Source organism: Panthera tigris, chromosome B2 (genome assembly GCF_018350195.1).
Source record: "Panthera tigris isolate Pti1 chromosome B2, P.tigris_Pti1_mat1.1, whole genome shotgun sequence".
Lineage (NCBI taxonomy): Eukaryota > Metazoa > Chordata > Mammalia > Carnivora > Felidae > Panthera > Panthera tigris.
The window spans coordinates 17,084,201-17,228,379 of record NC_056664.1 but is presented as its reverse complement, the minus strand read 5'-3'; the positions used below and the strand labels follow the sequence as shown (position 1 = coordinate 17,228,379).

Below are 144,179 nucleotides of genomic sequence, written 5' to 3'. Positions count from 1 at the left end.
CCACTTACTTCTTTCCATTTTAATGGAACCGTGGCTTCCAGGGCAACTGATGCCCAGGGCCAGATCTTTGGAAACGCAAGGTGCAGCTGTGATTTCTGAGAAACATGAGAGAAAACAGGGGTGAGGGACTAGCCCGGGAGCTGATAGCAGAGATTCCCGGAGGAGAACCAGAAACACTAGGAGACCGCTCTCTCCTGTGTCCAAGGGCATCTCCAGTGATAATATCAGGGGCCCACCTTACGCAGTTAGGTGTCCCCCAAGATGAGGGCAAAATTGCAACAACAAAAAAATCCAGTGAACAGTGTATAAAAGACCAGGCAGGGTGAGCCTGCCATACTGGGTCCCAGTCACCAGGCTAATTCGGTCCCCCAAAAGGAGCCTGGTGAGAGGTGGGACTAGACAGCTGGCCAGGTAGAAGCTAGCACAATGTTAAAGCTGAATAAAGGCCCAGATGGTGACTCCATGTGTAAGCCACGTGGTAGAATCATAACTTGTGGGCTATAATTTCCAGAATGCTTGTCTTCTTGTCCCAGCTTGACAGTTACCTGGGAAAGTTACTCAATCTCTCTCAGGCCTCAGAATCCTCATCTTTAAAATGAAGACGGTAAAAGCGTCCGCCTCAAGGCTTGTGTGAGGATGAAAAGTATAACCAGATCCTAAATACTTGGGGGCGCTGGGTGCCTGGGTGGTTCAGTTGGCTAAGCGTCTGACATCCACTCAAGTCATGATACGGTTCGTGGGTTCAAGCCCCGCATCAGACTCTGTGCTGACAACTCTCTGTGTTGTGTCTCCCTCTCTCTCTGCCCTTCCCCTGCTCCTGCTCTGTCTCTCTCTCTCTCTCAAAATTAAATAAATATTTTAAAAATTAATAGCTGCCTGGGGAGGGCTACTATTACTATGGATGCAGGATCTCAGAAGATAGCTCTGTGCTACCCCATCCCGGGCCAAAATCTGCAATAAGGGCATTTAAGGATGTAACAGAAATCAGAGTTGTCGCTCACTCACCAAGTCCTGACTTACGCACTAGATTTGTAGGTTGCAGGTTTACAGTCGCTTACACAACTCCAAGTTGGTCTGAGCACTAGCATGAGTTGGTGTGGGCATCAGTGGGCCTCAGGTTTGGGAAGGAAAGGCAGCATGGGTACAGGATTGGGGCCTCATAGACTTTTCCCGAAAAAAAATCGTGAAATAAAACTGGGAATAGGGCAGCACAAGGTATAGGAGATGTGAAAATGGCCGGCCCGGAATAATTTGAGAGACACTCGACCACACCATCTCCAAATACTCCTTGTGGTCCCACCCCACAGAATTCCTGCGTGGGATTATATCTGCTGGATGTCCTGAATAGGCAGCAGGGAAGGAGCCTTCTCTCTGGATGGCGATGATTGAAATGCATCCTTCACCGCGAAGCGGAGAGATTCAGGGGTGTTGGTGCGGGGACCCACTTCACTCTGTTCTATCCGTTTATCGTCATATTGGTGAAAGACACGGAGATGGTCCCTGTGGGGACAGCACATGAAACAGAAAGGGTTTCCTGGTTGCAAATAAAATCGTTTGGATTTCTGTGTTGACGATAGAGTTCCTTATTTCTTGGTCAGCATCGCGCACGTGGTCTAGCAAACCTCCCCCAGTACCTCCTCATGATTATAAGCCCAGACAGCAGACCCTTCTAGGCGTGCCACCACGGTGAGCTCTCCCTCCTTCTGCTGCTGTCCCTACTTGAACTCTGAAGCAGGAGGGGGAAATACCAAACGAATCCTCCCCTACCGGAGCCAATCTTCTCACAACATTAGAATTTGAAAGGCTTCTTTGAGTAGGTCTAAGGAAAAGTGGTAGGCATGTGCCCAGCCTTCCCAAACCACAGTGAGGCAGAATTTGGTCAGGGTTGCAAAGGGAAAAGGAAAAGAATGTGAGGACAGGGGTCCGGCGAGGAAAGGAGGATGGCCAGGCCCTTGGAGAAACTATCTCCCTCCAGGTGGTCAAGGCTGGAGCCAGTTCATTAGCACCTGCTGTCAAAAAACTCCATGTCTGATGGGAGAATGTTGCAAGACCCCTTGTTGTAAAATTACAGGAGAAGGGCACAGCTCACGGAACGGAGGGGAAGTCAAGATGTGCGGGCAGAGATGGGGTCAGCCTGCCCTTAGCATTTGTGGGTGGAGCGCGAAGGCTGTGAAATATGCTAGTTTCTTACAGAAAGGGGCAGACGCCTGAATGTACTGGTCTCGTAGCTGGCCTTCTGCTTTGCCCGGCCCTTCCAAATCTCAGGAAGCTGCCTCCATCATACTAGAAAGCTGCATCCAGCGACTCCGTCCCTTGGAAACAGGCTCCTAGGAAAACGTTCGACCCTGCTTAAAGATTCTGAACGCTGCCACGATCCATTCCAGATTAAACTACTGCAAAAAAAAAAAAAAAAAAAAAATGTAAAGACGAGGTGCCAAAGTACTCTTCCCATCAGAGAGTTCAGCGGATCGGGGCATATCAACAGGGCGGGCTGGAGGGGCAAATGGTTTATGAGAAGGAAGTCACCCAGAGGGAGGCATATAGATCCGGGCCTTTCATCATTTTTGGAGGGCTCGGGGGGGCATGAGTGGCTGCTCAGGCCTCTGGACGGCCGAGCAGCCCCTCAGAGAATTGAAAAAGAGCCCTTGAAGATGAGCCCTAGGAAGTGGCCTAGGCATGGAGGGGTAACAGCCATGGGGACACGGGATATCTACCTTAACTCAGCCTAGTCCATTCACTGTGCCGGCAGCTACAGAGGGCATGGAATGAAGTGGCATTCATGGCTGGGGCGTGCTAAGGGGCATTTCAGCGGCGACCGGAATCTTTGCTGCCAGCATCAGTGACCTGGGCACCCGGCCAAGCAGCCTCTAGAGTGCCATGGGCGTGTCACCGCCGCAATTCAGATCTACAATGTGGCCTTGGAGAGCCGAGAGGGTTTCTGAGGAGCGTGTGCATGAAACTCCCTGGGAATTTCCAGAGCTCGCCTGGAGGGATTGGAGCTGCTCTGAGGCTCTGTAATCTCCAATTTGTGGTCAAGTCAAAGAGGACAGCGCTTGCTATTGCCAGTGTGTTAAAGAAAAGCATGTCCCGTACACAACCCGTGAGCACAAAATAGTGCGACATTGCCATGAGTGATACCTGAAAATCAGTCTCGTCATTTATAGGCATCTGAAGGGTAGGAACGTTATTCTCCTGACTTTGCTGCACATAGAGTCTGGCTTGGTTTTCTTTTCATCCCCAGCACGAAATAGGGTATGTGTTGGTCACATATCCCATTCTCCTTCAGTTGTCCTTGTGATTGATCAGCATGATGGAGGGTCAGCTGGAGTCAGGGTCACAGGAGACTCTCAAAGAATCAGCTCTTCAGAGCTCGATTGTCCCCCAGCCCAGTCCCCTCTGATTTATACTCTACCAGGCTGCAGAGTCCTGACCCCGCGGTGTAACGCTCGAATCCGATAAGCTGATCACAAAACCTTCTTTATTCTCAAGACCACTGCTCCGTTCGAGCCCTGCTGTATTCGAGTCACCTCAGGGTAGGGGCGGCCTTCAGGAGTGACACAGAGACTGGCAGACTGTCATCGAAAGTGCAGGCTGCCAACCCTCTCAGGTTACAAGGAATGATTATGGGTAAAGTATGCTTTGAATGTGGGAAAAGGGGGAGACTTAAAATGTATTTGGCTCAGACAATTCGTTTTAAGGGATTTAGTCCCCAATTCCTTGCAATCATAATCATGGCCCATTTTCGAAGTCACTAGACTATCAAATCCTGTGTATACAAAATAAAGAACTCTCAAAAGGGGAAACTTTAAAAATGCTAAGTTACAGAGGTGGTACAAATGTTATTTGAGACACCGTGAAACAGTATTGGAAATTAACTGCAGTGGAGAGCCTGCTTTTCTGTTTCTAGATATGGCAGAGATTAGGTACAGCGTTGTTTAGAAATTGGAGACTTGCTGATCCCTTCGCTTTTTCCGGGATTAAAGAGAAGATAACCTGCTGTGTTACATTTAAAGTGGAAACAAAGGTGGTGACTAGGGGGAGGTGGAATTTCCTTGTCTTTTGTCTGCACACCCATTTAGCACATCTTATTTGGCAAAATAAGCTTCCTTGTTTTTTAGGATGTGTTTGCAGAGTGTTCTGTCACACAGCTTCCTAATTATGCCAGTGCACGGGTTCTGAGGCCTTTTTTTCCCCTTCTGCCAAGTTCACCTTCTGCAATGACAGTGAAAAATTAGGGGCTGGCTCCACCTGGTGCCTTGGCTGGAAAACTGCACCTGCACGTATGTGGCCCTCGATCGAGATGGAGCGCCCTCTAGTGCGCAGAAACAGTAAAACTACGCATTAAACGCTAGTGGCTAATTACCCATTAAAAATACTGAAACTACAAAATATTAAAACTACGGGAAAAGGCGATCAAGTATGCCCTTCCCCCGAGCCAGGCGTTGGGATAAGGACTGTGCATTGTTGCGTTGGTTGCCGGTTGCTGTGGCTTGAAACACTAGCCCTTTGTTAGCTCCCACGGTTTCCTGTGAGCCAGAATTCAGGAACAGCTCTGTCGGGTGGTTTCTTACCAGGTTGCAGTCAGACTGCGGCTGGGGCGTCGCAAAGCCTCCTTTGATTACATGTCTGGTGGCGGGCCGGTAATACTGGGAGAGCCGCGGTAGCAACTTCCGGCACCTTTCCCTGTCTCCCCTCCCTGGTATTCCCCAGCATGACCAGACTGCTTTCCTGTTGGCTCAGGGCTTCCAAGTGGAAAAGAGAGGAGAGCCAGGAGGAAGCTGCAATGCTTTCTCTGACCTGGCTCCGAAGTCATCCTGCGTCATTTAGGCTGTGTTCCACTGGAAGAGGCAGTTACTGTTTTTGCATCAATAGTGTCTTTATGATTCCATTTTATCTCCACCATTGCTTGTTTTTTGTTTTTTGTTTTTGTCTCTTTATAGCTTTCTAATGATTGCCCTAGGTTTGATAATATGTATATATCTTTTTTAAACATAATCTCTACACCCCCACATGGGGATCAAACTCACAACCCCGAGATTCAGTCATATGCTCTTCTGACTGAGCCAGCCAGGCGCCAGGATAATTCCTATATATCTTTAATATTCACATTCTATCTTCAAATGCTATAGCATTTCATGAGTAGCTTAAGGATCTCACAACTTACAGCTGAGTCCTGAGTCCCTTTTCCCATTCTTTGTGCTATTGTTTTTATAAGTTTTAATTTAAACATTCTATAAACACACACATGATTACTATTTTTGCTTTAGTCATTTAATTATCTTTTAGAGCAATTATCAATTTAAAAATGTTCTTTAACAAATCAGGAGACCAGAGATGCTGGAGAGGATGTGGAGAAACGGGAACCCTCTTGCACTGTTGGTGGGAATGCAAACTAGTGCGGCCACTCTGGAAAACAGTGTGGAGGTTCCTCAAAAAATTAAAAATAGATCTACCCTATGATGAGCAATAGCACTGCTAGGAATTTACCCAAGGGATACAGGACTGCTGATGCATAGGGGCACTTGTACCCCAATGTTTATAGCAGCACTTTAAACAATAGCCAAATTATGGAAAGAGCCTAAATGTCCATCAACAGATGAATGGATAAAGAAGTTGTGGTTTATATACACAATAGAATACTACTTGGCAATGAGAAAGAATGAAATCTGGCCTTTTGTAGCAACGTGGATGGAACTGGAGAGTGTGATGCTAAGCGAAATAAGTCACACAGAGAAAGACAGATACCATATGTTTTCACTCTTATGTGGATCCCGAGAAACTTAACAGAAGACCATGGGAGAGGGGAAGGAAAAAAAAATTAGAGAGGGAGAGAGCCAAACCATAAGAGACTCTTAAAAACTGAGAATAAACTGAGAGTTGATGGGGGGTGGGAGGGAGAGGAGGGAGGGTGATGGGCATTGAGGAGGACACCTGCTGGGATGAGCACTGGGTGTTGTACGGAAACCAATTTGACAATAAATTTCATATTAAAAAATAAAAATAAAAAAATAAAAATGTTCTTTATATTTACCTTCTATATTTGCCCCAGGGAAACAAAACCATTAGAATATTTATATCTATATCATCTATATCTGATGTATATATATAATATGTGTACATATATACACATATACATATACATATACATATATATTTACACACACACACACACACACACACATACAGACAGTCCCCTACTTACAATGGTTTGACTTATTATTTTACAACTTTATGGTAGTGTGAAAGTGATATGCATTCAGTAGAAACCATACTTATAATTTTGAATTTTGCTCTTCCTGGGTTAGCAGCATGCATTGTGATCCTGTCCCACGACACTGGGCAGAGAGAGCCGCTGGATCAGGAGGGTAAGCCACCAATACTCTGACAGCCATTCTGTACCCATACAGCCACGCTATTTTTCACTTGCAGTACAGTATTCAATGAATGACATGAGACCATCAGCACTTTCTTATCCAATAGGCTTTGTGTTTGGTGATTTTGCCCAACTGTAGGCTAATAGCATAAGTTTTCTGAGCATGGTTAAGGTAGACTAGGCTGAGCTGTGATGTTAGGGAGGCTGGGGGCATAAAATACATTTTCAATTTATGACACTTTCAATTTGTGATGGGTTTATTGGGGCATGACCCCTTTGTAAGTCATGGGAGATCTGGAGAGAGAGAGAGAGAGAAGGAGGATTTATTATGAGGAATTGGGTCACTTGGTTATGGATGCTGAGAAGTCCCATAATCTGCTGTCTGTGAGCTGGATGCCCAGGAAAGCTGTTGGTGTATTTCCGGTCAGAATCTGTTTCCAGGATAATAGTCTTTCTGCTAAAGTATTTCTGAAAACTTTCTTTTAGCACAGGTGTGCTGGTAATGAAGTCTCTATCCTTTGGTTTGGTCAAAACAATATTTGACTTCATTTTTGAAAGGTATAGAATTCTGGGTTGATAAGGTTAGTTTTCTTCCAGTGCTTTAAAGAGGTCACTTCATTGCCTTCTGGGTTGTATAGATTCTAATGAGAAATCTGCTGGGATTTTATTTGGACCGCCTTCAAGATTTTCTCTTTATCTTTGGTTCCCAGGAGCTTGGATATTATGTGTGTGGATGGATTCTTTTTTCTCACATTTATGCTGCATGGTCTTCCCTGTACATTTTGGATATGCATATTAAGGTCTTTTTTTCCTTTCGTTAGCTCTACAAATATTTTGTCTGCCTTCTTGGTTCTTCACCTTGTATGCCATCTAAGTTCTCTTCCCCTCATGCTTTGCCCCAGGTGGGACAGTGTCTGCCTTCCTAGAAGGGCCTGTCTTTCTTTAAATGTCAGACTTCTTGGCTGTACTGCAACCTTGCTTCTCTGATGGGGTCAAAAAGAGTTATCATTTTACAGACTATCTGGCATTTTCTTGTTATTATGGTGGGAGTGGTGTGTTTTTCCAAGTTTTTACACCTTAAGGACCAATGAAACTTACCACAATTTTTTATCTTGCTATAATTTAAAATTTAGATAACAGTTGGAAAAATGACAAGAGAAACTCCCATATAATCTTCGCTCAGATTCATAAGTTGCTTATATTTGCCTCATTTGCTTTATAGTTCTGTCTCTCTGCCTCTCTCTGTTTATAATATCTGTAGCTATCTATATCCATATTTATATATCTTATGAATTATTTGGAGTCATTGCATCTTTTACCCTAAATATTTTGATGATTGTTTTTGTGAGCACTTTTCCTCATAAACGATCATATATTTATCAAAATCAAGAGCATTAAGAACATATGTCAACTGTAATCTATATCTAAATTTTTTCCAATCTTCTAATAATCTTCTTTTTAGTGGTTTATAGTTTGGTCCAGGATCTAATCATGCCCTTAGTTCTCAGACCACTTCAGTTTCCTTTAATCTGGAAGAGTTACTCAGCCTTTCTTAACTTTGACATATTTGAAGAATAAAGGCCAGTTTTTGTGTGGAGTGTCTTTCAAAGAGGTTTGTCTCATGATTGGTTACAGATTCTCATGAGGCTTTGGCAGGGATGTCGCAGAAGTGGCCCGTGTCATTCTCAGGGTGCCGTGCCAGAAGGCACCTGATGATAGTTTGCACTAATATTGGTAATAGTAACCTCATCACTTGGTTAAGGGGGTGTTTCCCAGGTTTCTGTACTGTAAAGCTGCTATTTTTCCTCTTTATAATTAATAAATTATTTATGGAAAGATATTTGGAGGGTGTGCAAATATAGTATTCCTCATAATTTTTTTTCGCTTATACTTTTATCATTTTTGAGAAAGATAGAGAGAGACAGAGCGTGAGTGGGGAAGGAGCAGAGAGAAAGGGAGACACAGAATCTGAGCTGTCAGCACAGAGCCTGACGTGGGGCTTGAATCCACAAACCATGAGATCGTGACCTGAGATGAAGTCAGACGCCTAACTGACTGAGCCCCCCCCCCAGGCGCCCCCATTGTTGATTTTTAAATCCATTCTATCTTTATTGACATCGTGCTTTAAGGAGGTGAGTTCTCATCTCTTTCAATTATTCATTCGTTTACTTACTTATTTACATCAGTATTGACTCGTGGATATCATTTTATTCAGTGGGTTATGATTCATTATGGCTATTATTTATTTTGGTGTTAAAATCACATATTTGGCCAGCAGGAGCCCCTCTGAGTTGGCTTGCGTGTTCCTTTTACAGATCCCCTCATTGCTTAAACACTTCCTTACTTTCCAGAATGAGAAGATTCTCCAGGTGTATTTTGGGCTTTCCCGGCTGTAACCCTGCGACCAGTCATTTTCCCAAGAAGTTCTGGCTTCTTTTAATGGAGAATGATATTTGGAAACCAAGACCTTGGCGCTACAAGTGCTTATTGCTACTAGCATATTGTGTCTAGGCCCTCTTAGTGGACAGAGCTAGTGTCGCCGTGGATGGACCGATCACAGCCCCTAACTCAGGAAATGGACCAGTGAGCCCAGCGGTGCTGCTGAAGCCACCTGCTTCACCCCTGGGAATCCCGAGGGGGCTGGGCAAATTGGAAGCGTAGCTCCTGGTTAGGTTGTAAACTTGTATGAACTCGTTGCAAGGGAAACCAATAAATAACTCAAGAGATGAGGGTTTGGAAAAGAAAAAGAAATTTATCTCGGGTGCCGGCAGCTGGGGAAGGTGGCAGGCTCGAGCCTTAACAACCAACCTCTCTGCCTGCAAGATGGGACATCTAGAGTCTTATAGGGAGAGATCCAGGGTGGGTACGTGCAGGAGAGCAGGCAGAGAGTGCGTGATCCTACATGGAGGTCCGGTAGATATTCAGCCCAAGATCATGGGCAAGGAAGGGGATTTGTGGGGTGTGGTTTTCTAGACATTCCTTTGCTATCAGCGTTTTTCTGCTCTGGCATTTGGAGGAGACTATGCCTCCTCATTTTTTGAGTACTCAGTTTCTCCTTCTTCTTTCTTTTAATGTTTATTATGTGTTTTTGAGAGACAGAGTGTGAGTGGGGAAGGGAGAGAGAGAGAGAGGGAGACACAGGATCTGAAGCAGGTTCCAGGCTCTGGGCTGTCAGCACAGCTGACATTTCAAACAATGTCTAGCATGTAACAAGCACAATGCATGTTTGCTGAATAAACAAAATACTATTGCAACAAAGAGTCTGCAGCTTACAATAAGGGAGCTGTGTAATTTTAAAGCTAAGATCTGCTTACTACTTCTATTGAATCACCAGCTAAGGATGTTATGATAAGAGTTGTCAAGACATGAGAGAAAAAAAAAAAAAAAAAAAAAAAACACTTGGAATGCTAATAAATCGTTATGTTCTTATAACTCTTACAAAGACCTAAAACCCTTTTAGGTGTTCATCTGGTCTTTGAAATTGGTGGGGGGTATGAATTACTACCACTATATTTATATTATTAAGACCTTCAGTTTCAGCAAGATAGTTAAAAGTAAATATAGGTTACCTGTCCAAAACTTAATGGAGAAGAACATTTTTGTGGCCCCTGGTTGATATTCTACACCTAAGATTTACTATTTTCAGTTGTCTAAAAGCAGTGGGTAATCAAATTTGTTGACAGGTATTACTATAATGCCACTAACTGTCTTGGCAAAGGGAGAAGATACACGAGTTGAAATTTGATTATGCAGTTGCTTCAGAGTCATGTCTGGAGTTGTTCTTATTTTTTTTTTTCTTAAAAAAACCCAGAAACTATATCTTTATTCACTTTTATATATCCAGTATCGAGAGCATAGGAGGTCCTCAATAAATATGTAAGAAATCACTCAATGAATAAATAAAATATTTTATGGTGGCAGAGTAGGGGGAGATATACTTACCATACTCTTTGGCATATGATGTAACTAAGTAAATATTTCTAATCCTAGTGAGAAGCTATGGCAGAATAGTTTCTGGAGCCCTGGAAAAATATCAGAACACTTGGATTCTGGCTATGGATCATCCATTTGTCATCTTGAAATCTTAGGTAAGTCATAATATTTTAAGATATATATCACAATAAAGCCACTTCATAAGGTTATTATGAAGGCTAAGGAAAATGATAATGCTGATGATGCTGATAACATATTACATTTATTGGGAGCTTACCACTCCTGCTTATTTTTAGCACTCCTGTTTATTTTTAATTTAATCATCACAAACGCCCATGAAGTTTAGTATTATACTTCTTGAAAGATGAAAAAACTAGAGTTTAGAGAGATTAAGCAACTTGCTTAAGGCCACACTTGATAAAGTGGTAGAGCAACATTTCCAATCCAGGCGTCCCCAATGCCAAAGTACAACTGTAATTGTTCTTCTTCCCAAACGTACGCAAAGAATATCAGAATTTCTGACAAATATTAAATAATCGCGTTGTGCTAGTTCTGTCCACTTTTCCTTCTATGCTCTCTGAGGCATCTCAACCATGCTAATGAACTTAACAAACACCTAAAACATATTATGTCATAAATCTGTGTTTCCAACTCAAACTTCCTTTCTGTAAACTCAATAACTACACATCCGACCTCCTTGAATGTCTTACAGGCATCGCAGATTCAAGATAGCCTCAACCAAACTCATTACTTCCACGTTAAATGTGTTCTATCCATGGTCTCTGTATCAGTGAATGGCATTGCTTGGGTACATTGCCACTAATCCAGAAGCCTAAAAAGATACACGGGAGTCCAGAGTTTCCTTGTTGTCCCTAATCTCTTTCAAGTCTTCATAGCTTATAGATATGCTATTTATATTCGCTAACATGACGGATGGCAAATATTTCTTATTGAAAATTCAGCTTGAAGAATCATTTCCCCTTTAGATCTTTGTAATACCAATTAAATAGTATCACCTCTATTCAGCTTTCATATCTGTACATAATGCTATTCTTATATTTTAGCATTCTATATTTTAGTGATAAGCAAATCTTTTTCTCCAACAACGCAAAGCCCATTAAAAGTTTTCAGAGGATGGAGGTGTTCTGCATGTGTTCTATAAACTACCGCGATGGACAAGGTAGCAGTAGACTCTAAGCTCTGGGAGGGCAGAGACTATATCTTTATTCACTTTTATATATCCAGTATCGAGAGCATAGGAGGTCCTCAATAAATATGTAAGAAATCACTCAATGAATAAATAAAATATTTTATGGTGGCAGAGTAGGGGGAGATATACTTACCATAAACACCAGACAGTTGCTACACGGAAGTACTGGGGAAACCCATTCATAAACCTTGATTTCTCAGTGAATGAAAAGTTAATGCAAATAGGTTTCCAGTAATGGAGAAATAGTTTCTATCAAGTCAACCCACTCTCATATAACAGGTATAAACTCTATCTGAAATACAATAATCTAATGGCACTCCAGAGGAACTAAAAGAAACTGGAAGCACATCTACATTGGAAAAAAGTAAATGGCACAAGGTAATTTTCTTGTTTTCATATAGCTTTTTGTTTCAAGCTAGGCCTTAGCGGCAGCTTGCCACGTGGCTAAAATTCTAATGAAAATCCAGTCTTACTGGCTAGGAGAGCCATTGGACAGAGTCTGGGGAGACAATACAGCTGAAAAGTGAAGAGGAAAATCCTAAAAAGTGAAAGCCATAGACGGGGTGGGGAGAGGGGGGTTCTGTATATAAACTTGGCCCAAATCTTTGATTGATCCTTGAACTGCATACACATAGGATAAACTCCAAATAAGCCAATTAAATTGTTAAAAAAATATACTGAACTGAGTTTTCAGCTGCTCCACTGCAGGGAAAAGAGTTTTGACAGAGTTTGAGTCAAAGTCAAATTAACCACCTGCTCAAAACAAAAACAAAAACAAAAACAAATAAACAATGAAAACATACTCTTCAGAGAGACATAACAGAATCCAGTGTCTCTCCAATGTATTATTCACACTGTTCGTGCCATTCAAAATTACTGGACTTAGGAAGAAACAGGAAAACGTGATATAAACTCAAGACAAAGGAAGTAATTGGAGACAGATCTTTAGATGACCCAGATGTTAGAATTAGCAGACGGAATTAGTAGCTGTTATAATCTTCTCAAGGAGTTAAAGGAAAACATGCTCATAATGAATGAACAAATAGAACAACTTGGCAGAAAAATTAAAACCACAAAAGAGAAAATACGGTAAATGGAAAATAGAGTATTTGAAATTAGGAATTCACAAAATGACTTTAACAGCAGACTGAAACAAGAAGAGTCGGTAAACTTGAAGACAGAGCAATAGAAAAAAAATCTAATGTGAAAAACTGAAAGAAAAGATTGGAAAAAACGAACTGTCAGTGAGCTATGAAGGCACTGTGTAAAGTTTAACACAGATATACTTACAGTCACAGAATAAGAGAAGAGAGAAAAAATTTGAAAAAGTAGTGGTAATAATTTCCCCCAATTTGGTGAAAAGTATAAATGTACACATATAACAAGTCCAGGGAACCCCAAGCAGAAAAATATATACAAAGAAAACCATGTCTAGGCAGGTCAAAATCAAACTTCTGAAAACCACAAATTAAAAGAAATTCTTAAAAACAATCACAGATTAACCACAGATTAATTTATTACATGCAGTGGAGTGATGCAGATTAGTGACTTCTCATCTGGAACAATGGACAGAGGGAGATAGTGAAACGACATTTCTAACGTGCTGAAAGAAGAAAAATAAGTCAACCCAAGAGAGTGAAAATCATCTTCAAGAATGAAACTGAAGACATTTTCAGGTAGATCAAAACCAAGAGAACTTTTATCAGCCAACTTGCGTACCAAAAAAATTAAAAAGAAGTTCCTCAGGGGAGAAGAAGGGACCCTCAAGTCTTTTTTAGAAGAGAATGAAGTGTCAAAAATGGTACATGTGTAGCAATAAAAAAGATTGCTTTCTTCCTTCCAATGTTTTAGAAATGTGCATGATTGTTTAAGGCAAAAACTATGACAATTTATTGTAGGATTTAAGATTAAATACATACAGTAACTAAAAAATGAAGGAGTTAAAAAATGTGTATTTTAAAAAAAGTTATTATACTTTTTGAAGTTTATTTATTTGAGAGAGAAAGAGAGAGTGCACATGTGTGCGTGAGAGCAGACGAGGGGCCAAGAGAGAGAGGGAGAGAGAGAGAATCCCAAGCAGTTTCTTCTAACAGCATGGAGTCCTGCCCAGGGCTCGATCCCACGAACCATGAGATCATGACTTGAGCGGAAATCAAGAGTTGGGCACCTAACTGACAGAACCACCCAAGTGCCCTAAAGGTTATTATACTTTATAGGAAATAGTCCAATATTAAATCTTAGTCAACTGTGAAAAATTAAATATATGTATTGTGATCCATAGACTGACCACTTTAAATAATGCAAAGTGAATTACATCACTTTACTATTTTTACTATTTTTACTATTTACTATATTATAGTAAATACTTACTATTTACTATATTATAGTAAATACTATATTATATTTACTATTATATCACTTTACAATTACTAAAGGCCAAAACCCTTTAGAAAAGAATTCTTGAAAAGATTCTCTAAATCAAACGAAATTAAGAACGTGGAATCAGAGAATCAAAAAACAAACACAAAACAACTGATAGAACCAATAGAAAACAATAGTAAAATGGTTCACATAAACTCGTATTAATAATTGGGTTCAATATAAATGGACTAAACAATCCAACTAGAAGTCAGAAATTCTCAGAGTAGATAAAAGAGAAAGACCCAATGTAATTTCTTTGCAAGAGATGAACTTTATTTACTTTTTAAGAGATGAGCTTTAAATATAAACACATAGATTGGGTGAAAGTAAGTGATAGAAAAGATAAATCATGCAAACAATAAACTTAAGAAGGTTGGAGCAACTGTATTAACATGAAATATAATGGATGCCAAGGCAAAGAGTGTTACCAGAGAGAAGGAGAAAAATATTAGAACAATAAAAGCATAAAGTTACAAAAACACATGATAATCATACATGTTTATGCCTAACATAAGAGGTTCAAAATACGTTAGATAAAAAAATAACATAATTAAAGGGAGAAAGAGTCAAATCCACACTGCTAGTTGGAGTTTTCTTTTAGTCACCAATAGAGCAAATAGACAAAAGGTCTAAATAACACGATCAGCCTCCTTTACTTAATTGACATTTACAGAACGCAACACCTAACAACTGCAGAATAACATTATTTTTAAGTGCACATGGCATGTTAAATCATACACTGGACCATGAAATAAGTCTTAATACATTGAAAAGGATTGAAAAAATGTGGACTATGTTTTCTGACCACAACGAAATTAAATTAGAAACAAATAACGATGAGATATGTAGGAGAAATAAAACCCAAATATTTGGAAATTAAACAACATACTTGTCAATAATCTATGGAATAAAGGGGAAAAATTACAAGATACATTAGAAAATATTTCAGGGGTGCCTGGGTGGCTCAGTTAGTTAAGTGTCCAACTTTGGCTGAGGTTATGATCTCAAGGTTCGTGAGTTTGAGCCCTGCATCGGGCTCTGTGCTGACAGCTCAGAGCCTGGAGCCTGCTTCAGATTCTGTGTCTCCCTCTCTCTTGGCCCTTCCCCTACTCACGCTCTTGCTCTCTCTCTCAAAAATAAACATTAAAAATAAATTGATAAATAAAATATTTTAAGCTGAATAATAATGAAAACATAGCATATCAGAATTTGTGGGATATAGGTAGAGCAGTGTTTAGAGGGAAATCTATAGCTTTAAAAGCCTAGGTAAGGAAAGGATAAAGGTATAAATCAACGACCTAAGGTTTTATGGTAAGATCTAGAGAAAGAAGGGCAAAATATATACACAGTAAGTAGAAGGAAATAATAAAGAAAAGAGCTCAATGAGACAGAAAACATGTAAGTGATAGAGAAATTAAACACGTATAAAAGTGTTTTTTGGTTTTTAAAAAATGTTTATTTATTTATGTATTTATTTAGAGACAGAGGGTGCCTTAAACAGTTTTCAAAGGTAATGTCTGTTGTAGGAGTATCTGTTGCTTTGCAGGTGATGAAAGATATATATTTTTTTTTTATCGATCACAACTGCTTTAGAACTCGATGGAATTTCTGTCCTCTTTCAGAATAACAAAAGGAGAAAAGGCAAATGAACTAAAGGAAATTTGCCGTTCTCAATGTATAGGCAGGTAGGACGCTTTTGAAGTTTTTGTGCAACTCCTGCAAATACTTTTTTATGTTTAGATGGTATAAATAATGATGTAAATGTTAGATGGAATAACTTCATAGCTGGTTGAACTTCTGTTCTTTGTAACGCATTAACAGATTTTGTTTTAATTACCATCATTGTTGTTCATTAAAATGTCCTATTTTTGGAAAGTGCCTTTGGAAAAACATCTCCATGGCCACTCCTCCAAAGTCTTCTTTGCAGCCAGCAGATTGACTTCAAGAGTTGCATTTTGTGACGGAATGGAAAATAGTCAGGTTTATTATAAATTTTGGTTTGAGAAGGCCACAGATTCGGCACCACTTGATATTTAAGTGACATTCCCTTCCTCGGGGCTTAGCAAGATACTCAAGAATCTCAGGAAGTCATTGCAAATTGCTGTAAAGAAATACTTGGTGTTCTAACACTGAAGGACATTATTCAGGACCTTAAGGATATCATCTTCAAATAGTACCTCACAGGTCTTAAATGCTTACCTTTTGGTAACCTCATAGACTAGCTCGCACTCAACACCATACCTACATGTATGGAAGTAACTTATCTAATCCTGATACACTCTCTGCCAAATTTCTTGGTTAGAGGACGAAGCTAAAACATAGAGGAGAAGGCATAGAGCTTCCACCTCCCATGGAACGAGGTCCCTACATGTCTCACTTCCAGATCATTCTTAATGTCTATGTATTGCAGAAGAGCCTGTATATTCTTCCTCGATGAGGTTTGAGAAGGAGAGCTCTGAACTTAGATGGAAACATCTTAAGCGTATCTAAAAAATACTTCAACATATCAGAGGTCAAATAATTTTGCTTAACAAAAATCCTGAAATAGGGGTGCCTGGGTGGCTCAGTCCATTGAGCATCTGACTCTTGATTTGGACTCAGGTCATGATCCCAGGGTCATGGGATCGAGTCCCACATCAGGCTACACACTGAGCATGGCACCTGCTTAAGATTCTCTCTCTCTTTCTTTCTCTCTGTCTCTCTCTGCCCCCTCTCCCACTTGCATTCTCGCTCTCTCTCTCAAGGAAAAATTTAAAAAATAAGCCTTTAAAAACAAAAATCTTGAAATGAAATATGATCTTGACTTAATGGTAGACACATATATCAAGTTATACATTTAAGTCAGAGCTTCCAAGTACTTAAAAAATCACCAGAAATACCTAAGAGAGGTTTTGAAAAGAGTTTTATCCTTATATTTGATATTTGGAAGAAATATCTGTTATGGGTACGTAGGTCACTAGCTATTTGCTCCTGGGCCTTCCCCTAAATTCAGCAAACATCGATAAACTTCCTGTTAGGTGGCCACTGTCTGAACTCTCATTCTTTGAAGACCTTTCTTTTCAGAAGACAACACTGAAAGAATGTTTCATTTCTGTGTGATTTCAGTTGGTGGTACTCTGGGGATATTTTAGTGAAGTCATTTTGAACATAACATTATTTTGCCACGTACTAATCATCAGGAATTAGTTTCCAGTTCTGTAAAGAAGTAAATATTGGCGAGGTAAGGGGAGAAGGAATATATTTTATAGAATATTACGGTAAAGCTCAGGACCGACCGTTGACTAATAGGTGTTTTAGTATGTTGTTATAAATCTCTAATGGGAAGTTAAGGGCATTACCAACAAGTAGAATTGTGAGCTCCAAATCACCAAATAGAGATTTAGAAATAAATCTCTGGGTAGATTTTGTCTCCATTAAATGAGTATAAAGAGAAAAATGAAGTTTGAATAGAAAGCAATTCACTGTTGTTTCACATCTGATCCTTATTTACATTCGTTTGTTCAATTTATACCTTAAGGAGTCATAAAAATTTTTCTAACCAGTGTACATTGAACGCTTTTGTGTCATGGTCAGAGGCTAAGATAAATGACCATATATTTGTTTCCTTTCCATAACCATATCCCCTACCTTGTCTTGGTTTATAAAAATTACCTGGGGAAAATAGAAACTTGTTGTTTTCATAAAAATAGTATAGTAATTATTGTGTTATATTTGGTGAGAAAAACAAATTTCGAACAATGTATTTTAATCTAAATAAAATGTGAATTTTGTTTTTTAAGAAAATTACCAAATAAAAAAGAAAATTACAAAAAAATCCTTTATAACCTTAACAAAAACAAACTCTTTATCAAACTCTTTAACAAAATATTGGCAAGTGAAATCTAGCAATATATTAAAAGAATGATACACCCAACAAAGTAGTTTATCCCAGGAATTAAAAGTTGGTATCACATTTAAAAGTCAATCAATATTATTCATCATATTGGCAAAATAAAGGAACAACACCATAGAACCTTCTCAATAGGTGCATAAAAATCACTTGACGTATTACAAAGTTCATTTCTTATATAAAAAAAAAGAGTCTAAGTGGAAATAGCAGGCTACCTCCCTCATTTGATAGAGAATATTTATGTAAATATTTATGTAAATCATATAGTTAATATAATGCTCAATGGTGAGGTACTATGTGTTTTCCCTATAAGACTGGACACAGGGCAAAGATTTCCCCTCTTAATGTTGTAATGGAGGTTTCAGCCAGTGGACTAGGGCAAGAAAATGAAATAAAGAGCAAATATGTGTTTGGGTAGAAAATTCTAGAGAATGTATAAGCAACTATAGAACCGATAAAGAAATTTTTAAATATTGCAGGATATGTGAACAATATTCAAAAGTAATTTTTTTATATAACATTGATTTGCTGCTAGTAAAAATTTAAAATTCCATTTGTGATAACAATAAGAAAAACATAAAATACTTAGAAATAAATTAAAAACATGTAAGACCTCTCCACTAAAAATTATAAAACATTGCTAATCCAAACAAGTGGAGATATATACCATGTTTAAGGACTAGAAGACTCAGGTAAATTTGAAAAATAAGAAAAGGGCTGGAGGATTTATACTACCTGAATTTAAAATTTACTAAAGCTACATTAATCAAGACAGTGTGATGCTGGCATAAAGACTAACAAATACCAATGGAATAGAATACAGAACTGAAAAACAGACTCACACTCATATAATCAATCAATTTTCAGTGAAGTCACCAAGGCAGTACAAGAGGGCAAGGAAAATCTTTTCAATGAAAGGTACTGGAATAATTGGATATTCAAGTGACAAATGTTTGCCCAAAGAGAACCTGAATTTTCTTTTAGTGTTGCTCTTGTCTAATATACTAATCCGATGTATTATCCTTTTCTACTTACACATTAGTAATGTGATATCAGCTAATCAAAGCACTATTTCCACCATCATAGTAAGATTCCCACTGCAGGACTATTCTTTATCTTTTTATAAAAATAACCTTTTTAAGTTACAACAGCAATAGTTTTTTCATTAATGAAAGTTCCAATGTTAAAGTATAAAGTAAAAAAAAAAAAAAAAATGACCCATGATCACACAATCCAGACATCTTGAGGTCGTCCTTCTAATCTTCTATATATAATGTCATAAAATTTGTATAATGCATTGCAACCTAATATTGTTTTCCATGTGATTTTCTTTTATTCAGGACTCCTTAAGAGTGTATTATTTTTGTTTGCACGTAATGTGACAATAATAACTTTCATTTCAACATATTTTCATGACATTTATAATTGCATTTTCTGAAGACATAAATTTTAACTGCAAGCTCGGGGTGCCTGGGTGGTTCAGTCAGTTAAGCATCCGACTTTGGTTCAGGTCATGATCTCACGGTCCATGGGTCCGAGCTCCGCGTCAGGCTCTGTGCTGACAGCTCAGAGCCCGGAGCCTACTTCAGATTATGTGTCTCCCTCTCTCTCTGCCCCTCCTCTGCTCATGCTCTGTCTCTCAACAATAAATAAATGTAAAAAAAAATTTTTTTTAACTGCAAGCTATACCCCAATTACTCTTCCAATAGACATCTATTTCTGGAGTATGTGTTAGATCCATAATGACTCTTCTTTTATGGAAACTGCCCATTTCACAATCCCCTACACACAATGTAACTTTGCTGTTGAACAAGCATGGCTCAGAGAAGTGATCATGGGACAAATTTTGTTTTAAATTTAAACTTTAAATTGATTTTGTCTGCTTAGTTCTTCTCTTGTCCCTGATGAAATTTAGGGAAGGTCACAAACTGAGCATTTCAAAATTAAATTTAATATCCTGTCACAAGAAAAAACACAGAAGCAGTCTCTAGACAGCCAGATTTACAGTAGATAACCTGTTCTAAGACCACAGTTGACTATAAATTGCTGGCAACATGAATAAAATGGGCCAATTATACTCTCACCCAGGAATTTCAAAATTAAGCCCAGAGTAAAGTTTGCCTCTTTATGTGGCTCACAATTATAACCCACTTTGTGGACTGGAGACCGGAGAGAGGCGGTCTTTAGAGAGAAAGAAGCAGGAGGAAATGCAGAAAGAAGAAACAGTTATGGACCAAGAGCATTTCCTGGATTCTGTCAGCTGTCAGTTGCTGGTTTCACTTCCTTCCAGAATGCCAGTGGCGTTTCTGACTTGGGGTTCTTTGAAACCCCCAAATTATTGCAATACCCAAGTCCCCAGTTGTTTTTGTCACACTGAGTTTCTGCTAAAGAGGCCCCAATAATACAAAACTAAATATGGATTATGGGAGGTTTCGTCCACCAACCCTGTTCATGATTATGACAGTCTTTGGCTTGGCCCAGGGAAGAGGGCCCTTTTCTGATCTATTTCCTCAAAGGTTCATGTTAGCTTTATAGTGCCCCCTGCTAGCCACGACTTATATGCCCCCACGTTTCCTTACTCACTACTTATATGGCCCTGACTTACTAATATGTTCCTTGCTACTCACTACTTGTATGCCTCCTCCCTGCTCACTCACTAAGATGCTGAGTATAGAGTCGCTCAGATCACCTCTGCTCTTTTGCAGCTTCAGTGTCAAACTTCGATGTGTATTTTCCAGAAGTGAGAGAGTACGTTGTCAGAAAATGCACAGGATTTGATATTCAGTGACTCCTTCGGATTAGTTTTTAATTTGAATCTCTTTGTGCTGTTCCCAGAAAGGCAATCAAGTTTTGTTTGCCTGGTAAGTATTACCAGTAAGTATTTCTGAGGTAGTCAATAATTTTAATTTTAATAATTTTAATACTTTGGGGACGAAGCACCTGACTTTTTTTGGCTTCCGAATGGCAGTAAGTTTTCTCTTCAGAAATTTTGCCTTGGCTGAAGCACAAATTGACATATTTTTAGTGACTCAGGCAAACGCAAAGATGACATTCACTCACCTTGCTAAATAAAATTTTTTCCAGTGTTACCAATATAATTGTTTTTTATTTTTGTTGGTTCCAGATAGCAGTAGACTCAGGATCACCCCAGGTGTCTCACAAGAAGGCTGGATTCCAAGCTACCCATCCCCTTCCAGTCTGGGCTCACCTGACCAACATCATTTTTATTGGTTAGTGTAGTTCTAAGGCCATGTCTAGAAAACCAAAGACAGTAGAGAATTAACACAACCCTAAAGTGTCCTGATAGGTTTTCCTCACAGGGCTTGGAAAATTATCTTTACAATTCGTGTTGCAGACTCCGTCTGCCCTGGGCGAAACATTTTTAGCTAAGAAAGTGAGTTTGCAGAGCATATTTGATTTTAGAGACTTGGTTTCTCTTCACTCTCAAACTGTTGTGAAACTTAATTAAATGAAGGTAATCAAACAAAAAATACTTACCAATAAATAATCCACATAGTGCTAGGTGGTGTAAATGTTATAAGAAACCATCCCTCTCTGTGAGATATGGACTTTGCCCTCTGTCTGGTAAAGTAGATGGGAAGAGATATAAAACAACAGTAATAAAACAGTGCAGAGGGATATATATGCTGATTTTTAGAAGTTCTGAGGAGAGAGATGGGAAAAAGTAAACATAGAAGCTCAGTACAGAAGACACACAGAGAGAGAGAGTACACATTTTGTATTTCTGACAATTCTTCTGTCATTCCTTTCTTGGGGCTTAACCACAATGACCTAAAACTTCAATGGTCAGAGAGAACTTTCTAGAAAAGTGGGATTGGAGGTGGGGCCTGAAGGAGGAGACAGGATTTGAAAGGATAAATTGCCAAGTGGACAATATACGCCCAAGTATGGAGATAAGGATCCACTCAGTTTTGCGGAGAAGCAGTTAATTTTACTAGAGCATAAGTGCATGTTGGAAGCCATAGGAAACAAGAGTGGGTGAACATGCTGGCTAAAGAGAAGTCAGAGGATTTTAAATATAAGGAGCATAGGGAATTGCTGAGCAGAGAAATAACAGGGTGAAAATCGGGGTTGGGGAGATTAGCTGCACAAAGGCCATGAAAGATGCATGGGAAGGGTGGAGACTGGAGCCTGGCAGGCTAACTAGGGCATTGCTGTAGTAATCCTTCCATGAAGCAGTGAGGTCATGGACTGGGGCCGTGTCACTGCAAATATAGTGGTTTAGTTTCATTCTTTTGCGTGCGGCTGTCTAGTTTTCCTAACATCGTTTATTAAAGAGACTGTCCTTTCCCCATGGTATGTTTTTGGCTCTTTTGTCATATATTAATTGACCACATATGTGTGGATTTGTTTCTGGGCTCTCTGTCCTGTCTGGTCGGTCTATGTGTTTGTCTTTATGCCGTACCGTCTTGATTATTATAGCTTTGTCATATGGTTTGAAATCAGGGAGAGCAAGGCCTCCAGCTTTGTTCTTTCTCAAGATTGCTTTGGCTCTTCAGAGTCTTTAGTGGTTTCATACAAGTTGGGGGGGTGTTCTATTTTGAGGGGAAATGCCATGAGAATTTTTTATAGGGATTGCATTGAATCTGTAGATGACTTTGGGTCACATGGGTATTTGAAAAATACTCTTCAATCCATGAGTATGCCATATCTTACCATTTATCTGTGTCTTTTTCAATTTCTCTCATTAACGTCTTCCAGACCACATACTTCAAAGATTTACTATCATTTATATTACCCTTCAGAGAAGATACTCTGGAAAGCTAGATTCTTATTCTAATGACATTGTCATTACTTAAAATACTTTTTAATTTTCTTTCAAACCAAGTTATGAACTATGCAGACAAAAGTTTCACCACTTACGTTACACCTCACTTTTGACATCATAAGATTTTCCCAGGCTGGTCACTCAACTGACATTATACCAAGTAACTTCTGATTATTTCCAAATGACAAATCCAGCCTCAAATGGAAAACATTAGCACCATTGATGCGGCATTTTTAAAAAGAGTGCTGTTTATTAAAGTTAGCCTTAAATACCCAAATATGAAGAAAAACATTCTGATTCCAAATAGAAAAGCAACCTTATGGGCATAAATGCTTGACTTCAAACCAAGAAAGCTTTTTCACATAACTTTTTAAAAGTATATGTCAGTCTTTTCCCAGATTCTTAAGTAGTTATCTCTGACTGGCTACTTTTACTGAAGCAATGACAAAATTTTCAGGGATGTATTTCCAACTGAGGTCAACTCAGCAATTTCAAAGTAACTGACCAATTTAAATACATGCATTTATTCCTTCCTTCTCATCCATTAGCTCTCAGTATGTATGAGAAGGAAATGGCCTTATTTTTCAAAGTCTTACAAAAAATAGAAAGGAATAAATAACGATTTCAAAATGCTTCATAATCTATTCACATCATGTTCAGACTTTTATTAAAAAAATTTTTTTAAATGTTTTATTCATTTTTGAGACAAAGAGTGAACAGGGAAGGGGCAGAGGGAGAGGGAGACACAGAATCCCAAGCAGGCTCCAGGCTCTGAGCTGTCAGCACAGAGCCCGATGCGGGGCTCGAACCCACAGACTGTGAGATCATGACCTGAACCGAAGTTGGACGCTTAACCAACTGAGCCACCCAGGTGCGCCAGTGTTCAGACTTTTAGAAATGAAGGACAAGCAAAAGGACAAAGGGTCTTTCATTTGCCCCCACTTTAAGTAACTTCCCCAGAGTTTCCAGACCAAAAAAAACAAAAACAAAAACAAAACCCCAAAATCAAAGCAAAACAAAACAAAAAAACCCCCAAATTATCATGACAAAAAACGTCACTTTGTTTGAAATGAGATCTTTTTAAATACTCCTCTTAGTACACATGGACCATAAATTTTTCACTGCTGATCTTGCTTCTGGAGTAAATGAAAATGCTTATTTATCCTTCTGCATTTTGTGCATCATGTTTCACGGTGAAATACTAAACTGCACTTTATTTAAGCTTGGAAATCCAGGATGAATACAAGGAGGTTGAAATAAAAGAGGAGGTTCCCTTGGAAGCCAGACCTTGAGAAACAAGAAATGCTCCCTGGTTGCTCAGAGGAAGTTGCATTTTATTGTGCAATTTATTGCTTACACACAACCCTTGGCCTAATTCTGAGAGATGCCACCAATTCAACTGTTGCCCAAACACAGTGCCTTGCTCAATCAAAATCTGTTCATTTGATTTTTAAGACACGGTCTTCCTTTCCTTTGGTCGTTGGTAACAATAAATTAAGAGGCGGAACTGAATGCCCTAGTTGATACAACCTTTTCTCATACTTGGAATTGAGTCACGTGACCTGGGCTGTAAGGAGAGCACTAATTTATCCTATCCCACTCTTATAATTCCCTCAGCATTTATGCAATATGTATGTGTATATACATGTACACTTACATTTTTATATATTTATATATTATGTAATACATAAAATATATAATAGATATTATTCACATTATGTGTAATACATATATGTATATGATTATATATATTACTGTGCATATTATATACAATATATATATAATCATATACATATACATACCTTTATACGTAAATAATAATTTGATTGTATATCATATATAAATGTATGATAATACAGGTTAGATATGTGTGTTTAAATTTTATTTTTGTTTTTATTTCTTTTATTTTTTTAATGTTTATTTATTTTCGAGAGAGAGAGAGAGAGACAGAGCATGAGAAGGGGAGGGGCAGAGAGAGAGGGAGACACAGAATCTGAAGCAGGCTCCAGGCTCTGAGCTGTCAGCATAGAGCTCTAGGTGGGGCTCAAACTCACGAACCGTGAGATCTCAATACTGATCCGAACTCAAATACTTAACTGACTGAATCACCCAGGCGCCCCTTTATATGTGTATTTAATATGCATATATTATATATGTATATTTTATATATAATGTTAGTGTATACTCAGTCACAGGTTGTTTTTCACCGGTTTTTTATTGTTTCTAATGTGTTATTCTCCCTTAAACCTATGCCGAGGTCTTCAAGGGTAGGAAAAATGGCTTCTTTGAAAAAGGATTATAATTAAAATAATGAAAGAAAATTATGAAAACTATTAACTTGGGTTCAAACTTGTGCTTTTACAATGGGCCCAATATTCTCATTATGTTCCCAATTGCCCCAGATATTTACTATATGAACTTGAAACAGTTATATTATCTAAGATGGCATAAAAAAATGGCCACTGAAAAATTTATGTTCAGAGTTCTTGCTTTTCTTTAATGCAGCAAGATATTTCCAGTTGAATTCAATCTACTATGGTAACTTAATCAGATGGAACTTTAGCAGGGCATGACGTAGCAGGGTAACCTTCATTCTGTAGGCGATACAAAAAATTAGGCAGTTGGAATGGGTAGAGGATGCTGGCCTGGATGAGTTAGCAGCATTCTGTGATAAACTCAGATTGTTTTGGCCTGATAGAAAATTTGGATCACCTAGATTTGATTATTAAACTGAGTTCACCAGTAAATGCCAGGAAATAAAGTCACTGGAAACATCAAGTACAAACGAAGGCACTCCTAATAGGAACAGTATTGGAGTATTAATTAGGTTAGCTAAACTGATAAAACAAAACTCCCACAACACTACAGCTCAGCACTGAGAAAGTTCAAAGTAGGTTCCAGATCAACAGGGGTGCTCTGTGCCCTGTTCTGTGCACTCTTTCAAGAACCCGAGCTGATGGCCGCTTTGATGTCTTCAACCTGTGGCTTTCCAAGCTGCTTGGGTATCACCAGCCCAATGGGTCAGAAAAATGAAAGAGTGTAAAGGGAGGTTATTTATAATAAGAGGCTATAATAACCTCTGGGAGGTTATTATACGCCAGGCCAGGAAGGGGCACACATCACAGCTGGGCACATTTCATGGCTGTCCCTAACGCTGAGGAAGTCTGAAGAACGCATCTCACTGCATGCCTTCGGAGGATGAGAAAAAGAGAATTCAGTGAATAGCAGATGTCTATGCCACAAAGGTCATACAACAAACAGGTCTGCTTCTATGGTTTCTGTAAATTTCAAGTCTCGGAAATCTTACTAAAATAAGTCGTTTTGGGGAGTAGCAGTTAAGTTTCAGGGAGCTGAAGTCAAATGGCATTAGGCTAGGTGACCTTGGCAGGTTACTGGCTGCTCAGAGCTACACTTCACTCATTCGAAAAGTAGAATGACAGCAGAACCTTCAAAGAGTGTTGTGAGGGTCATAGTCCAGCCCATGGAAGACAGAGAGTGTTAAATAGTAGCTTTTAAGCTGTTTGTAACACTTCCTCTTTTCATTTCAGAGCTGCTTTCAGTAATATGAGGGATGTCCCTTCTGCTGAATGTGTTGTATAACCCAGGCGTCTTCAGATCTCCTGAATTTCTTGGGTTACCTTTGTGAGGGTTCATTTTATGTGTCAACTTGACTGGGCCATGAGGTGCACAGATATTTGGTCAAACGTTATTCTGGGCGTTTCTGTGAGGGTGTTTCCAGATGAGATTAAGGTAGACTGAGTAAAGCAGGTTGCCTACACTAATGTGCATGGGCCTCATCCAATCAGGTGAAGAAGCTGGGGGGGGGTCTTTCTCCTGCTCTTCAAACCACAGCCAGAGGACTTTCCTTGATGTTCTCTCCGTTGATGCCTATGTCCCCGTCCAAGTTCTGTGCTGTCCCAAGCCTGGGCCAGGGAACACGAGAGGAGCCAAATATAGGACACTAATGGTCTGTCCGATGGCACTTCAAATCCTGAGCCCCAGGGTCATGAGCCAAAGTCAAGGGGTGGACACTCAACTGACTGGGCCACCCAAGCACCCCTTCCATAAACATTCTTTTATTTTATTTTATTTTATTTTATTTTATTTTATTTTATTTTATTTTAGAGAAATGGAGTACATGCTCTGGGAAGAGTGGCAGAGGGAGAGACAGAGAAAATTTTAAGCAGTCTCCACCCTCAGCGTGGAGCCTGACATGAGGGGCTCGATCCCACGACTCTGGGATCACGACCTGAGCTGAAATTAAGAGTCAAACGCTCAACCGTCTGAGTCACTCGGGCACCTCCATAAACATTCTCAATGTCAATGATGAAAGAATAGTATGAAAACGTATAGAGTTGGGAGGGAAAGAGGGGGAAGGGAATGCTTAAGTACTCAGATTTCCTCACCTTTCGTAGCTGGGTTGAAATGATATTTAAGGTGGTTAAGATTTAGAAAGAATCTACAGAAAAGCTAATACCAGTGGTTGCCTGAGGGGTACCAAGTGGTACTTGGGAACAGGGTTCAAGAAGACTTTTCACTGAATACGTTTCACATGATGAGAGTTTTCAGCCATGGGAATGTATACATTAAAAAAAGGGACGAGAAGAAATAGAAGTAGATGCTTGCCCATCAAGAGAATCCTTGAGGCACCTGGGTGGCTCAGTCGGTTAAGTGTCCGACTTTGGCTCAGGTCATGGTCTCATGGTTTGTGGGTTCGAGCCCCATGTCAGGCTCCGTGCTGACAGCTTGGAGCCTGGAGCTTGCTTCGGGTTCTGTGTCTCCTTCTCTCTTTCTGACACCTGCCCTGCTTGTGATCTTTCTCAAAAACAAATTAATTAATTAATTAATTAAAAAAAGAGAGAATTCTTTACAAGTCCTTCTTGCATATTCTTTAGAAGAAATATTGTTCAGAAAGCTGGCATTTCCATATGGTTTTATAAAAATCTATTAATATTTAAATACACTAATAGTAAAAAGCTAGCATTAATTATTTATAGCTCTCAGACTCCATTCTGAGTGCTTATCTGACACTCACATTAGCCCAAGGAAATATTAAAATAAAATATGTAATATATAAATGAAGAGTATAAATAAATATACATGTATTTCCCATTGTATGAGGAAATTGGAGATTAGAGAGGTTAAGTAATTTGCCTAACATTAAATGTTCACATCTGGAAAAACAGTCAAAGTAGGATTAGACCCGGGTAGTTTAGCAGTAGAAGTAAACAGTGGAAAAAACATACAATCTGCTATAATCTAATGGGGAAGAGGAGGGAAAACATATGTAAAGAAATGGAGGTAAGTAGTTTTAGGATTGTGTGGAGTGGGTCAATAAATACATTCCAAACAGAAGATGATGTGCATATATATCAGTGATGGTGATAGAGATTATCATAAAAAATAAAAACAGAATTTACCCTTTTAAATTATAAGGAATGCACAAAGCAAAAGAAATACAAACTATACTAATTAAATACATTGTTTTAAAAAGCAACAAAAATAGAAATCATAACATAACTGTGATACAACTAATACCACATTCCTTTTATAACAACAAATAGAAATGGTTTAGATTCCTCTATTAAAATAGCCTCATGCAAGGGAAATTGAAGCAAAAACGAACTTGGGGGACCTCATCAAGATAAAAAGCTTCTGCACTGCAAAAGAAACAATCAACAAAACTGAAAGGCAACCGAAGGAATGGGAAAAGATATTTGCAAATGACGTATCAGATAAAGGATTAGTATCCAAAATCTATAAAGAACTTACCAAACTCAACACCCAAAAAACAAGTAACCCAGTGAAGAAATGGGCAGAAGACATGAATAGACACTTTTCCAAAGAAGACATCCAGATGGCCAACAGACACATGAAAAGATGCTCGACATTGCTCATCATCAGGGAAATACAAATCAAAGCCACATTGAGATACCACCTCACACTGATCAGAGTGGCTAAAATTAATAACTCAGGAAACAACAGATGGTGGGGAGGATATGGAGAAATGGGAACCCTCTTGTCCTGCTGGTGGGAAACTGATGCAGCCACTCCTGAAAACAGTGTGGAGGTTCTTCAAAAAATTAAAAATAGAATTATCCTACAACCCAGCAATAGCACTACTAGGAATTTATTCAAAAGATACAGGAGTGTTGATTCATAGCGGCACATGTACCCCAGTGTTTATAGCAGCGGTATCGACAATAGACAAACTATGGAAAGAGCCCAAATATCCATCAACTGATGGATGGATAAAGAAGATGTGGTATACACACACACACACACACACAACGGAATACTACTTGGCAATGAAAAGAATAAAAACTTGCCATTTGCAACAACATGGATGGAACTGGACTGTATTATGCTATGTGAAATCAGGCAGAGAAAGACAAGTATCATATATTTTCACTCATGTGTGGAATTTGAGAAACTTAACAGAAGACCATGGGGGAAGGGAAGGGGAAAACATAGTTTCAAACAGAGAGGGAGGTAAGCCATAAAAGACTCTTGAACACAGAGAACAAACTGAGGGTTGATATGTGGGTGCAGGGGAGGGCAAAATGGACGATGGGTATTGAGGAGAGCACTTGTTGGGATGAGCCCTGGGTGTTGTATGTAAGTGATGAATCATGAGAATCTACTCCCGAAGACAAGAGCACACTGTATATACTGTACATTAGCTAACTTGACAATAAATTGTATTTTAAAAATAAATAAAATATTACCAATACTGTTAAAATATTTTTAAAAAGTCTCATGGCATATCAATCATAAAGTCAAACTCAACAACAGAATCCCTGAAAGTTGTTCAGAAAGTTATTCAGAAAGTTGAAAAAGAAAAGACAAAATTATGCTTGGCAATGGTGCCTGGATGGCTCAGTCGGTTAAGTGTGCGACTTGGGCTCACGTCATGATCTTGTGGTTTGTGGGTTCAAGCCCTGCGTCAAGCTCTGCGCTGACAGCTCAGAGCCTGGAGCCTGCTTCAGATTCTGTGTCTCCCTCTCTCTCTGCCCTTCCCATGCTCGCACTCTGTCTCTCTCTCTGAAAAATAAATAAACATTAAAAAAAAATTTTTTAATTATGCTTGGCAAATACAAGCAAAAAACATTTCTGTTAGAGCCAGAACCTTAATATTAGATAAGATTAAATTAAATTTAAAAACGTCTATACTACAAATTAAGACATTTTTAATTACAAGGTGTTAACCTTAAAAATAAAACTTCCAGTTATTTTACCAGCAAAAACGGCTTTGTTTGGGAATTAGCTGTTAAGCAAACTTAGGCAAAAACCAAAGGCAAGTGGGCTGAATAAAGGAGAGGAATGCTCTTTATAGAGTAGAGGGGAGGCTGATATAAACAAAAATTCCATTGGAGTAAACTGGGAGTTTTAAGTGTAGTGGATCCTCATTGGCTGGGCTGTTGCCAGGTTAGGAGGAAAACCTTTCTTCCTCCTGCTGGGATAATAAAGCAGTGTCCATGTGCAAGGTCTGTCTGATGACAAGTAGTAGGGCCCCAGGGCTCCCCTGATCCAACCTCCCGACTCCATTTTAGTGACGTTTCTCTTTATTAATTTTCACAAAAGAAAAAAATCATAATCAGACTCTAATAGACTTGAAAAATATAGAATTGAAATTCATAAAGGTCAAACCATAAAAATAGGAGAAATATGTAGAATTAGAGTATCGGTAGGAGACTGACCTCACTCAGCCTGTATTGGACTGTCTCATCTGTTTCAATTATTTGTTGCTTCTACACACCCATCCTTCCCCTCTTTACTTGTAGGTAGAATATATTTCTTTCTCCTATTCACTTCGGTCTTGATCATGCAACGTGCTTTGGCCGAAGGAATGGGAGTATGTGCATGGACCATATCTGTTCATAAACTTTAAGTGCACCTGCTTAGCCTGGAACTGACAAACTCGTTCCCTCCAGCACTGGGATCAGGGTGAGGTGGGTGAGGTAGGATCATGAAAGTTCAGGGTGAGACTCTGTTTCGTGTAAACATTTTGACCTGTTGTTCAACATGGATTTTTGTCTTAGTATCGATGTTAAAAATATTGAGTGAGAATGGCATTTATCTTGATCCCTGAGTTTTTGGAGTCCTCTTAAAATTTGTATGCAAGGCAAGAGCCCTGGTTGTGACCCTAGTTCCTGCCCTAGACCATGAGCACAGCCTGAACCCAAAGGGTGGCTTCTCCTCCAGTTCTGCATCTGAAATGAAAAGGCCCGGAGCTGGACTGAGCCAGAGCAAGCAGGTACCAGGGAACAGCAACTGATCTTCAGTTCTCACGCACCACAGACAAGAAACGAGATGTATTGTTAAGCCAATGAAAATTTGAGTTTGTTTGTTACGCAGCATGGGCTAGTGAAAATCTAAGGTACAGCCTATGTAGATTTAGCACATAAAAGTAAGATGGCGAAGACTGTTAGTAACACAATAAATATAGTAGATCTTACTCATGTATATACCACACTATTCCCTAAAAATGGAATACACCTTTTTGTGTACATACTCACTTACCAAAGTTAACCATACACTGGCTCATAAAGAAAACGTGAACAAACTCCCCAAAGTAGAAAATAGTATAGATAACATTCTTCGACCACACTGTAAAAGCATCATGAACCGCTAATAAATATAAAACCTCCTCCCCTAAAAGTCAAAAATGAGAAGGGAGTCTCTCTTTGAAGTAATTTTATTTTATTTTATTTTATTTTTTTCAACGTTTTTTATTTATTTTTGGGACAGAGAGAGACAGAGCATGAACGGGGGAGGGGCAGAGAGAGAGGGAGACACAGAATCGGAAACAGGCTCCAGGCTCCGAGCCGTCAGCCCAGAGCCTGACGCGGGGCTCGATCGTGACCTGGCTGAAGTCGGACGCTTAACCGACGGCGCCACCCAGGCGCCCCTCTTTGAAGTAATTTTAAAGTAGACATCAAAACGAAAGTGGCAGAATTTCTGGAAGGTAACAGTAGAAGATGTTAATGGAACATCATGTCTCGAAAGCCACAGGATAGACCTGAAGTAGCACTCAGTGAACAAACTTAAAATACTTGTACTTCCTAAGAAACAAGTAAGAATAAAAGTAAATGAATCAAACAGCTAACATAAAATTTATAGAAAACAACAAAAGAATGCAAAGGAAAGCAGCAGAAACTGATAATGATAAAATTCAAAAAAACGTGAATGAATATATAGATACGTGAAGGACTGACAAATATCTCTAAGACCCAGTTAACTGGAAAAAATATAAAATGAACAGCAAATATAATTGAGATAAAGTGAGGGAAAGCGTAAAGTCACAAAATGAGCAATGTGTTGGAGAAATTAAAAGAATTACAGGAGGCGTTGGTTAACTCTGAAAATTATTTTTCAAAATGGTGTCAGAGAGCTAAAAATAGACCAAAATAAAAAAATATATAGGAAAAAGGATCAAGAAGAGAAAAAATATCTAAGTATATTGATTGACCTAGGAAAAATAATAAAAAGTAAAAAGTAAAAATAATAAAAGTAAAAAGTTGACAGAAGAACTGCTTCCCCAAAGCATGGATAGCAGTTTTATGGTTGAATTGCTCCAAACATTTAAGAAAAAGAGAAGCCCACATAAGGACAGTTTCTAAGTATTTTGTATAAAGCCAATACAAAATTAATTAGAAAACAAACGAACAAAAAAACCCCTAAATCAAACATGTCTCTAAACAGAACTGCAGATCAATCTCACTTATATCAATGGTGCAATTCTAATAAAAGATTAAGATGCAGAATTGAGTAGCATATTAAAGGAATGGGAAGGGGTGCCTGGGTGGCTCAGTCAGTTAAGCATCTGACTCTTGGTTTCAACTCAGGTCATGACCTCACAGTTGGTGAGTTCGAGTCCCGCATTGGCTCTCTACTGTCTGCACGAAGCCTGCTTCAGATCTGTACCCCCTCACTTTCTGCCCCACCCCAGCTTGCGCTCTCTCTGTCTCTCTCAAAATAAATAAATAGGCACTTTCCATAATTTGGCTATTGTTGAAAGTGCTGCTATAAACATTGGGGTACAAGTGCCCCTATGCATCAGCACTCCTGTATCCCTTGGGTAAATTCCTAGCAGTGCTATTGCTGGGTCATAGGGTAGATCTATTTTTAATTTTTTGAGGAACTTCCACACCGTGGCCATGACCAAGTGGCATTTATTCCAAGAACACAAAGAGAATATATTAGGAAATACATTAATATCATTCACCGTGTACTTACAACCAAAGGAAGAATCACATGGTCATATCTATAGATGCTGAACAGACATTTTCAACAACTTTTCAAAATCAAAATTCTTAAAATAAGAGATCAAGATTTCTCAATTTACACTACACTCATTTGTAAATTAAACATGATTCCACTAAAAATATAACTAGTAACATTTTTAGAATTAGGAAGCTTATTTTATTTTACCTTATTTTATTTTATTTTATTTTATTTTATTTTATTTTATTTTATTTTATTTTACTTTTTAGGAAGCTGATTTTAAAGTTTCCCTGGGATAATACACATTCAAGATTAATCAGAAAAAAATTGAAAATGAGTAATAGACAAGAGGGAACTATTTCAGGTTTTGAAGGAAATTCTACTGTTAAAGAAAATAAAAACAGGATAGTACTGACACATGAACAGACGAATAGATAAAACGATGAAAACCCGAAAATAACTCCAAGTATATAAAGAATTTGATACACGATATAGCTGGAATTTTAGGTAGTTACATATTTTAGGTATTTAGGTGGGAAAATGATGGATTTGGGGACAACGGTACGCATCTGGAAAAAAAAATTGGATTTTTACCAAACTCCTTACATTAAAAAAATTCCAAGTGGACCAAAGTTGTAAACAAAAACACCCATAAAATATTTAGAAAACATATAAGAAGGTTTAAAAATAAAATCTGAGAAAGATTTTCTCTTTTAATGTTTGTTTATTTTTGAGAGAGAGGGAAAGAGAGAGAGAGAGAGAAAGAGAGAAATTGGGAGGGAGATCCGGAAGCCAAACCAGGCTCTAGCTTTCACCACAGAGCTCAAGGCAGGGCTCAAACTCATGAACCCTGAGATCATGACCTGAGCAGAAGTTGGACACTTAACTGACTAAGCCACCCAGGCGCCCCAAGAGGAAGACTTTTTAAAGCATGAGTGAAGATACCATAAAATGAAAGCCTGACAATGTAAATATCAGAAATTTCTGTATGACAAAAAAAAAATATTAAAATTAAAAGAAATTGACAAACTTTTTGGAAACAATGAATGAAATGCATATCCCAAAGATTAATTTGTTAAATGTATAAAAGCCCTTACATGTAGTTTTTAAAAGATAAATTATGTGAAAGGAAAATGGGTGAAAGTCCCTAGAAAAGGTAATCCAAAAGTTCCTATACACGTAAAAAAAATGTGTAACCTTACTGAAAATCAGAAAAATGTTAATTAAAATACAGCGAAATACCATTTTCACCATTTTGATCTTGGTATACAATGCTTTCTGATGTTTAGCTCAATAGTGAAATAATTTAAGAGCTGAAATGTAGTGTAGATTATGTATCACAAATCTACAGATGCTGTTTAGTTAACACATTATTTTATGTTTTTTTAAAAAATATTTGGCCTTTCATCTATAATATGACCAGGGTATATGCAGGGTAATTTGTAGACACTGATTTTTAGGGTGAAAACTGCATCTCAATATGTTGTAAATGAAGAAGTGTGTGTGTGTGTGTGTGTGTGTGTGTGTGTGTGTGTGTGTGATTTTAGCAGTATTTTTCTTCTTATGCTCATATTAACCTTCAGAGTGTGAATTCTCGGAGTCCAAATATCATTATGTATTCTCTTTCTAAGACTTGGGATAATAAATAAGGTGGTAGAGGGAGGGCACAAAAATAAGGTGGAAAATAGGACTGGAAGCATTGGCAGTTATCTGTCTGTCCTGCCATCTCAAACATGCCCCTCACCCTTCATGACTGTGGATGGAGGTCATATCCATTGCCAATATAGATCAGCTTTTCCTTTTCTGGGCAGCCCCATAAAGTAGCTTGGCATCCTAAGTGTGTCGTATCTTACTGGGGAAATAAAATAGGACACACCTTTGTATTTCCTGGTCCCAGAAATTTCAGCTTTTTAAATTCCCAAGGTGGGCAAATTGGAATGATACAATTTTAGTAGGTAGACTAACTACATTTAGAACGTGAATTTCCACAATGTCATTTTGCGGCATTGTTTTTAGAATTAGAGCTTTTTGAGAAGGAAATAGTCTTGTACTTTGTTTCTCTGATTTACTGTGATGGAAAATGTCTCTTGACTTTAATAGGTATGCTGAGAAACATTGCAACATGTAAATTTCAGTGCAGTAGTTATTTTAGAATAATAATTATGACTGCTTCTTCCTTTTGTTTCTGTCATTTCTTCCAATTGAATTTTCTTTTCTTCAAAAAATAACCAACAGTGCTCTCATTTCTGTGTGTGTGTGTGTGTATACAAAGATTTGCACAGCCTTGTATATGGATTGTGAAAATAAAATAGTCTAATAGTGTTGAGAAATTTCAACTCATCCTTGTGACAATTGAATCTATAGTTTTAATTTGACACGGGGCCTAGCATAAGGAAGGAGGTCTGTGTTATTGTTACTTAAAGGACACCAAAAATTTCAAGAGAGAGATACTATCATTATTCCCATTTTAAAGCTAGTAGGTAGGTGCTGGAGCCAGTGTTCAAGCCATATTTTCCAGGTAATCAATCTATTGAACCTACTCCACCACTCAGGGTTTAGAACCCAGTGAAATGTGTAAGAACATGAAATTAGGTTGCCTACATAATGTGACTCTGTGCTATAGTCCTGGATAGCAAGAAAGGACAATAATAAAGTGAAGGGAAAAAACCCTCAATAATGTTTTTCTCCAAGGATCAATATCATTTTATATTCCAATTGATTTTGAGAGCTTTCTTCTGAGCCCTCTTTGGACAATTAATAGGATGCCTAAGACTTATGGATGTTCCCTTATCTGAACGTAAAAAATAAACCAAGAACTGTTTATTTCACACTCAAGAGCACAAGATTGAAAGATACCTCTAGGGTTCGTTTCGTGTGTTCTCTGACTTCTGGCAGGAATGTGACTCAGCCATTCCTTGATTGTTATATTTATTCAATATCAAAAATCTGCAAGGAAAGAAATTATACAACCTCTACTTGCATTAACTCAGTTTTGAGTTTCATAACTCTGGCTATTGGGGAAATGTTCAATTCTCTCAAGAACATAGGCTTCCAATACAGTAGGTATCATTACCTTTATCAAGGCAAAGACAAGTAAAATGCAATGCATTAGCCTAGAGTAATGACCTTAGTCTCCTTAGAATCCTATAGATTCTGCTTAGCATAGAACATTATGGATAGTAGGTGCCAAATAAATGCTTATTAAATTGAGCTGAAAAGCAGTGGGAAAATTGTCAAGTTATGAAAGCACAACTTGAGGCTTCATTGCTGCGTCTTACTTTCTCAATTCCTGAAGTCACTTAGATTTAGTTTTAAAAAAATATATGGAACAAAAAAATGCTGACTTTTCTATGTTCGTTCAATTATTCATTCAGCAAATATTTATTGAACATCATGTGCTAGGCACTGCCCCAAGTTCTGAATATTTTAAATATATGTATTTAATGAATGCTACTATGTGTATATAATAGTGTGTAACCATAAGAACCCCAATTGATTCCGTGTTAACTGACTAAAAGTTCCTGATGTGAGAATTTAATGAGCTGTTGCTATAAACCCTTCACGGAACGTGATCACATTCCCTAATATCACTAATCAAATAATGCCAAATCTTTTAATGTTGCCACCAGGTAACCTGCACGTCCCCATTCAGCACCTTAAATTATGGAGTTAATTAGTGAGTTGAGAAAGGTAATGTCATAGCAAGAAAGAATTCATAGACTAGGAATTTCAGAAACTAGGCTCTGAAGTGGCGTCAACTACGTCAAATCACTTAATTCTGCAGGATGAGTTCTCTACCTGTAAAGTGAAATGAATTAGAAAAATGTTAAAGCCTCTTTTAAGTGTCATATTCTATGATATTAAATTGATTAACATCTAATACTTCTAAATTGTAGAGGAAGATAAACTCCACATTATGAATTTTGGCTCAATTCCAAATCATGATGCAAAAATTTCCCTTTCTTGTGATATCAGGCAGGTAGTGCATACATGTGTACAACGGAGGGGTTGAAAAAGGAGGGGTGCAGAGAGCTGCCTTGTGCATATTTATGCTATCGCCAAAACTGAGCTTTTATTTTGCAAGTTAAAAGGTTTCAAACATCAAGGAGGAGTTTAGTTCGCTGTGGTTGTAATTTAGCTCCTCCGGCTAATATTGGATACAGAGAAAGGCAGCAAACCCTGGGAAGAGAGTCTATCTAGTTTCAGTGGTAGGGGGAAAAAAATAACGGGAGACTTTCACAATTTAGATAAAAAGAATACCGCAATGGGAGAAAAAAAAAAAACAAAAAACTAGATCAGGGGATGGCGTGGAGGAGTAGGACACCTGCCAAGCCTCGTATCAATCGGTGATTTCAGATGCTAGAGCGACGGGAGGCCCAAGTTCTTGCTGAGGGAAGGACTGGATGAAGATAAAACGGGTCTATTTCCGTTTTAGTGGCTTAAAAATGCATTCCGCAGGTAGTGACCTATCCAGACCACCTGACTTACTAAAAAAAAAAAAACAAAACCCGCAAATAAATGAATCTAAAATGTTGAGATATTTACGCCCTTTAAAAAAAATAGTAACTTGTACGCAAACGTCTTTATCAAAAGCATTTTATTCGAGGCCGAAGATCTGAAATGCCACAGAATCCATCACACGGGTTTGAGCACCCCTCACACCACCGCAAGGTGGGTCGGGCTGCCTCTCAAGCCGGGGCTCCAGCATCTCGCAGCATCTCGGTGCCTCGCTTTCCCCGGGCTACGACTCCAGCTCTCACCAGGCGCGCCCCCGGCGCCTGGGGGCGGGGAGGGAGTGGAGGCGGTTCCCTCGGAGCACCCAATCAGCAGTGGGGCCGGGCGGTGGCGCTAGTGACGTAGGCCGCGCTTCCCTCCGCCCCACTGCGGGCCGACGCCGGGCGCCGTCAGCCGCGCGAGCTCGCGCGCGCGCGGGGAAGGGGGAGGAGGAGGGCTTTGGGGGCCGGCCGGCAGTCGGAGGGCGGCGGGTCGCGAGAAGGGGGAGAGTGAGCATGCGCAGCGGCTCCGGGGACGGCGGGGGAGGTGGGGACCTGTGCGCGCGCGCACGAGCGGCCCGCCGGCGGCCGCGGGTGGAGGGGGCGGTTCCTCGAGTGTCGGCGGCCGGAGGGTGGGCAGGCTGGCGGCAGGTGCCGCCGCGGCCGCCGCCGCAGACTCCTCCGGGCCTCGGGTCTCTTCGTCCTCCGGCGGTGATGAGCTGGGCCCCGTCGGGGGCTGCACCTGCCGTCTGCCCATCACCCCGGGCCTCCCTGCGTGACCTCGGCCTCCTCGCGTGCCCGGCCCCCGCGGCGCGGGGCTGCCCCTGAGAGGGAGCGACAGCGGCCTCTTCCGCCCCGAGTCTTCGCTCGGGGGCCGCGCGGGGAGAGCGCCCGGCCCCCTCCCCTCCCCCGTCCGCCGTCCTCAATGTCTCCCCGGCGGGGAGGGGGCTGCCTGGGAGACGCGCTGAGCTGCCCCCCCCGGAGGCCCGTCGGCGGCAGCAGCAGCGCCCGGCCCGGCGCCCCGCAGCCTTCCCCGGCGGCGGCGGCGGCGGCCTGGAGGAGCCGCGCACCCGCCGCCGCCCCCGGAGCCTCGCAGCCGCCGCCGCCACCCGGCGCCCGAGGAGAGGGCGGCGGGCGCCCCCCGGGGAAGATGAAGGCGGAAGGGGGCGATCACTCCATGATCAACCTGTCGGTGCAGCAGGTCCTGAGCCTCTGGGCCCACGGGACGGTGCTGAGGAACCTCACGGGTAATTGATGCGCCCGGGGTGGGGACGGGGATGCGGTGCCGCCCCCTGCCTCCTTTCTCCCTCCCGAAGAGGGGCCGCGCTTCAGCCGCCGCACCCCCGTGCGCGCCCCGCTCTCCGGCTCGCGGCCCCTGGTCCCAGAGAGGAAGGTGTTAACTGGGTGCACTTCGCGCCGGTCCCCGGGGCGCTGCGAGGGTCTGGATCGCGGGCGGAGAATCCCCGACCCCCGCCTCCTGCCCGGCTCGGGGAGGGCTCCCGACGGCGCTGCCTAGTGTAGTACGCGCCGAATAGCGTTAGTGCGAGTCTCGGGCACAGTTCGCGTGGATTTACCAGCCCCCCATCCACGCGCGCACGCACATAGACACACGCACGCACACTCCGCTTCTTGATGCTTAGGTCTGTTTCTTTCTGACACATCTCAGACCGGATACAGGGCTTAAATTCTGTATTCACAACGATCAGATCAGTTTGCCTCACCTGTTAAATTTTTGTTGCTGTAGATGACTAATGAAGTAGGGTGTAGTGGGCCAGAGACTGGGCCAAGGTCTAGTGCATTCTAAGCATTTCAGCTTTGACCGCATTATCTCCTCCCTCCTAGTTCCTATTTCCTTTTGTCTGTCTGTCTCTCTCCCTCTGGCCTCAAGCTGCCGCTTCTGTGACATTTGATTATTTATTTACTTACTTATTTATTATCATTTTTTGTATTTCCCTTCATTCGTCAAGGCTGTCAGGAGGGAATTGGACTTCACTACATTATAATAACCTAAATTGTAGTTGCAAAAGTGAGCAGTAATGCCCATAGATTTTTATCGCATCTGTAGGTTTGCTTTGTGAAGAAACTTCCAGGTTTGTTAAGGTGGAGATTCTTACACTCTGAGTTCTGAGTTTTAAAAATACCCTTTACAGATGAGTGTTTACAAGAAGGAAATTCGGTTGCAATTTGGCGACTCCTCAGTTCTCTGCTTCTCAGAGAAAAAACTTAGAAACATACTCAGGATTTAATTCTTGAAAACATATAAGGCTAATTTTGGTAGAGCATTAGTATTTTAAAATCCGTTACGTCAAAGTGGTTAAGAGTGTGGAGAGTATTTTACAAATATAACCTGTCCTGACAAGGTACACACGTGTGAATTATGTATATTGTCTTGTATATGTATATTTCTCAGATATTTGTAGAAAAGAAAATTGATGGAATTTTATACCACAGATTTTCTTGAGCACTGATTTTCTTGACACTGATTTTCTTGAATGTGGCAACTATAAAATTAACATCGGTTCTGGATTGATTCATGGTGTCCTCACTTTGAATCTGTGGTTATTTGCTTTGGAGCAAACTGACCTTACATGATGGTTGAGAGTCAGAAATACGTTTTTATTTCCAAAAAAAAAAAAAAAAAAAAAAAAAAACATCGACATGAAGACCATTTCATGATTCAGTTGAGTTTAGAGATACCTTACGTTCTCTTACTTCTGGCTCTGCTTGTATTTATCCACCATTCATTTCTCAAATATTGTATTGATAGCGTTTGTAGGAGTGAAGTGAAAAGAACTTAAGAGTTTGTATTTGTATATGTTAAGGACTGGCTTAACTCATTTATTTAGAGAAAATTAGTTTGGGGAGTCAGAGTAGTGTAAATGTAACTTCCCACTTGGCCAGATTTGCCAATATTTTTAAAATGTTTAATAAGATTCCAGTCATTATAGTGGCTTCCAGTTCTTCAAGTCCCCCATTAGGTTGATAATAGCAGTTTCAACCCAGGATTAGCTCTCATTTCCCCCTAATATCATCTCAATAATCATTTTCTCATCAGACTTTGCCGTTTCATGCAAGATATGCTGAACATCCAAAACTAGTTCCTCAGGTCGGACTGAGGAACACGGGGACCTCTTTTATTTCCTAAATAATGAGTCTGAATGTGCAAAATTCAGTTTGTGAGGATAAAAACAGAGGGAGATAATAGATTAGAAGTCTTCTTTGCCAGCAGGTCGGCATACCACATGTTAGGAATCACTTCACGTCGAAAAAAGTGGATTCTAAAAGTGGCAATATTGTGATGTGGTTCCTTATGGCCTTTTCATGCTGGTGACCTTAGTGATCCCTTATGTAGCTTGGTCATTAGTCGAGAGATGCTCCCTACAGTGCCGTTTAGAATTTGGTCTCCTAAAAACAAATACACCTCCTAGAACAAGACAGCCACCACTTAGTGAGTGCCTGCTATCTATCATATATATATATGTCACTTAACATATATATGATTTCTAATCTTAATAACTTTCCAAAGTAGAATTACAGAGAGGCCCAGAGAGGGAAATTAAATTGCCCCAAATCCTGTTGCTAATAAGTGGCTGAACTAGCATTTCAACCCCAGGCTTTGTCCGCAGAATTACTCTTTCCGCTTTTTCACGTGACTTTTACTCTTCCTCTTTACTTTCTTCAGGCAGAATGAGTTACTTGCTTCCCCCTGCTACTTCTGCTCCATGTATATGCCTTTATTATTATATTGTTCAGTTATATTATAATTTTTGTGTCTACTAGACTGTGAGCTTTTGGAGGGTGAGTCATTGTCATAATCAATGGAATTCTGGAATTTTAGCATTCTACCTAGTGCATATAAAAATACTCAATGCATGTTTTTTGAATTGCAGTTCCAAAATAATACTTAACAGTTGCATGCTTTAAACATTCTAGTTGCATTATTTTCCAGACACGTCTGTTGGAGTGAATGTGCTGTTAATCAGGAAATGAGTCGTTTAAGCAGCTTTTATGGATTGATGGCCATACCTTTAAACCACACATATGCCTATTAAATGCACTTTTTGGGGCTAGTTACCATGTGTTCTTATATTTTATTTAATCTTTTTAGTAATCTGGAGAAAGATGATTGTTTATCCTTATTTTATGGATTCAGACATTGAAGCCAAGAATAATTTGGTTAGCTCTGATAGCTAATATGTGAAAAATAATTACCTTTTTTCAGATTATGGTAACACATTAACTCAGAAGGCATATAAAGTTGGAGCTGAGATGGCTAATACAGAAAAAAGCATAGTGTAGAACCAGACTGATTTGGATTTAAGAAGTGACTGTGTGAAAGACTTATAGAAATCTGGTTAGTAGGAATTCTGGTTAATTAAAAACAAAAAACAAAAGGAGAATGTATTCTCATTTCTATTTCTTTTCTTTACACAAACCGACAGGTGTTATTTATTCTTATGTTTGTATTTTATCCCAGACGTGAAGCAGGGAAGTTTTTTTTTTTTTTTTTTATGTTTTTTTTTTCTTTTTTGAGGGAGAGAGTGTGAATGGGGGAGGGACAGAGAAAGAGAGACACAGAATCCGAAGCAGGCTGCAGGCTCCGAGCTGTCAGCACAGAGCCCGACGTGTGGCTCAAACTCACAAAGTGTGAGATCGTGACCTGAGCTGAAGTTGGACGCCCAACTGACTGAGCCACCAGGCGCCCCAGCAGGGATGCCTTTTTGTATTGACTTTTATTTTTCTTAGAGACCTTTAGAAAATAGTCTTGTGTATGTATTACTTTGATAGAAATAAAATTTTTAAAAAGTGATAACAAAAAAAAGTGATAATAAGAACCAGAAATTAGAACTAACTTTAGAGCTAGAAGTTATGTAGTTTGACTACTTCATTTTAGAAATAGTGACACATCATCATGGAAGTGACATGGCTGGGGCAGTTAGTGACAGAGACAGGCCTTGGGATGATGTTCACTGACTTTTAGTTCTGTCCCTCTCACTTGATTCCACATAGATTCTTAACTCTGGCGCGTCTGATGATAAATCTTAATATACTTAAGAATAGCCCGGCAGCATTCGCCCCAGTGAGCCCAAGAGTGTGTGAATGCAACTAAGTTTTGGCCAGCAAATAAAAGATACTGGAATATGGAAGATATGATTGAATAATAATGCTTTCCCCAAACTTGAAGTTACGATTGCTGGTGTAAAAGTTAGTGATCCATATTTATTATATATCCAGTTTTAGAAATCCTACCAAATTTGGTCTATTTATTTTTTCTCCTTCCTGAAGACCTAGTATAGGGATTGCCTGTAGAACAGATTCATATCTGGAGACCCCATCCCTTCAGTTAATCGCCATTGCTAAAGTTCTCTTCTGTATTCACCACTTCCCAAACCGTGTAATTCACAAGATTCCAAAATTGTTAACTGTGTGTAGGTTAGATGCTTCTTCAGCTTACCAAAGTAGAGATAAATGCCTTCCCCTATGAAATAGTTTTTCATTCTCTCCATATGTTCTAACCCCCCCACCCCCGATCTAAAATTATAGTCTATGAATGTACTCTTTCCATTTTATGGGTAATTTGACTTAAAAAAATAATCTACAATGAAATGCATTCCTTTGCTTTACTTTTATTTTCTTCATCTACTTTGGCTTCCAACTTTGTGTTCTGACCCAAATTTGGTTGCTAAGAGTTTAGAGGAGAATTTTTTGCTTACCACAAGGCAGGATCCCTAAGCCCGTGGGTAAACACAGAGCCAGGCTGGTATTGGGAGAGGGATAACTGGTCCCCGAGAAAAAAGGCACAGGCTGGCCTCAGGCTCATCTCCTTTCTCACTGCCAGCTGCAGATGTAGGGCGGGTGCTCCTCTCTCTCTGTTGGTACAAACATTGAGAAGCTGGGGATTCAAACTGGAAAGAAGGTCAGATGTCTTTGTGTATAAAATATATATGTGCTCATTTTTCTGTTAAACATACACTTACAGTAAGTTCCCTTTTAGATTTTATAGTTGCTAAGCTACTGTAGTGTTAATACTGACTGTCAGCAAAAAAATAAAGGGGGGGGTAGTTTGTATCTACTGTACGTAGTTGGAATGGTTCACACTCACATGTATAGCCAGCACCCTCAGTATGTTCCCAAGTAGGTATGCATCTTCCGGGGTGCCCTGTGCCCCAGCTTCTCATTGGGTTAACTTCTTCCTAAATGCTCTGCTACAGGAGGTTTTTCCTGAAGTATAGGTGAAAAATTCCTTACTCTTTTGTGGCACAGAGCCAGTAAATTAGTGGTGGTATGATTCGTACTTTATAGGATTTTGCTCTTTGGAAATTTTACCTGTGTATCTTATTGAGAAAGAAGCTACTGTAATTTTTCAAAAACCGGAATTGTCATCTTCAGTTTCTTTCTTAATTTCCATCTCATTATCTTTGACTCATGCATCCGTATCCTCTGGCAATACCAAGTCTGACATCCAGGTGACATTTCTTAAACCTAAAGCAATTTCAGGACAAGCCTTAGGACTGGGTAAGCTGTAATTGTGACTCTTTCGTAGCTAACTACCAGAATATAAACTTATCTGTGCTTTGTTTAGTAATTGAAAGGAAGGACGGGAAAAGTAAGATAATTCACGAGGAGGAGTCAAAATGACCAGAGCTATTTTTTCTTGTAGAAAGGAAGCCTAAACAGAGGAGGAAGGATGGGTCGGGGATGGGGAGGAGTCACTGGAGCCAGGAAAGGAAATTGGGATTAAGAATAGTTAGATGTAAACTATAAAACTCCTGGAGAAAACAGAGGCAGTAATCTTTTTGACATGGGCTGTAGCAACATGTTAACTATGTCTCCTTGGGCAAGGGAAACAAAAGCAAAATCAAGCTGTTGGGACTACACCAAAATAAAAAGCATCTGTACGGCAAATGAAACCATTGACAAAACGAAACAGCAACCTCTTGAATGGAAGAAGACATTTGCATACGATCTACCTGTTGAAGGATTCATACCCAAAATACATAAGGAACATAATAAATAAGAAGAATGAATAATCCAATTAAAAAATGGGCAGAAGGCCTAAACAGACATTTTTTCCAAGGAAGACATCCAGATGGCCAACAGACTCATGGAAAGATGCTCAACATCACTCATCATCAGGGAAATGCAAATCAGAACTACAATGACATCACCTTACATCTGTCAGAATGGTAGAATCAAAAAGACAAGAAATAACAAGTGTTGGTGAGGACGTGAATAAAAAGGAACCCTCAGGCATTGTTGGTAGGAAGTAAATGAGTGCAACCACTGCGGAAAACTGTGGAGTTTCCTCAAAAAATTAAGAATAGAAATGCTGGATGATCTAGTAATTCTACTACCGGGTATTTATCTGAAGAAAACGAAAATGCTAATTCAAAAAGATACACGCACCCCTACTGTTACTGTAGCATCATTTACAACATTTATTTACAATAGGCAAGATGTGGAAGCAACCCATGTGTCCATTGGCCGACTGATGGACTGACTGATGAATGGATGTAGAAGGTGTGTATGTATACAGTGGAATATTCCTTAGCCATAAAAATAGGGTGAGATCTTGTCATTTGTGGTAACATGGATGGACCTCGAGGGTATTACGCTGAATGAAATAAGTCAGACTGAGAAAGACAAGTGCCATGTGATTTCACTTACATGTGGAATCTAAAACCAAAACAAACCAATAAATGAACAAAAAGAAACAGGCCCGTAAATGTAGAGAACAGTCTGATGGTTGCCAGAGGGGAGGAGGATGGAGGGATGGACAAATGGGTAAAGGGGAGCGAGAAATACAGGCCTCGGGTTGTGGCATGAGTAAGTCACCAGCCAAAAGGTATAGAAGAGGGAGTATAGCCAATGGTATTCTAGTAGCATCGTATGGGGACAGATGGTGGCTACAGTTGGGGGGAGCACAGCATAACGTATAGACTTGTCCAGTCACTGTGTTGTGCACCTGAAATTAACATTGTATGTCAACAACACTTCAGTTAAGAGTCAGATGTAAGAAGAGAACCCCCCCCCGCCCCAGTACAGCGTGTTGAATTTACCGTAGTATCAGATGAAAAATTCTAATAAATTCCAGAAGTCTTAAATAGTTGTGTTCATTGAATATTCACTGCAGGCCTGATACTGTGCAAAGCATTTTGCACACATCTCTTTTCTTATAATTGAAGTGGCCTCGTAGCTTGCCGCTTTATTAAATGTATACGATTAGATCAGGTACCATAGGCTAGTTGTGTTTTTAGTGACTAAGTATTCCGGCAATAAAAGTTGGTCATAGAATAAACAGTGGCAGTGGAACCATTTGAAAAAGATCTCATTAGACTCTCAAATTCCAGTAACCTTAGGTAAATAGATTACACTTGAAAAGGAGATTTTTCACCAAACTTGGTACCAGTAGGAAGAACCAAACTTTTACATGGGTCCAGTTGAATGCGTTCTTATAAATCTTGGGATATGATCTAGGAAGTCTTTTGTAAAAGTGAAGTGGTATAATGGAAGCTTTTGAAAAGCAGAGGATACCTGTATGCTAACTACTCTTGCCTAAAAGTGTCTAGCTAAGATGTTTTTGTCAGGGTTGTGACACTGGATTTTCATGATAAAATTCCTCCCTTCTCCCATTTCCTACGGTCGATTACTTTGATACAACATAGTTTCTGAACCTTGCTGCCTATCACAATCACCTGGGTCTGGTTAAAGGTACAGATCCAGGATCCCAGTCCATATTTATGGAATTGGGATTTGGGGAACAATCCTATATTTTTAAATCTGAAACTACATTTATAGCTAGCCCTTCTGGTGATTTTGTTATTGAGAGCTCAAGGATGGGGGACATCCGATTTTTAAAAATTAAGTTTCGTTGTGATCAGTTTGTAGCTGTGTTGTGATATATAAAGCAAATTAATATGGAGTATTTAGTATAACTAAAGACTTATTAAACTTTCAATATAAATGACTCCTTTATTTCCAAGAGGTTGCTGAAACCCAGTTTTTAAAAAGTGACTATCTTTTAATATTATTAATTATTAATAATATTTTACTGTTTTAGTGATGTTTTCTTTATATGTACTACTAGCGATAGAGAATGATTCCTATTAAATGATAGGATTTTGAAAATTCGAGGTGGTTTAGGTATGTTACATCTGAAGTACATGAGAGAATTAAACATTAACAAGATTTATGTAAACACTTAGATAATGTTATTGGAATTTCCCCTACAGAATAAGTGGGGTTCTGTTAGATTTTTGTATGCAAATAGAGTCTAAAGAAGCAATAGAATCTCGAAATTTATGGGTCAAGAAACTTGGTTTTATCCTTAAATGCTACAGATTGGTTTTTGTACTTTAGACAAGCCACATTATTTCCCAGGCCTTGGTTTCTTCATTGGTAATACAGTCTGATGTTGGCAGTTTTCATGTTGATGTTAAGAGAAGGCTGATTTAAAAATTAGAAAGTTCTGAGAGAAAAGTTTAGTAACTATGAGCTAAGAGAAACACTTACCATTTGCATATAAACTTGTTTCTTTAATCTTTAAAATTAAGAGATTTTTAAATTTCTTCAGAGCTTCTTCAGGCCTTTAATAGGGTGAGGTTTAGGACCTAGAAATTCTTTGTTCTTGGAACATCATTTAGGAACTCTTAGAATTAGGCCTTTTTTTGTTTTGTTTTGTTTTTAAGTTCATTCTTGGACATTTACTGTCTCATTTTAGTGATAATTTTATCTTTTTTTTCCAACTACTTTATAAAGAATTTTTTATTATGGGAATCCTAAGACCTACATACTCATCATCCCCTTTCAGCAGTTATTAAAATGTGGCTGATCTTGATTCACTTTTTCTCTTTCATAGGGGAGGGGAGAGTCTGGAGTATTTTATTTAATTAATTACCTAACTAATTTAAATTTTATTGAAATTCATGCTAGTTAACAAATTATGTACTAATGGTTTCAGGAGTAGAATTTATTGAGGGCACTTGTTGGGATGAGCACTGGGTGTTTTACGTAAGTGATAGAATTAGGCCTTTTTAAAAAAAATTTTTTTTAATGTTTATTTTTGAGAGAGAGAAAGAGAGGCCCCGAGTGTGAACAGGGGAGGAGCAGAGAGAGAGGGAGACACAGAATCCAAAGCAGGGCTCCAGGCTCTGAGCTGTCAGCACAGAGCCCGACGCGGGGCTCAAACCCACAAACTGCAAGATCATGACCTGAGCCGAAGTTGGATGCTTCACCGACTGAGCCACCCAGGCACCCCAAATTAGGCCTTCTTAAAACTTGGTTTAGGAAACTCTGGATTCAGGATCGGAAGATCCCTTCTAGTTCTGAAATTATGTCTTTGTTTTATTTTGTTTTGTTTATCCTTGTGCAGTATGACTGCTTCCTCAGGATCACTGTCAGTGATAGCCACAGTGTGACGGTCCTGACCATGCACGTCCATTACTTACTTGCTGAATTTTCCTGGTTGTGCTTTTATTTCTGAGCTGTCACTCATTTGGTCCTTTATTTAGATTTAACTTTAGGAATTTGTCTATATTGAGAATTTCATTATACGCTCGTTGATGTAAAAAGTTCATTTTTCAGTGTTCAGTGTCAATATCCCTTGGAAATACTGTATCATGAGATTGTAAAGCATTTTGACAATTGCTGAGAAGACGTTTTAGATCAGTAACTGATTCAAACAAACATGTTGTTACTGACTTTTTTTTCCTCTTTTTTGGTGTGGCATGTATAATTTAAGATACTTGAGGACCCACAAGTGATGACAATTAAAACCATTGTGAAATGCTGTGTTATAATTTCATAATAGATTCAGATTTTGACACTTAATTCTTACACTTTTGTAACTGAGTAGCTAATCAATTATGAGGAAGAACAAATTGAATGACATCTTTTAGGAAGACAGTGCTATGACTTGAATATAGAGCAGTTTTTTAACTATTTTAAATAGCCTTAACCTGATTGCTTTAAAGCAATGATACTCTGATTGTTTTAAATTAAGAACTTGCTTTTCTAAGAAATTTCTTTTAGTATTCAATGATAAGTACTATAATTTACAGTTTGAAATTATATAATTAGCTGGAAAAAGGGTAATTTCGTAGAAGTGGGTAATAACACAAGTGTTGCCATAAGCTTTGAGAAGGGCGATATATTAAAGCAGCTCTTGAAGGTGTCACAATTAAATTTAAAAACTAGTGTTTTTGCTTTCTTTAAGAAGCAGAAGCAGACAGCTATTAAATATTTACAGTAGATGTAACTTCTGTGTTAAATGAGGTTTCGAGTGGACAAATGCAGCAGCTTATTTTTAAGTCTGGTTAATATGTTAAGAGTGATTAAAAATAGATGGCCAACCAGACACATGAAAAGATACTCAACATCGCTCATCATCAGGGAAACACACATCAAAACCTCATTGAGATACCATGTCATCCAGGTCAGAGTGGCTAAAATCAACAACTCAGGAAACAACAGATGTTGGCGAGGGTGTGGAGAAACAGGAACCCTCTTGCACTGTTGGTGGGAATGCAGACTGGTGTGGCCGCTCTGGAAAACAGTGTGGAGGTTCCTCAAAAATTAAAAATAGAATTACCCAAAGACCCAACAATAGCACTACTAGGAATTTATCCAAAGGATACAGGTGTGCTATTTCAAAGGGGCACATGTACCCCAGTGTTTATAGCAGCACTATCAACAATAGCCAAGTTACGGAAAGAACCCAAATGACCATCAACTGATGAATGGATAAAGAAGATGTGGTTTATACACAATGGAATACTACTTGGCAATGAGAAAGAATGAAATGCAGTTGCCATTTGCAACAACATGGATGGAACTGGAGGGTATTAATGAGAAGTGAAATAAGTCAGAGAAACAGATCTGTGTTTTCACTCATATGTGAAATTTGAGAAACTTTAGACCATGGGGAAGGGAAGGGGAAAAAACAGTTTCAAACAGAGAGGGAGGCAAACCATAAGAGACTCTTAAATACAGAGAACAAAGGGAGGGTTGATGGGGGAGGTGGGGGAGATGGGGCGGGGTGATGGGCATTGAGGAGGGCACTTGTTGGGATGAGTACTGGGTGTTGTATGTCAGCAGTGAATCCCGGGAATCTACTCCTGAAGCCAAGAGTACACTGTATATACTGTATGTTTAGCTAACTTGACAATAAATTCTATTTGAAAAAAATAGTAAAATAAAAACATCACTGCCAAATTAAAAAAAGAGATGATTAAAAATAAGGAAAATATATTCTATGTTTATATTCATTTTAACCTTTTTTGTTCGTTTCTTTGTGTAGAGTTAAGCTTCCATCTAGTATCATTCCTTCTGTCTGAAGAGCTTCCTCTAATAGGTCATGGAGGTGCTCAGGTGGTTCATTCTCCCAGCTTTTTTTCTTTCTGAAAAAAAGTCTTCATTTCTGAAAGCTGTTCCTCCTGAATATAGGTATCTGGCTTAACAGGTTTATATTTTTTCCTCTTTCAGTCTTTAAACAATGTCGCTTTATTGTTTTTGTTTGATAGTTTCTGACGGGATTTTTTATCTATTTTCCTCTGTATGTCATGTGTTTTTTCCCTCTCACTACTTTCAATATTTTCCCTTTATCTTTGGTTTTTATTCATTTCACTGTGATGTATCTAGGTGTGGGGGGGCGCTTATTTTTATTTTATTTTGTTTTGGTTATTTTGGGAAGTCTTTATCTTTGCTTGAGATTCTCTGAGAGTCTTAGATTTGCAGTTTGGTATCTTTCATTATTTTTAGAAAATTTTCAGCCACTATCCCTTCAAATATTTTTCTTCTCCATTCTCTTTTTCTCTCCTTCTGGGACTCCAGTTTCACATTATGTTAAACCATTTGAAATCATTCCATAGCTCTTAGATGGATGGTTCCTCTTTTCCCTCCTCCTCCTCCTCTGGTCCTATTCTTTTTTCTCTCTTACCACAATTTGAATAATTCCTATTGGTCCATTGTTAAGTTCACTGATTTTTTGCTTAACTGTGTCAAGTCTGTTGATGAGACCAGTTAAGGAATTTTTCATCTCAGATATCATGGTTTTTGTTGTTGATGATGATGATTTTTTTTAATTTCCAGCATTTCCATTTGCCTTTTTCTTGGAATTTCCATTTTTCTGCTAAAATTCCCCATGTATTTATATGAGTTTGCAGCCTTCTCCATGAGAGCCTTTAACGTGTAAATTACAGTCATTTCAACATCCCTTTCTGATTGTTGTAAAATCTGGATCATTGTTGAGTCTGGTTCTGTTGATTGCTTTATTTCTTGACAGTAGATTGTTTTTCTTATTTACCCTCATTCTATCTCCAGTATGTTTATCATTTGGTTAAATTAAATTTATTTTTTTTAATTCAGACATGGCAGTGAATTCTCCTGGGGCCTTTCTTGCCATTGTTCTTCTTGTTCAGGCCTCTGTTTCCCATAAGATCGACTACCTATTGTGCCCTGAAGAGCCCGAGGTATTAGAATATATCCCATTGAAGTACCATTAACTAATGATTCAAAGTGTCAGCTCTTGCTAATATATGAAAGTACTGTACAAAATTAATTAAAGTACTGCAGTAAATATTTTCAGCTTTGCAGACCATATTATCTCTGTCATAGCTACTCAGCTTGCTTTTATAGCATGAAAGTAGCCATAGGCAGTATGGATGAGTATGACTGTGTTTCGGTAAAACTTTATGGACGCTGAAATTCAAATTCGGATTAATTTTGATGTGTCGTGATGTACTGTTCTTTTGATTTTTTTTAACCACTTCGAAATGTAAAAACTATTCTTAGCGCACAGGCTATACAGAAACAGGTGGTGGGCCAGCTATGGCTCATGGACCATACTTTGCTGACATCTGATTGAGGGGACTTTTTCAACTTTTAAATGCATCATCCCCCAGAGAGTCTAATCAGCCACCTATATGGGACATATCCCCAAACTGGGAAGTCACTGATGTTAGAAACTAAGGGCTGTGGATTCCACACCTTAGGTTTGCTGGAATGAGAACAAAGCTTGAGATAACCTAATGTGAACACAGACTGTTTAAACATACAATGTGCACCATTTCTATAAAGAAGGTAGAAACCATGAACAGTTTCAAACTATGGGCTTACTGGTATGGTATTTTCAGCTTGGGGCATAGACTATGTTGAGTACACAGGGCTCGGTATCTGTTGGTTAATGATTTTATTAGAATGGTCAAATATCCTCTAGAGGATTAAAAAATGTGTTTAGTATTTGTCTAATGAGATGGTTTTGTTGTTTCTAGGACTTTTGGATGTTTTAATAAATTTCTCTTAAGTAACTTTAGCCTAAAGTAGTGATTTCTGTCTCTGTCTCGTGTTGTGATTGATAGAGCTGACGGCAGTGTTGCTGTTTACGTCCTACCTCCAGAGCCTGCTTTCCTTTTCTATAGGTTAAGTTTTGCGAGCAGCCTGGGTTGAGAACCTTTGGCCTAGTGGGGCGTCTTCGTTGATGAATTTTAGAATCAAAACTATTTTTTTAAAGACAGTATGTTTGCAGCAAAATTTATATATATATATGTGTGTATATATATATATATATACACACATATATATGTATATATATATGTATATACAGGCAGGTGCTAAAAATAATGTATACAATAATATAACCCATCTCTTATCTCTAAAAGATAGCCACTGTTTTCTGTTGGTGTATTTTTCTGGGCATATACAAACATTCTTCAGCAAATAAGATCATACAGTAGGTGTCATTCTTTGACTTGTTTTTAGTCAGCTAGTATATTTTAAACATCTAGAGAAAACCATTTCTCATAAATAATTTTGTCCAAGGATTCAAAACAAAAGCACAGAAGATAATTTTGAGCAACTTGGCAACGGGGGCTGATGAGAGACAGAGATTGGGAGCAGGGCTATTTCTAGTCTCGTTTGGAGGCCGGGACACATCACAGTTCTCCGGCAACAAACACAGTGCAACAATCCAGGCAAAATTCGTCTAGGCTGAAGCTTATGGTAGCCTTGACTGGGAAAAAATAACGAGAGGACTTCAGGAGGTGTGCCCAGGAAGAAGGAATATTTCCTTCCAGTGAATTAAGGTGATTTGTACAATGGCATGCTTCAGAGTTTTCTGTTTTGTGCATTGTATTTTTAAAATTTTGTTGTGCATCTTGCTTAGCACCAGCCAAGGCTCCCTCTGGCATCCTCTTTCCACTGTTGCTCACTTTCTAGAAGGTTGGATGCGGCAGATGGACCAGTGGGCCCGTGGATGTCTACGTTAGCTGTGCGACCCGGGCAGTTTCAGAAAAGGTGGCGATATGCCACACCTGTCCTCTTAGTACCTGTCCTCCCTCTAGGCCTCTCGGATGTATGTTCTTGCTCTGCTGTTAGGATACTGCAGTTCTCTTTGCCTGAACTAGCCCAGTAGGTTTCCTGAGTTTGCCAATAGTGAGCAGGGGCCTTAGACAGACTTGCCTTATGCAGAGTAGATCAAGGTCTTAGGTCCTGTCCGCTGACCGGGTTGTGTGCATCTAGTGGGGAATTGACAAGAATAGTAGTAACCTGAAACCTAGGTTAGTTGTAGATATTCTCAGCGGAGTTCAGTGTTTTCCACGGTGAATAATAAGGTTTTTAAAAAAGAGTGAGAAATGTGAAAATAAGTTTGAGTTTATATAGTTTGTGCTCAGTCTGCCTAAGCGATAACCCTGGACTGGTCATGAGAGGACCATTTGAGGTTCTATTTTAGCTGTATAATGTCTTTGATATCTTGGGGCTTTATGGAACATTAAATTTACATTCCCCAATGATTAGGTCAATTTATGGTTGAGGCCGAGAACTGTATAGTCACTAGGCAGACACCATTACTTGTAATGTCAAATAATCCCTCACTCATACTGTTAAATATAGTCAAGAAATTTTTCGTTCTGTTTGTATTTCAAGAACAACATAGATCTGGTAAGCTGTCCGAACGGGGGTTGGGATCTGAGGCTGATTATTGACTTCTGTTTAAGAGTATGTGCCTGCTGCTGTAGAACCTTTCCTTATCTCTGAGCTCCCTTGATGAAAATGCCCCGCTCCATATTATTATTCCTTTCTCTTCCTGCTTTATTAGGTTCGCTTCGGAAAATTATATATTTTAAAATAGAAATGCCTTCTGAGCAGGTGAAGCCTTTGTGTCCTTAAAGCATTTATTATCAGCTGAAGCCGTTTGTTTGGGAGTGACAGTCCAGAAGCACGCTTTCCCTGAAAGCTGGCAGAGAAAAACCTTAAAAGGCAGGCTTTGTCCACTTTTCCTTAATGACCAGCATCTGTCTCTTAGGCCGTTGAGAAGCAGGCCCGGCAATTCACCACACACTGGAAAATACACCTGCTGTCTTTTTCTCCAAATGATTTCACATTATCTGAGTCCATTCTGAGTGTTGATTCTTAAGAATTTGGCAGGGTGGAAATGATTTTATTTTTAAAATCTGTTTTCTGTGTATCCTTTTTTAAAAAAAATTAAACTTTTTACTTTGAGAAAATTATAGATTCACATGCATTTGTAAAAAATAATATGGAGAAAACACGTGTACCTTTTATCCAGTTTACACAATGGGAACATCTTGGCAAACCACGGTGTAATTTCAAAACCATGATACTGACATTCATCCATGAACCTCATTCACATTTCACCAGGATTACGTGTATATGTGTACTTACTTATGTGTGTGTGTATTACATATTTTTGTACAGCTTTATCCCTTGTGTATGTATCCACCACTGCAGTCAAAATTCAGAATAGTTCCATTGCCACAAAGGTCCCTAGTATTAGTTTCTTACATCCACACCTTCCTTCCTTAACGAGCTTTTTGCTTGTTTCTAGTCATTTGTGGGCATGACTTAAAAGAATCATCTTTTAAATTTATAGCCACTTAAAAAAACGTATTTAGTTTTTTAGTGTGGTGAAAACATAAAATTTAATCATCTTAGCTATTTTTAAAAAACATTTTTTTAAATTTATTTATTCTTGAGAGAGAGACAGAGCATGAGCAGGAGAGGAGCAGAGAGAGAGGAGGAGACACAGAATCCAAAGCAGGCTCCAGGCTCTGAGCTGTCAGCACAGAGCCCGACGCGGGGCTCAAACTCACGCACCGCGAGATCATGACCTGAGCTGAATCCGGACGCTCAACCCACTGAGCCACCCACCCAGGCACCCCGATCATCTTAGCTATTTTAAGTGTACCCCTGAGTAGTGTTACGTACATTCACATCGACGTATAACAGATCTTCATATCTTTTTCATCTCATAAAACTGCAACTCTGTACCCATTAAACAGCAACGCCCCAGGAAAGGAGTACTTTCCTTTTTAAGGCTGAATGATATTCTGTGTGCACATGCAGCCCACTCACTGTTCATTCATTCGTTCACTGGTGGACATTCGACCTGCTTCCACTTCCTGGCTGCTGTGAATAACGCTGCTATGAACACGGGTGTGATCCTGCTTTGGATTCTTTTGGGTACATACCCAGAAGTGGAATTACTGGATCATATGGTAGTCCTTTTTTAAAATTTTTGAGGAACCACCGTCCTTTTTCCATAGCAGCTGCACCATTTTACGTTCCCATCGGCACTGTATATCTGTACTTGAGTGATGTTGGGATGAACAAGTTTTAATTCTTCCATTTCTGTTCTCTTTATTTCATGACTGTTTTGTTGGCCTTTCCTTCACATTTGCTAGTAAACGCTAGCACAAATAGATATTTTGCATTATAGAACGTTTGCGCACCAAGGATGATCCTCAAGGTGTCATCCAAGCATTTTGATGTCCGCTCTTTCCGGTATGAGTAACAGAAACCTTACCTGAACCAGTTTAAGTAAAAAGGGCATTTGATTACAAGGAAACGGAGGTGCTACCGTGAATCTAAGGGTAGTGATGTGGCAGGCTTTGGAAATCACGGGAGTAAGGGACCGGCTATCTCGTTGAGGGATCCTCCATCCTTCCATCCTGTATCGCGGCTTTCCTCACGTGCTGATGAAATGGCTGTTCACAAAACCTTCGGCCGCCCAATGACTGAGATGCTCCCGTGGTCCCAATCCAGAATTCCTGGGGGAAGGGAATGATTGGCCCAGCCGGGACCAGTTGCCTGCCATGATGTACCTCACGACAGACTTGGTGAGGGAGAGGGAGTCAACGCGAGGACCTGGCAAAGCCATCAGGAGATGTGTGGATTGACTGGGAGGCAGCAGGTAGCCAGAAAGAAAGGGAATGAGCAGAGAGACAGAATGAAAGGTGTGCTTATCAACCGTAACCTAAAATGGACAGCAACCGAGGACACATTGAAGAAAGGACAGTGGTGCTTGGAAAGGTCTGGGTAAGGACCGTTAAAATGATCTGAGGCAAAGAATTAAAAAAAAAAAAAATTCTGAGTGATGCTTTAGTATATAAAGTTGAAAGCCAAGAGGGGAATTGCCTGAAATTCTTAAAATCATAAAAGAGAATCACTGATTTCTGGAACGATTTGAATTAAGGAGTAGATTTCAGAAATGTCTTAACACTGTTATTTAGTGTAGAACATAGAAAATGACATGTCAAACAGCAATTCGTTAACTTTGTTCCAAGAGCTCTGCAAATATATCAGGGGTTCGTCAGACACATTGATGGATTATAGCTCGATGATGGAGACATTTAGAGGAAATTAGAATGTAGCCTTAACCTTCTGAAGTCCTGGAACTATTTCCCCAGCAAGCATTAGTGACGATGATAACTGCCAAGCAGTGGTTAGTATTAGTATTTAGTGATACTATGTATGAGGTACTGTACTGGGCGCTTTTACCCTCCTCCAGACCGTGGGGGCTCACCGTTTGTTAAACCGAATTTTCCCGGGTGTTTTCAACTGAATTATTAACACTCTGCTTTTCCTTTCAGAGATGTGGTACTGGATCTTTCTCTGGGCTCTCTTCTCCTCTCTGTTTGTCCACGGTGCTGCAGGAGTGTTGATGTTTGTAATGCTGCAGAGACATAGGCAGGGGAGAGTAATCTCTGTCATTGCAGTCAGCATCGGATTTCTGGCTTCTGTAACTGGAGCGATGATCACTAGTAAGTTGATTTTGTTTTGTTCAAGGACCTAATTGTATGTGCACCTAACGGTTCTAGTAACTCTGTTCTTATGATGCATGTGACGGTAGTGTAATCTTCCGTGTGGAATATTTTCAGCCCTGATCACACTTTTGGAAGGAAAGATCAGTTCATTTATTCATCAAACAGATAGTTTTTGTGCTTCTGGGTGAAGACTCGTTACGCAAGGTTTGGTGGGAAATAGAAAAACTTGTAAACGTTGGCAAGGGGTGAAGAAATTCACAGGAAAATTTCTCGTCTAGTGGATGTAGTTTTTGCTTTAAAGGAACTCCCTGTCTAGTAAGGGAGAGAGGTAGGCACACAAATTTGACTTTGGTAATTGTCATAAAAAAAAAAATGAAAATATAGCCCATAGGTCCTTCACGTTTTCTGCCTGTGACTACAAAATAAAACTGCACTTTCTTCTGAAGCACAAGTTATTATGACACGAATGTCCCCTGACCTAGTAGAAATTGGCCCCTTGAGAAGGTCCCCTGGCCGCGTACAACTTTGCTAGTGCACCGCCCCGTGTGCATTTCCTACAAGCCCTCAGGTGCCTCCCCTCCGGCCGTTTCTTAACACTGGACGGAGGCCCCAGCCTCTGCCTTTGGTTCAGCGAGTTCTAGCTCCTGCACCGGTCGAGCCAGGACTCAGCTGCATCCTGTTGGGACCGGAGGACACTGAAGCCGCTGCCAGGACAGGGCCCTGCAGACAGTGGCTGCTGGGCTCTGCTGCCGTTGGTTTCTGTCACAACCAGTGAATAGTGGGGGCTCCCGTTGCCCTTAGTTTCCGGCCTCCATCCGTCCCTCTGGGGCGGCTCACTGCTGCCACAAGAAGGATGTCGAACTCTCTGGTTGGTTCTTAGCCCTGGAGAGAAGAGTGAGTCCTTTCCTTCTGTAGTTCGAAGGCCTCCTTTTGTAGCCCACCGTCACCTTTTCCCAGAGTGACCGGCATACCTCACACCCTGGGAGGAGAGCCCTGTTTCCATGTCTCTGCCTCTGTCCCATGGCACTGATATGACAGTCATGAAATAGTTGTTTTTTCATCCTTCATTTACCGTCTGGTTTTTCTGTGTTATTCTGTATTAGGTTTTCGTCGTTGCTGCCTGCAGCCTATAACTTTATCATATGGCATGTCGTCCATTTTGCCACAGAGAGGCCTTATGATTATTAAAACATTTTTAATGCTTATTTATTTTTGAGAGAGAGAGGGAGAGCATGTGCGGGAGAGGGCCAGAAAGAAGGAGACAGAGGATCCGAAGCAGGCTCTGCACCGTGAGCACAGAGCCTGATGTGGGGCTCGAACCCACAAACTGTGAGATCATGACCTGAGCTGAAATCAAGAGTTGGACACACCCAACTGAGCCACTCGGGCACCCCTGCCACTAAGAGGCTTTAAAACAAGTACTCCAGTTTAGCTGAAGCACAGGATATGCATAGTAAAGGAGTAGAGATTCAGCTGGAAAGACCCAGTAGAGCCAAATCCTAGAGGATCTTGGAAGGTGAGCCAGAAAATTTGGGCCTTTTTTTCCTGCAGGGCATGGAAAACAAGAGTCTTGAATGGGGTCGGCAAGGGACAAAGCAGTCCAGTGGAAAAATTTGTTTTAATAGATGATATGTGTAAAGGACCGAGAGAGCACTCTGAAAGCGCCTTCGTCCCCACTGGATTCCCAACAACAATAAAAGGGTACCCGGATCATAGCAGATACTCAGAAAATACTGGTTGGGGGGATAGATGGAGTAGGGGAGGAAGTGCAGAGGGAAGAGAGGAAGAAACGGGGGAGAGAAGAAGGGAGAAGCAAGGGGAAGGAAGAGGGATTGAGAGGCATTGACTGCGATCTGAACTTGAGCCTGGGATCTAAACTAGCTGTGGTTGGAGATGACCTATGGACAACGGCAAAGGGAAAAAATCCGAGTTGGTTTTATTCCCTGTGGTGTCATACAGAGAGGCTTGAAAGGGACTGCCAGTCCTGTGCACCACTGTTATAATTGTGGACCCACCACCAGAGGAGGGAAGAAGGGATAGCTTGTTCAGAGGTTGTAAGTAGTGTGTGGATATACGTGTGTTTACTGGCATAAATTATTGTAAAAGGTTAGAGAGCAGGAGAAATGTCCTTCTATTTCCATTTATCTCTAATGATGCATCTGTGTGTGTATTACCTACTTGCAGTTCATCCAAGAATAAAATAAGCCAATGATTTTAGAGACGGCAGTCTTATATTTTACGCCCTTAAAAACATAAATAGTCTGGCATAATTTCAAGTAAAGATTCCAGGTCAGCAATAAAACATTTAAATTTCTTCTGGCTAATCTCTTGACCTGGAGATACTTGAATTAAGAAAACTAGCCCAAGTGTGAATATTTTAACTATATTTATGTTCTCAATGTTTGTGTCTGTGCACTCATAGCTGTATATTCAGGTCTGCAGACGATTGATTAATATCTATTCTGAATGGGAAAATTGGCTGAATATAGATACATCTATTAAATTTTGCTACTTCTTAGATTTTATTCTGAATACAGTGATCTTTCATTTTAGTTGGTATTTTTTTAATGTTTATTTATTTTTGAGAGAGACACACACACAGTGTGAGCAGGGGAAGGGCAGAGAGAGAGGGAGACAGAGAATCCGAAACAGGCTCCAGGCTCTGAGTCAGCACAGAGCCTGATGTGGGGCTTGAACGCACGAATGGTGACATCATGACCTGAGCCGAAGTCGGACACTCAGCCGACTGAGCCACCCAGGCGCCCCTCATCTTAGTTGGTATTAATGAGAGTTGGGAGAAACTGGGTTTCCATATAATGCCATCAGCTGGCAGTGTAGAGCTAATTTTAGCAAATCTGAAGGTATAAAGTGACATGTCTTTGTTCTGATCACTAATGAGTTTGAACTTCTCTTCCCATGCTTATATATTTAGAATTCTTTTCCTGCAGATTGCTTCCTTAAGTTATGTGTTTACTTTTCTTGGGGGTTCTTCTTTTCTTCTCATTAAACTACAGGGGTTTCTTACACACTTGAGATACGGGTCCCTTGTTGGTTTTGGATTTCGCAAGGAAATTCTCAGTCCTTTATCAGTTACCTTCCTCTAGAAATCCTTAATTTCCATGTGATCAGCTCAAAGAGCGTTTTGCCTTATGGTCTATGATTTAATTTAAGAAGTTCTCCCCCACACCAAGGTCAAAATATATGCTGATCTATTTTCTAACGTTAATTTTATAATTTTACCTCTGATATAAAGATCTTTACTTCATCTAAAACAAGAGTCAGTAAACATTTTCTTAAAGGGCTAGATAGGAAATATTTTTTTAATGTTTGCTTGTTTATTTATTTGGAGCACCTGCGAATGGGGGGGGGGGAGGGTGCGGCAGAGAGAGAGAGAGAGAGAGAGAGAGAGAGAGAGAATCCCAAGAAGGCTCTACCTGTCAGCCGATGTGGGGCTTGAACTCATGAACTGTGAGATCATGACCTGAGCTGACATCAAGAGTCAGACGCTTAACTGACTGAGCCACCCAGGCGCCCCTGGATAAGAAATATTTTAAACTTTGCAAGCCAAGTGGTCTCTGTGACAGCTCTTCGGCCCTGCCATTGTAGTGTGAGAGCACGTATAGACTTGTGTAAATGAATAGGCATGGCTTTTTCCAGTAAAACTTTATTTACAAAAACAGGTGCCTGGCATTCAGACATAATTTCATCAATTCCTGACTTGGGTCATGGTGAGTCTCATTTTGGGTTTGGTATTAGACAGCATTCCAGGTATTTCCTCCCACATAGTAAGTCAGTTTCTACCACACCACCCACTGGAAAAAAATGCATCATTTCCACACTGATTCACCTTGTTTGCGTATTATGTTCAAGGTACAAGGGTCTGTCTCTGAACCCTGTTCTGATTTGTTAGTCTTTTTATGCGTTCTTACAGCAAGGTCACATTTTCTTTATCGCTACGGTTTTGTGGCATTTTGCATCTGGTAAGGCTAGATTCCACTCATTTCCTTCTCAAAGTCGGCATAGCTATTTATGGGCTTTTATTCTTTCATATAAATGTTAGAATATGTCTACTCAGTTGCTCAAAAAGTATAATTATGGTTTTTATTGGGATTTAATTGAATGGAGAGGTTGCTTTGGGAAGAACTGGCATATTAAACTGTTCCACCCAAGAACATCTAATGGATTTCCATTTATTTAGGTCATCTTCTAGTCTTTTGTTAGAGTTTAAAAATGTTTTTCTTAACAAGGGGGTTGAATACTTTTGGTGAACTTAATTCTCAGACTCTTCCTATATTATGGTGGTTGTGCTTGGTATCTTTTGAGGACATTGCTTAGTTTTATTGGTGTAGAGAAACACCGTTCCGTTTTCTTTTCTTTTTTTTTAAATTTTTAAAAATATTCACTTACTTTAGAGAGAGAGAGACAGAGCGTGAACATGGAGAGGCAGAGAGAGAAGGAGACACAGCATCAGAAGCAGGCTCCAGGCTCCAAGCTGTCAGCACAGAGTCTGACGGGGGGGGGGGGGGGGGGGGGCTCGAACTCACAAACTATGAGATCATGACCTGAGCCAAAGTCAGACGCTTAACTGACTGAGCCACCCAGGCATTCCAACACCATTCAGGTTTTCTGAATTAACCGAAAGATTAACAAAGCAAAAAACTGGCTCTTTGGACAGATACTAAGATGAATAGATTGCTGGCAAACTAATTTAAATAAGTTGAAGGCAGAAAAGTAAAATATAGAACAAAATAGAATAAATAACTACAGACTCAATAATGTAGAATAAAGAAATATAAAAGCTTTTTGAACAGAGATATATTCCTAAATATAAACTGTCAAAATTGGCACAAGAAGAAAGAAAATATGAATGGGACAATCAGTATATTTAAACAATTGACATGTTGAAGACTTTCTCCTCCCAAAGGAACTCCAGGCTCAAACGGGGCTCACAGAGGAGTTCTACCAAATTTTGAAGGAACGGTTTAGTTCCTGTTTTATCCAAATTATTGCAGAAAGGGAAAGAGAAAAAGCTGTGCACAGCTTATTTGCTGAGGCCGAAGTAATCTGGGTAAGCAGCATAAAGAGTGCACAAGAATAGGAGGGTATGGGCTCATTTACCTCGTGAGTGTTATCCTAGGAATGCAGAGATAATTTGGGATCACAAATGACTATGGCTGTATGCCAGGAAAACACGATTTATGGAAACTGAAATTTAAATTTTGTGTAATTTTCATGCATCATGCAATATTCTTCTTTTGACTTTTTCAAAACCATTAAAAAATGTAAAAACCATTCCTAGCTCCCATGCCGCGTCCATGTGATGCGGGGTGCAGGCTGGACCTACGGACCACCGCTTGCCAGCCCCTCATCCGACCGCACAAGCTGACGGAACCCACGCTGTTAAAACCAAATCTGCCTTGGCCTTCACGTCCACTCTCTCTCTCAGGAACTATGGAGGGCGACCCGAATCACTTTCACTGGTGTGGCGCCGTGGGCCCTTTGTGTTGTTGGATATTGACATCTTCTGTCCACTGGTGGCTCTTCGTCTAGTCTCTCCTGTCCTTGTAGGTTCATATCTCTCACTGGCCTCCACACCATCGCAGCATTGCTCTCCCCACTTCATCCTCACTCTGCCAGCCTTCGCTAGTCCCTTGGTCCTCATGGGGTCTTTCCTTATTTCTAATTGATTCTGTCTGCCATTGTTGGGAGGGGCAGTTCCGAACATGTATCATTTACTTCAAACATCCTGTTTTGCTTGTGTCTTCTTCATTCTTGCATAACTCAGCCTTGTATTTCCCCAAGAAAATAAAGACCATAATATTTGTATTCTTTCAACTGGCTAGTGTTCAGCCAAATAGACCTTAAAGAGAGTAAAAAAACTAAAGCTCAAATTGGGGGGAAGACCTTTGTTAGCATATATAAATATAGAAAGATTAATATCCAAACTATATTCTAGAAACCCTACGAATCAAATAAGAAAAGGACAACTCGGTAGAAAAAAGGACAAAAGATTTGACAAATGTTTTATGGGGCGATTAGGTGGCTCAGTCAGTTGAGCGTCTGGCTTCGGCTCAGGCCATGATCTCACGGTTCATGAGTTTGAGCCCCCCATCAGGCTCTGTGCTGACAGCTCAGAGCCTGGAGCCTGCTTCAGATTCTGTGTCTCCCTCTCTCTCTCTACCCCTCCCCCACTCACACTCTGTCTGTCCCTCTCTGCCTCTCAAAAAGAAAGAAACGTAATTTAAAAAATTAGAAAAAAAAAAAGTTGTGACAAACATTTTGTAAAACTAGAAAACCCTACTGGCCATTGATACATGAAGAAGAGCTCAGTCACATTAACTATTATCAGGGAAATGCAAATTAATCACAGAGATACCTTTTACCCATCAGACTGACAGAGATTTAAAAAAAAAAAAAAAGGTACCAACTGCTTCTGAAGATCCGGAGTAACTAGAATATAAATTGGTACAACTTCTTTGGGAGACAGTTTAGCATCACTTTAGCCAAGTTGAAAATGCCCGTAACATGAGAGGGAGCAGTCCTACTTTCACCCATGTGATGAAGAGAAACTTTTGACTGCTTATGTGTGCCAAGGGTTGCACGCAAGGATGTTCACAGAAGCAGTATTTGTCATTGCTCAGTATTGGAAACAAAGGTCATTGGCAGTGGAATGGATCAATTGTGGTATATTCATGTGTCGAATTCTATGCAGTAGCAAAAATGCATGAATTATACCTACACCACACGCACAATACCTTTCAGACCTGTAAGGTATACAGTATCCGTTTACAAAAAATTAGTTTATTCAGAAAGCTAAGTCATATATATTTTTAGGACACAGGAAGGTGGTAAAGCCAAAGAAAAGCAAAGGAATGATAAAAAACAAAAAACAAATACAGGGAGGGAATGGGACGTGACTGAGCAGAGTCCATGGGAACTTCAAAGGAAATAGAGACGTTCTTTTTTCTTCAGCTGGATAACAGTACTTGGGAATTTGTTATTTTATAACCTACACGTAGTTTTATAAATACTGTTTCCTATCTGCTCACTATTCAACAGCAGTGTTCCCAAGTCCATTTAAGAGGCACACGAAATTGTTTGCCTGCAGATCTTTCAGATCGAGAATTCCACTGACGCAGTCTTTTCTGACCAGTGCTTCTGGGTGTGAAATCATACAGGACTTCTGCACATCTGCTTCTTTTGGAGCGAGGTGGTAACTTCCAAACTGGTCCCTAGCTGATTATCCACAGGAAAGAAAATGAAAATTTATATTCTCATTTGTTTTATTCTCTGCATAACACTCTTGACGACACCCCCAAATCAGTGCTCTGCTCAGTCGTAATCCCTACTTTCAGTTTGGTATGTATCTCCCCAGATTTCTATTTACTTATCACATTTGTTTGTATTTTCCTATAGACATGTTTACATATAGGTGCACTTACATGCGGGTGTATGTACTAGTGGAGAATATATAGTCTTGTGTTCCATTGTCTTTGTTGCATAAATGACATGTCTTAGGTCTTTTCTGAGTTGGTTCATAAAGTTTATATTTTTCCTTTGAAATTGTATGGGTTTCGTGGTGTGGACTTGGTATAGTTTAACCACTCCAGGCTGATGGACTTGGGTTCTTGCTTTTGACTTTGTGGAGTTTTAGGGTTTTTTGTTTGTGTTTTTGTTTGGTTTTTTGTTTGTTTTGTTCTGTTTGCTTTTACAAAAAGTACTGCCTCGGTTATTCTATGTGTGTTTGTGTGTGTATATGTGTGTCTGTATTCTGGACATTAATCAAGTATATTAATCAAGTGTTCTAGTCTGTCCCTTGATGGGTTCTGCTTATTTTTGTGTAGTCTTTCAGCAGTCCTCTTTTCCTAAGATCATAAATATATTCTCTTATATTTAAAATTTTTTAGCATTTTTATTTATTTTTTGAGAGAGAGAGAGAAAGAGAGAGAGGGAGAACATGAGCGGGGGAGGGGGAGAGAGAGGGAGACACAGAATCCAAAGCAGCTCCAGGCTCTGCACGGTCAGCACAGAGCCCGACGTGGGGCCTGAACCCATGGACTGTGAGATCATGACCTGAGCCGAAGTCGGACACCCAACCGACCGAGCCACCCAGGCGCCCCATATTCTCTTATACTTTAAAATTTACATTCGTAGTTTCGTTTTTAACATTTTGTTCTTTAACCCATCTGAAATTTATCCTGGGGAGCGGTTTGAAGTAGGGACCTAGATTTATGGCGTCCGGTGGCAGCCACGTGTTCCGGCACCATCTGCCGAATGCCGAATGCCCCATGGGAAACACCTGTCTCATCCACTACTGTGGCAACTACCAGCCAAAGTTGAGAGCGCATCCTAGGACAGGTCACTCTCCCAAGACTTACCAAACATCACCTGTCCGTCTTCACACGCGCCCATTTTACAGCTGAGGAAACAGGGCACACAAGAGGGGAAGTGATTGCCGTGGGTAGCACATTTGGAAGGTGGTGGATTGCAGACTTTAATCCACAGGTCTAGCTCCAGAACCCATGCTCTTCGCGCCATGTAAAGGTGTGAAGAAGTTTGACTTGACAGATTTGCTTCCCATTCCCTAGGCCGCTGGAGCTAGTTGAGTGCTCAGTGTTTCCTCTCCTTTGGATCATTTTTGAAAACTTCATGCTGGAAGGATGGAGGCCAAATGGTGTTTTTAAAATTGACGATAGTCTTGGAAATCTGGGGTAAATCCTCATAAAAGCAGAGTATTTCTCAGGTTTAATATAATTTCTGATAACAGAGAAAGCATAAGATCTTGACAATTTTTTAACGTTTGTTTATTATTGAGATGCAGAGCATGAGCGGGGGAGGGGCCGAGAGAGAGGGAGACACAGAATCCGAAGCAGGCCCCAGGCTCTGAGCTGGCAGCACAGAGCCCCACGCGGGGCTTGAACGCACCAACCGTGAGATCATGACCTGAGCCAAAGTCGGACGCTTAACCGACTGAGCCACCCAGGTGCCCCAGATCTTTACAATTTTTAAAGACTGTTATCCAATTCTAAAATTTGAGGATATCACCAATTACACTAGTGAAGTTTATTACTTGATTAAGCAAATGCAGGTGCCATTAGAAGTTTTATTTAATGTTGAGATGATAATTATTCACTTTATGATTTTCTGAATTCCTTGTTCTCTTTTTCAAACAGTGTCAATGTGAAATGATAAAATGCTTTGGGGATTTACAGCCAGACTCACCTAGATTGAAATTCCAGCTCTTGTACTTAGTATTTCCACGGGCTAGTAACTGAGCCTCTGTGAACCTCTGTTTTCTGTCTTTAGGTAATAATACTCTGGAGTGGTGTGGATATTTAAACCAGGTAATATTTGTAAAGGTACTATCAAGAAACATAGTATGTAGGAAATATGATATACATTTTAATTTCCTTCTTAAAAAATGTGTCTAGGGGCGCCTGGGTGGCTCAGTCAGTTAAGTATCCGACTCTTGGTTTCGGCTCAGGTCATGATCTCACAGTTCGTGAGTTCCAGCCCCGCGTCGGGCATTATGCTGACAGTGCAGAGCCTGCGTGGGATTTCTCTCTCCCTCTCTCTCTGCCCCTCCCCAGCTTAGTCTCTCTCTCTCTCTCTCCCTCTCAAAATAAGCAAACATTTAAAAATGTGCATATAAAGTCCTTGGCTTAGATTAATAATTTGTTTTTCCCTTGTGTATCGCTTTAGAGAAATACGGTTCCTTTTATTTGGGAGATTTTAAGAGAAGTACAGAGATAATTCTTAGCTAATTTTTATGAACAGATTTCTATCTCAAATCATTGTCATTTCAGTGTCTCTGAATCCTCTACTTCTGGTCTTGCTTTTTGTTTGGTCATTCTAGGATAGAGAGAGAGTTTTTTTTCTAGAGGAAAGTTTTAAGGCCATCTCAATCTGTAAGAAGGCATACTGTAACTTAAATGTTTCATTATATGTAGTATATTAATAAGGTGAAGTATTCAATCATATGGGCTCTGCGACTCCTGGGAGTTCTCTCAGGAATTCTCCTGGAGAATCTCTGGGATTCTTTCATTCTCAGAAGTGTGCATCATCTAAACATTTCTCCCAGAACAGGTGTTGAGTTCATCTTCCATTTTTATTAGATGTCAAGATACTAGTCTCTAAATAACTTTACAGGTGTATGCTTTATTAAGAACTGCAATAAACTACTTTATATGGTAGATTCTGAAATGTAGCAGTCTGCTATTCTGATTATCTTATATGACACCTAAGAATTAATTTTTTAAAAAATTTCTTAGTTAATTTAGAATTTTGATTAAGTTCTGTAATTTTCTCTTTTCACTAATAATTATTAATATATTGCATTGTATGTTGATAAAAGTAGTGGTGATGTCTGGCCAGTTCAACGCCCAGGTGAGAGATTCCAATAGCAAATTATTCCTTTTCTATGAACCTGTTCGGTGCCTAGTGACAGCGTGTACTATAAATACGTGTTTTACAGTTGAATAGGAAAATAAGAGGCCTGCCTTGCAGTTACGTGACGTGGTAAAGCGTGACTTTTACCCATCCCCGGGAAACTTCCGCGGACGGTTCACAAAATGAGAATGATCGATTGCTGAAATGCAAACAGCGACGTCGCCTCGGAGCAGGGGGTCACGGAGGGAATGCGTGTGTGATCTTGTTTCTCTGCCCCTCTCTCGTCCAGGTGCAGCCGTCGCCGGCATCTACAGAGTAGCAGGGAAGAACATGGCCCCCCTGGAAGCGCTGGTGTGGGGCGTGGGACAGACTGTATTGACATTAATCATCTCCTTTTCAAGGATCCTCGCCACACTCTGAGGTTTCGGTGGGAATGTCTCACGTCACCGAAGGAAACAGATGTACAGCTTCTCAGAAAATGGCGTTGTTAACGAGCGGGAGTGAAATGGTACCCGAACGTGGAAGGAGCCGGGTCACAAGCGAGGGAAGGCCTTGAGCTGTGTGCAAAGATCGCCCTCTGGTGTTCAAGTGATTGCACTACCGCACTGCACCTTACGTGCCTCCGTCCCGGGCCAGGCGCATTACACTACCGGAAGCTACGAGAGGAAGCACCTTGTTTAGCTGCCAATCAGGTTAACACTGGTGTTGAATCATCGTTGTTAACAGTGTCGTGTTAAGTTACAGGGACGTTTGGAGGAATTGATATATGTGCCAAACTCCTCTTCTTCTTCTTTTTTTGTTTTTTAACATTGATCATGTGACAATTTGCAAGTGTAGATGTAGACGAGTGCTGTGAACCACATCCGACATGAATTCAGGTAACTAGTGAGATTTTTGTCGTGTAACGCTAAATCCCGTATGAGTGCTGAATACCGGATCATTTAATATGATAGGGAAATTACTTGATTTTTCACGTTGAGCGTTTCTGGGATTTAGGGCTTTAATATGTTTAGGCATTATTGTTATTTACTTTAATTTATGTGGAAAATAATACTTAATGGAAAACTAGCTAAACTCTTTTAAGGACTCAAAGTAGACCTGTAGGGTGCATCCTTTCCAGTCACTTAAATAACACTCTTTTAATAGTTTCCCTCCTACGAAACTATTCTGTTGATATGAATTCAGAAACTTTATGGGTCACACACGTTGATTGTAGTTTGTGTGTCATGCAAATATAATTTGGAAATTTTCTTATAACCTTTGTAAGAAAAGAAGTCTGAAATGCATGTTGCATTCTTTGACCCTTCTAAAGAAAGTTTTTGCCATGTGAATCATGGAGAAAACATCTTTATAACTAGTATCTTGGTGGGATTATATTACTTGTTGCACATATCTTGATTTTTGACAAAACATACACAATCTTTAATCTTTCATTCTGGAGTATTAACTATATTTAAAGAGTGGCCTAAATTAGGCTGTGAAAACAAAAAGCCTCATTTGTAGATAAGTAACAAGTAAGTTATATACGAAGAGTAACAAACTATCTTACTTTGGGCATGTGGTAACATGATTTCGCTAAGTAAAAATTGGGGTATATAGTACATAATTTTAAAATTTGGCAGTTAATCTCAGCATATCAGTACAGTCCTGAGCATGTAGTAGAGTGATTCTGTTGTTCAGTTCTTGTTTTATGCTATTATTTACATTTACTAGAATGAAAAAGCCCTGAGCATACAACACTTCAAGAGATTCTGGCAAGATGTAATTGTTTTTAAGAGTACAGGAATAAGGGAAAACACAGAGCCTGTTTGAATTTGTCTCCTACTGAGATTTTTAAAAATACCAGGTATTCTTACAAATGTACTAACTCAAAAAGCCACTGCAGAAAATATCTTAAGGGCAATCCAGAAAATAATCTGCATACTCTAGCCTCACTGTTTTATAAATGATTTGGTAAAAAGTAGTTTTCTATTAGGTCCTGTTCAAATGTAAGAGCTTCATTGCCCACACTACTTCTGTCCACCAAAAAGCAGAATATGTATGCATGATTTACCAGTAAGGAGTTGGGGTAGGGGATACTTTTACCAGTATGGAGGCCAATTTGGGGGGTTTACTAATGCTGTGGCTTGGAAATCTGTTTAAAAAAAAAACCAATAAGCAACTATGCATCCCTAGAGATCTTTGGAGTAGATCTTAAAATTGATTCTTTTTATTATGTACAAGCCTAGAATTATGTTCATGTGTTCTTTCTATTCCTGATGTTTTCCCAAATTAAATGTAGGCATACATTTCCCAAGTCGGTTTGATTTTTCCGTTTCTTTCAGACTTGAATTGTGTTCTTTACTTTGCCTATTCTGTCAATAATTTCAAGTGTTCATATTCTTTGAGAGGAATTACTGATAATGTGTTTACATTGTTTCAGATCTATCTACAAAATGGGTATTTATTTCAACATATGGTTATTTCATGATTTAGGAAAGTTATCATGGTAAGGGAATAGGGAGCTCATGGTTTGGAATCCAAAATTAGCCACATTAAATCCATCAAGATGTGGACCAAAGAGATTTTAACTCCTGTTTTTACTCTGGAATGGAAGTATAATTGGATGGAGAATAATTAGTCTGCAGCTGCCCCATCAGGTTGCTTTACGTGATGAAGTGTGTGTGTGTGTGTGTATGTGTGTGTGTGTGTGTGTGTACTTTGAAACATTAGGGGAGTTTTTGGTTTCTTTGCTGTTTTTAGTTCTTTTCACTGGGATTTTGTGCAACTGTCCCTCTCTTGATGTTTTGAAATGCAGCTGAATAGAGTGAATTGATGAAATTGTCTTAATAGCTATTTCTATGGCGAGATTTTTTTTTAATCGGTGGTTTTCCTACAGAGACAATAGACGCTTGATGATATGTATCTACACACACGTATATATCATTACATACATATATCTAAAGCTGCTATATATGAATATAGTCTAATTGGGAAGCTTTTGTTTAGTGAACGCTTTTCATGTTCTAGTGGAGAATTTTGTATGTTTGTTCAGTTGAGTGATCTTTTAAATAGGTAAGGATGTGTGAGATTTTTGAATTTGGGGAAATTTTTCTTGGTTTAGTCATGCTGGAGACCCTTGTTTGTGATATGACAGAAGCCCTTATTGATGTATTTGGGTGACACCTTCTTAAAATTTATATGTGATCTAGCAGTAAACTTTCTATGTGACATATGCGGGAAGGAAGGGGGAAATCCTTCAGCGTTTACACTCCTTATTTAAAAAAAAATGTTTATTAAAATACCACTGACAGGGAAATCAGTTCCCCAAAGAAGAGACCTCTGGCCCAGTGCCCAAACAAATTCTTATTTAACAGACTGATGAGAACTGTCCATAGAGCAGAATTAGTCGGGGGGCGGAGCCATCTAAGCTAATAAGTAATAAGTCACCCTTTTAAATGCAAGAGGTGCAAGGAATCTGCACTGAGGGGTGACTCCACTGGTTGCTAGGAGGAGGAGATTTCTAGACGGCGGCCCTGTTCGGTGTTTGCGGCTTAGTCTCTCTTACTCTGGATCTCAGTGGATACTAGCCAGTGTTACGGTTTATTACCCAGTATACTTTCTTAGTATTTGCCACGTAGGTTTCCACGGCCCAAAGTAAGGGTCTGTTTGTACTTGAAGTGAGAGCTAAGGAGATGAGCTGCCCTGTATAGCATGCATTTGTGATATAAGGAAGAGGGGTAAGTTAAAATCAGTGTTGTCCAAAAGGTCTTTGTTAGAGAACATCTAATGAAGACATGAGCGGGGCCGCCACGTGAAGCCGACACTCACCAACTGACTCAATTTTGTAAATGTTTTTTGGTGGATCTGCTATCTTCAAAGTGCTGTGCTGAGTATTTCCTGTAGTAAGTACAGGGATGACCGAGACGGATCCTGCCCTTGGGTCCTCCAAGAGCCGGCAAGATGATTACAAATCCTAAAAAGGTTGGGACACTTGGCTTCCCGAGTTTCGGTTCGAGAGCTCAAGTCCTGTTCCCTCCCCTCAAATTCTGTTTTTCCCAGCTTATCCACGAAAGGAAATATCTGCAACTGAGATCTCATTACTGGGGCAGAGTGGAGAGAATACTAGACTCCAAGCCAGCAACATCGATTTGAATCCAGGGCTCAGCACTTGTTGATGTTTTGTTTGTGAACGCGAAACAGTACATGTCTGGTAGTGAATGACCAATAGATAGTCATTCGAATTTTTTAATTACATTTTTTAATGCCAACTGAGTACGTTGTTTTATAAAATTCATCTATTTTCTTCAATTTCCACCTTTTCCGTGCATATACTTTAAGAAGGAAACTAAAAAGTGTCTCTTAATAATCTTGCTTCCTTTGCCTCCTCTCCATCTCTCTCTCTTTAAAAGTTTTTAAAGTTTATTTATTTTGAAAGAGAGAGAGAGAGAGAGACAGAGAGAGTGAACAGGGGAGGGGCAGACAGAGAGAGAGAATTCCAAGCAGGCTCCACACTGTCAGCACAGGGCCCAATGCGGGGCCCGAACTCACAAACCGCGAGGTCATGACCTGAGCCGAAACCAAGAGTTGGATGCTTAACTGAGTCCCCCAGTCACCCTCCTCTCCCCCTCTTGATTTTGAAAATCAGCAGATACTCCTCTAAGACCACCTCTGGGAGTTGGTGGTGGTGGAAATGGCCAGGACCAGCAGGGTTAAATTGCCAGTCGTGGTCACCACTAGTTAAAAGAGGAAAAGGGTGAGGTAACCGGCGCTGACTCCTTTGCCTTATCCTGCTCACTTCCCTTGGATCATTCAGGCAACATTCACTGAATCTCTCCCACCTGCAGCTTACTATCCTGGTAGGGACGGGAAAGGGTGTCCTTTAGGAGTCCCATCTTTCCAAGCTGCCGCCCTGGCCTTTGGGCTTCCTGTGTCGGAAAGAGAACTGGGCTTCAGTGCCCACCAAGTCCTTCCTCCCACGGACCAAAGGTGCTCACGCCCAGCCCGTTTGTTTCCAACTTCAAGGAAATACTGCTGTTTTTCATTTATGTCCGCTTTATAATTCAGGAAGTCACAAGATGCTAAGAATATTGTCTGAAATATTCTCAAACGACTTCACTCTTGCTACTAAAATGCTTTCCTCTCAGAAAAGTCTTAATCAGAATCTCTTCAGAGAGTCCTTACCTGCTTGTAAGATGTGAAGAACACGGAAAGTTAGGAAGAAATTCTGGTAGGCCCAAATTACGGGGAAGTTGGCAATAAACTTGCTGGGCAGCTGCATCAGTTGTTCCTTTTAAGAACCAGAGGTGAGACTCTCGGTGCTGACAGTTGGCTGGTCATCCGTCAGACCAGGTGGCTCATAATGTCCCCGAACTCCCAGTCCTTCTTATAACGTCTTGCAGGGAGACTCTTCAGGTGCAAAAGGACATTATTTGATTAAAGATGAGAAAGTTTTTCAAGCACGTGGCAGCATTTTGTAGCAGCGGGGTGTTTAAAGATGGGAAGAAAAGCTGGGAGGTAACGCAGGAAAGCCTGGGTGCGCGCTGAAGGCCCCTACGTGATGTGAACACAGCTCCCCCTTGTGTTAGGGTCTTAAACTACACTGTGTGAGTCTGTCTCCTGCACGTTGAAACATGCTGTTTTCTTTATTTGTGAGGCTTAACTGGCCACAGAGCATTTGAAATCCTAGTACATTTGTGTGTGTGTGTGTGTGTGTGTGTGTGTGTGTGTGTGTGTGTGTGGTAGGTTTTCCTTTCTCATGAAAGGGTCTCTGTTCAGTGTAGGCAATACAGTGTTTTTGAGGAGGCTGCTGAATTAGTTATCTAAAAACATATCTGTGAATTTGTTTGGGGAAGTAGTGATTAATATATACAGGATTTTCAGTAAATGTGGGGATGTACCAGTTAATATTTTATTAATGGACAGGAACGCCCACATTCTCTGAGTGAACTGAGCTCTGAGCTGTAACTGTCTTCTCTCCCGCGTTTAGAGGCCTCACTTTTACATTCTTTGAGGCCATTGCACGTATGTTGAACTTACATAATAACGCTTTCTGGATTTTGAGAACTAATTTTGAGTTTCTTAAAAACCTCCCTGTCCGTTCCATACAGATGTCATATGTTGTAGTTTAAACATACGTACGGTGTGTTCATAGACTCAAAAGCGCTGGTTTAGAAGAAAATGTTCTTAACACCTTATGGGTAGGTATGCAGCTGTAACCTTACCGAAAAATAAATGCTACAGGCAAGCCAAGAGAGCATGAACCTCTTACATGTTGTTTTAGATTACACTCTGCACCTATGTAGATGTTCCTTCAGTGGTAACATAACTGTCCCCTCTTGGGGAACGCCTTTAGGTGTGCAACTGAAACTAGAAAGCAGTGTCACACATACATATAGAAGGAGGAACTATAATTCACACTTACCATAACCGTAACACGTTCTCTCCTAAATACATACTGATAATCGCTAAAGATCATCTCTCGTTTTAGAGCCCTGTACGAATGAATATGAACTTGGTAGTATTGCTGCTGCCAAGTTACTCTTGTTTTTAGATGAAAATATTTGCACATCATCACTAAGTATCTTGGGGGAAGGAACATTTAAAAGTTTTCTCCACGGAGAGCAAAATAGAGGCACTTGTTGGAAAAGTAATTAAAAGTGATTTACTTTCAATACTGGATGAGTTGATGGTCTACACTTTCTTGGTATTTGTGATATCAGATGCATCTACGATGGGGAGTTTTTTTTTACAGTTTTGGCTCTCAACACACACACACACACACACACACACACACACAAGCTCTGTATATTTAGATGAACAAACAAAAGTGCACAGTATTTTTCATTTTAGTCCTATAACTTGGTAAAATTTGTAGGATTCTACCATGAAGTATTAACCCCTGACTCTAGTCATTCTAGGACAAGGGGATCAACTTCACGTTAACCAACAAAACTGTCTTGATTTAAATAGCAAAAATATAGCTTACCCGAGAGGTATTAAAAACTCACTTTCAAATTGTGTTAAGTCTCAGACCACCGATGAATCATTTAGCAAAACGGTCCAGTTTTTAAAAGCTAAATGATGCGTTAGTGCCTTGCAGTTAAGACACGTTTGCAAAGTGAATGTGGCAGGATTCAGGATTGGCACATTGTCACTGGAGGCTTAGAGGTTAGGGACGGCGTGATCGAAATCACTCCTCGTGGTTTGTAAAGATCAGCCATTTTGCCGTCGACTCTGACAGATGACAGTCCTTCTCATTACGCTTTCGTGATGTGCTGTTGGTCTGTATCTTTTTCTTTTTTACAAGAAAGCTTGAGCTGGAGAAAAATGTAGTCCAGACAAGTTAACGTGGGATTTTAAAATTTAGTTTTGTTGGAAACTCGAAATTCTGGTGGTGAGCAGTGTCAGTTTTATACTGTAGTTCAAGGGCAGACACTTTATGTAACCTTTAGGCATACGTTTACCATCAGGGATTTATTTTTACTATAGAAATACTTAATGTACTGTGAAGTTCAAAGACGGGAAGGATACATGTTGAACGGGGTAACGCACAAAAACAAAGGCATACGTGATGAAGTACCCTACATTATGTGAACACGGTCTCCCCCTTCTGTTAAGACTGTAAACTACACTGTATGAGTATGTGTTTGTATTGTGCATGTTTACATAATACATTTAATTTTGAAGGATTATTTTCAAGACTGTGTTTATGTATAATACCTAACAAGCTGTAAATATTGTATACTATTGATTTTTAATTTTATATAAGCAATTTTTTTATTTCCCAATTCATGTATAAATCTCATTGTGTACATAGCGTAATTTCCTGGACAACACAAATTTTGCAGCGAACTTGAATTATCTCAACTGTGGTAAGCATCAGGTTAGCCTTAGAGATGTCGGTCTTGGTTTTAAATTCTTTCTCACCACTCATTTTCTTCAAAGGGCAGCAATAAACTTAACATGTGAGTTATTTGTGACTACAGAAAGTTGGTCTGCAAAGACAAGACCGAGGTTCCAGCCCATTGCTTTCAAGAAAAGATGCACAATTGATATCCTCCACTGTCTAATCACAGGACCGTTTCCGAGGCCCATGTGTCTCTCCTCTTTGTAATCGACAGGGCGAACCCTTTCCCGACACACACATGAAACAACTGTTAAAAGCAACTCCAGAACTTCAGTGTTGTCATTACATGAAATTTACTGGGTTAAAAATTTGTAATATACAGTATTTTAATAAAATTTCTGTATTCAATTTCATGCACTTATATATAAATAAACCTGTCTTTAAAAGCTTTATGGGGCGTTTGACTGCTGATGACAGAGCTTTTCAACTCACTCCCTGTAGTCACGAATGTTTTCTCGTACCCTCCTGTCAGTTCTTCTGGGCCGGTTCTGCGTGCGGGTTTTGGAGGGGCACCGAAAAGTAAGCGAGAGGTCCTAAAGACAAACTCGGCTGACTTTACAGTTTTGCCTAGGACCAGTTGGAGGCCACATAAACATCTTCTTCTAAGAACGATTGTCTTGAAAGGCACACTATTGCTTTTGTTAATAAATGGCTACCACTTACTGAGTGCTTATTATCGCTTCAGATACTTCACGTTCATTCTTTAACACTTTCCGGGGATTCTTTAAGTGGATTACTAAGGTTTGCTATGGTAGTCCTTCACAGACAAAGCATTTGAGAAACTTCTCAAGGTCGCACAGCTAAAAATGCTGTGCTGGGGTTTTCTTACTCTATTACCCATTGTTTCTGCACTGTGCTATATTGGTTTCTACAGAGCATTCTGGGAGCTCCTACCTGTAGTAAGATAAAATCTCATTCTTGACCAAGACCAGATGGCATTCTGGGGATTTGAAAAATTATCGACTCAGGATTTGTATCATCAAATGTAATGAATATTTTGAATTTTTGTTAGGGATTTCTAGGGGCGAGGGCTAGGTACCCAATTAGGCTCATCTGTTCTCCTGCCTGAGAAAAGATCGGGACCAACAGAGCCAGTCGCTGTAATTGTTACAAGCCCCGCGGGAGTAACAGCTAGCTAACTTGAAAAACTGTGCCAGCAGGGGCGCCTGGGTGGCTCAGTCGGTTAAGCATCCGACTTTGGCTCAGGTCATGATCTTATGGTTCATGGGTTCAAGTCCTGCTCTGTGCTGACAGAGCCTGGAGCCTGCTTCGGATTCTGTGTCTCCCTCTCCCTCTGCCCCTTCCCCGCTCGTGCTCTGTCTCTCTCTCTCAAAAATAAATAAGCGTTGAAAAAAAATTTAAAAACTGTGCAAGCAAAGTGGAGGTGAACTTTTTCACGTACACCAAGATATTCATATATTTACTGAATTGAAATGTACTTTTTTCCTAGATCGCTTTTTCATTCCACCATAAGAATTATAAAATTATTATTCCCTTCCGTCTTAAAAAAGTTTCTTGAGCTAAGTATAAATCTTGAGATTAAAAAGACATTTTCAGGGCGCTTGGGTGACTCAGTCCGTTGAGCAGCCAAGTCTTGATTTCGGCTCAGGGTTCCTGGGATCGAGCCCCATGTTGGGCTCTGTGTGGAGCATGGAGCCTGCTTGGGATTCTCTCTCTCTCTCTCTCTCTCTCTCTCGCTTTCTTTCTCTCTCCTCCCCCTTCCCTCTCCCCCACTCGTGCTCTCTTTCTCTCTCTCTCTCTCTCTGTCTCCAAAAATACAAGACATTTTCATTTTGATTCTATTATCTTTGGCTCTTGAAGTATTTTTATAAATGGGTAAACTATCTTTGGGAATTTTGCTATTTACCAAGCATGGAAGAGGAAATGTCAGTTTCAGATTTATTGCCATGGGTGCAGAACAAGAGCAGAAGGAAAGCTAACCTGGGGGAAGGATGCTCAGTTATGGCACTGAGCTCCATGACAGAGAATGGGTCGGGGTCACACTTGTGGAGGAAGACTAGCCCAGACTTACTGAATAGGTACTTAATGCCACCGATATTTTAAAGTTGAACCCTTGTTAATTGGTTTTAAGGTACAGGGAGAAAGGTTAGCGGGACCTGTTGACAGATCTTTGAGGAGTAGAATTTGGGTTCACCTCCAGCTTCTAAGGGAATCTTAACAGAAGAATCTTCCCCATTCCACTGTGCTTGTTGATCTGCCATTAATTTCTCCATTATTCGTTGTTATCAGATATCTTTCTTTCGGCCAGTTTTGTGAAGAGCTTTCAGGCTCAGAGAATCCTGGGGACGGATTTGCAAAATGGAATCCCATCAGTTGGTTTTCTTGCGCAGCGAGAGTTTCATCACTAGGTGGCGCAGTGGTTCTATCTTATTTTCCCCTGCTTTTGTCTTCGCCATTACCTGCAAACTCCACGGGCGCTTTTGGATTCCTTTCCGTAGGATACATCTGATGTTCATTGTTTCCGAAAAAAATACGCGTGAGGAAATTAAATATGAGAACAATCAAGAGCTACAGGTTATCGCCAACCAATTTAACTTGCCAGAGAACGTTTAAGATCGCGTTCAGGGATTATTTGCAAATCAGAAAAGCACATTAATTGTACGATTTTGGTAAGTCATCAGTCTGGACCTTGATTTATGTATTTTTCTCAAATTTGTTATTCTGACTCTTAACACAAAATGTTTTTTTTTTTTTTAATCTAATAGCCAATATTGTAGTAAGAGTTACAGGGTTGGTCAACTTGTTGGAAAAAAAAAAAAAAAAGCAAATACACCAGTGTAACGCTATGGTGTATCATGAGACTCGGTTTAAAATTCCTGCTCTGCCATTTAGTATTTGAACTTGGCCAAGGGTTTTCACTTCTGTGACCTTTAGTTCTCTCATGTTGCACATGATGGGTGCTCAGCAGACACTCTGTCCCATTGGCTTCTCCCTCTTGTGTACTGAGTGCACAAGGAAGGGGATGTCCTTCTAGACTTTGTGCTGAGTTTTGGTAGTAAGCCCGGCTAGCTATGTGTTTCAAAGTTTGCGTACAACACACAGTGCATTTCCAGAGAGGGCTTCCTTCACGTTTAAACTGTCCCACGGAACCGTGTGCTGCTTTGGCAGCAATCTGCTGAGGGAATTTTTCAGAAACATACCTCAGTAGCAAAGAGCCTGGTTAGGAAGAAAAAAAAAAAAAAGAAAGAAAGAAAGAATGGCTAAACTTGCCCAGCAAGCAAATTCCTTGCATTCCGCAAACCAAATACGTACAAGATGAGGAAGCCAAAGCAGCCAACATAAATTAAATCCCCCCCCCCCCCACCGACGATGGCTGTGACTCTCCTGTCAGCTGTGCCCAGAGCCCTCAGATCCTGTTGTGAGCGGGGGTTCGTGGCTTTGTTTATTGTTCTGCAGAGACAGCCTGTAGTTCAAACTCAGGGAAGTGTCGGTCTTTTCAGCTCTAGAGTTTCAGACCTTAAGAGCACAGAGGGAGGGAGGCAAACCGTAAGAGACTCTTAAATACAGAAAAGGAACTGAGGGTTGATGGAGGGGAGGTAGGGGAGAGGGGAACATGGGCGACGGGCACTGAGGAGGGCCCTTGTCGGGATGAGCACTGGGCGTCGTAGGGAAGCGGTGAACCACGGGAATCTACCCCTCAAACCAAGAGCACGCTTTACACACTGTTATGTTAGCCCATTTGACAATAAATTATATGTAAAAAAAAAAAAAAAGCCTCCTTACACAGGGTGGTCTGCAGAAGCCATGCAGAGAAACATGCCCCTGCGCTCACAGTCCTTGAGAAGTCGAGACTGAACTTCAGCGACCAGAGAAGGTACCAACCAGATTTTCATAAAAAGACACTTCTCCCCTTCCCTTTGCTTATTTTTTCCCCCCAGGAATTGGCGTTGGTGGGTGAGCCCAACTTGGGATACAAGACACTTGTGTTATCTTTGATGCCGCAAACAGGAGGAGGGACAGAGATGGTGGGAGATGTAGGACTGGGGGAGGGACATTTTTGAGAGACTTGGGACTTTGGAAAGCTCTGTGCATGTTGACTGACTGGGAAGGGATCAGATCTGGGACTTCTCCCCAGTTCTGACCCCTTGTGCACATGAGGCCCCATCTCTCTATGCCAGTTTCTTCTGGAAACAGATCAGCTTCTGTTGTCTTCTCTTAAATGCAGGTTGAAATTTTCAAGGGGACAGCATCAGTATAGATCCATCATTCGCGGACTTTCACGGACCCAGATGACTTTGGAATCACGAATTTGACAATTGCCATATCATATCTGTTGTAGTTCCAAGCTTTAGTTCATCTTTAGATTTCTTATTTGGAGCTTGTTTAACTTGGGAGGCTTTTTGCAAGATGAATGAGAAGGGATGAAATTTTCAAATCTAGAGGCGCCTGGGTGGTTCAGGCAGTTAGGCGTCTGGCTCTTGAATTTGGCTCAGCTCATGATCTCGCAGTTCATGGAATCAAGCCCTGCATCGGGCTCTTCATGCTGACAGTGGGGAGCCTGCTTGGGATCTTCTCTCTCTGCCCCTCCTCTGCCCACCCATGTGCACGCTCTCTCAAAATAAAAAACAATTGTCGGGGCGCCTGGGTGGCTCAGTCGGTTGAGCGTCCAACTTCGGCTCAGGTCATGATCTCACGGTCCGTGGGTTCGAGCCCCGCGTCGGGCTCTGGGCTGACAGCTCAGAGTCTGGAGCCTGCTTCAGATTCTGTGTCTCCCTCTCTCTCTGACCCTCCCCAGTTCATGCTCTGTCTCTCTCTGTCTCAAAAATAAACATTAAAAAAAAAATAAATTAATTAAAAAAATAAAAAATAAATAAATAAAAATAAAAAACATTTGTCAAAAAAGAAATTTTCAAACCTGAAGTATAACATTTTTTTACAAGTATTTGGAGGAAATACGTAAACCCTTATTATTAATAAGATAATCTTTGAAAAAATATTTTTGATGTTTATTTACTAACTTTTGAGAGAGAGAGAGAGCATAAGTGGGGGAGGGCCAGGGAGAGGGAGACACAGAATCCGAAGCAGGCTCCAGACTCTGAGCTGTCAGCACAGAGCCCAGTGTGGGACCCGAACTCATGAACCTCAAGATCATGACCTGAGCTGAAGTCAGATGCTCAACCGACTGAGCCACCCAGGTGCCCCTAGGGTAAGCTTTATAATAATGTTGTTATTCAACTTTTACTCAGAAACCATTTTTCACACCTATGATCTCACTTTATCCTCATAATTTGCTCTTATTTGAGGAAAAGATAAAATGCTTTAATTTTTTTAAATGTCTTCTTCTTCTTCTTATTTTTTTTTTTTTAAGTCAAAGCCATTTACCTGAATAAACACAGGTATTTTATGGGCAGCTCTTTGGACAAATGCTGATAAGAGCAGACTGGGAATGGCCACAGCATCCTCATTGCCTGGAGTCAGGTAATCCTCAGAGGCCCAAAGAGATCCCCTTGAAAACTGATTACTTCTTGGATAACCCACAACTAGCTCATTCTTCTTCCACAATGCTTTGGCTTAAGACATTTTAAGAAAGGATGCAGAAGGCCCATATGTGTTCACTCGAGACCTTATTGGGGAGTTAACCTGTTCTCTTCCATCAGAAATATCTCCCTTGCGATGAATGTGTTTAGTCCTAAGACTCACACACGAGTGTTGATAGAATGCTCATGTCAGTAGACGTGCCGCCATCTTTAACTAAGGCTTTCCCAAGAGTTAGCTCAACCAAGCAGGCCATGACTTTCATAAATAAAGTGGCGTGATTGTCAAAGATTCTTGATTCACCTTAACGGGTTCATTGCACGCCACAAATTACCTGGACTGGGAAAGTTGCCACGTCAAAGCAAAACATTGAGTCTGCCTAGACATTTTGCGTTCAAAAGAGACACAAAGACAAAGGTGTAGTTTGGGTATCATAGGGATGGGAAGTAGGGACATCCGTGCTCCAGGGACATCCTTAGATCAGGGCCTGCAGGATGTCAGCAGCGGGCTCGTTGGCTCTGATAGGAAGAGTCGACAGCACGAATCAGGATTAAGTGAAAACATATCCACCCGTGACATCAGGAATCCGTTTGTGGCATTTGAAACTGCGTTGGGAAAATTATGAAAAGCTCGAACCAAAATTTAGATTACAACAGTGCCCATAAATAAAGATAGGCTCAACATTCTGTCAGCTCCTTCACATGGGAGGAAACAAGAGGCAGAGATCATAAATCAGTGAATAAGTCCCAAGGAATTTTTGCCCGACATTGAAATTTGCACCACTTTACAAATATTTTATCTCTTAAAGCGTTTCTTTCTCAAATGTACATCAACTGTCTTCACTCGCCGCCGTCTCTGGAGGGGGGAGCAGAAGTGGTCCAGTGTCAAAGGATTTCTTTACATGCAGAATACAGAATTGAGATGGATCAAGAAGATAAGATTTTTTTGGCAAAAGAATAGCCCCCAAAAGTTTACAAAATAAGCCCTTGAAATAGGTTTTTGTCATGGGGGCGCCTGGATGGCTCAGTTGGTTAAGCGTCTAACTCTTGATTTCAGCTCAGGTCACGATCTCACGGCTCATGAGTTCGAGGAGCCCCGTGTCAGGCTCTGCACTGAGTGTGGAGCCTGCTTGGGATTCTCTCTCTCCTTCTCTCTCTGCCCGCTCCCCTGCTCTCATGGGCATGCATTCTCTCCCCCCCGCCTCAAAATAAATAAAATAAACTTAGAAAAAAGAGAAAGAAACGGGTTCTGTCATAGGATCAGGGCTTTCTCCATATGCTGAAATGAGAACGATCAAGCTAGAAATAACTAAGAATTTTTTTCTTAACTATCCATTTAGTGTCTTTATTAGTAGAAAATATCCGATGTCCACTTCAGAAATACATCAGATCATTTGGGAAGGTTCCAGTTTTTGGATGTGCACCTCAAAAAGAGTTCTGTAGTTATCTTGGCTGTGGATAATTCAGCCTGGACTTCTTTTGTCCAAAGCTACCAATAACTTGGGCTTTTAAAAAATATTTATTTATTTATTTATTTATTTATTTATTTATTTATTTATTTTATATGTAATTTATTGTCAAATTGGTTTCCATACAACACCCAGTGCTCATCTCAACAGGTGCCCTCCTCAATACCCATCACCCATTTTCCCCTTTCCCCCACCTCCCCTCCATCAACCCTCAGTTTGTCTTCAGTATATTTAAGAGTCTCTTGTGGTTTGCCCCCCTCCCTCTCTGTAACTTTTTTCCCCCCCTTCCCCTCCCCCCTTCTGGTCGTCTCTTATAACTTGGGCTTTTCATACAGTAAAACTTTGGTGAAATAAGGCCCAATTCCCAGTCTTGCAGTTTTTTGAGCCACAAGGAAACATGGGTTTCACGTAAATATAAATAGCATTTATTAAGTGTGTTCCAAACATCGCTAATTGGGAGAGGCTCTTGAGAAAAAGAATTCCCTGGACAAGTAAGTGATAAAACTTTGCCTCTGTATTCCTGACTTGGAGAGTCACAACTCACACAAGCATATTAAATAAGGACTTTGCAAAGCTCTAAGAACCCTATTTGGCTTTGCCTCGTTGCCGTGAATGTTCTGAAACGTGTCTAGGGCAATAAGAAGAAATCTCACTAGCTGATTCTGTGGTCTTCTGGAAAGCACTTCCAAACATTTTTAAATTTCTACCTGGTGGGGGGCACCTGGGTGGCTCTGTAGGTTAAGCATCCGACTTGGGCTCAGGTCATGATCTCGAGGGGTGTGGGTTCCAGCCCCCGGTCGGGGCTCCATGCTGACGGTGTGGAGCCTGCATGGGATTCTCTGCCCTTCGTGGGATTCTCCCTCTGTCTCTGCCCCTCGCTCACTCACGCATCTGCTCTCAAAAATAAAAATAGAACTTAAATAAAAAAGTTTTTTTTTACCTGCTGTGCTCATCCCAAAGATGTCTGCCTCAATCACACTAAATATGAAGTAGAGTTTTAATATCTGAGTCTTAACCTAAGTTTTTGATCCCCACCACCCCGTGCCGCTCCTTGCTGGCTTCCGATATATGCTGACCTTCCGATTCCTGGTCCTCCTCCCGGTCTCTGGCCGTGGGTACCTTCTGGGCCTTATTACGATGTCACGTTTGCCAGATGTATGTCAGGCACTTCCTAACTTGTATGTCCTTCTGGGGCTTCCCTGTCCCCAGTCCCCTGGCTGGCATTTACTCTCCGTGACCTACTCATATTCAATGGGACCTTCATGTAAAATTCAAGGTTGCATCTGGCAAATGTCAAGTGAGGGGGACAGGCTAAATGTCACAGCGTTGCCAGGGGCTGGGAAGGTCAGGGGCGGCTTCGCGAGGAGGAAAAGGATGCACACGGATAGTGCAGGGGGAAGAAGAGTGGAAACCCAGGTGGCGATCGGGACGTGCAAGAGAGTTGCAGACAGGTGCGGGGGAAGCAGGAGGCAGCAGAAGGTAGGGCTGGGAGGCTAGTGGACACCACACGGAAGAGCCCTGAACTGGGCCCATGAACTTGAATTGTATCCTCTAGGCAGAGGGAGCCACGGAAACGTTCTGAGAACGGCTGTAAAAGCCCATCTGCAATGACAGGGGAGGAGAGGGCTGAGGAGAGGGGTGGGGTCCTGGCACCTTCCCATCCTTCCTGTGTCTGCTTCTAGCTACTGGACGACAAAAGCGAGGGCTTTGGGTCTGAACCCTCCACCGCGTCCCTCCTAGTTTGGCCACTTAGCGTATGATCTTGGGAAAATGACTTCATATCTTTGCCACTTAGCATATGATCTTGGGAAAATGACTTTGTATCTTTGTCACTTAGCGTATGGTCTTGGGAAAATGACTTCCTATCTCAGAACCTCAGTTTCCGCACATGTGAAACGATTTCAAGCTACCTCGTCGGGGACTAGTTCTTGTCCGGGGGACAAGTTCAGGCCTCGAAAAGGGACTGTGCTCTGGGAATAAACCACGGCTACAGATGTAGCTGGGAAAGCTGTGCACCTGGCCAGCGTCCGCAGCTTGCACAGCCCCGTTTTCCAGAGACATCGATGGGCTGTGCGGGCCCATGGGACCCCCTGAGCCCGCACGGCCCTAAGGGCCCACGGCAGAGATAATCCTGCTGCTGGGGTATTTTTTCCTCTTGAGTTGCTGTGTTAGTGCGGTTGCCCAGGAGCCCCTCCACTCTGCGCTTTCTACATTAGCAGGAGAGGCAGCCTGAACTGTCCTTAAGAGAAAAGCGGCCACCTGGGCTGGCTCTGGGGAATGACTTCTTCAAACCCAATCTGCCCAATTACCTCCCATGCAAAGGAGACAGTCAGACGGAGGTGAAACCAATTGACCCCGACCTGACAGTTTTTGCCGAGAACTGGAAAACTGAAATCCCCTCGTGGCTTTTCCCTTCCTTTTTTCTGAAGTTCGTTAGCCGGGGGAGGGACTGCCGGATGGGAATTGTCTGTAATAGCTCTCACCCGGACACAACTTGGGGCCCAAGGTGTTGCAAATAAGTAAAAGTAGGCTCTCGTCTGTGAGGGTTTATTTTAAACAAAAGACACTTCGTAAGTAGTTATTAGCAGCCAGCATTTTACGTTCCTTCTGTCCTTATCCTGTCTCTCCACCCATCGGGATTTTTCTAAAATTGGTTTTAACCCCTCACCCCAGACTCTCACTTTCTGGAACTAAAGGCCTCATCTTACTCTCTCCTCATGTGTAGCTTCTTTATCAAGTCCCTGTGGTCCCTTTATCAAGTTCTTTGGTCCCTTGTTCCCGCTCCTGTGTGTCTGACACCCTCCAAGCACGGCACCCAACACTGTAGCCTATGGGGTGAGGGGAGCTGTGCCCGGACTTGGTCTTGAGGCACTTGAGTAGGCTCTGAGTTATAGGGGAAAAGCCAACGGAGAAGGAGGGAAAGATAAGAGAGACAGAGCCGGGGATGGAGGGAGGGAGAGTGAGGGAGGGAGAGAGTGTAGCCCATAGGCTACAGTGTTGGGTGCCGTGCTGGGAGGGTGTCAGACACACAGGAGCAGGAACAAGGGACCAAAGAACTTGATAAAGGGACCAAAGGGACTTGATAAAGAAGGGAGGGAGAGAGAAAGAAAGGGAGAGAGAGAGGAAGGGAGGCAGAGAGAGAAATGGAGGAGAGAGAGGGAGAGAGAAGGAGAGAGAGAGGAGAGAGGAAGAGAGATTGAGAGAAAGGAGAGGCAGAGAAGGAGGGAAAGAGAAGGAGAGGGGGAGGGAAGGAGGGAGAGAGACAGAAGGAAAGAGAGAGAGGGAGGGAGAGGAAAGGAGGAGAGAGAAGGAGAGAGAGAGAGAGAAGGGAGGGAGAGAGAGACAAAAGGAGGGAGGGAGAGGGATTGTTGGGGCAAAGTCTCAAAGGAAAGCAGGAAAGAGAGGAGATAGCCTTTAGAAGGTCGCACATGGTGGGAGAGGGAGAAAGCATTGGCCTTATAAGGTGTCTCTTGCAATGATATGGAAGAAAGGGATAGAAGACTGTGTGTGTCTGCAGGCGAGTAGGTACTGTTGATACAATATCTGTATCACCTTATTAGGAAATCACCAGACACACCCTCCTAGTGGAGAATGGCAATCTCTTTGCCTTTAAGAAGGAAGAGCCTTGGAGCTTGGGTTGGGTCTTGCTTAGTTCAGTGATCTCTCTGGGGGCCCCTGATATGCCTGTTGACTGTGCATTTTCTGGTCTTGTGGGGCCTGGGGTAACTTTCATAAAGAACATTTCAAGTCAACACTTTCATTCTTGTGTGCCCCCAGAAGCCCAAATCCCGCTAAAATTTTACAGGCTGTATTTTGTCTCATCAACGTCCCTACTGATTAATTGCATTTATAATGAAATATCAGATCTTTCAAATGAACTCGATACCAGCGGGATTGTTAGAATATCTTCGTGGATTTACAAATAGGTATTTAGGGGCCTTCAAACGCTAGGCAAGAAGCAAACTGCACAGAGCTGGATCAATAAATAGTTTACGGAGCAAATCATTTGTTTTTAGTGTAAACTGGTAGAAAGTTCCTCAGGAATGGTCTCCGCGGTAGGTGCACAGAACATTTTTCTCTGTTTTATTACAAACACTAAACAGCTTAAAGCTGCACTAAGACCTTGGGGATCCATTAGAGACATATGTTATGAGCCGTAGATTTAGATAACAGTATCCTATCAATGGAAGTTTCTTGAATTTGACAACCGCTGTGGTTACCTAAGAGGGTAGCTTTGTTCTCGGGCCAACACTGGTGTCCTCGGGGGTAAAGGGACGTAATGCGTACAATCTGCCCTCAAGTAGTTTAGGAGAAAATATATGAGGATGGGGGGGTGGGGTCTGGCTTCATGGACTTCGGAGGATTCTTGCTGAACTTGGACAGTGCAGAGACACAGAAGCCCAAATGTCAAAGCCTAGTTGAGAAGAGAGTTCAGGAGAACCTGGACTTGAGTTTGGTCCAAGAGAACTTCTGTCAAATGGTCAGCAGTGGTTTACAGAAGGAATAATGTGAATTGAGTTGAATGACAAGAATGAGGTACTCTCTGCAATTAGCTTCTTTTACTCTGTACACCCTTTACTGCCAAGGCTGACCTTGACCAAACTTCAGTTAGGCTCCTCCGAGCCCTCTTTTCGACTAGGCCTCCAGATTGGCCCCCTTCCTGGATTTGGCCTTCCCAGCCCAGACTTAGCAAAGAATCCTGCGAGGTCATCTGGCAAGAGTGCCCTCATCTTGACATGTCCTCTGAGTAATATCGACCCACCCCTCCCCTCCGCCCTCCTTCCTTGGGTATAAATCCTCATGTGTCCTTGCCTTATTCAGGGTGGAGCCCAGTCTCGCTCTCCCTTCTGCAATAGTCTTGGGGAAAAAGAAAAGCTTTCATACCATTTTAACAAGCATCCGAATAATGTTCTCCTTAACAGCACACCTTGGGTCCCAGGTCTTATTTTTATGGAAATGCTGAGACAGCTCCCAGCTTGGATGGAAGTGCTTATGGATCTAACAGGGAGAGGGAGTGTTCCACGGGAAGACAGGCGTGCAAACAAGTAAATGGCAAGTTAAGAGCTGTAACGGTGGTTGGAATCAGCTGCTGTGGGAATCCAGAAGACAGGAGCATTTACCCTGAGCAGGTAAACTGAGCTGTGTACTAAAGAAGGGGCAGAATTTTGCCAAGTAGAGACACAGAGGCAAGAATATTCGAGGAGGAGAACTTTGAATGGGGTTCTTCCATGTCTTGGCTCAAGCAAGTAATTCCACTGGTAGGGACTCCAGGTACTATTTGGGGGTCCCCCTCAAATCACTCAATGGGGCGCTCAGCTGCTATGTCTACCCTCGGGGGGTCAGGTGCACGGGCATCTGGAGACCCTGCCCCAAGGGAAATGCTCATTTCCACAGCCCGCATGCAACAGCGCCCTGCCCTTGCTGTTATAAAGGGATTTACTAAAAAGGAACTTTGGCCCTGTGGTTTTAAAGGTCAAAGGAATGTTTCTCTCTTCCTTTAAAAATAAAATCTTTCTTTTGGTTCTTCTGGAAGTTACGGAGAAGACCGAAGGGGGTGAAGCAGGGAAGAAAGAAGGACAAGAGACATTTGGCACTGGAAAATGACTGGAAAATGACTCCCTGCGTATGGAAAATGTTTTAGTAGTTTCTCTGAGGCAGGACTTGAAGCAAAGAAATCATGCAGAAAAGCACATGGAAAATCAAGCAAAATATTTTTAGCTAGTTGACCTTTTTTGTAAGAGTAGTATCTCCTTTATAAGGAAAAATTACCCGAAGAATGTTCTGGTACTAATAGTTGGAAGGGAGGCCAGAGTGGGAATAAGCCAGAGGTAAAAATAACCAAGTTCATGGTACACGTTTGTGGGGCCTGGGGGCGCAGCACCCCATCTTTCTGAACTGGGTGATACTGGGGCTCTGTTCTTGCATCTGGTGTCACTGCCTCCCTGGCCCTGCTGGGACGTGTCTCAGAAGCACGGCTCCGTTCTCAAATGTTCCCTTCCAGCTCCCTCCCTCCCTCCCTCCCTCCCTTCCTCTACTCATTTTTCTTTACTGTGTTCAGGAAAGGGCAGCACCTGGGAGGTGGTCTTGAGAACACAGTCGTGAGAGTCACAATGGCCTGAACTTGAGTCCAGGCTCCGCCTACTCTATGAGTGACCTTGGGTAAGTTACTTAACCTCTCCGGGCTTCCGTTTCCTCATCTGCAGGCTGGGAAGGATGGTAGTACCCACCTCACAGGGTGGCTGGGGATGGTTAAAGCAGAGAACAGTACGAGGGAATTCTCAGGACAGAGAGGGGAGCTCTGTAGAAACCAGACTGACCGGCCGCTCGAGGGGAGAGGAGTAGGAGATAAGCCAGCTGCTGGGGACGCCCCATCCGGCTCTCATTTGCCTTTCGTGCTTTCTGGGTTCATGCCAGCACGCCCTGGCTTTACTCTCTTGTACCTGGGTGGATTGCTCTGACAGAATAAACTCTGAGCTAATCCCACTCTGGGTTCGGCCACATTCTCTGCTAACAGGTTCTTTCTCAAAATCCGCCACTGGCCCTGGAACAAAGCCAACGCCAAGTGAAATTATGACGCATATGGGGCTTGGCTCTGCTCTTGTTTTGTTTTTGCTCCTCTCTACCTCCTCTTTCTGCAGGTTTCTCCACGTCTTCCCTGTCCCCAGTACCCAGGGGTCTTGCTGTCTAGACGCCTTTACTGAAGCACCCTGTCCAGTTCCGTCTTCTTCCTTGTTTTCCAGAATGGCTTTTCCAGGCAGCCTGCCCCTGCTGTCATTTCCTGGGACAAGAGATCCACAGGTGACCAATCCACGCAGGTGACCGCATGAACGGCCTCCTTTTCCTGGGGCCTGTCTTCTCATTTGGATGTGGAAGGCACACCTCTTCCAGGGAAATGGTAGGCGCACATTTCCGGCACACCCCCAGTTGTACCCATCACGTAGGAATTCCTTTCTCCCTTGCAGTTAGGTTGGCTCCAGCCACACCAGGGTGGCGACTCTCAAGAGACCCGCAGCCGCATAGAGGGCCGCAGGGCCGAAAGCCAGACAGGTCACAAAGCAGAGGTGGGAGTGTGGACAGGCCATCCTGAGACAGTGATCTGGTTGTACCGGGGGTTTTCTGAGTCCAACTTTGCTGCTTGGAACAATTCTTGGAATGGATACAAAGTCTTTTCCTCTTCTCGGAAAGTCTCGTTCAACTCACCAGGGCAGCTGGAAAGGAGTGACCCTCCAGGGTTTGCATGCTGGGATTTCAAGGGCTCTGAGGGGTCTAGATATTCCGTGTATATTAACATTCTTTCCTCTTGAGTAGGTAGGGATTTCCAAGACCTTCTTTTCCCCAAACCTGCCAAGACCCAGCCTCACCTCTAATGGCCCTCCTCTCACTCAGCCTTGACCTTGGCCCATCCAAGGGGGCCCCCTCAGCCCCCCTCACCTGCCTGCTTTCTTTGCTTGTCCTTTCCTCCTTCCTCTCCCCTCTTTTAAGGAACGACCTTTTCCTCTGCCTTTTGAAGGCCAAAGCCTTAGTCTCTGACCTTGACATTGAGTCCTCCTGCAAACCCCACTGACTTGATTCTATTATCTGTGCCTTTTCCTTTTTTGTCTTCTGATGCTGTCCCTACAGATGACTACGAATAGTCTCACATGTGTGCAGTCTTCTCGAAGGGGAAAAACCTATGCCCCTTCCTCCTTTGAGAGGCTGCAAGCCTCCCTCTCCCTGCCGACGACAAAGGGCTTAGAGGTGGCATTTGCACCACAGCCCGCTCTTGCTGAGCTCACATCCCTCTCCCGCCTCCACAGGCCTCTAGGATGCTGAGCCCAAAACGCTCTGGGTCACTGTCCTTATCCTCATCTCATCCCTGCTACGCTGTCGTATCCCCTTCCTGAAACTTTCTCTTTCCCCATTACAGTGGTGCTTCTCCACTGTGATTTTTTTCTCTAGCTCTCGAGATCATTCTGTTTTCTCTACTGTGTTCTCTTCTCTCTTCCTCCTTCTCAATGTACAGCGTCTGTCCTGGCATACATTCTGTTTTCTTTCTGTATACTCTTTTTTTCCCCTCCCCACCGTCTGTCCATGACATCTAGATGGGCACGTTAAAGCCTTACTTCTTCTCTTCCTCTCGTCTGGTCAACAGGTGTTTATTAAGCATCTTCTGTGGGCCAGTCACTGTACCGGGACATCGAAAGAGCAATTACGGTGACACGTGGCAAGGGCAGTGAGAGGTACAGGGCATCTCGGTACAGAGCTCCTGGGAGGGCCATCCAAATCACCACGGGGCTGGGGAAGATGAGGTAAGGCCTTCCCTAAGGAAGCAGCCTCGAGGGGAAGCTCTGGACAAGCTGGAGAACCGAAGGGTGGGGACAGTGTTCGGGGCAGAGTCTGCAGGACCCATGGGATGGAGCCTCAGGCATTTCTGCCGGCTCTTCACCTCTGCTCCGTTCTTGTCTGCTCACATCTCCGCCTGATGAGATGTCCCCTTGTGACAGACACTTCAGGCAGGAGGGGTTCCCGCCCCTTCCGTGCTGATCTCAGGAAAAGTCCCATCAGTATCTTTCTCCCAAGCTTCCATAACGTCGTAGCTGACTGCTCTCGTTGGCCCACCCTTCACGTGGGCTCCCCCTCTGCAACATCTGTCCTGTCCTTCCCCAACTGCCGTTCGCCTGGAAGAGTCCCCTGTTCTTCTAGCCCTTTCTTCTGCGCCGAGGCCTCCAGTCTCTTTCTCACTCAATGACCCCACATACTTCTGTTGACAGATACTTCCCCGAAATTCGTTGTTAGTCATTTCACCCGCTTCCTCAAAAACTGTCAGATCACCATAAAATAACTTACCTGACTCTGACGTCATGCGCTTTCGCCATCTGACTCAATGGAATATTTCAGCTTTCTCACCGTTCATGTCCAGTGTGGGGCCCGGGCAAGGCCGTGTGGGTGTCGCGACGGGACTAGGCGTGCACTCTGCTTTTCCCCTCCAGGATTTGCACAAACAGTCCCCCTGTCTGCAATACCCTCCTTTTCAATGAACTTTTTAAGAATACGTGTATTACAAATATGAATGTTGACAGAGTTCATCTATGTTGTGGCAGGTGTCAGAATTTCCCTCCTGTATAAAACCGAATGATATTGCATCGTTTGTACAGACCGCGTTTTGTTTACCCATGCATTCACTGAGAGACCCTTGGGTTGTTTCCACCTTTTGGCTATTGTGAATAGTGCCGCCATGAACACGGGTGTGCAAACATCTGTTCTCGTCCCTGCTCTCAATTCTTTTTGGTATATACCCAGAAGTGGAGCTGCTGACTCATAGGATAATTCTATTTTGAATTTTTTTGAGGTGCTGCCATATTGCTCTTCAAGTAACTGTATCATTTTACATTCCTAACAAAGGTGCACTGGGATTCCAATGTCTCCACATCCTGGTCAACATTTGTTATTTTCTTTCTTTTTATAAAAAAATTCTTAATGTCTATTTTTAAGAGAGAGAGAAAGAGAGAGAGAGAGAGATTGAGCACGAGCAGGGGAGGGGCAGGGACACAATCTGAAGCAGGCTCCAGGCTCCGAGCTGTCAACACAGAGCCCGATGCGTAGCTTGAACTCACGAATCGTAAGAACGTGACCTGAGCCGAAGTTGGACGCTTAACAGACTGAGCCACCCAAGCACCCCTCTTTCTCTTTTTTTAAATAGTAGCCATCCTAATGGGTATGAAGTAGTTCCACAGTCTCCTTTTGAAACCCTTTTGGATATTTTGAAATATCCTCTTAATATTAGTAGATTATTTTCGTATCTTTATTACTTAATGTTAAAAACAAGACATACCCATTAGAACAAATTCAAAGAGGGGCACCTGGGTGGCTCAGTCGGTTAAGCATCTGACTTTTGGTTTCGGCTCAGGTCATGATCTCACGGTTTGTGGGTTCCAGCCCTGGATCAGGCTCTGTGCTGTCAATGTAGAGCCTGCTTGGGATTCTCTCTCTCTCTCTCTCTCTCTCTGGCCCTCTCTTACTTGTATGGTATCTCTCTCCCAAAATAAATAAACTTTAAAAAAAACATATTCAAAGATTCCCTTAAAAAAAAACCAAAACCAAAATCAAAACACACACACACACACACACACACACACACACACACACACACACCAGAAAAACAAAACAAAACAAAAACCCTGTCAGGCATTGGAGTTGCTATAATATTCCTTTGGCTGCTCTTCTCCAAACCTTTCTCTAGTCCCAAACTTCTTTGACATCTTGCTTCTGTCTTCCCCACCAGCTGCACCCCTGCATGTGGGAATGATGTTGGCAGGCACACACCTGCTCAGTTGTTTACAGTGTGTCCATTCCCACTGGTTATTGCCTGTGCCTTACTGGTCACTTGATATTTAGAATATCAGTCTTTGCCTGGGAGTCCTTTCTCCTGGATATCTCAAGCTCACGATGAAGTCAGAGAACAGGCTCTGGGGCAGCAGCCATGAGCCAGGGGAAGCAGCTACCCTGAAGGACTTCTCATTTGGCTCACTCAGTAAGAATCCCTTTAAGACCCTGCCCTGTGGGTCCCAGATGAAATGAAGTCTTTCTCCCCCATCTCTTCCTACTTCCTGCTGCCAATGGAAGTCTTGTCTTCTTCTTCTTTGTGCTCCCACAACACTTTATTTGGGTCTGTAATAACGTATGATTATTCATAAACATGCTGTTCTTTATTAGTTATTTGTATATATCTATCCTCATCACTGGAACTGTTGGGTTTTTTGCTGCCTTTAGCGAGGGCCAAACTGTGCATGTAATGAACATAAGATAAACGTTACCTGCTTCGGGGCTATGGCTGTGGAAGGCACCGGTGATTTCATCACCGCACTCGTTTGAACACGCGTGCAGTATTGAACTTCTCCAGGTTTGCCCGTGTGAGTTCCAGCGGCAATAGCCAGACCGCTAGTGATGTGTGTTTCCAGTGCTGACTGGAACCCTGGATCTGGACTGTGGCTTAGAAATGACACCGAGGGTTGCTTCCTGGGGTCTCTCTGCCACCGAAGTCACTTCCCAGGACAGACTTTCTGCACCCCCAGGGTGGGGGGAGGCAAGAAGCTGTTATGTCAAGACAGAAAATGGCGATGGGGAATCTGGTTTCTCTTCTGAGATCATTCTCATCAAGACCCATTCTCAAGCCTTCACTCAGGTTGACGCACAGGCATCTGGCTGGAATCCAAAGGCTGGAGGTTGCCATGCGTGATGGCTCACCCACAGTGCCATGTAGCTTGTTCATGGCTGGACTTTGAAGTCTTAAACTCTGGCTACCCGATCCAGGCAGGGAGTTGTCTAAGAGACGTAAAGGTAAGGGACACTCCAGGGCCTACCCTGGAGGGCTGGGTCAGAGCTCATACCAACTAATCAAGAGTGCAGAGCATGAAGTGACAAAGAAAAGGAACAGAATAATCAGGAATTTGTCCTCATGAACGGAGGCAGTGGCCAAATGACTTGTACTGTATCGTGGTAGGACAGTGCCATGGAACGTGTAGGACACCGTCCGAGGTTGGGCAGACTGTCCACGTAAGTATGCGGAAGCTGTCTGCGCTAGATAGTTGATGGCACATCGGGACGGTCACCCAGTCGTGGGGGACTGGGGTTGAGGTGAGCTCAGCACTTTCTCACAGGGTAGCTCTAGTCTGAGTCCCTGACACTAAGCTTTTGGTTGCTGAGGCCTCCATTTCAAAGACGGTCATCTCGGATAAACACACTGCCCACCACACAACGAGATAAAGAACCAGGCCACCCTGCCCATGAATTCCCCGTTTAGAAAGCCCCGAGTGCCAAAGATAACGGACTGAGTGACCCTGCTTTTCCCTTCCCATGCTTTGATTTCTGCTCTTATTTTAAACTCGCCAATAAAGGGTGAACCCGAGAAACACTAGGCATCCCATTTTTGACCCCAATAAGGCATAACCCCAGTACTGGGCTTGCTCTTGCGCGCTCTCTCTCTCCCCCTCCCTCTCTCCCCACTCCATCCCCCCCGCCATGATCTCACTCCGTGGTCTTGGGCATGCTCTGTACCCTCTAGGACATGTGTGTCATAAACTTTTTTCTTTTCAAAGTTCCTCGACGGCCGTTGCTGAGGTGCGTCTTGTAATCGTAACAGGGACCACGAGAGCCAGTCCGGCCACAACACTGGCTCAGGTCAGGGCCGTGTCCGTGGGGGCTGCCCCAGCAGCGTGGGTCCAGGTGAGGGCTGCGGGCACACCTAGCGGACGGTGTCGCCACGGAGAGGCCGAGGCTGACCCTCGACAGTAGCCTCCAGAGAGCTTCCGTCTGCAGCGAGGAATGTAAGCCCTGAGAAAAGCAAGGTGACCAGGACGACTTAGGCCAGCCAGGACAGCGAGAAAGAGCGGGAAAGGGGAAATGGGAAGGGAGAAAACGGGTGGCTCAGAATCCGAGCTGCGTTGCTTCATGTGATAGGTGTCAGGGTTAGAAAATGGCTCAGAGCAGGAGGGTGTCTGAGCGTTTTCGCCTATTACACTCCCTAGACCTTGCCTTTTAAAATCTTACCATGCCTATTTAAAAGGTTCTGTGGAAGAATAAAGTAGCATAAAGACCCACTCTGCCTCTAAGCTTACAGCAATTTTTATCAGCTTCCAGAAGCTTCCTTTTTGAATAATCTCTTAATCACCTTTATTTTAGGAATTGGGAATAGGTAACATAACTACAAAGGACTCATCCAAAGCCACAGATAGGACTCGGACACACACAACCCTATCCACCCCCCCCCGCCCCCCCCGCCCCAGCCTCCAGCCTCCAGCGCTCCAGGGCAGAACCTTCAAGGTCGGGTCTCATTTGGAGCTTTCCCGTCAAGAATCAACTCCTGTTCTTGGCCTGGCTGCCCTGAGGGCGGGGTGCAGGAGCCCTGGGAAAGGAAAAAAAAAAAAAAAACAGATCCTAACACCACTTGTTTTGATTCTCCCAACACCCCCTCTCCCCCCGCAGCCGCTTTCTCCCACTGGAGTTTGGGCACTCACGGTTCCATTTGTTCTCATACAAAGGGAAAAATAGATCTGTTTTGAGTTCCCGGTGTACCTGACTCAGTTACCTGACATTGGGGTGTGTTGTTTTCTGCGATGCCTCCAGCTGTACACATTCCTTTCTGGGGTGAATGCTTTGTAGAGACATAAACAGCCAGCTAAGCTGCAGGGAATAAACCTGGAGCTGACTTTTCTTTCTTTGGAGTTACATTCCTGCAGAGATAAATATACAGAAAGACAGACAGATTATAAAGGAGGAAGGACGCCCTGTCAGCATGGGGGCTCCAGAGAGAACAAAAGGGTTATCGGTGCAGAGGCTGAAAATAGAATAGAAAGCTATCACGACTGGGGAAACACTGGAGGCCTTCCTGGGGAACCACCTGCAAAAAAAAAAAAAAAAAAAAAAATCTGAAAGTCCCAGGAAAACAAGACCTGGGTCAGCTCAAGTGAAAGCCAAACTTGAGAATCCATGGCCAGCTAGATAGCCAGAAAATGGAGAGGAGAGAAGTCATTGCCTTCGAGTTCTTCAAGTTTTGCTCTGAGCAGGGCGCGCTGGACCCGGGGCACAGGGTTTATTCAGAAAAATGCAGTGGGGCTGGGGCAAGTGAGGACTGGGGCAGGTCTTCGAAATGGGCCATGCTGACCATTCAAACAGAGATGGCAACAGAACTGCCAAGGCGTGCATGTCTCTAACACAATACGTGGCAGGTTGGTTTTACATTTAAGACTATAAAAGCTGCTGCTCACCCCCAGCCCCTTCAGTTTGTTTGTTTGTTTGTTTGTTTTTGGCAAGCTTGTTTTGGCAAGCTAGAATCCAGTGAACCGAATCAAGGCTGTCTTCAGCTCTGACTCCGTGCAATCTCTCTATTCCTTTGCAGCTCAAGCAGCTAGTGAAAACTGGGCTCCAGAAAGGTTATTTCTCCTCTGTGTCAGTGGGTGGTTAACCTTTGAGTCAACCAACTCTGCACCGACGTTCAGCGTCCTCCCCTCCCCCTCCCCCTTCCCTTTACCTTCCTTTAATTCGAGTACATTTTGTCCAGAGGCCACAAGCTGGTTTAAGATCCAGTGGGTCGCCTGCCCTCCAGAGACGGGTGCTCAGCTGAGTGTAGGGAGTTGGGTGAAACAAACCCAGGAAAGGGAGGTGCCCTTTTAAGAAACCTCAGCCTTCTGGTTAACATAATAATGAGGCCATTATGCCTCCTAGGGGGTCTCTGGGCTTGCCCTAGGGTTTCCGAACAGAAGCCTGCAGCTAGAGATTCAAGCCCTGTACCTCCTCATCAGTGTGCCAGGGCTGAATGCCAGGATGGGTGCCCATCCCAGGGAAAATGGCTTCAGTTTTAAACACCTGTCATCTAAGCTCTTCCCCCTGCCCTCGTAAAATCTGCCCGTTTGCTCTACAGACACCTCTTTTGTCAAATCTTAATTAGTGCCTGGGTGGCTGAGCCATCCATCCTCCAGAAAGTACCCCCCCCACCCCATCCCATACCAACCCCACCTTCCATGTATTTTCACACTGACCAGTCGTCTTCACCGGCGCCGGGTAAGTATCTGAAGCTATTGGATTTTGAAAGTGAGACGATGCCGTCATTCACTCTCATTCATTCATTCATTCACTCACTCATTCATTCATCCAGTTCATTCATTCACTCACTCATTCATTCGGTTCATTCATTCATTCACTCATTCACTCACTCACTCACTCATTCATTCACTCATTCACTCATTCATTCACTCATTCACTCATTCATTCATTCATTCACTCACTCATTCATTCATCCAGTTCATTCATTCACTCATTCATTCATTCAGTTCATTCATTCATTCACTCACTCAGTCATTCATTCAGTTCATTCATTCATGTATTCCTTCACTCATAATTAATTTTGAATGTCTAGTATGTGCCGGTCACTGGCCTGTGTACTTGAAATGCGTGGAAAAACAACAAAACTTGTTGCCGCGAAAGCTCACGTTATAAGGGAGGGAGGGGAGCGTGGGAGACAGATGGCTAACAATAAACCATAAAGACATTGGGTGGCACATTAGAAGTTACAGAAAGACAACAGAAGCAAAACTAGAGTAGGTAAAGGGGAATCTGGTGGGCAGAGAGAGTGGGGAAAGGAAAAATTTTTTAAATTTTTATTATTTTATTATTTTTAAAATTTAAATCCAAGGTAGTTAATACATAGTGTGATAATGATTTCAGGAGTAGAATTTAGTGATTCATCACATACATGTAACACCCCAGTGCTCATCCCAAGAAGCGTCCTCCTTAACACCCATCACCCACCCATTTAGCCCATCTCCCCACCCAACACTCCTCCAGCAACCCTCAGTTTGTTCTCTGTATTTAAGAGTCTCTTATGGTTTGTCTCCCTCTCTGTTTTTATCTTATTTTTGCTTCCCTTATGGTCATCTGTTTTGTATCTTAAATTCCACATATGAGTGAAATGGTATGATATTTGTCTCTCTCTGGCTGCTTGATTTCACTTAGCCTAATACACTCTAGTTCCATCCCTGTTGTTGGAAATGGCAAGATTTCATTCTGTTTGAGAGCCGAATAATAGTCCATTGTGTGTATATATATATATATATATATACTATATCTCCTTTATCTATTCACCTGTTGATGGACATTTGGGCTCAGGAAAAGAAAAATGTAGTAACATTTTCAAGTGCAACTTGAACTCAACTTGTAAAACAAATGACAAATGCGCATTGATGTTCCCTGTCATGAAGAATGGGGGTCTGGCCAATAAACAAGTACACATACACTGAACACGGGCAGTGGTACACATATCACTGTCTGCAGAATCAAATTTTATATTCTGCAGATATTTATATTTATTTAGAAAACGATATTCAGAATACCATTTTATGATTATATACACACATATATGTATATGCATATACATATACATAATAACATGTGCTGTAATTTAATTTAAAAATGTACCATCGGGGCTCCTGGGTGGCTCTGTCGGCTAAGCGTCCGACTTCGGCCCTGGTCATGATCTCATAGTTTGTGAGTTTGAGCCCCGCGTCGGGCTCTGTGCTGATGGCTCACAGCCTGGAGCCTGCTTCGGATTCTGTGTCTCCCTCTCTCTCTGTTGCTCCCCTGCTCATCCTCTGTCTCTCTCTGTCTCTCAAAAATAAATAAACTTAATTAAAAAAATTTTTTTTTACATGTACCATCAAGGTGCTTTGATACCTCTTTCAAATCAGGTAGATATATATTCCCATATATATGAAATTTCTAGTTGCCCAAATTGTCTTTTTGTTTCTTCTGGAAGAACTTGCTAACACGATCAGCTCACATCTCTTGGTAACATGAACAGCAGAGGCAACTTGCTGCCTTTGACCCTGTTCTGCTGATCAAGCTTGAAGCAACTTCATGCTGGCCTTCAGCCCAAGGTGGCTTTTGGGGGCAAAGGTAACTTCAGGCAACAGGGAGTGGGTGGGGGGGAGGGGAAGAAGGGGAGAGGCTGGCCCAGCAACAGGAGACTCGTGCTCCCAGTAAAGGAGGATGGAACAGGGGAGCAGGGCGATTGGCCACACATCTCCTTGTACACTTCATTCAGCTCTGCACCCCAAGTCAGAACCCCACTTTCTGGTTTCTTTGAAAGTATTTAGTGCACAAATAAGCAGATCGGAGATAAGGAATGTCCAGTCATTGTTCAAGGATTTTCTGGAATTTGAAGCATTGTGACTTTTGTTGTTTAGAAAGGCTTTGGTTGCCTGTTTATCATCCAGCGCAGGCTCATGAATAACTTCCTGGGGGACTGGCCCACATTCTTGGTCCTGTTGGCGTCTCTTGCCCAGCAAGGCTCACTCGGGGCGTCTTCCCAACATCCTGTCTGAGAACGACCTTCTTTTCTCCACTTACTAAGCTCCGAGTCCTTATTGAAATGACCTCCCGCGCAGGAAGGCCCACTGTGGCGCCTGGCAGGAGAAAACAGTTCTGGTTTCTAGGAAGTTACACACACACACACACACACACACACACACGCAAAGTCTCGTTCAGAAAAGGCAAAATGTTTCTGTTCCTCTACAGGGTTGATACGGAAAACTAGCAGACATTCCAGCAACGTCCAGAACAGAAGGTAAAGACAGGTGCAGGGTACACAGCTGGAAGTCAGAGAACACAACAAGCTTCGTGTCCACAGGCACAGCTGCCTTAGTGGCCCCGCCATGCGGATGTGGGCGCTTAAACAAAGCCAAGGGCATACGAATGTGTCTCGTGGGTATGCTCAGGCTTGAAAACTACTCAGTGGAAAGCTGGCAAAGTGTAAGCATTTCAGAGAAAGATAACCACGGAACCTATCTTAGCATCTAGGTAGCATTTTGCTCTTGCCCAATATGTTCTAAAGCTGCCGGGCTTTTTTCACTTTCCCAAGTGGGATCAGTGAGGGTGAGGGGAGCCCCAAAGAGAGAGACGGGTTCTTTAAATTCATCCTAGGTCCTAAATGAGACCTTGCTAGAACACGACAAAAACTATTAGGACTCTGGTGACCAAAAAGTTGTGCCTTGCCCTTGGTCAACTGTTGGGTCATCCGTTGGTTGTGATGCAGAACTATGATGCCCACTTCAGATGTTCAGTGTGCCTCATCCACTCTCCGGGCTGGTGATGAGTGCTGGTGTCATGGGCAGGTGACCGGTGCCGGGGTCCAGGTTCCGCTCTCAGACGGGACCCACACCTTCTGTTTTTACACTCTGCTGTCACCGTCTTGAAATTCTTTTTTTTTTTCATTCTTTAATTTTGTCATTTCTTTTTTATTTGAGAGAGAAAGAGAGATAGCATGCAAGTTGGGGCAAGGGGCACAAGGAGAGAGAAGGGAGAGAGAGAGAGAGAGAGAGAGAGAGAGAGAGAGAGAGAGAATCGTAAGCAGGCTCTATGCTCAGCACAGACTCTAACATAGGGCTCAATCCCAGGACCCTGGGATCATGACCTGAGCTGAAGTCAAGAGTTGGACGTCCAACCGACTGGGCCACCCAGTTGCCCCACCATCTTGAAATTCTTAATAATGTTGTCTTTGAACTTCTGTTTTGTAAATGAAGTCCAATCGGATGGCAGAGGATTCATGTGGGCTGAGTAGTTATATGCAATATGGATGCCCATTGGTTCTTGTTCTTACTGCCTATTTATTTGTGCCATTAGGGATTCCCCCATGATCATGGAATTTCACAGGATTCATGATGTGCCAGAGCCCAGGGAAGACTTGAAACAAATAGGAGGTAAGCATGCCTATGACTAAGTTGGGAGCAGGAAAGGAGGAGGGGCACCGACTGTTCTAAGTGAACACAGAACTTATTCAATGCAGGAAGAAGGCAGTGGTTTTCTAAGAAACACAAACGAGCACAGAACCATGTCATGTCCTTTCTTACTGTTGTTTCTTCCTCGTATTAGCCAACACTTGGGCTGATGATGAAGGCAGAGAAGGAATTGGAAAGACAGAGCAAATGATACTTGTTTTTCTTTTCAGTTCTTTCTTACTCACCAGTAAGCCAGAGGTCTGGACTGTTGGAGAAAATGTGTGTATGTCATGAAAAGAAATAGAGACAGTTGAGTTAGTTTTTTGTAGCATTTCCACTGTTTGGGGAAGAACAAAATGAACTACAAATTATGAATTATGTAATTCTGGTGATCCTGGATATGAGTTACACACTCTTACATTTGCATTTAAAACTGGCATCACACACATAAAGAAGAATGGTGAAATTCAGGCTAAAAATGAAAAGTTTTCATTTTTCTTTATTATGGTGACATAAACAAGTAATAAAAACACCATGGCAAGTTGAGAGATTGCAGAAAAGCTCTATATTACAGTACCTTAAACAACATTTTCCCCCCTTGCTTTTAAACAGTTTTCATTTTGGGGCATCTGAGTAGCTCAGTCTGTTAAGCCATAGTTCATGAGATCAAGCCCCATATTGGGCTCTGCACTGACAGCTTGGAGCCTGCTTGGGATTCTCTCTCTCTCTCTCTCTCTCTCTTTCTCTCTCTCTATTTCTTTTTCTCCCCCTCCCCCAATGTGCATTCTCTCTCTCTCTCTCTCTCTCTCTCTTAAAATAAATAAATAAACATTAATTTTTTTTTTTCATTTTGCTCTGGGCCCCACCAAGTAGGTAGCTGATGATAAATATAAAAGTTTGTAGAAACACCTAATGTGGTTGTTAGATTCAACCCTGATCATAGTGTTCACAGCACGTTTAGTTAGGATTTCATTTTAGGGATTGTCTTTGTTTAGATTCCCCCAGAAGGACACCCTGAGATAAAGATTTGAGTGGAAGTGATGTATTTGGAAGACGATCCCTGAAAACACCAATAGGGAAGTGTAGGAGGGTGGAAAGAAGGAGAGAGAGAGAGAGAGAGAGAGAGAGAGAGAGAGAGAAAGAGAGAATGGAGGCAATTAACTGTATGCTATCAAACTAGTTACCTTTGTGGGGAACTGGAATTCGATCCTGCTGGGAACCCCTGGAGACAGTGGTATCCCACAGTTACCCCAGATGAAGACCAAGGGAGCTGGGGTATTTGTCTTTCAACTTTCCATCTGTCCTTAGAGGAAGGCTATTCTTGGGACCATTAATTATATATAATTTCTGGCTTGTTCTGCTCATGGCTACCATCGCAGAGTATTGCAGGTATGGGAAGGGTACCAACAGCATCTACGCCATTCGTCAAGCAATAAAAGATCCTATACAGATCAGAGACACCTGTTAAAATGACTAGTGAGACCGGTGGAGAAAAAAAGACAAAAATAAAACAATGATGAATCTTTGCTCTGCCTGGATGAGGCTTCAGAAAAACACAATCATAAGAGTCCTTATAGAGAGGGGTCCTAGATGATGGCATTATATGTGTTTCTGTGAAGAATGAGATGAAACTTTCAGGACAGTAGAGAAATACAGTAGATCCTAATGGAGGTTGCGAGTTCATGTGTAGCTAGCACAGATTTGCTAAGGAGAGCCCGCAGTCCATCAGGAGGTCTGGAAAGAGAATCTTACCTTTGTGCCACTCACCAAAGGCCAGCGTCGGACCTTATGAGGAATTTAGTCTTTGATGATTTTGGCCTGGCTTGTGATTTCCCAATGCCCCAGGGGTCTGAGATATACTGCCCAGCCCCCCGAAAAATCCCACTGGGGCATTAATGACTGATACCGGCCCAACGTATGCCCAGCTCCAAGCTGATTTACTTTTGACCTTTCCCCCTGCTCCCAGAACTTAATTATGTTTGATTTCGCGGTGTTTTGAAAACTTCATTGTATTTTAATGGATTTCTCTTAATTTTATTTCTTCACTTACATGAGAAACTCATTCCTGGGCAAGTTCTCTGTCCTCTTTTCTTACTCTCACGGTGCTCAGCCTCGCTGGACACGGAATAGGGGAGCACTGATTTCTTGCTGATTAACCAACTCCCCCCGGGGCCACAGAGCACCACTGGAGGCAGCTGCCGACAGGGGGGGACGGTCCTGGTGGGTCCCCCACAAGCTTCTGAACTACAGGCCCAAACTAGGTCAGGACACACACTATCTGATGCTATGGGGGGTACCTGGGCTTCTGAGATGTATCCTGGAGCTGGGGGAATGCGGGAGGCATAGGGCCGCTCCCAGGAGGGGCCGAGATGCCTGCAGTGATGGGAGTTGAGGGGCTTGGCGTGGGCTGTCCAGGCATCACGGGACCTGGTACCTGACCTGGCCGGGGAGGATGAGTGGTGGCATCTGGTGATGCATCAGAGGGTAGGGAGGGGGCTGCTGATGGGACATCATGCCAGGGTGCCCTGCTCTTCCAAGTGGTGCCGGGCCAGGTCCTGCTGAGTGCCGGTGCCCCTGCTGAGGGTTCTGTCCGTTGGCTGCCGAGCTCACGACTCGGGGTATGCCTGCCATGCCACGTGCAAGTTGTGGCATGCAGTAAACACCTGCTCCTCTGTCCTTCCGAAGCCTCTTTCTCCACGCGTTTCCTGCTCCGCAAAATGTTGAAGCCGGACCCCCACTTTCTTCATTTGTGTCTCAAGCAGGAGAGCGACCGGGGACTTGACCTTCCTCTCCTCTGTGGCAGCCAGGTCTTTGGTTTGTTTGCAGCAGAGGCAGGAGCAGCTGTGTGGTTGTGGCTCAGAAACGCCGCGTTCTGCGGTCTTCTTCCCGAGATCGCGTTCTAGTGAGTTCCTGGTGCTCTTTGCTCGCCTTTCTTCCGATTCAGTATCCTCCCTGACTTCACTTTCTTGCTCTGTCCCACTGATTTTTTTTTTTCATTTTCTCCATCTTGTGTCTTCTCGTCTTCATCTGCTTCATTTTCTGTCTTTGTTTTCTGCCTTTTCAGGCATCAGTGTCTGTTTCCATTTTTTTGTTGTTGTTGTTTTTTCCCTCTCCAGCTTCGCTGGCTCAGAGTGTCCCATGTCAACCATACAGCTGCCTTCCTGGCCTGGGGCACTAATGGGGGGATTTGTGGAATGAAGTGGCAATTGAGGAACTCAGCTGGGGGCAGGAAATTGCTTATACAGAGAGTCAACAGGAAATACGTGTGGATGGCCAGGTACACAGCAAATCCTCATGCTTTGCTTTTGGTGAATGCACATGAGCACTTGTGAAATGTAATGTTGGTAAAAAGATAGCAGTTGAGCCAATGCCGTTGAGAGGAGGAGTCCATTTTTTCTGAATCATTTTGATTTTAAAAGTTCATATTAAGTGAACAAAGCGTGAGAGTACATGTGCATTCACTTGCCTGAGCTTCATTTGACATTTTTAAAAGGCCAGACCACTTTTTACTTTTTTAAAAATATTTATTTATTTTGAGACACGGAGAGACAGAGAGAGACAAAGGGCGAGTGGGGAGGAGCAGAGAAAGAGGGAGACCCAGAATCCGAAGCAGGCTCCAGGCTCTGAGCTGTCAGCACAGCGCCCGAGGTAGGACTCAAACTCATGAATAACAAGATCATGACCTGAGCTGAAGTCGGACACTTGACCGAATCACCCAGGTGCCCCCACGTCTTACTTCTTTATTCACTTTTCACCGTTGCATTCTGCTGGGCCTGGGGTTTGATTTTTACCATATATACAAGCTGACAAATTAGTTGTTAGTGTCTCCTGGATGCCGGCAGAAGCTACGAGACTCTCGGCTCAGAGAAAAAGGACCCTATCATCCATGGTGTTGCAAACAACATAGGCCACCTCTCGCCAAGGAAATGCAACGTGGCCCAGATGGATGCCACTCGGGGGGTTTGTGTGTTAAGCGACACAGAACGTAGGGGATCCACTACAAACAGTAAGATACCTCGTCCCTTGGTCAGGAAGAGGTGTTGCCTCATTTCTCAAGTGACCAGCTTCAAAAACAGTCCTGAAAAATTGCCTGGGTAAAGGGTGGCAGGCCTTGCAAGGGTGGCACACCAAGTAAGAGGTGGAAGAGATATTAAAACTCCCATTCGAAATGCATTCCTTAAATTTAAGAAGATAGAAGAAGTTATGAACGTATGGAAGGAAAAATGCAACATTTAGTTTAAAATAAAAAAGACGAGGGGGCCCTGGGTGGCTCAATCGGTTAAGCATCTGACTTCGGCTCAGGTTATGATCTCACGGCTCGTGAGTTCGAGCCCCATGTCGGGCTCTGTGCTGACAGCTCGGAGCCTGGAGCCTGCTTCGGAGTCTGTGTCTCCCTCTCTCTCTCTGTTCCTCCCCGACTCGCACTCTGTCTCTCTCTCCCTTAAGAATAAATAAACATTAAAAAATATTTTTAAAAACGTGAGTCACCTAGTTAGGTATGAACATTCCATGTCTGAGATACGATTACACTGGATGGCTTTAATAGCAGAGTAGACACAGTGAAGGAAAATATTAGTGAACCTAGGGACTCAGAAGTAGATAACTTCAAAATGGAACACGCGAGAGGAGGGGCACCTGGGTGGCTCAGTTGGTTAAGCATCTGACTGTTGCTTTCCGCTCAGGTTATGATCTCACGGTTCGTGAGATCAAACCCCCGCATCAGGCTCTGTGCTGAGAGAATAAAGCATGCTTGAGATTCTGTCTCTCCTTCTCTCTCTCTCTTTGCCCCTCCCAGCTCACACACTCACTTTCTCTCTACAAATAAATAAATAAACTTTAAAAAAAGGAAACATACGGAACACACAGAGGAAAAAAAAAAGATGAACAAACGTCAACGGAAAATCAGTGGGCCCTGGGACAACCGCTAGTGGGTTCGTGCATGTGGAACTGAAGTTGAAAGAGGGGATAAAAAGTGACTGAAAATTTCATACAAATTGTAGAAAACTGTCAACTCACAGGGCCAAGAAACTCAACAGAAATCAAGCAGAAAAAAATGGAAAAAAAAAAAAAGACTCTAAGGCACATCATAATCAAATTCCACTCACGGTGGGGGATGAAGTCCATGAAAAATTTTAGTATATGTGCTGCTGAAGCGAGCACAGTCCACGAAAATTTTGAAAATTTAGAAAATTTAGATTAGATTAAAAAAATCTTGGTAAAGGGAAAAAGCTTAGGATTAACCAAAGGAAAAACATACACATTATATACAGAAGAACAAAGGTAAGAATCTTAGAAGACTTCCCTTTGGAGACAGTGCAAGTTAGAAGACAATGGAGCCTCACGTTGAAGTACTGAAGGAACAAACCAGCAAAGAAACAAGTAACTGTTGACCTGGAATTCTCTACCAGCAAAAATAACCTTCAAAAACAAAGGTAAAATAGAGACTGTGTCGGACATATAAAGTTGAAAGAGATCATCACTGGTAGACCCATGCCATAAGACATGGTCAAGGAACTCCTGCAGGCAGAAGGCAAAAAACACCAGATAAAAAGCTGGGTCTATGCAAGGGAACGAAGGACGTCAGGACCGATGTCTGTTCACTTCACCCATGACATCAGCTCCTTCCAATAGCTCCCCTCCAGTTTTCAGTCTCCATGCGGAACAGAAATGCCTTGGAAAGCCCTTAGTTCTCAGCACTGTGATGTGAACAAGAAACATGGTTTGTGCTACAGGTCTGAAAGAAGAAAGATAGGAGAGAAGGTCGTCGAACTTGGAGGGGAGCGCGGCTGAGGAAGAGAGACCCCAAAGGAGAATGGCCCTTCTTTGTAGCCAGGGACAGAGGATTAAAGTTCCTGTGTGTTTCCTTCTGGGAGACACTGGTAATCTTTTCCCTTATGGAGATTATAAATAATAGAAGGAGGTGGTGGTGAATCAGAAGAATTTAGCAATATACAGTTTAGAGTCGACTTAAAATTTTGCATTGGTATATTTGAGAGTAGCAGGAGAAGTAGTTGGACTTTGGAGGCATTGGGAAATAGAGACAGGAAATTAAACTGCAGCCCCTGTAGTCAAAATGTGCATAGACTTAACCCCCACTGCCGTTCTCAACCCAGCTTTACCTTCCTGAGAGTAAACGTACGCAATTTTCTCTCTGTGAGTAACTGCTTTAGGTGTTATTGAACACCCAAAGATGCAAGGCAGAGGATTCTGCCCTCAAGGATGTATTTACAGAGATGGCATATTCCCCTCCCATCTCTCTCCCTTGCATCCCACTTATTTCCTTTCTGTTTTTATCTGTCTCACTCCATACCCACAGACGGAATAAATTCCAGTCTGGAGCCACAAATGATGGATGTTAAAGAAGTGATGCAGGCCATTGTTTCAGAAGCAGGGGTGGGGGGACGGTTCAGGGAACATTTTATGGATGAGAGAGGTTTTACGCTGGAAAGAAACGGGAATGTGATGAATGGAGCCAGAGCATAGGTGCCTTTCTGTCTGGGAAGATAAGGTGTTGAATGGTAGATCTGTTGGGTTTGAAGAGTGGATGGCTACTTACTTTAAGTAGGCTGTTTATTCCCCAAATAAGTCTGATTCAGAAGGGAAGAAAGGCCATAGATACACATCTGTCTGTAAGTTTCCTGTGGCATTGAGGTGTCTCAGAAGGGAGTGTGCCTGGGATCTCCAAGAAGAAGTCAGGAGAGAAGGGCAGAGAGGTCAGTGCACACATCTCAGAGGTAAGAGAGGAGCCAGGAGGGAGATGCTGTGGAATTAGAAGGTCAAGTGTGTCGAAGCCTGGATGGTGTGTGCCATATCCCATGATGTGGAACAGAGCCTGAGGGCAAGCCACCAGACTGGGTGGCTGAAAGGGGGACTGAGAGCGGGCAGCTCCAGAAAAAAGCCAGATCTCGGAGGGCTGGGGAGGAGGTGGGCGAGGTGGGGGCAGGGGCAGGGCCACGTGGGCCCAGATGGAGACTTTGGGCAAATTCAAGAAAGTACTCACCTGGGAAGACCAAGTAGAAAAATGTGCTTTTTTTTTGCATCAAGAAAAAGACATCCCACTCTCTGGAAGATGCAGTCCCGTGCCCCTTGCCTTGGCAAGTGGATTCAGGACTGGATTCAGCCATCGTTCATCTCTGACCCAAGTGTCCCTGAGCAGAGGGTAACCTATGGACTGAGTACGTGGTGATTCTGTGTAGGGACACACAGCACAAAGTGCTCACTGAAGGCGGCGGATGGTACAGGGAATGGCAAAATAGTAAAATCATTCAAGGGGCAGAAGAGGTCCCAGGAAAGGGCTGGAAAAGAAATCTGTGCATCTTTCTAGGCACAAAACTATGTCTCCTGCCCTTCCCCTGCCCCCCCACCTTTGTCGGTCATTTCTACGCCCGCGGATTTCAGAATTGTTTAGGAGGAGACACCCATGTGTGATGCCAATCACGCTATTATGGGCTGCACTGTGCCCACCCAAAATTGATACATACCTCAGAATGTGATTATTTGGAGTTACAGACTTTAAAGAGGGAATTAAGTTAAAACGAGGCCATTAGGATGGGCCCCCATCCAATAGGAATGGCGCCCTTAAAGAAGAAGAGATTAGGACACAGACAACTCAGACTGGACACAGTGAATGTGACAACACAGCAAGGCGGCCCCCTCTGCAAGCCGAGGAGAGAGGTCTCAAGCTTACTGCCACCTTGATGGTGGACCCCGTGCCCCCTGAACTGTGAGGGAAGAAATTTCCGTTGTTCACGCCTCCCCGGTCTGTGGTACTTTGTGCCGGCAGCCCTAGCAAACGAAGACACACAGTCGGAAAAAAATTTCGTGACACAACTACGACACACACCTAGTCCCTTGCTAGGGTTTTGGAAAGTGCACAGTGAGCCTCACGATAGCGTGTGCATTAGCGAGATGCCATTAGGGTACCTGCGACTACACGTGCACAGCGCTCGGCGCATGGCAAGTGCTCCACAGGTTAACTCTTCCTCTTGTTTTCCCACAGGCAAGAACAGCTCCTTGAGGACCAACATCACCATCTCTTCTGCTTTGGAAATGAACCAGAAGTATTTATCCCATGGCCCTGGTACGTCAACCTTTCACTTTACGGAACCGAACCGTGGGACGTTGAAGTCCAGTTAGGGGGAAACCAGACACACAAGGGAAATGATGAGGGAGGAAGGCGGGTCTGGACCTTGAATGCTTGCTGTGCGCCAGGCACTATGTCCTGCATTTCCTGTTACGTCTGTCTCATTTTAATCCTCCACAGAGTTACGAGTGGGAAGTCTTTGCCTCTTTTTGGTAAAGATGTGAATATTGATTAGCAAGAATTAACCCAAGTGCATGGGCATCAAACCCACATAGGCGGTGACTGTTAGAATAACCCTGCCACCACCCCCACCCCGCCTGGTGACCTTCCTGATAACCTTGGGAAGCAAGGGCGGACCTACTGTTCACACTGTTTTATGTATTAGGAAAATACGACCCAGGAAATACTGGATCATTCACATACACACTCGATGTCAGACAGTAAGTCAGTTCTTAAACCCACTGAGGTGTTTTGGCTGTTGATCTGATAACCAGACATTCAGATGCCGTTTAGATATTCATATTCTTAGGAGGTGACTCTCAGGATGGTGTCCCTGCACTGCGGGTGGCTTTGACTTTGACGCGGGGTTTTGGAATGCTACGTTTCTTGTGTGAGATGGGGGCCCTTTGGTCACAATGGTGTCAGCCATCCTCTGACAGTAGTGGACCCAGCATGGGTTTGGGGGTCAGAAGATAGAATCCTGGCCCTGGCTCTGCCACAGACTGGCTGGATGACCTTGGGGACTTGATTCTTCCTGGTCCTATGTTTCTCCTCCGCAAATAGAAGACACCGCGCTTCATGATTTCTGAGACTTGTTAAAAAATCTGATGTTGTGTATCAGAATCGCTGAGTGGCCCCGAGGCACTGGTAAGAAGCCCAGAGGCATATGGAGGCGGAGATTTGTCCCCTGTCATCTCAGCAAGAAGGGAATCCCCCACCATGGGCAATGCCTCTTATGGCTCCAATTGCATGGCGCAGACATGATGAGGCAGCCAAGTCCTCATTAATGTCATGATTACAGTGACAAGTCTGCTGGGGGCCTGAAGGCACCCGATTTGCCCTCCGAGGACTTGCAAGTGGAAATCCTTCATGCGCTCTCTGGCCACAGAACAGAGAGTCCTAGAACAAAGCCTGTTTTGGTCTTTTGTCTTGGCGCGGGGTGAGACCGTATCTCCAGCATAAACTACGCTGCTTGTATTGTTTTCATGCCCTCAGTAAAAAAGGAAAACACAACCAAGTGGTTTGGTTAGTTTTGGCATGCACAACTCAGGGTGGGAAATTCCCTCCGATTCTGGCTGATCACCCAGTATTTAATTTTTAAAATCAGTGTGTCAGTTTCAAAATACCAGAAGTTCTTGCTGAAGGGTATTCACAAAGAATGGGACATCCTGGTGTTTGGAAAAAACATTCCAGTTCGTTGGCATCACAGCACTTACTGTAATGTCAGCGATAAGAGCAGTGACCACACGGCGGGGTAGGTCCCTAGGGACTCCCTGGGGAAGCCTCTCCATTTATGGTGAAGACGTGGAGAGCTGATGTGTGAACGTGGACAGCTTGTGCCTGGGGTAGCACCTCCGAGGCGTCCCGGGGTTGAGATCAGCGAGCCCCAAGGAACTGCCTTCAGCCTCAGGGGCCATGGGTCCTTGCCCACCAGTTATCCCATCTAGTTTTGAAGTCCACTGTCTGCTCTTGGGCAGACCTTGGGCTTAGCTTTGGGAAGCTTCTGACTTGCTGGTTTGAGGTGCACCAACTTGGGGGGCCTCTAGGTTCTGCTTCCCAAGTTAGAGCCTATGACTTGGTACCTTGCCTGACAATGGTCTCGTCCCCGGCAACCCCCACTTGGGGCCACAGACATCATGCATCGGCATCCACGGGGCATTGGCTAAAAGTTCAGCATTCAGCCCCACCCTGGATGTAGCGAATCCGACCCTGCATCTTAACAGGAACCCCGGGGTGATTCATTTGTACGTTTCAGTTTTCCAAGCCCCGTGCTGGAATACCTTCAATAGAGGCGTACCATCCTGTACACCCATGAGACAGATTAACCATCTGCTTAGTTTGGTTGTAAGAAGACTTAATTCAGGAAACTTGATGGGTACAATCAGAACTTCGCCTAGATATAGATAGATAGAGAGAGAGCGATGATGGAGATAGAGATAGAGAGGTAGAGATAGAGATCTCCTATGTATATGCACACACATACATAAAAGAGTCATCCATGATCGTTTTTCCATATGCATTCTGAAATAGCACAATTAATACCAGACAGAGTGTGCTAAAAGTCTTTCTGGTAGCAGCTCTGAAAAGTATTTTGCCGAGGGCAGGACAGCAAGGAACCTTCTGCACAATCAGACGCCATAAACCAAATGGGAGTCCAGATGGCCAGCAACCTCTGCTTTCCTCTCTGCTTTCTTCAGGTTTCTCTGCCAACTCGAGGGCACACGTAGGGGCACGTTGAAATGACCCATGTCCTTCTGGAGTTCCCAAATGTGGCTCGCACGCAGTGGGCGGGGCCGGCTGAGACCCAGAGGCCACGGGAATTGCTGCAGGAGGAGGTGCCAAGGGGCCGGGGTTGTTTCTGAGGTTGCTGTGCAGCAGCCTCAGCATGCTCGAAGCTGGACGTTTCATTCCTTCTTGGAAGACGAGGTCATAATTCAGTTGCAGTCATCATTTTCCAGTTCCTCTCTAATATTTATGTGAAAACTCCTTTAGTTGGCTTCCTTGATGCCCGTAAATGTCATCACCCTGGGGCGCCTGGGTGGCTCAGTCGGTTGAGCGTCCACCCTCGGCTCAGGTCACGATCTCATGGTTCGCGGGTTCGAGCCACGCGTCAGGCTCTGTGCTGACAGCTCGGAGTCTGGAGCCCGCTTTGGATTCTGTGTCTCCCTCTCTATGCCCCTCCCCCACTCATGCTCTGTCTCTCTCTCTCTCTCTCTCAGAAATAAATACGCATTAAAAAAAAATTTAAATGTCATCACTCTGAAACTTTCTAAAAGTAAAATACACACACACACACACACACACACACACACACACACACCTATACATACACACAACACCTGAGTTCAACAATGCCGATGGCTCCCAACTTTTTTTACACACTAAACACCTACCTGCTTACCTTCTTCTTTTGATATTCCCTGATTTAAATCGTGGTCCTGCAAGGTCTGGGGTCCCCTCGGTGACCTGTACTTGCCTGCATTGAAGAGATCTCGTCTGATGAAGTGACATAGTCGTAAGCCAAGGAGATTGTACCCTTTCCTCTCTCCTGTGGGGTTTGGAGAGTGAGAATTGCCTCCCCTCCCCCGCTTTGTGGGACCCACGCTTCATTGTTTGTCTGTATACAGAATTCCGATGCTGCTGTCATGAATTGCCACCGATTTAGTGGCTTACAACAATGTGTTATCTCCTGATTCTCAAGGTCCAAAGCCTAAAATCTGTCTCACCAGGCTGAAGTCAAAGTATCACAGGGATGGCTCCTCCTGGAGGTGCTAGAGGAGAACCACTCCCGGCCTCTTTCCACTTCTAGAGGCTTCCAGCACTCCTGGGCTCACGGCTGCACCCTCTGACCTCTGCTTCATCATCACGCGTCTCAAGATACAGACCGTCCGGTCTCCCTCTCAGGAAGACCGTGGTGATTACATTGGGCCTCACCAGATAATTGAAGATAATCTACCAAACTAAAGATCCTTAACTGAATCATATCTGCAAAGTCCCTTTAGCCATATAAGACAACATAGGCTTTGGTTCTGGGGATTAGGATGGGGCGTCTTTTTTTTTTTTTTCTTTTTAAAAAAAAATTTTTTTTTAACATTTATTTTTGAGACAGAGAGAGACAGAGCATGAAGGGGGGAGGGGCAGAGAGAGAAGGAGACACAGAATCGGAAGCAGGCTCCAGGCTCTGAGCCATCGGCCCAGAGCCCGACGCAGGGCTCGAACTCACGGACCGCGAGATCGTGACCTGAGCTGAAGTCAGACGCTTAACCGACTGCGCCACCCAGGTGCCCCTGGATGGGGCGTCTTTAAGGGGTCATTCATTATTCCATCTACTACAGCCTGAAAAGCAGAACGACTGCAATTGCGACCCTTCAACATCTTCGACCAGCGAAGGTGGATACTTACTTATCACCCATGGCTTGAGCTGCCGGGAATCACACTACATGACGATTCCCAGACACCTCGGACGGGGAGGTAGAACCACACTTTTGATAGACTTTAGAGATGTGTTTTTCCTGGAATGGAGTCAATTCGGGAAAATGAGAAGGTATGTATATGAAACAAAAGAGAATGTGGAGGCTTAAGAGAATTTAATTCTCATGATCCCATCTACTATTTACTGAACGTTTACTATGATCCAGGCACAGTGCTAGCTAGGTGCTCGGCAAACATTATTTCATTTACTCTGCACAAATGGCTAGGAAAGCAGGCCTTGGTGTTTGTGTTTTAAAGGTGAGAGAACTGAGTTGTACCAGTATTCTGGGCTATTTGTACAGTTTTCATCCTAGGCAGGTGCCCAGCGACCACTACTTGTCAGGAGAGATGATGTTTTTCTGAATGCGGTTTTTAATGACTGGAGTTACCTTCCCTAACGAAAGTGTATTTATAGACTTCCAAGAAACCCTGCTGTTGGTAAACTTGGCCTAACCCTAGAGCATCAGCAGAATGAGTCCAGCCATCCTGAGAGAACACAGGGCTTATTTTGCCTGTTGATGTATTATTCATTACTTTGCTTTCCCGACTCAGTTGGCCAACAGCCTACTGGGTCTGCTTGACTTTGATCAGAACAGAAACCATAGAGTGTCTCGCTGGTTAGAATTCAAGAGCCTGCTTTAGAATACATTCATATTTGATGAACATTTCTTGAATGCCTATCATGGCCAGTGGGTTCAGCTGGGTTCCTGGAACACAGCTCAGTAAGAGTTGGAAATACACCTCCTACATCAGCGTAGAGGGCAACTCGCTTCAAGTGATAAGACAACTCCATGGTCTGGCTCCTTCCATTTTTCTCTGACCTGCAAGTGAAAAGCCAAATGACTGGCCCCCAACCTGGTTTTAGTATGTTCACCTCTTATTCTCCAGCATATGGAAGTTCGGTTTCAAAATATGTGTGGCTTTATTGTCAGCCTATACCCGCCTGTCGCAGACTTTTGTGTGTCCCGAGGAAAGAATAAAACACAAAAGTGTCATAAAGAAATTTAAACTTTTACTTCGGCCAATCTTGACATTTGTTAGCTTAGACCCAACTGGTGGTGAGCTGGAGTCAGTGTTTTCTGGCTCTGGAGAGTCAAGGGTATGTATGTCTTTTCAGGTCCCTGTTCCGGGCTTTAGTAATATCAGGATCATTCCTTGAAACTGGCCTTGGTAGTGCTGTGTACATGGTGAAAATCTGCAAACACTACAGATCAGGACTTTCTCTTCTTCTTCTTTTTTTTCGGAAGAGACGGTTTGTCAGCATAACACTGTCACCCACATACACATGGTGTATGTCAATCACAGTCAATTAGGGTAAGTAATCAATTAATTGGATAAAGAAATATTCATGTTTGTTTGCACTGATAGGTTAATAGTGCTTAAGAGAGCAGTATATTAAATTCATAGACCTGATGCTAGCCATCAGCCAGAATACGTTTCCATTTGCCAGACGAGAAAATGGAATTAATCCTGAGCAAGAGGAGCTCTGTATCCTTCTTGAAGCATGAGCCACGTTGGTTCCTCTTGGAGGTTATTTTTCTGTTTTCTTCCTCAGAGTTTCAACCCTTGGGATTCAAAGGCAGTGGGTATCTGCAGGGATGGGGTCTTTAAGGCTCCACTGTGGTAGGACCAGGGGAGGCAAAGAGAGGGAATAAACCCAGGATGCGTGGGTTTTGGTGGACACGTTGAGACAGCCTCTGCCTAGACTTGTAACAACAAACAAGAATATCAATTTCTATTTTTCACAAGACCTTTATGAGCTCCAAGGAACCTTCGTGTGTTAGGCATGGAGGTCCTAGGCACAGGGCTGGGGTCCACCGCCGGCCCTTATGGGGCTCTCAGTTACGGAAACTCCTATGACACATGGGATGGGTGGACATGGTCTCAGGAAAAATCCAAGAGAGAGGAAGTGTTTGCATTCTGCCAGGGTTGTTCAGGAAATCATCCTTCCATGGATAACCATACCAAATGGATTAATTTGTTTTAAAAATTTACATAAGCAGAAAATCTATCACAAAACAGTCTGTAGGAGGGGAGGCTTTTTGTAATTAGCATCCAGAGAACATACGAATGTTTCTTCTGTCAACATTCCCCTGCTCTGCACTTCCTGCTCTGGTTGCTGGCCTCAGCCCCACACTGAGCCTGTTGAAGCATGAAGCTGGGGAGGTCAAGCATTTCATATGGACTAAATCACAGATGTCACTTTCCTTCTTCCAGCCCACAAGCCACTGAACCATGTAGGGCGAAGGTTAGAATTATAGTTCTTGGCGATTACTCTGTGTTCCCGGGAGCAGTCTTCCCTCCCCATGTCCCCCTGGCCTCCACATGTCACCCCCCCCACCCCAACCCTGCCCCATCTTATAACAATTCTTGCAAAAATAAACAAACGGGAAAGATGGTGTAATTAATAGTTTACATATGAACTCTGGTATGTTGCAAAAGCCAACTTCTTGTGTCCAACAACCTAAGGTGAATCTGGTTATGTGTATTTGATGTAGTAGCAGCTGGAAATGCGGTTTCAGATTCCAGAGGGCCTCACGGCAATGGTTGTAGATTAGGGTAGCACATATTTCCAGCCATTTTACTGGCCTCCCACTCTTTCTCCTACAAACTTCTTCGTCATTGCTCTGAGGCATAAAGTGGCTAAGAGTAACCTTCTTTACTCTCTCTCCCAGGCCCCTAGAAAGAGTTGTTGAGGCTTGACAAGGGTGAGTCTGGCAGCAGAATATATCATGCAGTAGAGTCAAGGTCGGGGGCAGAAAGACCACCGAGGATTCCCCGTGTCGTGAGGCATGGGCTAGATTGTGATAACACTGGGCCTAGAGAGAGAGAGAGAATGAAAGGCAGAATGGAAGGGATGGTCGTTATTGACTGGACTTAGGGATTCAAGTATGAGAAAGAATCGACTGTGAGTCCAAGGGCTTGAGTCTGAGACATGGGAGAATGGGGATCCCATTGACGGAAGTGAGGAGGAATAAAATGGGATCAGTCCTGGAGCAATGAATACATAAGGGAAACATTTGGATGGTACCACTATTGCTAAACATGGGTTTTGTGGTACCAGCCCATGGATCAATGTCACAGTTACCTCCATGAAAATAAATACTAACGAAGCATGGCCCCACCCAATGCAATTGTGCCGAGTGCTGAAGGGAACAAAATAAAAAGTGTTTGTGACGCCCCCACCCTGACCCCAGCCCAGAGTCTTATTGTCCATGACAGGTTACTATTGTTGTACATCAATGGCCTATTGGGACGGAGCAAGATTCTTGGCAGCCACCCAAGTAAGACTCTACAGAAGCTGAGTGAGACCACCTGGAAAGTTTCAATCCCAAAAAGGATTTTCCCAAGTCATTCACTTGGGAATTAAGCCAATTGAGCATCTTGTAGGCCAGACACCAGGTTTAGCCCTCCAGGGACAGAGTAAATGGGAGAGGCCCAGTCCCTCCACTATGACCACACTCAGGGGTCCTTTAAGACTATGCTCACGATAGATTGTGTATTGGTCTTCTCGAATAGCCATAACAAAGTACCACAGACTGGGTGGCTTACAAACAGAAATTTACTTCTTCACAGTTGTGAAGGCTGGAAGTCCAAGGTCAAAGTGCCAGCAGGGTTAGTTTCTCCTGAGACTTCTCTCCTTGGCTTGCAAAAGGCCATCTTCTCCCTATGTCCTCACACGATCTTCCCTCTGTGTGTGTCTGTGTCCTAATCTCCTCCTCTTATAAGGCCACCAATCCTATTGGAGTAAGGCCCACCCATATGGCCTCATTTTACCTGAAATACTCCTTTAAAGCCCCCATCTCCAAATATAGTCATATTCTGGGGGCTGGGACTTCAATATATGATCTGTTCCCTATCTGCCTGCCTTGCCAAGGACTCTTCTGTGAAATTCTGTGTAAGAACAGCACTAGACCACCCCCAATCCCAGGGAAGGCCAACTCATGAGCATGGGGACACTGACATGTCTGAGCTAGCTATAAAGATCTTCTGACCAAAAAAAAAAACCTATCTGCAGCGTGGACAGACCTATCGCTCTGCATAGGTATCTCTGCCTCTTGTCTCTTGAAATTTCTGGTGCCATGGGGCTTTTGTTCACACAGAAGGAGCGATTGGTGAGAGGTGGTCATGTGACTGGCCTCAAGTAGACTAGGACACCTAAACTTCTGGACCTGTCTCTAGCTCAGGAAACGGAGGAATTCTTCCCACTTCCTTAAAGGGTCTTTAGGTTTTTGTTTTTTGGTTTTTGGTTTTTATTTTTACCTGCTTCCAGGTCCCTGAAGCATTCCCCTTCCCCCATCCATCATTGACATACCACTTGCCCATTTTGTCCTCGGCATCCACGATTCCCTGCTATTCAATATAACATGAGAAAAAAATCTCAAGTTTAACTCAAAGACCCAACTTGTATAGGCTATTTCCAGTTCTATTTAGCATGACAGCAAAATTCTGCTCTAAGGACTCTTCCGGACTTTGTTCAGAGAGTCTTCTTGTCAACTGTCTTCCCTGTGTTGCAGCTACCCAAACTGAAACTCAGTGACTCCTTAGGGCTCATGGAATTTCCCCAAACACAACTCAGCTCTCCTCTGATCATATTTCCTGTGCTCACGTCCTTTTTACAAAACTCCCTATAAAGCTTTCTGACTTTTCTTTAAGCTCACAGGTCTTTGTAAACTTTCTAAATATCTTTGCAATTCTTTCCTACAACTACTGGGAGTTCCCAGCCCATCTGGGCAGTATGGAATTCAAATTCATGGCTCCATGACTCAACAAATAGCAGCACAAGATCATTTGATCGAAATTAGACAAGATTACTCTAGCCCTAAACAGAATACATCTGGTTGTGAATACATCTATGATTGGGGAAGCATGGGCTCACACATGCTTGTGGGAGAATGCGTATACATGGGAATCATTTGCCTCTAGAAAGATGCGTCCCATGAGCTTACTAGATCTTTTTATTTGTTTTCAAGTTCCAATACCCATGCCTGAATTGCTGACAAAAACAGATCTTTTCCAGGAGGGCTGGCAACAGTGTTTAAAGCCCATAAAAATCAGACAATAGGTTGTTAACATTGAAGCCAAGTGGTAAAAAGTTGACAGAGTCCAGGGTTAGGCTAAGAAGTCATTTCCAGCCCTTGTTGCAAAGCCAGCATGGGATGCTGCAGAAGACTGGCTTGGTGTTAATGCTCTTTTTATGAAACTACTTTATAACTTGATTATTTAAAAGGAGGGAAAAAAAGTTATTTCCTTGTACAGTTGAGAGTACCTTAATGTGAACACTTTAGACTAACTTAAGTCCATTTCCTTTGCGTACATTTTGTAATTAGGAAAACTCTTGGCACGTTGGCTTCCCTGGAAGCAGACTCTGAGATGGGGATTTGGCTGCAGGGGTTTGACTGGGGAGCATTCTCAGGATCAATGGGAGGAGAAGTCACCACAGAGTCTCAGCTGATCCCGAGGGTGGGAGGGGCTGTAAAGCAGGAATGGCCCTTCAGAGATGTCCTGAGTTCAGGAGATGGACCAGGCATTTACACCCTGCATTGGCTATCAATTGGATGAGGTCAATACCTATTCAGAATTGAGTGTTTGGGCTCAACACCTAACTCTTTCTCCCTTCCTTCCTTCCTTCCTTCCTTCCTTCCTTCCAACCTATTTATTCTGGGCTCTTTTTTTTTTTTTTTTTTCATTGAATAAGAGGGTTAAAGAGAGGGAGTTGTTGAAGGTGATTCCTAGATTTTTTCTTTGGGAAGGTGAGCATGTGCCAAGGAGGAAGACAAGGGACTCAAACCTGGCCATGTTGACATTGAGGGCCTGTGGGATATCCAGGTAAAGATGGATTGCAGGTGAACAACCGAGAAGTTCTGGGCTAGAGATAGAGACTGGGGAGTCATCAGCCATATGACTGGGTAAGACACTGTAGAAGCGTGAGAAGAAAGGACGGTCAAGAAGACTCAAAGAACATTTTCCTCATTAAATCCAACTTGACCTCCCCCGTGCCTGAGGTGGTCTCCCCCTTCCCATCACTTCCTCCAGGGCTTTCATTCCTGTCCCCTGATTTGACCCTTGCCATGGACGTCCTACTTCTATTATGGATTTCTTTTCTCCTCAAGGCAGGTGAGCTCTGTGGTTGTATGAGTCCTGATGCTTGGTGGGCCAACGTTGACGCTCCCGTAACCTTCTCCCTCTCTCGTACCTCAGTTTCCTCAGCTTCCTCCAAGGTGTGTCCATTGCCGCTCAGCAAGAGAAGATGGTGGGAAAACATGGAATTAGTGGGGCCTGGCAAGAGCAAGATGGGGCCCCGGCAGAAGATTTTGGAGAGCTCTGTCAGATGACAGGATGGGACACAGACACAGAGGTAAAGAGGGCTCAGTGACCTGAGGTCTGTGGTGGACTCCAGATGAGGAAGTTGTATGGAGCTGGGGGGACATTCGTTGGGGGGGGGGGTATACTGACTAAGGTGATCTCAGGGGCTCAGGGGATTCCCAGGTTAGACCAAAATAGGGGGGGCTTTGATTCTCAGCCCTGCCAGGTGGAGAGTGGGTGGGCAGATAGGGGGGAAGAGGGGAAGGATGTGAGGAGGAGGACTGAGCGTGCTTGAAACATCCTGTTAGGATCATTCTGGAACTTGGGGCAAGTCAGACAGGTGGCCAGTAGGGAGATGAAGGGGCGTCGCAGGGGAAGTGCTGGCTTCCTTTCCTGCAACGGATGCTGCTGCTTCTGTTTCTTTCACTGCCCCATCTGCTGCTGTGGGAGCCAAAGTTTCCTCCTGCAGTTCAGCTTTTGGAGAAGGACTGAGGACCCCTCCGTAACCACAGACCCCTGGGCCCCAAGGGCGCATCTAAAACTCCCCTTTCTGCAGGAATACGGAACAGTCACCCAGGGCCTGGGCCTAGCGGCATTTCAGTGACCCTATTGCGTTTTCTGTTGTGGCCCCTCGAAGATACGCCCGCTGCAACCTTATTGGGGATAAGTCTTCATGTAAGGTAATGCAGTCGAGGTAAGGAACCCATATTGAGATCATGCTCATTTAGGGCGGTCCCTAAATCCAGTGAGGAGAGTCATTATAAGAGACAGAAAAAGAGAAGACGAGGAGTCACAGACAGGGAACAGCATGTGGTGATAGAGGCAGAGATTGGAACAATGCATTTACAAACAAAGAACACCAAGGATTACTGGAAGTCACCAGAAGCGGGGAGAGAGGCATGGAACAGATTCTCCCTTGGAGTCTCCAAAAGCAACCAAGCCTGTCCGACGTTCTGATTTTGAACATCTGGCCTCCAGAACTGTGAGAGAAATAAACCGCTGTTTAAGCTACCCAGTTTGTGGTAATTTGTGGCAGAAATCCCTGGACACTTAATGCAGGGTTGGATCTGAGAACTCCTGGTTATCCATCGCTCTGTGTTCCTTCTGGCATGGTTAAGGGAGGGGAGGGGGGAGTTTGACCCCAACTTTAACGTTTATTCCTAGTTTCTACAGGTCTTGTTAGGTGACCGTGACTCTCTCTGGCACAGCTCTAGGAAGACTCACAAAAATAAGTATCCTGTTGGCTGACCCTAAAACCCCACAATGGGTAAGCTCTCGGAGGGCATGCCTCTCCCAGCACACCTGCCACAGTGAATAAAGACACAAATCACAGTTTTCAAAGTGTTCTCACATGTATTATTTTATCCTCAGAGCAACTTAAAGACGAGGGGATTCAAGGAGAGTTACCTGTTTCATCCAGGAGAAAATAGAAGCTCAGAGAACACAGGACTATTATATTTTGTTCCGTTATTTGCTAACACATTTATGATGGAATCAGAGGGGAGTGGGTTATTTGTTCCTCTTGCATCAGGTAGGAATGTATTTGGTAAAAAGTACCAAAAATATCTGCCAGTGGTGGCTTCAAGAAATAAGGATTTGTTCGTCTCATCAAATAATAGTCCAAAGAGACGAGTCCAGCATTGATGGGTCACCTACCCATGCCGCGTGCCCCCGAGTCTGGGACATTCTGTGGCATGCTTAGCACATAAGGTCCTTCCTCAAACTTGCCCTCCCTTGTTTTCCAGGGTAGCATCTGATCTTCAAGCTGATCAGTGGGGAGAATGGGAAGGGAGAAGAAAAGAAGGTAAAGGGGGACCATAAAATGAAAAGCCCCCCCCCCGTGTTAGAAAGGGTCTGTCCTTTGGGTTTAGAAGAGGCCTCCTGCCCAGTAGTATCACCAGCCAGAACTGTGTCACAGGGCAGATTGTTTCCCTAAGGAGGCAAGGTGGGGGAGGGAGGGATGGGTTTTGCTGAATAGTCAGCCACCTGCCTTAACCCTAGTCCAAGCTTTGGGCTGAATATAGAAAGACATGCTTCCTGGCCTAGAGTATCAGCGGAGGCCACACAGGTTGGGATTAGGAGTGAAAAACTCAACATGGTGAGCCTTTCCAGATGTCTTTGTTCTCTGAACTCTGCTTGGGTTAGTACTTGCTGAATTCGCTCCTTTCTCATTTCACCAGTGAAGTCTTGGGGAGGGCTGGTTACTACTTGAGTGTTAATTAGTAATAGTCACAGAATCAGTCATGGCGACAGCGCTAGAGTCGTCAACATCCATCTGGTTATTGGACCCTTCTTCCTAATCTTCAGCAACACGGTGTGTTGGAGCGAAACCAAGGCGATAAATGTGTCGCTGCCGTTCGTGTGAAAGGTTTGCACTTTGGACCTTTGTAGTCTCCAAACGAAATTAAATAAACAAAACAGAAAAGCAAGGATGGCAAATATTTTTGCTATGCTGTTTAGAAATTCGTATCTTCCGCCCTTGGCTCATTAGAATAACAATGACAAAAGGCAATAAGAATACTATTTTGTTTCCACCCAGTATGGCAATTTCCTTTGCCATGCAAAGGTCAGAGGCCCAGCTGAAATGCCAAAGAAAAGCCTGTGCTCTAAAAATAACATCAGATCTTTCTGGAGCCCCACAGGAACAGGTGGAGGAAGCCCTGTTTGGGCACAGGTTTCTCTCTCCCTCAGTCATAAGCTGCCACTCTGCCTTTGCGGTTCAGGATGAAAAGTTCTGGGAGGCGGCTGTGGATCCCGATTCTTTCCTTCCGAGAGAGACCATTTCTTTGCCTGTGAACAAAGGTGGATTTGCCAGGAAGTCCGTGAAACTCGGGCTTTAGGACCCCCGTCCCTGACACAGGCCCCCTTTCTGCAGAGGACCCTAGCAAGATGTTCATAAGTTGCACGCCTTTGACGATTCGTAGAAGGAATCTCTCCAAATTCTTCTTTTTTAAAGAATGTTCATCAGGTTGTCTACTCTCCAGGGCCCACAAAACCTGGATCTGTCCTTGCCTCTGGATAACGTCGTTGGCAAACGTTTCTGGGGAGGCAGCACACATTTGTCTTTTCTCCTCCTTTCGCCTTTGGTCCCTGACACATGGCGTTTCTCTCCTTCATAGGCCTGAAGCTGGCTGGGCCAAGCTGCATTGGCGGTGAGTCCTCTGCGGCCAAACTGGGGTGCTTTCTGGCCGGAGGGATGCACCTCGACAGTGGCTTTGGGAAGAGTGTCGATGGAGGGAAGCCAGGTGGAGGAGGTCGGCACCACCGAATTATCGAAAACCGGGCCAAATGCGTATCTTTTAATGTGAATGAAGTCTCTCTGGGGACACTTCTTTGAAACCCCAGGCTGGGGGTGGGTTATCCTGTGCGTGTGTCCCTTGATGCTACGGGTATCAGAAGACCTGGCACGTTATGTTGACAATATCTGCTTCTAAGTTTCGTGTCCCGTGCGAGGCCAGGAGCTCTGTGAGGGCACGTATCTTGTATCTTCTCTGTGCCCTGGACTAGCGTTCAACAAAACAACTGGTAAACAGCAGGCCGGGAAAGTATTTGCTAAGCACGCTCTCTTTTGCTCTCTCTCCCCCCTGCGCCTCAAACAGGTGGTTTATAACCGAGGATGGCGGTACATCTATTGCCTTTCTGGTGAGGCTGTTATAAAAGGCACCGCCTGTACACAGTCCTTCCTAGACTGTGGGGAGTCACCAGCCTTTTGGGCAGCTGCGCTGAGGAATTACTCGTGATTTTAAGGAAAATCAGGATTTTTTCCTGCCCTGACGACAAGGGTTCCTGCCCTCAGCTGTTATCTCCCCATCAGATCTGTCTTCCTTTGGGTAGGAGACTTTTCCAGATTTGGGTCCTGCTTTTAAAATGTAAATATCCTACCTTACTTATCAATCAATGCCTTCATGAGATATTTAAAGGACACCAGGAAGATTAAGGACTCAGGGGAGGGAAGGCAGCAGCAAAGATAAATGCCTATTCCGTGAATGCCCAGGGTCAACGTCTTCTAAGCTTTGGGGGGCCCAGGCTCACACCCCAAAACACCCAATTCTGGCAGAGCGGCCTTCAGTCCTACCTGCCGGAGATCAGGGTTGGGGCAGGAAAAAAGCCGGGCGAAGGTTTGGCTTTTCCCGTGGACCCAGCTGGAGCTGACAGCTTGGTCCCCATTTAACACGCACAACACTGTGGGTCTCTTTGAGAAACACTCAGGAACACGGAGGGGCGGTGGGGGCTGCTCTCACCTGCCCAGTGAGAGCCTCTGGCAAAGATCGGCCACTCAGCAAGTATTTGTTGAGCATCTATTGTGCACGAGGCGTGTTGTGCTAGGTGCTAGTGAATCACTCTGTAAATCGCTTTCTCTGGGTCTTAGTTCACAGGATACCTTGGAATCAGCTCGGATCAGCCAGCGCCGGGAAACTGCTGACAAGCTGGAGGTCAGAAGGGACTAGAGTGTAAGCAGAGGAGGTTTGTGTGTGGCCGCTCACCTCCCTTACAGTCCACGCTTAGTGACCTTGCAGCCAAGCTCTGGAAAAGCTGGGGAAGTGTCTGGTTGACTTGGGGTCTTCGAGTTTCTTGGATCATGGCCGTATTCTCCACGCCTGTGCCGGTAGGTCTTATCCTCTGCTCACACAGCCTGACTGGGATGGAAAAGGAGTCCCAGGAAACTCTGAAAAGCGGCTTGTAAAATCAATAATGTGGGCTTATTGCTCTATTCTGGGCGCTGCATATATGCCCACTCTTCATATCTGTAAAACTGGGATAAATCCCATTTTTAGGAGGATTCAGTGAGATCATTGACTCGAAGCCCTTGGCCTGTTGTAAGCTCTGATAGAACAAAACCGATAATATAATTAATAATTTTATTTGGTTTAACTACTAATACAAATTGCAATATGCCCAGGGGAGGGCATAGGAAAGGAGCCGCCGGGAATTTCTGAATTGGGGGAAGAAGGTTTTGATGGGGCCGTTTCAGGGATTTCCAGGGGCACAAAACGTCAGCTGGCTAACAAATGACACACTTACAGGCCATTGTTTTAAGGTGTGTGCAGTTTGAATGGGGAGAAAGCATTCTTTTTCATGTTCCAGGAAAACTGAAATATAGAAGCAGATCCTGATTGTCTGGACAAATCTCGCCCTCTTATCCATTCTCAACACTCCTGACCCCACCCCAGGGAGGACCATCTTCTGAAATCGCTCTTGTTGTAGAGAAGCTGGACAGAACCTTCATTCCCTGCCCACCCTGGCCAGCAGCCCCGGTCTGGAGAGCAGCAAAGTCCAGAGACCCCTGGCAGACAGAGGGCCCAGAGGGGCTTCTGCCGGCCTTGGCTAAATTCAAGAAACGTCAGGCTCTTGAGGTTCAGGCAGGAGCCAAACTGAGCCCCTCCACAGACAGGTGACTGCTTTGCCCGGCAGGTAGGGCAGCCACATGGTGACCCGCCTGTCACTGGTTGACAGCCCCTTGGAGCCCTGACCCTGAGCAAGGGGGCATGAAAGGCAGGGCCAGCAAGGCATCCGGCCACCACGAGAGCCTGTCTGGACTCGAGGGCTTTGGCCTGAGTGTGTGACAATGAGGGCCGTGGCTTTGAACCTTGTCTGCCTTTGGCTGTTATGATGATTCTGGCATCCCTTTGCTGTTGTGTCAAATACATGATCGTAAACGCTGAGGGTAAGAATATTTTTATTTATTATTATTTTTTTAATTTTATTTATGTTTCTTTACTTATCTTGAGAGCGACAGAGAAAGCACAAGCAGGGGAGGGGCAGGGAGGGAGAGAGAGAGAATCCCAAGCAGGTTCCACACTGTCAGTGCAGAGCCTGACAGGGAGCTTGATCCCGTGAACCGAGAGATCATGACCTGAACCAAAGTCAAGAGTCAGACACTCAACCAACCCGGGAACCCCAAGAATATTTTTAGTTAAAACCTAACCCTGTGGGGCGCCCGGGTGGTTCAGTTGGTTCAGTGTCCGACTTCGGCTCAGGTCATGATCTCACAGTCTGTGGGTTCAAGCCCCACACCAGGTTCTCTGCTATCAGTGCAGAACCCACTTTGGATCCTCTGTCCCTCTCTCTCTCTGCCCCACCCAACCCGCATTCTCTCTCTCAAAAATAAATGAAGAAAAAAACGTTAAAAAAAACCCCTAGCCCTGTGCTTTTATTAAAAATGAAGATGAGAGGTGAAGGGTATGGAAACCCCTTTTTCCCCTGGACTCTTGGTGACCACAGCTCCCCTACGTGGGGGAGAAGTGCTGGCCGGTCCGGACAACTTGTGAGCATGGTGTGCTGGGTTACTGAGCTGACCACCACACTGCCTCATTTCTTTCTTCCCTCAATCGTTTTTCCTTTCATCCTGTATCTATTAATTACCGACTCTATGCCAGGCACTGTGGGAGGCACTAGGGGATGCTGGGCACCATCACTGTGCTCAGAGAACTGGCAGTCTGGGCTTGTTGTTTCCATTATTCTTGGCATCTTGTGTGTCCCGATTCTTCCAGTGACACTCCCAATGCCTCATTTCCCCCCTTTCTTTTTAATATAATTGTAAGGTGGACTATTGAAAAAAAAATGACTGATTTCCCCATGTGGCAGTAAACTGATTATCATGAAAGTTTTGAACAGAACAGTTCCAAAAATAACCTGAACAGAGACACTATGGCTAGAATGATTGCCTTCCATATGATTCCATTGAAGGACACCATTTATTTGGAGACAGGAATTGTGGTGTGTTTGTGACTCAACTAAATGAAAGCCTCTTATTAGTCACAACTTGTACAGGTGGAACCTCATTGCCTGTGTTCCCTGAGGTTCTCTTCGGTTGAACTAGAAACTTACGCCGTGGGACAATGTTTCCATCAATAACAGACTGATCATTAACCAGGGCTAAGAAATCGTTTGTAATCGTATTGTAATATCGGGATTTGTTTACACTTAATGTACTTAACTGATGTCTTCAGTGTATTCTTTCCTTGATAAGTGATAGGCTAAGAACAGAAACAGTCTATCAGCCCTCTTATTTATTTATTTATTTATGTATTTTTGAGAGAGAGAGAGAAAGAGAGAGCAGGGGAGGGGCCGATAGAGGGAGAGAGAGAATCTCAACAACGCAGAGCCCAAAGCGGGTTTCGATCCCACAAACCGTGAGATCACGACCTGAGCTGAAATCGAGAGTCGGGCGCTTAACTGAGCCACGCAGGCATCCCTTTCAAACCTCTTCTTGTCCTTAGCATTAAGTTCAGTGTCCGGTAACAAGATGAAAACCAACGTTTGTTCATTGAGTGAATGAAGCATACACGAAGGAGAGACTATGCGTATTTTCAGAGACGTTTTAAAAATAATGTATTTAGTTTTGGTTTTATATATTCAAATTGAATTAGTACTTCAAATGAACTTGAGAAAAAGTTGGGAGAGAGAAAGAGAAAGAAGCAAATAAACACTCTTTGTAAAGCAATCCCTTCCGCTGTCTTCTAGGTTTCTCTGTGACGTGTGTGTGTGTGTGTGTGTGTGTGTGTGTGTGTATTTGTCCCTGTGTGTCTATGTGCACATTTTTCTCAGGTCTCAGCCTGAGTTAGAGAGGGATTGACCCAGCTAGTTGAGGGAGGTTTGTTGGATGCCGGTTTTCACAGGGGACAAAATAGAAGTGGGCTCAGGACCGATTCGAAGGATGGGCACAGATGTGTGTTTTACTCACGACAGGATTGGTAGTTGTGGGAGAGAGGAGACCCTAGGAAAAGAGTATGGGTCTGTCTGCTATGCCGGTGAACACTTTTTCTATCCATGAAGTTTCGCTGCCTCCTTTTGCACTGGACTGGGGGCCCCGGAGAGCTCTGAGCAGGCCCAGCAGAGAGAGCTGAGGAACAGCCCAGTAGGGAGATGAGCTGCATTTATCAGAAAGGTCTGGCTAGCTAAATGCCTTCAATGTTAAGACATGAACCAGCGTTTCCAGAAAGTTCTGGATGCTGTTGCTGCTACATTTCACTTGGGAAAGCATAAGAAGCTCAGGTCACCACCTAAGCCAACCATGGACAGCCTCAGTTTCAACTCTGCCCTCCCAGCTTTTATAGTTTGATGTCCCCCTAGTCCCCACAATGGCAATCTTGGGCAAGTTGCTTCAGCTGTTAGGTCGCAGCTTTGTCATCTGCGAAACGGGTCTTGAAATCAGTGTGTTTTGAGTGCCCTTCCAACACCTCCTCCTCATCTAAGTATCGTTCTGCATGTAACTGTCCTAGACGCTCTCAGCCAACCATCTAAAATTCTTCCCCGGGTCCTTGGTCAAAGGGAGAGTTGCCAAAAGCTTGGAGGCCTGCCACCCCCACAGAAAATGAAAATAGCTTGTTGTTTGGAAAGAAAGAGAGGAGGAGGAGAGTCATTAAAGCTAATGATGGAAATAGCAAGTTAGAAAGATACCCTAAGAGGAGAAAACTCCAGGCCTCATTGCCTTGTGGCTGAGGAAGTCATTCTGGTTTCGAAGCCCAGCTTCCCTGGAGAGGTTTGGTGGGGGAGGGGGGAAGATGAGGGTCAGAGGGCGGCCAAGAGTTTGTCATTATAAGCCACAACGGTATCGCCGACTGTCTGAAGAACTAAAGGTCTGGGTAGAATAATATTTATAAAGCAAGCTGGGCAAACCCCACGATGGCAGCCTCATTCCTCCTAAACCGGGCCGCTTCTAGAATTCCCTTTTCCCCAAATATCAGGGAAGAGAGCCGGTCTTTATTGGTCATCAATGAATTAAAAACACATTAACCGTGACTTGTTAGAGCACTTTGAGCACGGGCAATCAGTTCACTGAGGTCTTACTGTTGCATAGCATCCAAATGATACCTTAGGAATGGGAGAGCACCCAGAAGTTTCTGGAAACACTGGTTCATGTCTTAACATTGAAGGCATCCAGCTAGCCAGAGCTTTCTGGTAAATGCAGCCCCATCTCCCTAGACGTCCTTGTAGAGCCTTCTCTTGAAATAAAAAGAGCTGTAGAGATGAACGGGAACACAGATACAGCAGACTGGATCTGCTACGGCATACAATTCCTCTACTGCCCATCCTGGACATCTCTGGAAAGCCCCTATAGGCCTCTGTAAAGTCCATTTTGAAAATCACTTGCGTAGTCCAAACCTCTTCTCCATTCAAAAAGCATTTATGGAGCATCAGCAGTGTGCCACATCTGGGGGCTTGAAAGAAAAAGCACATACGGAAAGTCAGCCATTCCAATTGCTGTCTTCTTTGACGGTGCTCCCCTGTTTGCAGGTTGCCTCGGAAGGTGGTGGCCCCTCCATGGATGAAGGCGAGAGCGGGTGTTTTGCACCATCCACCCTCCTTTGTGAATCTGGCTGAGCTTCTTGGCTGCTGCTTTCAGAGGTATAACGAACCTCAACCCTCCCTCGTGCCCATCCTCACAGAGGGCTTCTTCATATCCACTGCCATCCCATATCTAATGGGGGGACGGTCTGTCTGGGTATTTTCTCATCTGTTCACGACCGGGTCGCCGTGTTGGGAACTGTGAACTGACAATTCCTATTCAAGGTGAGGGAGATCCTGATGTGTGACCACCAAGCTGCGAAAAAATAGTAGGCGCCTTTTGCCCCCCCGAACTAAGCTGCTGTTGATAACCCGGGAAATGGAGTTTCTTAGTTTTATCTTTGTTTTTTTCCAAGCTTATTTACTTATTTTTGAGAGAGAGAGAGAGAGAGAGAAAGTGTGAGTGGGGGACAGGCACAGAGAGAGAGAGAGAGGGAGAGAGAGAGAAAGAGAATCCCAAGCAGGCTGCACACCATCAGCGCAGAGCTTGATGTGGGACTCGAACCCACAAACCGTGAGATCATTAACTGAGCCGAAGTCGGACGCTTAACCGACTGGGCCACCCAGGCGCCCCCAGATTCTTTATTTTTAAGACTGATTTCAAAGATGAATCAAACTGCCAGCTTTATCCGACTAATAAACCAGATGGAAGGTTGTTTCTGAGGACACTCTAAGCCCGGCATGGCTTCTGGTCCTATGAGGCTATGACGCTGAGCCCCCACACAGGTACGTGAGTGAAAATGAAGAGCGCCCTGAAATGGGGCTTGGCATCTGTTCCCAGACAAGTGAGGGAGGGCTCTGGGGTTACAGGGCCTCGAAGGAGACAGATGACCCCAAAGAGGGATAATCTAGGAGACCAGGGACACAAGGATGGTCTGAGTCATTGTTGGGCTGCCTCTGAGATCCTTTCTGTGCTCCCTCCCCACTGCCCTCTTCCTTCATCAGCTTTTATGAGGAGTATACCAAACCTCCTAACCCACTTCTCTGTCTCTTCTACCTACTTTTCCTTCATTCTGCTGTTGACAAAACTTATCCTGCAGCAACAAAAATCTCAATAAATCCATAAGTTACTAGTGATGTTTGTGGGGGAGAGACGGGGGAGGGGGGGAGAGAGAGAGATGGAGAAAGATAAGGAGAGGGGGAAAGAGAACACCTTTGTGCTGCAACACTCCCTATGCAATAAAGCTAAAATTTCTCAGCATGGTGGTCAGTGTCTTTCAGAATCTGACTCCCTTCCTAAATGCCAACCACATGATATCTGCTGTCTCCTGAACACCCCAGTCTCTCTCCTCTATTGTTGTCCATGATCTACCCGTGGCTCATTATGCCCTTCCTGCTTCCTCAGTGAACCCCTCCTTATCCTTCTAGACTCAGCATAAATCTTTCTCCAAGCAGGGTTAGCCATTCCTTTATCTGTGTTTCCACATATGGTGCATGTACTCCTTCATACCACACATTTTTATTCTAATTACCTATTTCTACGCCCATCTCATCCAAGAGCAGGAGTGCCATAAGTCAAAGACAGTGTTCCATAAAGCTGCATACACAGAGCCTAGAACATGGTAGATATTCACCAAAGAATATATTTGTCGAATAGATAAATGGTCACCGTGGTATGGAAGCCAAAAGAGATACAGTCAGGAATTCCTGCATTAAAAACAAACAATCAACTAGAGAATCATGTTTGACCTTTCCAGAACTTGGCTCCTGCAGTAGAATTTAGAGATTACAAACAAAGCACAGAAGGAGCCCATGAAACATGAACATGGTTGCACCACACACTGGGTTCAAAGCCGTGTGTGTATATGTGTGCCCATGTGTACGTGTGTGTATGGATGGAACATAGGTGTGTGTGTGTGTGTGTGTGTACCTTTTGCTGCCTGGGAATGCTATTTTTTTGAGATGCTCTTGTCAATTGGCTCCTTGCAGATCCCTGTTTTCATTTTCCTCTTTGCTTGGCCTCATTTTTCCCATATGAAATGTTTCTCTAGACCTTTATAAACTGAATCATGGGCAGGGAACTTTTCCTAACCCTTTTAAACTCATAGTTGGGAAAGAATTCTAAATTCTAATGGCGCATTTTTTTTTTTAGTGAAAATATGAAACCTTGACTGTGATAGAGGCTCTTCCGACACTTTCCTTCTACATGAGCTTAATGGGAATAAATAAAAAGCTATACTTTGGTTCACAGAAAACAGTAAAAAAAAAAGCAAACAAAAATGGAGCTAGTTGAGTGCGTGTGTGTGTGTTTTCCAGATTGCTTTTCATTAGAAAAGGGACATGTGGAAGAATGGAGGTGGAGGACTGAATTTTGAGCCAAAAATGTTCCTACATGCCTGTAACTCTGTCTGAGGATGGGGCTAGGGTCAGCCATTTCTTTCGAGTGGTGCATGAAACCGACATCTTAGATCTCCATGTTGTATGTGTTCGTAGAAGCACAGCCTGTGGGTTTGGATAAGAACCCAAAGGAACAGTAAAGTGATAGAGACACAGCATCCAGGAGATAAGGGGAGAAAAGGCCAAATAACCTCCAGACAGCAGACCAAGTTTCTGCAGCTCACTATTTTATGGCTCACCCTTTGGCCTTTATTTGACCCATGATCCAAGCAAAATGATCCGGGACATTGTCAGTGAGTTGTCCTATTTTATGCAGACATTTTAGAGCTGTGTTGGGAAATCAGGGGCCGTAGGAGCAAAGTGATGGCTGTAGCTTGATTAACCCACTACGAGCCCGGTTCAGGAGAAATCATCAGGTGATTGGCAACTCTGTCTCCCCTACTCCCAATTCCCCTATGCCCTCAATTCCAGAACTTAAGGGGCCAGTGGAGTCCTGACTCAGTGACCAAATGATTGAGTGGATGCATATCAAAGGCAGCTGCAACAGATCCAGGATTTTCTCTACTTCTTTCAATTCCAGAAGAACCTTACTTTGCCTGTGAAACAGACAAGGAACGAAAGCGCTGAGCCAGGGGTCCTTCCTGCATTTTTTTTCCATCTATGAAAACACGTGTTCATATTTATCGCGCTGGGTGCGGAGATGGACCCAGCTGACATGGCTACTGGGGATCTGGTTTGGCGAGAGGAGCTGTCTCTGACATTTTTCAACTTTGGAATCCGCGGGCGGGAGAATGAACCCGGCTGTCCCCGAGGCCCATCAAATCTTTACCGCTCAAGGCTATTTCCGATTACTCCATGAAAGAGTAGAGCAGGGGCAAATGGAAATGCATTTTGTTAGCAGAGGGAGATTGATGACATCTTCAACTCTATTTGCAGATTCATAATATTCTCCTGAAAATCCCCGTGCTCAGAGCCAAATTATGCCTTCTTTCACTGTGACCCGTTTTGATAGAACCGTGCAAGGTCATGGCTGGAAGAAACTTAGAAATCAAACAAATCCCTCAGTTACAAAGGAAACCAAGACCCGGAGAGATGAGACCCAAGGTCGCTGAGCTAATGAGCAGGCCTGGAGAGAAAAATGAAGAGTTGCCTTTTCTTTTTAAGGGGCTTCCTGGTCGCTCCACTTGGTGAGTTCATGCTCTAAGTGCTTTTTGTGGTAATACCAGGACGTTTTAGTAAAAAAAGGATTCTTTGAAATACGAAACCAGTTCTCTCCCTGCCAAGATACTTTAAAAACAACAGCAATGAGCTAGGACATCTGTCTATCATTGGGAATTTGGGAGGCAAATATTTTCACAGAGCCTAAGTGTTCAAACAAACATGAGTAGCAAATATGGTCTCAACTTCAGCTGAGCCATTCGAATTTGGACAGAGAAGAAAGAGAAAATGGAAATCGAAGGTGGATAGAAAATACGGGGTTCTGGGACTCTTGAACGGATTACACAGAAGATAAACTTAATGTAGACTCGTTTTTGTTTTGTAAGCCCTGATGGCATTAGAAGTCTTTGCACCATCACTGTTGGCTTCTAGGAAAGCATATACACTTCTAAGTTTCTCCTTTGGAATCTAGGTCTGTGGTGACGAATTGGCAGAGACGGCTGTAGGCGGAGAGGATTGTGCAAGGCTAGGACACGGAGAGCCCCACTCCTCCGCTGCAGGACTGGGGTGGGCTCAGCATTATCAGGGGGCGTGAGCTGGGCCCGGAGGCGCTCCTATAGATCAAGCCAGGACTTGATCAGGCGAGTGGGATCCTGGGTAGGGAGGGGTCACGTATTGGGAAAATGCAGCATGGGAGCAAGAACACCCAGGACCAGGCTGTCCGTCTGAAGTAAGAACCGTAACAGAGGACTCTGGACCTAGATCTGATGCTCCTGGTGTGGGTTTTTGGGGGGTGAGCGGGAGCAGGCCAGATGGGGGGAGATAAATCGGGCTCTTAGGCTTCGAGCTTTCAAACGCTTTTCAGGTGACGGAGTAATAGGAGGGTCTTCCAACCCCACAGTGATCCCTTGAGGATCTCTACACCTTGACAGAGTGCGTAACCATGAGCTCAGGGAGGTGGGGGGCCTGAATTCCTAACTACCACTTTCAGAGGTTTTTTTTTTTTTTTTTTTAATGTTTATTTCTGAGAGAGAGAGAGACAGAGTGCGAGCTGGGGAAGGGGCAGAGAGACAAGGAGACACAGAATCCAAAGCAGGCCAGGCTCGGGGCTGTCAGCACAGAGCCCGACGCCGGGCTCCAACCCAAGACCTGCGAGATCAGACCTGAGCTGAAGTCGGACGCTTAACCGACCGAGCCACCCAGGCGCCCCTTAACTGCCATTTTCAGATCCTCCTGCCTAGATATGGGCCAAGGATCCTCTCATCTCTGTAAAAAGGTCAAGCCATTAGCAAACTGTCTTCCAGCTGATGAGGAATATGTGAGAAACTACATGACTGACCTGAGGACCTTCCTTAAAACATAACTTTTCCAGGCTGTTGTCATAATTATTGGAACTGCATTATTAGAGATGCATTCTTAAGCATCAGCGCTAATGGTACAGCTTGTTTACAAAATGTGAAATACTGATGGAGAAACACAGCGTTAAGTCACTGGGCCTTCAGTGTGATTTAACTGAGCCGTGCAGGGACTCAGGGCCCCAGGCCCGCTCTGAGTGAGGATGGGTGGGGAAGGAAAACAGGTTAAAAGCAAGGGCCAGCGGGGCGCCTGGGTGGCTCAGTTGGTTGAGCCTCAGACTCTTGATTTCAGGTCAGGTCAAGAGCTCAGAGGTTTGTGAGTTCGAGCCCCACATCTGGCTGTGCACACAGGGCAGAACCTGCTTAGGATTCTCTCTGCCCCTCTCTCTCTCTGCCCGTTCCCCCCTCACACACACTCTCTCTCAAAAATAAATAAACTTTTTTTTTTTTTTTTTTTTTTTAAAGCAAGGGACAGCATTTCAAGAGGGGAGAAGACACCCAAGTTAAGGTTCCCACCTGCAGAGGGCAGTCCTGCTTGTCTGGTTGTGATGAAAACCAGGGAGAGCGTGAGCTGACTCAGTGCGTCCTGGCAGAGGCAGGGACGACAGAGGCTTGGGTTCGCTGCACGTTGTCATCTCATTAATAGAATCCCCACGCATTCACACAGTGATCCGGTCTTTGCGATGTGCTTCCCCATCCGCTTCCTCCTCGCAGTCCGGGGATACAGTCGGATGAGCCGTGAGAGCCGATTCCCCTGCAGCTCAGGGAAGATCGCTGGGTTTCCTGACGTCACTAAGGTCACAGCTGATGTCTTGACCACCTCGGTGGATTCCCAGGAGATTAAGGACGAAACCCGTGCTGGTGGCAGTGGGGAGGTCCATAAACTCCCTGATGTGGTGTTCGCAGTCAACGTTTCGCATGTGCGGATATGGATTTTTGTTCTCCCGGGGCTCCTTGACCTTCAGGGTATTTATTTATTCAGTGTGTTGCTGGAGTGGTACAGAAAAAAAAATCCACAACCCTTCTGGGGAGAGATCGGGGCCCCCAAGTGAAGAGAGGAGTCTAGGCTGGCAGTCAGGGTGCCTCCGAGCCCCTGTGCTCCCAACCTTGCTTAAAGGACCTACAAGAGGTCACGTCCGGCCTCCCCCAAGTGTGTCCCTTTGGCATACTGATTATTTTAAATAAAAATCACTTAAGAAACAGCCCCTGCAAGAACACTCCAACCCTCTTTTGTCCCCTTGAAAGCAGGAAACAAATCTCCCATATGGAAAATACCTTCCCTGCACTAAGAAGACATCCTTATCACCAAGAAAGCTGTAGAAACAAACCTTGTTATTTTTTTTTTTTCTAATCTACTACCTCAGCCCGAATTCTGCTAGAATTCCCTACTGATTAAAGCTCTGAAACACCTGTTTTCTTTATCCTGTCAATTCCTCACAAATTCCCTGTCTCTTTGTCTAAAATGTATAAAAAATGGCTGCCTTGGTCATTTCTTTGGGTGTCAATTTCATGATTGAGCTTCAGTGTGCACCTTATAGAATTTTTTTTTTTTAACTCCCGGTTAGTCTGTCTCTTGTCAATTTGATTCTTAGTCGTCTGGAAGACTTCAGAGATTAGAGAAAGAATGTTTTCTTCCCTCCAGAACCTTCCTCAGGGAGCAGGCAGTGTCACTAGGTGGACATCCACCTTTCCATTTCATTGCTTATTCATAAGACCCTCTAAATGCTCACATTAACAACATTCCGCCCCATGTAAGCCTGCTTTTAAGAAAACCAGATTTTAAAAAATCATTTAAAAGACAAATATGGGGATAGGAGAAATTCTTTACAAAACGACGCAAAGTATTTTTTTCAAAGAGGTTCGACTTATAAAATGTTCATTTCCAGGCTTGTTGTGATGCCTGTAAGTTACTTAAAAATACTGGAGTATAAGTCGTGTGATACTCCACGTGAGTTACCCTAGCTTAGGTCAATGCCAGGTGCTAATGAAGACTGGCGATTTGGGATGGGGCCAGCCAAGGTTATATCAGAAAGGCCAGACACATCTTTTACAAAGCCTCCTTGTTCAACTACCATTGCTTCGTTTAATCTTACATCATGTATCAACGATGGGTTTCTATTAATTCGTGTTAATTAGTTCTCATTGGCACAGTTAAAAAGATTCAAGATGTGTAGATTAGAGCTTGGAGGCATTCCTTCTCTCTAACTAAACAGGACCTAAGAATTCACTCAACCATGGACCCATTCTCCTTGGGGATATTTGCTTAGCTCGAGCCCCACTTGGTCCTATGTCCAGTCATTGCTTAACAGATGTGATCATGTTGATTATAATGTTTTGAGTCTTGCTCAGGAATATTGCTGTGCCTGTTGTGAGCAAACATTTTACAGGGTGTATTTGGAACCGCTAAAGGAACAGATTGCTGAGGCTTGATTAAGTTTAGACAACCAGTTGATGAACTGTACTGAGCCCGCTTTGTTAACAAATGTTTATTAAATGGACGTGTGTGTATGAGAGTTTAGCGTGAGACTGGCTTCCATTATGACTTGTTGGCAGGGTTGCAGAGGAAAGCTAATTATTGCCCACTCAAATGTTCTTGAAAACGACTGCAACCTACCAAACCCAACTCCCAAAATTGCCCAAGATCAAACGGATTGAAGTCATTTGCAATAAACCTGTTTTTCAGAAGGTTGCTAATTGGGTATGCATATAGACTTTATCTACACGGATTCCAAACGTTTCTATTATTCCAAAACTAGTGTGAGGACAAAAGGCTACCGTTGGTGATCATTTAGTGAGATGAGAAAGAAGGCGTAAAAAGGCAAGTATAAGGAGGAAGCTTCAGGGCGGTCTTCAGAATACAGATCGTAAAAATTCCAGAACTGCTTAAATGTATCCTGAGAAAAGTTCGAACTGGAGTCTCAGAAGGGTGTGACCGTAACACTTCACAAAATTTTCTACTGCCATTTTCCACGTTTGGCTTGCTTACTACATCTGCCACGGATCACATCTTTGTAAGTGTTCCCTGAGGACCAACTTTAAGGGAGACAGTTAACAAATGCTCATTTAATGCCTATTGTGACTATCGTAGGTACTGAGGGGGGTAGTGGAGAAACAGCCTCGGTTCTGATCTCAACGACTGGTTGAGGATGCCGACTGTCACAGGCATTAAATAGCTAGCAACTGTGGGATGCCTGGTTAGTTCTGTCGGTTGAGCATCCGACTTGGGCTCACGTCATGATCTCAGGGTTCATGAGTTCGAGCCCCGCATCAGGCTCACTGCTGTCAGCCTGTCAGTACAGAGCCCACCTCATATCCGCTCGTGCTCTCTCTCTCTCAAAAAAAATAAACAAATAAAACATTAAAAAAACAGAAATGACTAGGACCCCTTTCCATGTGTTTTATGCTCAAGGCCATTATCGTAATGGAATTTAGAGGCCTGGGGAAGAGGGAGAACAGACAGTCCCTGCCTCAGTGCAGTCAGGTCACCTGCAAACGCGAGGGGTTGGGAGACAAGGGACCCTGTTCTGGACCCTCTGTGGCCAGGCTTGGGTGAATTACATTGGATCAGGCAAGCGATTTATCTGGCCGGTGATTTATGCGGCAGTTTGGCAGAGAGAGACCCTGTGCCCATCACCATTAGGTCAAAAAAGTCAAAATTGTAACAACAGAACTCGTGTCCCAAAAATGTTAGGCCATGGGGTGGTGAATCCACAGGCCAGGATTAATCTGCAGGTCTGTGTGGTGCTGGGCTAGTGACCTGACATGCTCAGAATCACCCAGAAGGACACTGGAAAATGAGGATTAGTGCAGGAAGGACTGTGGGTCTCACTTAGAACGGGTAGGAAGGGGCTTCCCAGGTCCTTGACTGCCCGTCTCCCCCCGTCCCGGCCTAGTTCTAAGTCAGCAGGTTCCTCTGGTATCAGCTCTGTGGTACCCCCCCCACCCCGAGCTCGCAGAAAACGGCTGTTATCAGCATGTAAACAAATCACACTAATTTAAAACACTGCTCTCATTGAAATCAAACACAATTAACTTATTATTTTAACAACCCAGTGGAGTCGGCGGTGGAATTTTAAAAACCAAAGAAAAGAATATGATAACTTTAGAGAGTTCAAAGAACAGTCAGGGCACTTTATCAGCACAATTGTGTGGGAGGTCAGTGTTTTTTAAAAAAGGGGGGCAGGAAGGTCTTCAGAGAACATCTGTCCACCCTCCTCATTTGCAGGTGAGGGCACGGAAGTCGAGACTGAAGAGAATCACCCTGGTTTACTTAGTTTAGGGTGGGGTCAACGTTAGGACAAGACTTCGAGGGTTCCGGGTTTAAGCCCCATGCTCTTTCAGTGAAATTTGGTAACACATTATGAGTATTTAACTAACCTCACGGTTCTGTTTAAAGTTTTGTTGAGATCCAATTCACATCACATCCAATTGGCTCATTTAAAGTATACAGATCGATGACATTTACTGTATTCACAGAGCTGTGTATCTGTCACCACGATCAGTTTTAGGACATTTCCATTACCCTAAAGAGAAACCCTACATCTCTTAATTGTCAGCCCCAAATACTCCCCTTGGCCATCTCTGCATTGTCTTTGGAGAAATTTCTATTCAGTTACTTTGTCCCCTCAGCTTTGGCAACCGCCGATCTTTTTTCTGCCTCTATCACTTGCCAACTGTGGATATCACATACGATGCAATCCTAAAACGTGTAGTCTTTTGCGACTGGCTTCTTTCATTCAGTATGTTCTCCAGGTTCACCCACATTGTGGCATGTGTTCGTGTTTCATGTCTTTTTATCGCTGAGTACTATTCCATTGCAATGGTTATATAGCATTTCATTTGTGGTTTCATTAGTTGTTGGACGTTGGCTTGTTTCTACTTTTTTAGCTATTGGGAATAATGTTGCTAGACCCATTCATGTACAAGTATTTGTGTGGACAAATGTTTTCATGTCTCTTGGGTACGTACCTCAGAGTAGAATTGCCAAGTGACATGATAACTCTATGTTTAACTACTTAAGGAGGTGCCACGCTGTTTCCCAAAGCATCTGCACCAGTTTGAATTCCCATTAGCAGCATCTGAGTGGTCCAGGTTCTTTACATTCTCCCCAGCACCTGTTATTATCAGTCTTTCTTTTTCTTAACGAGCCATTCGAGTAGGTGTGCGGTGCCATCTCCTTGTGGTTTTGATTTGCATTCATCCGATGGCTAGCGATGTTGAGCATCTTTTTACGTGCTTGTGGTCATTTGTACGTCTTCTCCAGAGAGATGTCTGTTCAGATTCTTGTCCATTTTTATTTGGGCTATTTACCTTGAGTTGTCACAGTTCCCTATGTTTTCTAGATACAAGACCTTTATGAGATATCTGATTTGCAAAACTTTTTTATGGTTTCCCTTTCTGTGTGTCACCTTTTAACTTTCTCAATGGCGCCTTTTGAAGCACTGAAGCTTTAAATGTTGATAGCCTCACGGGCTTTTAAATGGTGAATTATTTTTTCTCTGCCTTTGGGTCATTTATGAACAGACCTTAATATACATGTGGTCATAAGATATTTGCTATAAGACACATGGTGAATTGATCTATAAGAGGTAGTTTTAGCTCGATATAAAGGGCAATAAAAATGGATAGAAGTGGTGAGAAAACAGCCAAAAAAGTAAGGTCTGATGCTAGAAGGCATTGTGTGGAGAGGAGCCCTGCAGTCTTGCATATATCTAGGAATCACCCCAGTTGCCCAATACCAAAAGGGCCCTAGTTAATGTCACCATGAGAAGAAAGAAGATGTTAAGAAACAGAAACTATGCAGATAAAGACAATCACAAGAGGTTGCCATTCTTTGTGTCCTCCTGTTGTGAATAAACAGAGCCCCCGTAGCAATGCCTGTTTATTTAAAAAAAAAAATTTTAATGTTTTACTTATTTTTGAGACAGAGAGAAACAGAGCATGAGCAGGGGAGGGGCAGAGAGAGAGAGGGAGACACAGAATCCGAAGCAGGCTCCGAGCTCTGAACGATCAGCACAGAGCCTGATGTGGGACTCGAACCCGCAAACCGTGAGATCAAGTCAGACGCTTAACCGACTGAGCCACCCAGGCGGCCCACAATGCCTGTTTATTGATGAAGCCAGGTGTGTGTGCTCACTCCCGGTCCAGTTACTTTACTACACGCACGGAGCACAGGATTTCTGATAGAAGTCTGTGTATTTATGTCTGGGAGAGCAGTTTTATTACACTTGTGGATGGAACCAGGGCTCCAGGTTGTAACCATTACAGCCTGAATAGAATAAAGTTTTTTTTTCTTCTTGTTATTTTCCTTGTCTTTCTCCCTTTACCTCCCCCAACCTTGCCACTTCCCATCTAAACACAGGAATATACTAATCAGGGAAATATGCACTGCTGTTTAGTAAAGGGTCAAATCCATTTGGATGGAATTCTAAGCTCAGCGTGCTAACAATGGCAGGAAACTGGGTCCTCCAGCCGGCTGCAGCACAGAGCTGTGAGCGATAGATTGTGGAAAGAGCCGGCCCTGGGGTATGCTGCTTTGGCGTGCTTTGTGTTTGGAATGCTGCGATTGTTCCAGACACAATGAGGGATCTGTCTGTCCACACAGGAGAAGTTGTAATTACAGGAACAGGAGCTAAATTACCGCTCTTAATTGCAAATGATTCCATAGCGGTCTGTATACAGCTTTGCTAATTTGTCCTCTGGACTGTATAGGAACCGGCAGGATTGTTACTTTAATGCGTTTGGTGATGAGGGGAGTAGACCTTATACCTTATATCCACTTCATCCACGTTCAAATGATGCCAGGATCCCTTCTGATTTACCTCTCATGTTGATTGTGCTGGTGTGGGCCAGTGCACGGTATTGTCTCTACTGAGAGGGACAGGGTGTTGAAAGTCTCACTGCCTTTGGTGTCCTAAAACCTCGATTTGTTGTGATCATAACATCCTGTACAGGAGTCCCCTTGTGTATATCATTGAGAAGCCATTTCCTAATTGGGAAAGAAGGTTCAAATCTGGCCCCGAAACATGTTCTGGAAAAGACAGCAATGGCCGATGACAGTTTGTAGCCAAATGTTATCTCTAAGTGGATGCTGTGAATTAAGGTCTTTGTCTTTTTTTTTTTTTTAAGTTTATTTATTTTGAGAGAGAGAGAGACAGAAAGAGAAAGAATGTGAGCCGGGGAGGGGCAGAGAGAAAGGGAGAGGGAGAATCTCAAGCAGGCTCTGCACTGTCAGCTTTGAGATGCGGGGGCTCGAATTCACAACAGTGAGATCACGACCTGAGCCGAAATCGAGAGTAGGGCACTTAACTGACTGAGCCACGCAGGTGCCCCAGGTCTTTGTTTTTTTGTCTATTAGAAAGTACATTAGGAAAATTCACTTAGGATGGCTTATAATGTTATTCGTACGTTCATCCCTCCATCCATTCATTCAACAAATGCTATCTGAGAACCTGCCATATGCCAGGTATTGTATTAGGAATGGGATGAAAAGTAGCATAAGGGAAGGTCTATTCTATGAACTTGCGGTCTCAGTAGGGACCAAAAGATGTCAAGGAATAAAGCAGTGTGATAGCATCATGACAGAGTTATGTCTGTTTCATGGCCTACAGATAAGAGTGATGAAGAACTTTCCGAGAAATAGCCCCAAACCATCTCCCACATATCATTGCCCAGAATTGAGATGTGGATGGTATCTAAACCAGTCGCTGGTTAGGCCAGTGAGGCCCATCCAAGGAAAAGGGGGTCTGGACGGCTTTCCTTGAGGCACAGGCAAAGGAGAGAGCTGTGGATCCCTGAATAAAACCCAGGCTCTGTCTGAAAGGAGACAGGGGAATGATATCAGGAGACAGCCAACCATATGCACTGCTTTTGACGGGCAGGTCAGAGTGCCCACTCCAGCGGTGGTGCGGAGAATGACAGAGGGGAAGCTTGAAGACAGGGAGACAGTGTGGACGGGCTGCAGTATTTGAGGAGAAGCCATGAGGCCTGACCCCTTCGGTGACAGTTACCAGGAAGAAGAGACAGCTTCCAGAAGCTGGGAGGGAGGAGACTTTATAACAGTGACTCTTCAACGTTTGGGGGGAAACGGACCCTTCGAGAATCCGATGCAAGCAGTTTTATATTAAATGTCCGGCTTGTGGATTTGTCCTGTTTTAGCATCAGTGTGGTCTCGACAGCAGGGGAGCTGGGCTGGTCAACGCTTCGTGGGGGCCACAGTTCTGGGTTCGGATGGATGCCAGTGATCACATCATGAGTTTGGAGGCTGCAGACAGGAAGAACAAGAAGCAGCATTTTTACCAGGGACTACCTGTGTCATGCTCTGAGGCCCACCCAGCAGATAGGAAAACTGAGATGCCACACGTATCGTTCAACGTCCTGCCTCTAGAAAATGGCAGCTGCCGGGTTTGGTTCACATGTGAATTACTATGATTGCCCACTTTTTTCTTTCCTGGAATCCTTTGGTGGCCTCTGTTTGTGCAGCTGAAGGAGACACTCACTACCTCATTCCTGACAGTTTTAGGAGCTGACAGCAGAACATTCAAGGAATGACATCAAGTGACTTTCCTCAAGGTCATTTCCTGTCTGTGACCTCTGCAAAGATCACATTCCCTAGCGCTGTTGGGGGCTGGTGGGGGGGGGTCACAAACAGACCCTATTCTGGCAGGCAAGGGATGTCTGAGGGAGCTGCAATAGGCGGACGTGTGTGTGTGTGTGTGTGTGTGTGTGTACATCCTCTGTGGCATGCTTTGTTGGTGAACACACACCCCACATTTGGCTAAAAACAAACCAGGTCTGCTGGGCGGGATGACTCATGCTTGAAACTGAAGTCTTCGCCCTGAGTCAATAATTCTCATTTTAAAGGCAAATGCTGAGTTCAACAGCTACCGGAGGTTATGCTGCCGGGGGCCACTCTGTGCATTCAGGGGGCTTATTAGAAGTGGCACTTCCTTAGCTCTTGATGGAGGACGTGCTTCGGTGGGCTCTCAGTGCTTCTGCCCCTTGTCCCGTCCAAGTTGCCCGCAAGAAGGGGCACAGTTCTAGGTGCGCAGAGAAGGCGGCCTGGTCAAGTGAACAGACCGTAGGTTTGGAGACGGGAGTCCTGGTGTCACGGGCAGCTTCTGCCCTTCATTACCGCGCAACGGTGGGTCACTTACCACCGGCTCACCTGTGAAACGGACATAACCGCGCTCTCTTGAAGGGTGTTTACTAGACTTGACGATAATGTGTGCAAAGTACTCGGTCACCTAGTAGGCACTTAACACGGGCATCAGGATTCACTTTGCTGCATGCGTTCTGCTTAGCCGAGTTGTCATTTTCTCCCCTCCCACTTTGTTTGACTTCAAGGGCTTTTTTTCATTTCTTTAAAGAGAAAGACACCCAGCTGAGCGATGTAGATTATTTGCACTCACAGGGGTTTTTTCCTCCTCTCCGGTCACCTTCGTGTTCTGCATTCCATAGGAAGGCATCAGTTAGAGCAAGCGTGAGGACGAAGGAGAAGCAGAAGGCAGAGAATCGGGGGACCTCGCGCCTTGTCTCTGGCTCTGCCCTAACTGTAAAGGCCCACGGAAGAGTCACCTAATCTCTTGGGCCTCTGAGAAACGCTAACCACTTTGCTAAGTCTGCGGATGCCTTTCTGTACCGGCCGATCCTTAGGACCAAATTTCCGACGCTCGGCACCAATGAGGTCAGCCTACGAAGAAACACCTTTACCATGAATGTGCCTCGGGAGGGCGAGGCGGACAGGGCTTGTCTCGGCTAATCAACCCACACATTTCCAGGAAAATTACTTTTTTCTCCTTGCTGCTCCTACACATGGCTTGAGCATGTGGGGATTTGTAAACACAGTTGGTTTATAAGGGGGTGGATTTCTCTGAAACATAATTCGTGTTAATTATGTCAGCCAGTTAAAGTAATAAGTCAGCTAGTTAATTATGTCAGCTATCCTCATATGAGCTTGTTAAGACACTAAATATCCCTCCTCTAGTCTTTCTCATACTCAGGAATGAATGGTAGGTTAAGAAGTGTAATTTTGGTTTGTAAAACATCAGAGGGACTGACTGGGTTTATTTGTGTTTTACCCAAGGAAGTGGAATGTGAGGCTTTTCGCAAAGGGAAAGCTAGCCAACTGGATGAGTTTGCTTGGGCCAAATGTTATCATGAGAAACATTCTCGAACCTTCTCAGAATCCTAGTGTGTTAAGAGATGGAAGAGGCCTTAGGATTTCTGGGCAATTCCTTCTCCTCTCAACTGTCCTTTTAGCTCAAGAATGAGCTATGCAGAAAGTATATTCCTTTAAAAAATTTTTCTTTTAACCTTTATTCATTTTTGAGAGACAGAGAGAGCCAGAGTGTGATCAGGGAAGGGGCAGAGAGAGAGGGAGACACAGAATCCGAAACAGGATCCAGGCTCTGGGCTGTCAGTACAGAGCCCAACGTGGGGCTCGACCCATGAACCACAGGATCATGACCTGAACCAAAGCCAGATGCTTAACAGACTGAGCCATTCAGGCACCCCAAAAGTATATTCCTTTATTTAAAACAATTTTTTAAAATGTTTATTTATTTTTGAGAGAGACAGAGACAGAATGTGAGTGGGTTAGGGGCAGAGAGAGAGGGAGACCCAGAATCCGAAGCAGGCTCCAGGCTCTGAGCTGTCAGCCCAGAGCCCGATGCGGGGCTTGAACTCATGAGCTGCGAGATCATGACCTGAGCCGAAGTCGGACGCTCACCCAACTGAGCTACCCAGGCGCCCCAAACGTATATTCCTGTAAAGAAAATTTTCAGTTACATACTTCTGCGGGAACATAAATCGCCCAAGTGGTGGAGTATCTCAGATGGGATTTTTTTTTTCCAGTAAGAAAATAAGAAACTTAAATTCTCTATCTTCTTAGAAATTTGCCCAATTCGTTGTAGGGTTTTTCAGATCTAGCTTGTTCGGGAGACTTTTATGCTCTGTGAATGCCAAGAAGTCCGTGTGAATTTTGCCAGCAGGTGGCACCAAATGTTTTCATTAGAAAAGTAACACTGGAGGAAAACTTCTTTTGCATCCTCTGCTAGTAAAAAAGCCTTTTAAGTGAGCATTGCTGGTTCATTCACCCAAATACAGGAAACATGTGCCTTTCTTATTTGGTGGCTCTTTGGCAGTCTACTGTTGCAGTTCAGGGTGAGTTATTTCCTTGAAGTTTGTTAAAAGGGAAGTATGGTGAAATTAAAGACGCGAAACAAAGCTTTATTAGAGTTTTGTAGACCAATTAAAATCCAGTCTCTCAGCCGCAAACCCTTCCCTTAACCCCTTCTCCGGGATGCTGAAACAAAGGACAGAAAGAGATCGCGGATGGTTCCATTTTCCCTTGTTATCCTTGCCATAGAATCTTGTTATTTTTTTCGGATCCCAAGCCAGCCTTTATAGTCTGGTTCAACTTTAGGGAAGAGTATCCTACTGTGACTTTATTGATGCAGGCTCTGTTCTGGAGGGGGGCACACTTATACCTTCAGCCATGGGTAGTGAGAAGGATAATATGTTTCTGCTCACCATTACCAGAAAAAAGGGCTGCCGACACTAAAGATCCTGAAAGATAG

General features: G+C 43.1%; 1 protein-coding gene and 1 long non-coding RNA gene across 6 annotated transcripts; one reads left to right on the top strand and one right to left on the bottom strand.

Annotated features, from left to right (window-relative positions):
* Positions 1–38,396: 38,396 nt before the first annotated feature.
* Positions 38,397–119,471, top strand: TMEM170B (transmembrane protein 170B). 5 transcript variants are annotated; one of them, XM_042985717.1, is made up of 7 exons: positions 38,397–38,582; positions 56,223–56,393; positions 67,075–67,663; positions 107,882–107,962; positions 113,274–113,470; positions 118,358–118,514; positions 119,019–119,471. In XM_042985717.1, the coding sequence occupies exons 1-3, from the start codon at positions 38,486–38,488 to the stop codon at positions 67,203–67,205; spliced, it is 399 nt and encodes a 132-aa protein (XP_042841651.1). In that variant the 5' UTR covers positions 38,397–38,485; the 3' UTR covers positions 67,206–67,663; positions 107,882–107,962; positions 113,274–113,470; positions 118,358–118,514; positions 119,019–119,471. The 5 variants fall into 5 exon arrangements, with proteins under 5 accessions (XP_042841651.1, XP_042841652.1, XP_042841653.1 ...); XM_042985721.1 differs by lacking the exons at positions 38,397–38,582; positions 56,223–56,393; positions 67,075–67,663; positions 113,274–113,470 and adding exons at positions 95,830–96,172; positions 99,788–99,864; positions 102,645–102,784; positions 102,999–103,159; XM_042985718.1 differs by lacking the exon at positions 113,274–113,470.
* Positions 94,407–95,737, bottom strand: LOC122238556. The gene is made up of 3 exons (XR_006217486.1): positions 95,643–95,737; positions 94,701–94,845; positions 94,407–94,517 (listed from the first exon to the last, which is right to left on the bottom strand). It is a non-coding gene; the product is annotated as an uncharacterized LOC122238556 (long non-coding RNA).
* Positions 119,472–144,179: the final 24,708 nt, after the last annotated feature.

Coding starts and splice junctions, on each gene's coding strand:
- TMEM170B (XM_042985718.1), top strand. CDS start 38,486: ATGAAGGCGGAAGGGGGCGATCACTCCATGATCAACCTGTCGGTGCAG. Junction 38,583..56,222: donor GGTGCTGAGGAACCTCACGG/GTAATTGATGCG, acceptor TTTTCCTTTCAG/AGATGTGGTACTGGATCTTT. Junction 56,394..67,074: donor AACTGGAGCGATGATCACTA/GTAAGTTGATTT, acceptor TCTCTCGTCCAG/GTGCAGCCGTCGCCGGCATC.